At 38.9% G+C, this 139,363-nt stretch overlaps 3 protein-coding genes across 6 annotated transcripts; 2 read left to right on the top strand and 1 right to left on the bottom strand.

Moving 5' to 3' along the window:
- Positions 1-37,986: 37,986 nt before the first annotated feature.
- Positions 37,987-78,950, top strand: LRP11 (LDL receptor related protein 11). 2 transcript variants are annotated; one of them, XM_063098071.1, is made up of 7 exons: positions 37,987-38,623; positions 45,736-45,893; positions 59,277-59,418; positions 63,912-64,037; positions 64,746-64,958; positions 74,130-74,225; positions 78,723-78,950. In XM_063098071.1, exons 1-7 carry the CDS (start codon positions 37,987-37,989, stop codon positions 78,875-78,877), a joined length of 1,527 nt encoding a protein of 508 aa, XP_062954141.1. In that variant the 3' UTR covers positions 78,878-78,950. The 2 variants fall into 2 exon arrangements, with proteins under 2 accessions (XP_062954141.1, XP_062954142.1); XM_063098072.1 differs by lacking the exon at positions 63,912-64,037.
- A 5,560-nt stretch (positions 78,951-84,510) lies between these two features.
- Positions 84,511-124,184, bottom strand: PCMT1 (protein-L-isoaspartate (D-aspartate) O-methyltransferase). Of its 2 annotated transcripts, none has more exons than XM_063096410.1 (8): positions 123,956-124,184; positions 109,528-109,632; positions 108,086-108,117; positions 99,557-99,661; positions 97,218-97,338; positions 96,375-96,460; positions 92,414-92,630; positions 84,511-85,318 (listed from the first exon to the last, which is right to left on the bottom strand). In XM_063096410.1, exons 1-7 carry the CDS (start codon positions 124,182-124,184, stop codon positions 92,451-92,453), a joined length of 858 nt encoding a protein of 285 aa, XP_062952480.1. In that variant the 3' UTR covers positions 84,511-85,318; positions 92,414-92,450. The 2 variants fall into 2 exon arrangements, with proteins under 2 accessions (XP_062952480.1, XP_062952479.1); XM_063096409.1 differs by having other exon boundaries at positions 92,461-92,630.
- A 2,303-nt stretch (positions 124,185-126,487) lies between these two features.
- On the top strand, positions 126,488-138,264 carry NUP43 (nucleoporin 43). Of its 2 annotated transcripts, none has more exons than XM_063097717.1 (8): positions 126,488-126,656; positions 126,950-127,072; positions 127,919-127,996; positions 128,927-129,011; positions 130,529-130,664; positions 131,436-131,587; positions 133,571-133,693; positions 137,093-138,264. In XM_063097717.1, exons 1-8 carry the CDS (start codon positions 126,537-126,539, stop codon positions 137,320-137,322), a joined length of 1,047 nt encoding a protein of 348 aa, XP_062953787.1. In that variant the 5' UTR covers positions 126,488-126,536; the 3' UTR covers positions 137,323-138,264. The 2 variants fall into 2 exon arrangements, with proteins under 2 accessions (XP_062953787.1, XP_062953786.1); XM_063097716.1 differs by having other exon boundaries at positions 128,927-129,107.
- Positions 138,265-139,363: the final 1,099 nt, after the last annotated feature.

The raw sequence follows: 139,363 nt of genomic DNA, 5'->3' as shown, positions 1-139,363 counted from the left end.
ATTTTAATTGTACTTACTAATGGGGTAAAATCAGATGCATCCTCCTGTGCAATAGAACGTCAGAACTTATTCCTCCAATCTAAGTGTAATTTTGTACCTGTTAGCCAACCTCTCCCTGATTTCCCTCTGTCCTCCCTGCCACTCCACCCGTCTCTGGTAACCACTGTTCTACTCTCTGCCTCTGTAGTATCAACTTTTTTTTTTTGTAGATTCCACATGTGAGTGATATCACGTGGTATTTGTCTTTCTGTGCCTGACCGACTTCACTTAACATAATGTCCTCCAAGTCCAGCCATGTTGCCATGAATGACAGGATTTCATTCTTTTTTATGGCTGAATAGTATTCCATTAGGTATATATATGGCAGGGTTTTTTGTGCATTCATCCACTGTTGGACACTTACGTTGATTTCATATCTTGGCTATTGTGAATAGTGTTGTAATGAACATGGGAGTGCAGATGTTTCTTCTATATATTGATTTCTTTTCCATTGGGTACATAACCAGTACTGGGCTTGCTGGAACATAAAGCAGTTGTACTTTTAGTTTTTTGAGGACTCTATAGTGTTTTCCATAATGGCTGTATTAGTTTCCAGTCCCACCAGCAATGTATGAGAGTTCCTTTTCCCTGGATCCTCACCAGCATTTGTTATTTTTTGTCTTTTTGATAATAGCCATTCTCACTGGAGTAAAGTGGTATCTCATTGTTGTTTTGATTCGCATTTCCCTGATGATTAGTGATGATAAGCATTTATCATATGCCTGTTGGCCATTTGTATGTCTTCTTTTGAGAAATGTCTATTAAGACTCTTTGCCCATTTCTTGGTTATTATTTATTTATTTATTTACTTATTTATTTATTTATTTTTCCTGTTAAGTTTCTTATATATTCTTGATATTAGCCCCTTGTCAGATATATAGCTTGCAAACATTTTCTCCCATTCTGTATGTTGTCTCTTCACTCTGTTAACAGTTTCCTTTGAAGTGCAAAAGCTCTTCGGGTTGATGTAATCTTACTTCTTTATTTTTGCTTTTAGTGCTTGTGCTTTTGAAGTCTTATTTTAAAAATCCTTGCCCAGCCCCATGTTGGGGATCATTTCCCCTATGTCTTCTAGTAGTTTCATAGTTTGGGGTTTTACATTTAAATCTTAAATCCATTTTGAGTTGATTTTTGTGTATGTGAGAGATAGAGGTCTAGTCTCATTCTTCTACATGTAGATATCCAGTTTTTCCAGTGCCATTTATTAAAGAGACTATCTTTTCCCCTATATGTATTATTGGCACCTTTGTCAAAGATCAGCTGGCTGTAGGTGTGTGAATTTATTTCTGCACTCTCTGTTCTGCTCCATTGGTCCATGTGTCTGTTTTTATGCCAGTACCATGCTGTTATGGCTATTGTAGCTTTGTAATATACTTTGAAGTCAGGCAGCGTGATGCCTCCAGCTTTGCTCATTTTTTTCAGGATTGCTTGGCTATTTGGGGTCTTTTTGGTTCCATATGAATTTTAAGATTGTTTATTCTATTTCTCTGAAGAATTTCATTGGTATTATGATAAGAATTGCATTAAATCTATAGATTCCTTTGGGTAGAATGTCCATTTTAACAATATTAATTCTTCCATGAACATGGGATATCTTTGCATTTACTTGTGTCCTCTTCAATTACTTTCTTCAAAGCTTCATAATTTTCCTTGTGGAGGTATTTCACCTCTTTAGTTAAGTTTATTCCTAGGTATCTTATTTTTGTCTGTGTAATTTTAAAAGGAATTGGTTTTTTAAAATTTCTTTTCCAGATAGTTCACTATTAGCTTATACAAATGCTACTGACTTTTATAAGTTGATTTTGTATCCTACAACTTTATTCAACGTATTTACTAGTCCTAATAGTTTTTTGGTAGAGTCTTTAGGATTTTGTATATATATTGGATCATGTTGTCTTCAAAAAGGGACAGTTTGAGATGGCTTTTGTTTCTTTTTCTTGTCTCGTTTATCTGGCTAGGACTTCCAGTACTATGTGAAAATATGTGGTGAAACTGGGCATCCTTGTCTTGTTCCTGATCTAAGAGTAAAAGCTTTCAGCTTTATCCTATTCAGTACGATATTAGCTGTGGGTCTGTCATATATGGCCTTTATAGTATTGAGGTACATACTTTCCATACTTAGTTCTTTAAGAGTTTTTATCATGAATAAATGTTGAATTTTTTTCATATGCTTTTTCTGCATCAATTGAAATGATCATACGGTTTTCGTCTTTCTTTCTGTTAATGTGGTGTACATTTATTGATTTGCATACGTTAGACCATTCTTGCATCTCTGGGGTAAATCTCAGTTGATCATAGTGAATGATCTTATTAATGTGCTATTGGGTTCGGTTTGCTAGTATCTTGTTGAGAATTTTTGCAACTGTGTTCATCAAGGATATTGGCATATCATTTCCTTTTTTGTTCTGTCCTTGTCCAGTTTTGGAATCAGAGTAATGCTGGCCTTCCCATGAGATGAGTTGGGAAGTATTCCCTCCTCCTAAATTTTCTTGAATAATCTGAAGAGAACTGGTATTAGTTTTTCTTTAAATGTTAGGTAGAATTCAGCAGTAAAGCCATCAAGTCCTGGGCTTTTCTTTAATGGAAGACTTTGTATTCCTGATTCAATTTCCTCACTTGTTACTGGTCTTTTCAAACTTTCTATTTATTCATAATTTAATCTTGGTATATTGCATATGTCCGGGAATTTATCCATTTCTTCTATGTCATCAAATTTATTGGCATATAGTTGTTTATAATAGTCTCTTATGGCACTTTGTATTTCCATGACATCAGTTGTAATATCTCCTTTTTCATTTCTGATTTTATTTGTCTTCTCTCTTTTTTCTTGGTTAGTCTGGATGCAAGTTTGTTAGTTTTGTGTATGTTTTCAAAAAATCAACACTTTGTTTCACTGATCTTTTCTTTTTTCTTTTTTTTTTTTTTAGCTTTTATTTCATTTATTTCTGCTCTGAGCTTTATTATTTCTTTTCTTCTGCCAATTTTGGTTTTGGTTTGTTGTTTTTCTAGTTCCTTTATGCATCATTATTCAGTTGTTTATTAGAAATCTTTCTTCTTTTTTGATGTAGGCATTTATTGCTTTAAACTTTCTTCCTAGAATTGCTTTTGTTGTCTCCCATAGGTTTTGGTATGATATGTCTCCATTCTCATTAGTCTCAAGGAATTTTTAAATTTCCCTTTTAATTTCTTCATTAAACCATTGGTTGTTTCGGAGTGTAATGTTTAACTTCCATGTGTTTGTAAAGTTTCTGAAGTTTTTCTTGTTGTTCATTTCTAGTTTTATACCATTTTGGTCAGTACAGTATAATCTCTATCTTTTTTTTAATTTGTGAAGACTGGTTTTGTGGTGTAATATAAAATTTGTCCCAGATAATGTGCCATGTGCAGCTGAGAAAAATGTGTATTCAGCAGCTGTTGGATGGAATGTTCTGTAAATGTCTGTGAGATCCATTTGGTCTATGGTTTAGTTTAAGTCAGATTTTTTTTGTTCAATTATCTGTCCAGATGATCTTCCCATTGTTGAAAGTGGAATGTTGAAGTCCCATACTATTATGGAATTGCAATCTATCTCTCCCCTTAGGTCTAATAATGTTTGCTTTTTATATCTGGGTCCTCCAATGTTGGGTGCATCTATATTAACAATTGTTACATCCTCTTGTAGAATTGGTCCCTTTATCATTATATAATGATCTTCCTTTTCTCTTTTTACAGTTTTTGATTTAAAATCTATTTTATCTGATATGACTATGGCTATTCCTTCTAGCTTTTGGTTTCCATTTGCATGAAACATCTTTTCCAGCTCCTCATTTTCATTCTATGTTTATCTTTAATAGTTGAGTCTCTGTCAGTTGCATACATTTCGCTGTTGGGTTTTTCTTTGCTTATTTGTTTGTTTAACTCATTAGCCACTCTATATCTTTTAATTGAAGAGTTTAATCCATTTACATTCAAGGTAATTACTGATATCTGAGAACTTATTCCTGCTATTTTAATTGTTTTCTAATTGTTTTGTAGAACCTAATTTCTTTCTTCTTCTCTTGTTATTTACATCTATAGATTGGTGGTTTTCTGTGGTGCTATGATTTTCTTTTTCTCTTTCTCATTTGTGTATCTGCTGTAATTTCTTTTTGTTTGTGTAGTTACCTTAGGGCTAATGTAAACTCTTTGCATTAAAGTATTAAACTATTGTAAGCTGATAGCAACTTAACTTTGGTCACATGAAAATACTGTAGACTCACCCCCCATTTATATTTTGTTGCCTTAATTTATGTTTATATCTATTGTATGTTGTTTAGCAACTAATTATACTTGTTGTTTTTGACCATTTTGACTTTAAACTTTCATACTCGTGGACTAAATGATTTACATAGCTTCATTACCTCTCTGGGATATTCTGAGTTAAAAATGTGAGTTTACCTCTGAGTTTGAATTATGAACTTACCATATCTGGTGAGTTTTGTACTTTTTAATGTTTTTATAATATTAAGCATTGTCTTTTCATTTCCAGTTGTAGCACTCCCTTAAGCATTTCTTGTAAGGCTGGTCTAGTAGTCATAAATTCCCTCAGTTTCTGCTTGTCTGGGAAGGTCTTTATATCTCCCTCATTTCTGAAGGATAGCTTTGCTGAATAAAGTATTCTTGGCTGATAATTGTTTTTTCAGTCAGCAATTGTAATATACCATCCCATTCTGTCCTGGGCTGCAAGGTTTCTTTTGAGAAATCTGCTGACAGTCTAATGGAGATTCCTTGTATGTGACTTGATGCTTTTCTCTTGCATCTTTTAGAATTCTCTTTGTCTTTGACTTTTGAAAGTTTGATTATGATGTGCCTCAAAGTGGATCTTCTTCGGTTGAGTCTATTTGGGGACCTTTGAGCTTCCTGAATCTGAATGTCCATATCTTTCCCAATACTTTGGAAGTTTTCATTTATTATTTCATTAAATAAGGTTTCTGTGCCTTTCTTCATTTCTTCTCCCTCTGGAACATCTAGTATTTGAACATTTGTTCACTTTATGGTGCCCTTTATTTCTTGTATGCTTTCTTCATTCTATTTATTTATTTACTTACTTACTTATTTACTTATTTATTTTTCTTCTGACTGGGCAATTTCAGCAATCTTTGATTTCAGAAATTCTCTCTTCTGCTTGATCTAGCCTATTGTTGAAACTCTAAGTTGTATTTTTTTATTTCAGTGATTGAATTCTTTAGCTCCAAGATTTGTGTTTGGTTCTTTTTTATAATATCTCTTTGTTAAATTTCTCATTGAGATCATAAATTGTGCTCCTGCCTTTATTAAATTGTTTGTCTGTGTTCTCTTATATCTCATTGAATTTCCTTAAGATTGTTATTTGAAATTCCTTTACAAACATTTCATAACTGTTCTTTTCTTTGGCATCTGTTATTGAAGAAATTGTGTTCCTTTGGGGCTGTCATGTTTTCTTGCTTTTTCATGTTTCTTGTGTTTCCCTGTTGATATCTTTATATCTAATTGAGTAATTGCTTTTCCCAACTTTATGGAGTAGATTACATGGAAATGAATTTTTCCTGTAGGTTGGTCCTAGGGTGTCTGTTGGGTCTGTTGCATTGGCTTTGGTTCTGGGGGGACTCAGTAGTGTAGTCTCTGTGCAGTTTCTTTGTTTGTAAGCCTCTTCAGCAATGTCTGCAGGAGTTTATGCCAACAATGGCACTGTTTTGCTGGGTCCGAGACACAAGTTTGGTTGAAGGGCCAGGTGTGGGAGGTACAGAGGGCCAATTGTCTTTTTGGTGGTTTCTCTGAGGCACAGAGTTGCTGCCTGACCAGCTATCAGACCAGGCATGGGTGAGCAGCTCTGAGGTTGTCTCTCTCAAAGGGTGGTACACTGCCTCACCAGCTTTTGGGCTGGAAACAGGCAAGCCTAGGTGTGGGATAAGTGGGTCAAGTGGCTCCACAAAGGTTTGTCAAAGGAGTGTGCCACTATCTGGCCAAAAGCTGGGCAGTGTGGGTACAGCAGGGCCAGGTGGCTCTATGAAGGCCTAAGGGAGGAGGCAAAGCCATCACCCTATCTTCTGTCAAGCAGGGAGCAGGGGTGCACAGGTACAGCAGGGCCCAGCAGCTTTGTGGAGGACCACCAGATCAGCTGCTGAGCCAAGAACAGGACTACAAGGGTATTGTTGGGCCCAAAAGCTCTGTGCAGGGCCTCTGGATAGAGGCAGAGCTGCTTCCCAATCTGCCATCTAGCAGGGAGGAGGCATGCACCAGTGCAGCAGGGCCCAGCAGCTCTGTGGAGGCCCACCGGGGGAAGCAAAACTGCTGCCCATTTCACTGTCAGGCAAGGAGTAGCTGTACACTGGTGCAGCAGGGCCTAGCAGCTCTGTCAAGGGCTGTTGGATTAGCTGCTGAGCCTGGAGCAAGCATGCCAGGATGCAGCAGGGCCCAGTGGCTCTGTAGAGGCCCACCAGGGAGTGGGGGTGGGGTAGAGAAAGCTGCGAGGGCTGCCAGATCCACTGTTAAGCCCGGAGTTGTTAACAGCAAGGCCTGGCAGCTCTCTGGAGGGCCTCCAGGGGGAGACAGAGCTGCTGCTGGGCTAGCTGTCAGCCACCTCTGAGCTTAGTGGGCCCATGGGTTGTGTAGGGTAGGTGCATGCAAATGTGGTGGACTGCCACTTACTGGTGGCTTCCCCACTGAGCAAGTTTGCCCGTCCTCCAGAGTGGGGGGCGGGGTGCCACATGGGTTTAGATGCTGGGGCCTCAGTCTTTCTCTCTGGTCTAGGCTCCAGAGAACCAGAGTCATGGTTCTGCGAGCATACGTATGAACATGGTAGAATGAAAGTGAGGCATCAGGATAAAGGGAATCAGTTTACACTAGCCCCAGGGCAGGATGCACTCTAGCAACATGTTTGGTTTCAAGATGAGGCTGTGCCTTAGTCACTTAAGCAAGATGCCGATGGTTGCTCTACCTGGGCTTCTACTGTGAGGATGTGCAGCTGCACAAAAGACGCCTAATAGACAAAGCAATCCTGAGCAAAAAAAAGTAAAGCTGGAGGCACTACACTTTCCAACTTCAAACTATATTACAAATCTGTAGTAACAAAAACAGCATGGTGCTGGCATAAAAACAGACACGTGGACCAATGGAACAGAATAGAGAACCCAGAAATCAACCCACTTATGTACAGCCAACTGATCTTTGAAAAAGGCATCAAGAACATACATTGGGGAAAAGATTGCCTCTTCAATAAATGGTGCTGGGAAAACTGGATATCCATTTGTAGAAGAATGAAACTTGATCTGTACCTTTCACCATATACCAAAATCAACTCAAAATGGATTAGAGACCTAAATATAAGTTCTGAAACTTAAAAATTCCTAGAAGAAAACATAGGGGAAATGCTCCGGGATTTAGGACTAGGCGATGACTTTATGAATAAAACTCCAAAAGCACAGGAAAAAGAAAAATAAACAAATGGGATAATATCAAACTAAAATGCTTTTGCACAACAAAGGAAACAACCAATAGAGTGAAAAGACATCCTACAGAATGGGATAAAGTATTTGCAAAAGATGCATCTGACAAGGGATTAATATCCAGAATATACAAAGAGCTCAGACAACTTTACAGCAAAACAAATAATCCAATTTAAAAATGGGTAAAGGAGCTGAATAGACATTTCTCAATGGAAGACATACAAATGACCAACAGGTATATGAAAAAATGCTCAACATCATTAATCATCAGGGAAATGCAAATCAAAACCACTCTGAGATATCACCTCACCCCAGTCAGACTGGCTATTATAAAAAGGACAAGTAACAAATGCTAGCAAGGACGTGAGATAGAGGAATCCTCCTGTACTGTTGGTGGGACTGTAAATTAGTACAACCATTATGGAGAACTGTATGGAGGTTCCTTAAACAGCTACAGATAGAACTTCCATATGATCCAGAAATCCCACTCCTGGGGATATATCCAGAGGATTGGAAAACAACAGGTTGAAGGAATATCTACACTCCCATGTTTATTTCAGCTCTATTTACAATAGCTAGGTGAGGGAACCAACCTAAACGTCCATCAATGGATGACTGGATAAGAAAATTGTGGTATATATACACAATGGAATACTACTCAGCCATAAAAAAAGAATGAAATTCTACCATTTGCAACAACATGGATAAGCCTGGAGAAAATTATCCTAAGTGAAACAACCCAGGTACAGAAAGAGAAATACTGCATGTTCTCACTCATAACTAGGAGCTGAATCCATAAATAAACAAATGTGGGTCATGCATAAAGCAAATGTACTTCACAGGGAGGGCCTGGTTTTCCAAAGTCTGGCAATTTCAAATATTGACCTTGCAAAGGACAGGAAATTTTCCCCAGGCTATATAGTCTCTGCATAAGATAAAGAATTGTACAGCAAAGTTGCTGGCTCAAAGACAGACAGGTTACTGATTGATATGTAAAGATACTGGGAAATTGCTATAAGAAGAGATGTTTGCTAAAATCAAGCTTTTATTAGTGGATCAACTTAATTGCATTATAGGATGTCACCTTACTGAATGTTACCAGCTTCTATTGTTAAACTTGTTCAACTGTACTTAGCAAAAACCCCACCTATGTTCTCTTCCTGTAACTTCCTGGTCTGGAGAATAAATGCAGGAAGAGAACCCCAATTTGTGGTTAATTTCCCAAATGGAAGGAATGCCTCTATCTTGAGGGTTCTGGGAGATTAACCCCCTTTCAGGGCTTCTCACTGCTCAGAAGAGATAGGCTTTGAGTAATCTTTGGCGGCTCTGTCACCCAGGGGAAAAGGGGTGACAAATCCATGGGAGGCAAAGCAACACAAATGAACAATAAAGAGAGATAGAGAGAAAGAAAGAAACAACAATCACAGTAATACATTGAACTTCTAGAAAACTAGAGGTGGAAAAGGGGAGGGGAGGGATAGAGGGAGGGGGGCTAATGAGGAATTGGTCAATGGACACAAAGAATGATTACGTATTGTAATGATGAATAAGCTAACTATACTGATCTAACCACCACACATTGTACACAATAATTGAAAATCAACATTATACCCCACATGTATGTATAATAAAAAATAAAAAATAAAATAAAGAAAAAGAAATAAAGTATTGCAGCTTTTTTTTTTTTTTAGATTATGATTTCTCTTGTTTAATTAATAAGTTATTCATTTCTTTTGTTTTTGTATCCTTACCTGGAGAGGGAATTTCTATTGGGTAAAGGGAAGAGCAAAGATGTCATCTTTATCCCACTCTAAAACAAGGTTCATAAAGCTTTATGTGTGGGTGTGTGCAAGTGTGTGCACACGTCTGCATTTCTGCAGAATGATAGTTCGTGTATGCTCATGCGTGTACACGAGAGAGTAAGTTTTAATTTTGCTGAGGCAGGGACTCTGGATTGTTACTCTTTCTGCATGCACCACAACCTGCCTCTTGGTTATTTCTTCTTCCCTCCAGGCTGCTCTCCTCATTGTCTTCTGAATAATCTGGAAGCCAAAGTCTTTGGTTCTGGAATTTTCCCCCACTGACAGTGAGCCTTTCTTTCTCATCACTCATTGATTCAATACAGCAGGTTATCTCTGGACACTGATCATAAATGTGCACCCACATGGATGTGGCATGTCTCCTTCTACCACTAGGTCCTACCTTCTCCTCCAGGAATCCTTCCCTAAATACTCGTCTTTTATTTGGCACATGCACTATAATGCTAAACACCCAGGACCCCTTCCTACTTGTCATGTGTTCTATAACTCAGTGCTTGCTTACTTTCTATTGAAAGTCCTTTTTGTTCTACAAGTGTATGCACTTGTAGAACAGATATGTGTGTGTAGGTATGAAGTAAAAAGTATCTGTCAGATAAATGCCCTGGTACCTGGCTGCATATCCAATGTGTCTATATTGGCATCGGCAACGGCAGCTTTTTGTAGCTTGCTGACCCTCAGATAGTTAAAGGGCAAACAGGACAGGGGACTTGGGAGACAGGTATTTGTGGTTTGAAGGGAGATTCTTTCCACTGCCAGTACAGTGCTTCAGAGGAATTTTCCTGCTGACACAAAGATTGGGGGTCTGATCTTTTCTCCCCATCCTAGCCCTCACCTGAGTTTTTCCTCTACAGATGCTCACTCCTTTACTGCAACTTCCCCATCATTCACAAGTTCAGACCTGGATGGATGTAAATTCTTGTTGATGGTGACAAAAATGACGCCAAATGCTTGGGTCACCTGAAGGAAAAAGTAAATGCCACAAAGGTGTGGTCAGAGCAGATCCAAACTCTGGGAGAAATGGCACAAGAGCTCCAGGTGATCCTGACTGACATGAAGCCAGAGAATTACAAGACCAGGGGTGTTTTAGTCCGTTTTGTGTTGCTATAACAGAAATACCTAAGACTGGGTAATTTATAAAGGAAAGAGGTTTATTTGGCTTACAATTCTGTGACAGCTGCATCTGGCACGGGCCTCAGGCTGCTTCTACTCATGGCGGAAAGTGGCAGGCAGCCAGTGGGTACAAGCAGATCACATGGCGAGAGAGGAAGAAAGAGAGAGAGAGAGAGAGGAGGTGCCAGGGTCTTTTTAAGCAACTAGCTCTCGCAGGAACTAATCGAGTGAGAACTCACTCATTAATCCCCCCTCCCCCAGGGAGAGCATTGATCCATTCATGAGGGATCCGCCCCCATGACTCAATCAGTTTCCAAAACTGCCACATTGGGGATCAAATTTCCACATGGGTTTTGGAGGGGACAACACATCCAAACTCCATCAAGGGGTAAGTGTGGAGGAGCCGTGGCCTGGAGAGAGTCAACAGAAGAGGGAAGGGAGGAGAGGGATATGGGGTGAAGAGAGCCTCTGGATATATTTGTGTCAAGTAACGGAACATAGGTCCAACCCCAGAAAGCCATGGAAGCTAACTGTCAAAAAAGGTCAAGATACAGAACACAAATTATGGGCCCCTAAACGCACGGAGGAAAAATGACCTACTGAAGAATAAGGGGTCTGGCAAGAGTAGAGGATGATCTGTTTGTGAATTGGAAGCAGGTCCTCCCACATTGCAGGTTAAAATGTTTTGTTAGGCTGAAACACAGAACACAGTTGGGAATCTTGGCAGTTCAGTATCAAAAAAACAGATAACCTTCCTCTTTGACATGATGAAAACTGATGTGTCATCCTGGAGCCAGGAGGATCAAAGAGAAGTGATAGAATGAGAGAAGATCAGCAGAATATCTCAGGAAGATCTTAAAGGAAGATTTTCAATGAACGAAGAGCAATTACTGGCTTAGGGAATTCTTGGTGCATTTGGAAAGAAAATACAGGAGCTGATGGGTAACAAGTAGGGTGAAGAATATAGGGTAGATCTTTTGAGATGAGTGTGTGTGAAAAAGAAAGAGGAATATATTGATTAATTGGTTTGTTTCCTAGAAGATTTTCTTTCTTGGAACTCAGTGTCTGCCATAGAGATTTCCCACTCATCCTTCCTCTCCCATCTCACTTCCTGACATCTATTCCCTACCTGACAGTCCTCCCCCAGCATCATATGGGCCACCCACGCTGAACCTTCCAGTCTCTAGATCACTGTGCATCATTGCTGCAAGATCTTTTGTTCATGCTCATCTCTTTGCCTGGAATTTTCTTTCCTACTTAACCAAATTCTAGACAGCCATCCAAGTTCAGTTTAACCACCACCTCCTCTGAATACATCCACACTCTTCTCGGATAGAACAAACCACTTCCTCTTTTAGTTCTGAAACTCTAACCACAGTAAGATTATCACACAGTTTTATAATTGCTTGTATATGTCAGTATATTTATGGGCTCATTTGAGGACATTGCTTTTGTAGCCCAGTGCATTAGTCAAGGTTCTCCAGAGATTCAGAATCAATAGGATATGTATACAGATATATGAGAGGGGATTTATCAGGGGGATTGGCTCACATGGTTATGAAGCCTGAGACGTCCCATGATAGGCCATCTGCAAACTGGATGCCAGTGGCATGGCTCAGTCCAAGTCTGAATGCCTCAGAACCAGGGAATCCAATGGTGTGATTCTTAGTCCAAGGCCAAAGGCCTGAGAGTCAGGGTGCCACTGGTGTAAGTCCTGGAACCCATAGGCTGAAGATCCTGGAGTTCTGATGTCCATGGACAGGGGAGAGGAGTACATTGCAGCTCCAGCAGATAGAGCAAGAGATTAGCATTTTCCTCTGTTTTTGTTCTTTCTGGGCCCCGAGCAGATTGGATGGTGCCTGCCCATATTGAGGGCAGATCTTCTCTACCTCATTTGCTCAGGCTCACATGCTAATTTCATCTGGAAACACCCTCACAGCACAGTGTTGCTAACCAGTGGTCCTTAAGAGCTGACAGCCTTGGCTTCTACTGCTGTGCCTTCTCTGAATTAAGTGATATTGTGAACCCCATTCCAAGACCAGAGGGCACCAAGAGACAGGGCTTGCTACTTTGTCAAACTAATTTGACATGTGACCTTCCCAAATTGCATCCTCTCTTAGCTTCAGTTTTTTATCGGTGACTTAGGGAGAGAAACAGGTGCATCCTCACTGAATTGTTGAGAAGTTGAATTGAAATCAGTTATAAAGAGTGTGGTACCCAGAAGATGCTCAATAATTAGCTCCTCTGTTGGGCTTGATGAAGGGGGAATGCAGGAAAGGGGGCTAATCCTTTTGTGATCATCTTCATAAGCCCTCTAAAGCACTTTCTTCAATTAATATTCAATCTAAGTACAATCAATTCTGCTATAATATGACATATGTATTCCCCCAAAGTTCCCAGTACCTACGCAAAACAGTGCAATAAAAACCACAGAGTTTGTGGGAAAATGAGTTTAGGAGCACAACACTCAAAAACTTTGTCAAGGGCTGGCCCGTTAGCTCAATTGATTAGAGCACAATGTTGATAACATCAAGGTCAAGGGTTTGGATCCCCACACCAGCTAGCCACAAAAAACAAAAAAACAAAAAAACAAACAAAAAAAAAACTTTGTCAGTGACATATTTTTTAAAAAGATAGAAATATAATTTTTAAAAATCATAGTTTTATATATGTTAAATGGTTAAGAAATACAGAAATATTATAATAAATATGACAGTCTACCTTGAAAAAGACCCAAAGTTGCTTGTGAAATTGTGCATCTGTGATCCTACCACCTGCCCACCTAGGTCCCACACCCACCCTTCTGTGTGTGAGAGGGAAAGAACTAAAAGGAGAGAGAAAAAAAAGAGATAAAGAGACAAGGCACAGAGAGGAAAAATCTAAAATAAGCTAAGAGGAAAGCTGGAGAAATTAAAGAGAGAGGAAGGCATGGGTCCATGGGAACTGGAAGGGTTGCAGCTTGTGAATTATCATGCAGTGGTGGAAGAAAGGTTACCAGAAATCAGACGCAAAATGGTAACACTGGGCGTGGATGGGTATGGCCCATAGTGCACTCGAACTGAGGTAACTGGAAGCTAGTTGGGGTGTATGTATGTGCACACACATGCCAGCACATGCTGTGTATTCCTACACAACTTGGCTCAGCTGAGCACAGTTTTCCATATTCACCCTGCAATTCTCACAGACTAAGTCACTCATAAGCAAACCTGAATTTCACATTATGCTCAAATTATTCCCTACTATATCATAAGCTGTCATAGCAGAACTGACTGTATAAATTATGTGTGTGTTATGCAAGTAGCTTCTTTTTAATAAACACTTTAATGCTGCATGCAAAAAAATTTTGAGTTATTAATTTCTTTTTCATGACTGTAAAACAGACACATTGAATACCTTCTAAAGTAAACAAGATAGGGTAATATTTCTTTTTGTCAACTTCTCTTTCACTCTCACCTAGGATTTGGTTGTAGATTCTTATTATCCTGACATTTTTATCAGATTTTTTTAAAAATTAAAAACTTGCTTTTAGCTTTATTTTCAGACTACCCTTCCATCATAATCAAACATAAAACTAGACAAAATAGGCAACTATTTTCAGGCACTGGACAACAGTAGGTAGTTGTGAGAAATACTCTCACCCGCCCAATGCCAAAGGATGGACTCAGAGACACAAGATACAGCAAAGTGAGACTTTAATAAGGGTCTTGCAAGATCGTATGTCTAAGCAGACATGCAAAAAAAGGCTGTAGCAAGCAATTTATTTCCTAATACATAAGTCCCTCCCCCACAGTTCCTCATTGGCTGAGTACTACAGAGTGCACAGTCTTCCCTGATGACATTTAAGATTTATTACCCCCTTGTAAGGAGTTTGCCTGAGGGCTCAGGACAAGCCCACAAAAACGCCTTCTAAAGCCCTGTGAAGGGAGAAACACCTGGATATGAAGAAAACAAAAGGAGCTAGTGACTAATTACCATCTCAAGGAGTGCTCTATCTGTTCAGCAACTCTCCAGTAATGGGCTGGACCAGTCAGACAACTTTTGGGTTGGGCCTGTTAAATACCTCTTTGAATCAGTTGAAACAGATAAGTCATTTCTGAAAATGAATCTCTTAGATTATTTTCTTACAGCAATACAAGACTGGAGTCCTTGAGAGAAGGGAATCTACCACTTGACACCTACAATTATCAAGGCTTTCTGCCTGGGGGCATTTCCAGTGGTGTTATGAGTTGAAATCTAAGCAGAGCACAGTGGTCTTGCTAAGCAGAGACAGTAGAGATCAGAGTTTGAGGCAGCTAAATTGGCTGGATCTGCAGGACAGGTCACTAAAGAGATTGTTGAGTGGAAGGGTGGGGCAAAAATCTATGGGGGAGTTCTCCCTGAGTGCAGCCAAGCGGTGTATGCACAGGGTGAGACCTCCTAAAGCTTGCCAGAGAGCAGCTGCTATGGGGTTGAGAATGAAACAGAGATAATAATAGAGGCAGGGCAGTGCTGTGGGACAGTGGGGTCCAGGCCAGCCAGAGAGGAGAGATCTTGTTAATACTTTATTCATAACCTGAGCATCTTAAGGCCACATCTTAGGAGTAAAGGTCCTATCCGGTAACAATTTGCAGATGAAAGGACTGAACCACTGTTGTCAATCTTTGAGGTATTATGGACATTACCAAAGGTGACTAGACAACAGAAATGAGCAAAAGTCATTCCAAATGTCAGAAGGGGAACATTGTTTATTTTACAAAAACTATACAAGTGTACCTGACATCGATCCTGGACAAGATTCTAGAAACAGTTTTTAAGGATCTATTTGGAGAACTTGACAGGAAAAGACAGTAGTCCTCAGGACCCTACGCTGCTTACTAAATTCTCCATGGGCTGGGAAAAGACAACTGCATGGATTAATGGCCTAATAATCACAGCTATAAAGTTCACATTAATGAATTGATATCAACCTTGGGATAGTTCTTTGATGAAGTGTCTCAAGACTCCCTCCTTGGCCTTCTCGTAGTCCATATTTTAAGTAGATTTCTTGGATGAAGACATAGAAGGCAGGATGATCAGTTTACAGATGATACAAAGCCAGGTGGCAAAAAGTATCTGAGACCAACAAAAACGTAAGCACACATAACAAAACTTCTGGGATGCAACAAAAGCAGTTCTAAGAGGGATGTTTATAGCAACAAATGCCCATAATAAAAAACAACAACAAAGGCAGGTGGGGTAGAAAGTGTGGTAGATGTCAGAATCAAGATGTAAAAGCTTCGTGTCATCATAGACCAATGGACGAGAGAAGATAACAATAGCCAACAGTTATCGAGCCTTTATCATAAACTTGACATTGTGCCAGATGCTTTAAATACTTTGTTTCACTTAATCCTCACTACAACCATGAGAATTAAGATAATGCAATGATTTCCATATTACAGATGAGCGATCTGGGATTTGAAAAGGCTCGGTGACTTGTCCAAGGTCACACAGCCAGCAGGTGTTGGACACCACTGCCACAGTCCATTCTCAGCATTGTGATATATTTAGCAGGCTGCATTGCATGAGAGATATAATGGCAGTTTTTAAATGTTTAAAGGACCATCACTTGGGGGAAGGTATAGATTAATCTGAGAGACCCCAAGAGAATGAACTAGGACAAGTACTCAGGAGCTACAAACCAGATTATACCTGAACATAAGGAAAACATTCTAATGAATAGCAAGGATTGCCCAAGGATGGAATGAGCTTTGGTTTGTGAAGTACTGCACTCCCTGCCTGTGAAATGGGGCAGTACCAGCACATGCTGCGGAGTTTGTTGTTAGTAAATAAGTCACTGTTTGTGTCAAACTCAGAACAGTTCCTGGCAGTCCTACTACAGCACTTTTTATAAGTGCTTCTCAAATTTAAAATGAAAATTTTAAATATATCAAGCAGACACTAGGAATTGCCTTAGTCAACATGGAAGACAACTTTTCAGGATTTTCCCCAGCTCCCTGCCACCCCTTTCTCTGAGAGCTGCCTCTTGCTCCATCCAGTGGGGAGGGGGAAGGCAGTGCCTGCAGCCCTGCTTGCACTCATGGTCTCTGCACCTTGACCTCAGGTAACTGCAGCTGGAGGACACAGGATCAAGCTGGACTCTCAGAGTCTCTGGGTATTGCTGACATTGAGGTGAGGTGAACTCAGGCTCTGTACATGGAGGCAGAAAATGCCAAACTCTGAGAGAAGCACGAATCATATGTGCAGAGAGAGTGAAGATCTAAGAGCACTTGGTCGGGGAAGAGAGAAGCAGCAATTGGGATACCAGCTGCCTGCTTGCCACGGGCTCTACCATGCCTGGTCCAGGAGCTTCTAAGGCCCAGCTACCCTTTCTCCCCACCAGTGAGACAGATAGTTCATGTGCTTAAATTAAACAGAGTGACCCTTTTTCTTCAAGGAAATTTGTAGTGGATTCCTGTTGTTTGCAATCCACAGAGATTTATCTAGGGCAAACTCAGATCACTTGGCTGCAAGGAATAGAAGTCCATGCAAAGAATCCCAAGTAGAAGGCCAAGGAGGCGCTAGGGGGGAGCGCCTGTCTTCACTCTCCCCTTCTCTCTGCATGTACACTGTCTCCTTGCTCCTTCTGGCCCCTCTGCTGAGCAGCTTCTCTGCCCCGTCGTCCCCTTACATGTAGCCCTGGATCCCACTGGCTTCCCAGCTATGCTTCCCTCACCGATTCCTTTTGTTTCTCCATTCTGTTTTATATTCCTGGGAGAGGGGATTTGATTGGCTCATCTTAGGCCATATTTTCACTATTGGTTTCAGCACCAATCATCTTTCTTATTTGTAAGATTAAGAAGTGGGACTAGAGATAAAATAACAACTAGCAATTATGGAGCTTCTACCATGTGTCAGATGCTCTTCTAAACCTTTTACATGCGCCAATTTAACTTATCTAACACCTATAAAGCATTGCAGATGATCACTAGGGCGTTGTTATAGAATGAATGTTTGTAACCGCTCCCTCAAATTGATTTGTTGAAACCTAATCCCCCATGTGACGGTGTTTGGAGATGGAGGCTTTGCCAGATGATTAGATCGTGAGGGTGGAGCCCTCATGACTGGGATCAGTGTCCTTATAAAAGAGACCCCAGAGAGCTCTCTCAGGCCTTTCCCCATGTGAGGACACAGTGAGAAGAACACCCCCCTTGAACCAGGGAGCAGGCCCTCACCAGACACAATCTACGCACTCCTGATCTTAGATTTCCCAGCCTCCAGAACTGTGAGAAATAAACGTCTGCTGTTTACGAGCCACCCAGTCTATGGCATTCTGTTACAGCAGCCCAAACGAAGATAGGTGTCATCTCATCCCAACATTCAACAAATTCACCTACAACATGCAGATCTCAATCGGCTCAGCCCTTCACCCTTAATGATCTTATGAAACAGACATGTCTCCATCTCTCCAGACCGTAGTCCTGACGTTTTTATCCTCACATAAGAATTCTTCTGTCCATTGATAAGGTTTGATGTTTAGGCTCTGGAAACAAAGCTATTTTCTCTCTGACAGAACTGATAGGAGAGGAAGTGGCCAGCGAGCCAACGAGGCAGCGGGCCGAGGACACCCTGCCCCGGGGCCCTGGTGGGGTCGGAGGGACCCTCGGGGGAGGCAAGGTGGCCCGACAGGTGGTTGCAGCAGCCGCGTGGCCCCGGAGCGCAGCGTCGGTGAAGGGGACCTCGAAGCGCTGGGGACAGCGCCTCGGTCAAAGTGCGGGCCACCGGCCTGGCCCAGGAGACGGGTCGTGGTGCCCGGTGGCCTTAGGGAAGTCGCTTCCCCCCTAGGCTTCCATAGGCTCCTCGAGGGATGCTTTGATCTAGAAAAAGGACGACGTGGGGCTGACTCAGCCGGTGTCCCCGGACTCTGCGGGCCGCCTTCTGCCCCAGGGAAGGGCTCGGGCCCGGAGGGATCTTGCTCGTGCCACGCCCGCCCCGACCTTCTCGGCCCCCATCCTTGTCCCGCCTGGTGACTTGGCAGGGCGGTGTGCGGAGCTGCATTCCCCACGGCCGAGGTGTGACTGCGGAGGGGACCGTGCAGCCCGCAGACTCCCGGGACTGGTGCAGACGGGGACTCTGTCATTCAGCCTGTGGCTGCCAGACGTGCACCACCGCACCCTCGGGCTCGCCGACCTCAGGCGGCCTGTTGAGAGGCCTCTGGAAGGTCAAGTGCACCCTTCTGGTTCCAAGCGCACCGTTCTTCCCTTCGCGCATTTTAACAGGTCAAGTCTTTGTCGTGACCTATTGGGGGCAACAAGCAGTTGCCAAAACTAGTTCCTTATTCATCTAAACCGGGAAACGACCGTGTCAGGACTTCAGTCTTTCCCTGGGTTTCCAGTGGCTGATTATGAACTAGGCCTCTACAGTAAAATGTGTGCAAGCTACTTATTTACCATAACTAGTTCTCAGATTCTTTTCAAAAATTATTGTGGTTTCAAAAAAGAATGTGTACACGTCAGTTTCCTGATAAAACTAGTGTGGAACTAGTAGCTACTAGAATTCATGATAGGTGGATGCTGAATTGAGTTTGGAAGAGTCTGAGAGGAATTAAACCATCAGTAAACAATTATTTTATCTCAGCTACCAGCCCCGTGAAGAGAGGCAGAGACTACACCTCTTCAGTTTTTAGTTAGCTGTCACATACTACCCATAAATCCAAGTCTTATGTCCTCGTGTACAACTTTGCCTTCAAATTGCCATAGAAATGATCGAGAATTCAAGACATCTAGCCCTTAAAACAGGTATTGGGTAAGGTTTCTCTTTAAACAAAAACTGAATTTATTTCAGTAATTCATTCTGGGTTTAGACAGATGTTTTTTCAACAGATTGCAGTGACCATTGTTAAATATGCAAGTTAACGGTCTGAGGAGCATTTTGTGAGATTTTTATAGCTGAATAGGTTTAAAGGTTTGGATGTAAGCTTAATCTGAAAGGCTGGAACATCCCTAAACAGATTTAAAAGGAAAAAAAAATCATACCACCATAAGATGAAACCAGGTGAACAGAGTTTCATTAGTTTACGTATCTTTTGTCCTTTTAAATACTGAGGCCTATAATATTAACTCTGGAAAGGATCTTAATGACCAGCTAGTCATGTTCCCTTATTTACAGGAAACTGAGGCTGGAGAGGTTAAGTGACCTGACATCTTAGGTCTGAAAACTTGTTAATGGCTGGGTGGGAACTATATGTGTCATTTGACTTCCATCTTCGTCAGGTTGGCATTCCTGAGTTTTCTCTAAAACTGTAAATATGGATACAAATGATCTCAGACTGAAAATAGATTTTTAAGTAAAAGCTTTCCCCAGCTTGTATCCTTCATCCCTGTCATGTTTTCAATTCACTTCAGGATTTGGGTCCCTGTATAAATGCCTACATGGCTGTGTTTTTGTTGCAGATGAGGAGCAGGAAGATGGAACTTGGGTATGAGGAAAACTGTCCAAAAAGTTGTGAATTTTTTATACTCAACAATTTGTTATTGGCTGCCAAGCACTATGAGAGATCTAGGATTCAGCAATGAACGGATTCCAGCACTTGACCTCCTGGAGTTTGTAGTCTAGCGGGAAAACAGATAAGTATGTAATTACCACAGTGAGTCCTCTTTACAAACAAGTACTGAGTGTTGATAGGGAAGTACAGATTCCTATGAGAACAAACACTGTTCTTGTGTAGGTGTGAGCAGACAACCAATTTAACTCACAGCAATCTGCATAGGCCTGTCTGAGGAAATGCTGTTTAACTGAGACTTGAAGAGTGAGGAGGAGCTAGCTAGGCAAGGCAGTGGTGATGGATGGAAAGAACATTCCAGGCGTGAGGACTGAAGCTACAGAGTACAGGGTACAGTGCACAGACTGAAAGAATTTCACCAAAGCTAAAACAGGAAGATGGGTCAGAGAGACTGGGAAGAGATGGAAGCTGAAGAGATAGACAGTGTCAGGTAACGGAGAGCCTTATACGAGGATACTTCAAAAAGTTCGTGGGAAAGTGGAATTAAAAGATAATACAAATATTTCCATGAACTTTTTAAAGACCCCTTGTATAAGCATTTTAAGGAATGAGGAAGGGGACTAGGTAAAAAAAATTTAAAGGAGCACTCTTGTCATGAAGCTGATTGAAAGAAGATTTAGGATTTCAAGTGGGGCTGGGGATAGCCTGATCGGATTTTGCATTTTAGGAACATCCTTGTGGATACAGTGTGGACATCAGGTGGAAGGGAGGCTGTTGGGGTGGTGTGAGACTCCAAGATGTCCAGTAGTGGGAGGATGGAAGAGAAAGGGAAACAGACAGGGTTTGGTCGTGGACCAGATGTGGGAGACTGGGAAGCCAGAGGAGTTAAGGATATCACCTAGGTTTCTAGGTTGAGCAAATAATGAGTTTATTAGATGGTATTTGTCTCTATTTAATTAACAGGGACACAAAGATTGTGTGACTAGACTAGAGCTGCTCAGTTTATAAGGCTTGGAGACAAAGTTCAAACCTATTCCTGTCCTCTGTTTTTGTTTTTTTGTTGGTGATACCGAGAGTGTTGTTTTTCATCTTTTTTTCCCCCTTCTAAACAATTTAATATGGAAAATTTCAAAACACACACAGTAGAGCCACTAATGTTTCACCTCTGCCCCTGCTTTCCTCAGCCACTACTAGATGATTGTGAAGCAAATCCTAGATATAATTATTATATCTGTGAATATTTCAGCATATATCTCTGAAAGATACAACTTTTAAGAAAATCATAACCATAATACCATTATCCCACCTTTAAAAATTAACATCACCAAACATCCAGCCAATATTCAAATTTTCCTCAGTTGTTTTTAAATAATTGGTTAGTTTGATTTGGGAGTCAGGCAAAGTCACAAGTCGTACATTACATTTGGTTAATATGTCTCACATCTTTTTATCTATATGTTCCCCCTTTCTCTATTTCCCTCATAATTGATTTGTTGAAAGAACCAGGTCACTTTTCCTCCAGTTTCCCTCATTCTGAATTTCGGTGAATATGCCCGTCTGGTACAGTTTTGACAGGTCCTAGTTTAATATGTCTCTCTATCCTTGTATTTCCTGTAAATTGGTAGCTAGATGGAAAAGCCTGAGCACACTAAGATTGGTTCAGGTTTGATTTCTGAGCTGGGGATGTGTGGAGAGGGCACGTATAATTTATAGGTTGGTGTGTACTTCCATCAGGAGGCATGTGGTATCTGGTTGTCCCTCGTTCTGCTCTGTTAACAGCCTGTTTTGTTATTTCACCAGTGATTTGCAAATGGCAATAATTCAACTGTGCCTTTAATTCTATCATTCCTTCTTAATTTATTAACGAGAATACCTCGATAAAGAGAAGTACAGTTTGAATAGGAGGGACAAGTTAAAGTTTGTGTGTTTTAATACAATATGATGTATCATTGAGACATTATCTTTGTCTAGAAATGTATTTAAATGTATCAAGGTATGTCCTCTTTAAAAGCCATCGTTCTAAGTTGTTAAAATGTTTTTAGCTAACGTTTCAAATGGCTTTTAGTATTCGAAATATTTAAGAATTTTATTCTTAAATTGATAGGGTTTCTTTCGGTCATTTCTTCTCTTTCTTGGAGCACTTACCTGTTCCCACAGCTTTTGGGGAATACGTGGTAGAATCACTAGTAAATCAAAATCTCTTGTAGTAACCACATTCCAGATTTTAAGTTCCTTAAGGACAAGGGTTGACTACTCTTATGATGATCTGCTTTTCCAATTACCTCCTGGGCATTTCAAACTCAATATGTCGCTAACAGCTTATTATCTCTGTCTGTTGTCGACACCCCTTCATTCCCCAAACCTTTTCTTCTGACTCTTGTCATTTTCCCAGGTAGCCAGACTTAAAACCTCTGACTTATGGCAATATTTCCACTAGAGGGCCCCCTGTCCTACAATATAGTTAGGTGCCAATACGTTGTCCCCTTTATCTCTTGTGCACTGTCCATCCCCCTTTTAAAATTTGTATTACTGCCACCTAGTTTAGGCTGCTGACATGGTTAATGCAGTGGCCTTTTACCTTCTACCATGGTCACCCCCCTTCTCCAGTCTGTCCCACGATGTGCTGCCAGTTCCTTATCATGTCATTTCTCTAATCAAAACTTCTCATGACTTTCCAGTGCCTACCAAATAAGTGTTTGTCTGGATAGATTTAAGTCTTCTGCAATATAAGGCTCTAAGTTACCTTTTTAAGTTCTGTATGTCACTCCTTCTTTAATTTGTCCTGACAAACTGGCAGTTTCCTCCATGCTTTCTTCCCTGTAGTTTTTTAAAATTGTTATTGAACATAATCAGTTGTACTGTGGGATACGGCATTGAATAGCAATACATGGGTATAATATGTGATGCTCAAATTAGGATAATTACTGTATTCACCATAACATTTTTTGTGGCCCTTTAACAATTTCTCACTAGCCCCCCCTTTCCCTCTTTCCCACCTCTGGTAACCTCAGTTCTGTTCTATCCTTTTGAAAATTAAACATATTATTGTGATCATTGTATTTTTTTTCCTATTTTTTATATTTTATTTTTTTTAAGTTTTTTTTTTAAATTTTATTTTGTCGATATACATTGTGGTTGATTATTGCTGCCCCTTACCAAAACCTCCCTCCCTCCTCCCTCTCCTCCCTCCCCCCCAACAATGTCCTTTCTGTTTGCTTGTCATATCAACGTCAAGTAATTGTGGTTGTTATATCTTCTTCTCTCCCCCTTTTTTTTTGTGTGTGTGTGTGAATTTATATATTAATTTTTAGTTCCCACCAATAAGTGAGAACATGTGGTATTTCTCTTTCTGTGCCTGACTCGTTTCACTTAATATAATTCTCTCAAGGTCCATCCATGTTGTTGAAAATGGCAGTATTTCATTCTTTTTTATAGCTGAGTAGTATTCCATTGTGTAGATGTACCACATTTTCCGTATCCACTCATCCAATGATGGACATTTGGGCCGGTTCCAACTCTTGGCTATTGTAAAGAGTGCTGCAATGAACATTGGGGAACAGGTATACCTTCGACTTGATGATTTCCATTCCTCTGGGTATATTCCCAGCAGTGGGATAGCTGGGTCACATGGATCTATCTGCAATTGTTTGAGGAACCTCCATACCATTTTCCATAGAGGCTGCACCATTTTGCAGTCCCACCAACAATGTATGAGAGTTCCTTTTTCACTGCAACCTCGTCAGCATTTATCGTTCAGAGTCTTTTGGATTTTAGCCATCCTAACTGGAGTTAGATGGTATCTCAGTGTGGTTTTAATTTGCATTTCCCAGATGCTTAGTGATGTTGAGCATTTTTTCATATGTCTGTTGGCCATTTGTATATCTTCCTTAGAGAAATGCCTACTTAGCTCTTTTGCCCATTTTTTAATTGGGTTGCTTGTTTTCTTCTTGTAAAGTTGTTTGAGTTCCTTATATATTCTGGATATTAATCCTTTGTCAGATGTATATTTTGCAAATATTTTCTCCCACTCTGTTGGTTGTCTTTTAACTCTGTTAATTGTTTCTTTTGCTGTGCAGAAGCTTTTTAGTTTGATATAATCCCATTTGTTTATTTTTCCTTTGGTTGCCCATGCTTTTGGGGTCGTATTCATGAAGTCTGTGCCCAGTCCTATTTCCTGAAGTGTTTCTCCTATGTCTTCTTTAAGAAGTTTTATTGTTTCAGGGTGTATATTTAAATCCTTAATCCATTTTGAGCTGGTTTTAGTATATGGTGAGAGGTATGGGTCTAGTTTCATTCTCCTGCATATGGATATCCAGTTATCACAGCACCATTTGCTGAAGAGGCAGTCCGTTCCCCAGTGAATAGGCTTGGTGCCTTTGTCAAAGATCAGATGGCACTAGTGTGTGGGTTGATTTCTGGATTCTCTATTCTATTCCATTGATCGGTGTGTCTGTTTTTATGCCAGTACTATACTATTTTGGTTATAATAGCTTTGTAGTATAGCTTAAAGTTGGGTAGTGTTATGCCTCCAGCTTTATTTATTTTTTTTTTTTTGCTCAGGATTGCTTTGGCTACACATGGTCTTTTATTGTTCCATATAAATGTCTGGATAGTTTTTTCCATTTCTGAGAAAAATGTCTTTGGAATTTTGATGGGGATTGCATTGAATTTGTATATCACTTTGGATAGCATGGACATTTTCACTATGTTGATTCTTCCAATCCAAGAGCATGGGATATCTTTCCATCTTCTTGTATCCTCTCTAATTTCTCTCAGCAGTGGTTTGTAGTTCTCATTATAGAGATTTTTGACATCCTTGGTTAACTCAATTCCTAAGTATTTTATTTTTTTGGTGGCTATTGTAAATGGGCAGGCTTTCTTGATTTCTCGTTCTGCATGTTCACTATTGGAGAAAAGAAATGCTACTGATTTTTGTGTGTTGATTTTGTATCCTGCTACTGTGCTGAAATCATTTATCAACTCCAAGAGTTTATTTGTAGAGGTTTTAGGCTGTTCGATATATAGGATCATGTCATCTGCAAACAAGGACAGTTTGACTTCATCTTTTCCAATCTGGATGCCCTTTATTTCCTTCTCTTCTCTGATTGCTCTGGCTAGTACTTCCAACACTATGTTGAATAGGAGTGGTGAGAGTGGGCATCCTTGTCTGGTTCCTGTTCTTAAAGGAAAAGCTTTTAGCTTTTCCCCATTCAGGATGATATTGGCAGTGGGTTTGTCATATATGGCTTTAATTATGTTGAGATACTTTCCATCTATACCTAACTTATAGAGGGTCTTTGTCATGAATGAGTGCTGAATTTTATCAAACGCTTTTTCAGCATCTATAGAGATGATCATATGGTCCTTGTGTTTGACTTTATTAATGTGGTGTATCACATTTATTGATTTGCATATGTTGAACCAACCTTGCATCCCTGGGATGAATCCCACTTGATCGTGGTGAATAATTTTACGTATGTGTTGCTGTATTCTGTTTGCTAGTATTTTAGTGAGGAGTTTTGCATCTATATTCATCAAGGATATCGGCTTGTACTTTTCTTTTTTGGGTATATCTTTACCTGGTTTTGGTATCAGGATGATGTTTGCTTCATAGAATGAGTTTGGGAGATTTGCGTCTGTTTCAATCTTTTAGGGTTTGTGATGAAAAGTCTGATGTTAGCCTGATTGGGGCTCCCTTATAGGTGATTTGACACTTCTCTCTTGCAGCTTTTAAGATTCTCTCTTTGTCTCTGAGTTTTGCCAATTTGACCTTAACATGTCTTGGAGAAGACCTTTTTGGGTTGAATACATTTGGAGATTGTTGAGTTTCTTGGATCTGAAGATCTGTGATTTTTCCTATACCTGGGAAGTTTTCTGCCACCTTTTTGTTGAATATGTTTTCAATGCAATCTCTGTTTTCCTCCCCTTCTGGAATACCCATGAGTCGGATATTTGAGTGCTTAAGGTTGTCTGATATCTCTCTCAGATTTTCTTCAATGTCTTTGATTCTTTTTCCTTTTTTTTTTTGTCTGCTTGTGTTATTTCATATGGCCCATCTTCAAGTTCAGAGGTTCTCTCTTCAACTTCCACAAGCCTGCTGGTTAAACTCTCCGTTGTGTTTTTTATTTCGCTGAATAACTTCTTCAGTTCGGCAAGTTCTGCTACATTTTTTTTCAGGACATTGATTTCCTTGTACGTTTCTTCTTTCAGGTCCTGTATACTTTTCCTCATTTCATAATGATGTCTAGTTGAGTTTTCTTGTATCTCATTCAGTTTCCTTAGAATTATCATTTGTAATTCCTTGTCAGTCATTTCAAGGGCTTCTTGTTCTATAGGATCTAGAGTTTGAGATTTATTAACTTTTGGTGGTGTACTTTCTTGATTTTTTGTATTTCTGGTATCTTTCTTTTGATGTTTATTCATTGTGCCAGGGGGTTTTACAGTCCACCGGTTTGAGACTATTGACTAACTAAGATGTTGCTGTGGTTGCCAATTTGGTATGGCTACCGCCGTGACTGCTCAGTTGGCCTCTAGTGCCTTGTGTGTGTGGTTGCCTCGGGTCTTGGGCCTCTCCGGGGAGCCACCTGTCTGGTCAGCTTGGACTCTGCTGGACTGCTGGGTCACAGGGCGGTACCACAGGGTATGTGGTCTCTGCTGAGCTTCCACTCCCCGTGCAGGACTTCTCCCTGTTCCGTGCGCTCTGGCCCAGGCTGCTGGATCACGCAGTGGCGGCCCCACAGCGTGTGTGGTTTCTGTCGAGTCTCCGCTTCCCTAGCCAGACGTCTCCCCACTCTGTGCGCACTGGGCTGGGCTGGGACGTATCTTCTGCAACCCTCGTCTATCAGCTGGGCCTTCAAGATCCTGCTCGGCACCGCCTCGCCCAGGAAGTCGACCAGGTTTCTGCTAGGCGCAGACGAACAGTCGCTCTGGGTGCCTTTGTAGCACCGTGTAGATCTTTCTCGGGACTTATCACCTTCCTCCTGGTATCGCGGTTATTTGTGTACTTGTCTTTTCTCCCACACCAGAGCGTGAGCTCCTTGGGGGAGGAGCCCGCAGCACACGGTTCACCTTTGAATCCCTCCGGCGTGGACTGACTCCGGTGCCCGCCCGCAGTCAGCTCTCCGGCAGGTTCAAGCGAACGCGGGAACTCTCCGACCACACTATTCCTAACCAGAAATCGCTTAGGTGTTTTTCCGAACTGGTGGCTGCAGAGATGGTATCTGCCTCCCGGTAACAGGAAGTTTACCAGGGGCCGGAGCCCAGGGTGCAGTGGAGTGACAGTTGGCCCAGCCCATACTTCCTTGCCCTCACAATGCTGGCCGGGGACGCCCCACACCACCAGCCCCACCAGAGAACTGCGGAGGGAGTGGGAGGGGAGGCCGGCCCACAGGCCCCAGGAAGCCCTGCGCCGGGGCAAGCAAGTGGGAAGACTCAGTGAGGAGCCGAGCCGGGCGAGGAGGACAGGCTTGGCCGAGCCGGGCCAGTGCCCCCACCACCTGAGAAAATGGAGGCAGCCCCAGGGCCGGTGAGTGGCCCCGTGGGGCAGGCAAAAGCCAGGCGGGCATCCGCCCCCCGAGCAGGGCCGGGCCGGGGGTCACTCACAGGGCTGTGCCGGGTCGGGCGGCTCCCTCTCTGCCTCTGCATTGTCACCATCCCCATTCTCGGCCGCCGCCGCCTCGGGCTGCTCACTCGGTCCTGCGGCATGGCTCAGGCGCTCCCAGGAATCTTCTTTTATGCCGGCCTGAAACCTCGAATTCTGAATAGGGCAGCTGGCCGCCTTCAGCGCAGCCCTGGCCTCCGGGATCCTGTCTGCATCCACAGCAGCCCTGGCGCCATGTTCCCTGTTTCAGGACTCACTTTTGCAGCTAAGAAACAGTTCTTTTCCTGCTCCATACTTCAACGCTGTTGCCTGTAAATGAGGCAGCCTCTCCTGCCAAGGGCAAAGTGGCGGTCAGCCCCCACGACTGGCCACCAGCAGCGGTTCTCCCTTAAGAGACGGCAAGAGGAAGGTCCACAAGTTTCCCGGCTGCCTAAGGCCCACTGGCCGCCTTTTCCACCTCAGCTACTCAGCGCCAACTGTCGCAGCCACCGCCATCTTAGGATTTGCCTTTTTTTTCTTTTTTTAAATTTTTTTAAATTTTTTAATTTTTTAGCTCCCACTTATGAGTGAGGACATGCGGTATTCCTCTTTCTGTGCCTGGCTTATTTCATTTAACATAAGTTTCTCTAAGATCATCCATGTTGTTGCAAATGGCAGAATTCAATTCTTTTTCATGGCAGAGTAGTGCTCCATTGTGTAAATATACCACACTTTTCTTATCCAGCTGTCTGTCAATGGACATTTTGGTTGGTTCCAATTCTTGGCTATTGTAAATAGAGCTGCAATAAACACAGGAGTGCAGGTATCCCTTCAGCTTGATGATTTCCATTCCTTTGGGTATATACCTGGCAGTGGAATTGCTGGATTGTATGGCAGTTCTATCTGTAGTTGTTTGAGGAACCTCCTACAGTTTTTCCATAATGACTGCACCTATTTAAAGTCCCACCAACAGTATAGGTGGGTTCCTTTTTCTTTGCATCCTCACCAACATTTGTTATTCTCTGCCTTTTTGAAATAGCTAGTCTAACTGGGGTAAGATGATATCTCACTGTGGTTTTGATTTGCATTTCCCTGATACTTTGTGATGTTGAGCAATTTTTCATGTGTCTGTTAGCCATTTGTATATCTGCCTTTGAGAGGCAATAAGAACATACATTGGGGAAAAGACTGCCTCTTGAATAAATGATGCTGGGAAAACCATACACCTATATGTATAAGAATGAAGCTAGACCTGTGTCTCTCGCAATATACCAAAATCAACTCAAAATGGATCAAAGACTTAAATATAAGACCTAAAACTATAAAACTCCTAAAAGAAAACATAGAGGAAACACTTCAGGAGGTAGAACTGGGCAAATACTTTATGAAAAAGACCCCAAAAACACAGGCAACAAAAGAAAAAATAAACAAATGGGATTATATCAAACTAAAAAGCTTCCACACAGTAAAAGAAACAATTAACAGAGTGAAAAGACAACCTACAGAATGGGAGAAAATATTTGCAAATTATGCACCTGACAAGGGATTAATATCCAGAATATACAAGGAACTCAAACAATTCAACAGTAAAAAACAAGTAACCCGATTAAAAAATGGGTAAAGGCGCTAAATAGGCATTTTTTTCTTTACAATGGATCTCTATGGCAGAAAGACTAGTGTAAGAACATATTTGAACTCTATTCTCATGCAGAAAAGGGATCAAAACAACAATAACAATCTTCTTTTGGAAATGGTGGTTGGTCTTCTGGGGTCACACTATGTACAACAACAGAATAAGTTCGCATCTACAACAATGAGACCAGCTACAAAGGCTGAGCCATTGAAGGGTGCCACTGACCATTCATGCTTCAGCATAATCCAGCTCTGTTGGTTCTCCATACTACCCTATTGCTAATCACAGCTGAATCTGGTTCGATTACAATGACTTAGCCCTTGTATAAAGGAGAAATTCATGAAAATGTACTGGTATCATAAGCTGCAAATTTGATCATTGGTTGAAAAATAAGCCTTCCTTGTGACTTTGCTCTTCCTATACAAATCCTCTGAAGATCACTGCATGAATGGAAGCCTAATGACACTGCTTTGGTGTGTTAGACTGTTCTGGAGAATAACAGGGCCTTTGTAAGTTGCCTCACTGAGTTTTGAGAACCAAAGCTATGTTTTTGCTTTATTAACTTTCTCTTCTGTTCCCCTCTCAGGGATTTTTAACCTGGGGTCTGCAGATTGATCCCCTAAAATATAAGGAATTCAGGCGATATGTGAACTTGCTTAGGGAAAAAATTACATCTTTTCATTAACCTCTAACTAAAATATGGAATCTTTCAACTATGAATGTAGGCAACAAACCATTGTTGTATTAGCAGTACCTGTGACTTTGTCACCAATATAAATCACATATTTCACATCATAATACAGTTGTTGTAGCTATCTTGAAATTGTTTAAGCTCATCACTACTTAAAAATTGCTGTGTTTCTTAGACCCACTGCTAGATTGTATTTAATTTTTTAGTTTTAAAAAGCATATTATTATAGCAAATTTAAAATATTTTGACATTTCTACCTTTGCATTTTATTTACGCACTTAAAAACATTATTCTGACAAGGGTTCCATAGGTTTTACAAAACTGCCAAATGAATCTGTGGCACCAAAGAGGCTAAGGACCCTTGCTCCTTACTCCTTTACTTCTGTTCCTATGTGAGAGTGAAGTTAGCCAGAACCTGTGATGCGACACAGCACACAGATCATGATGTCACGGGATTATGTAATCATGACATCACAGGTTAAGTAAATTCATTGGCTATTGACTTACTTTTATTTACTAATCACCATAAATTTTGACTTCACAAATGAGAGGGAACAAAACACTTGTGTACGTGCTGAGAGTGAAATGATTTTCACAAATGCTGGCAGAATAGTTTTAATTTGTATTCAGAAAGTATACGTTTGTATTTCCAAAGGAGCTCTATTTTAAGTGCCATAAGTTAAAAGGAACTGTGGGTGTCTTCATTGACTTGGGAGATTTTCTTGCCCTGTATTGGATGTATTCACATCAGCAAATGTACTTAAAATTGCTTCCAATCCTGTATTCAACAGTCACTACATTAGTGCAGGCCTCCATTTTGCTCAACTGCAAGTACCTCTACAGAGGTCAACAAGCCTCAGGTTTGAAATATCTGCTCTGCAGGTTAGAAATGGACATCCTTGGGCCGGCCTGTGGCTCACTTGGGAGAGTGCGGTGTGGATAACACCAAGGCCGCAGGTTCTGATCCTGTATAGGGATGGCTGGTTGCTCACTGGCTGAGCATGGTGCTGACAACACCAAGCTGAGGGTTGAGATCCCCTTACCGGTCATCTTTAAAAAAAAAAAAAAAAGAAATGGACATCCTTACCTCAGTCAATTTTAGTTGTGTAATGCCGTTGTTAGTATTTACTCTGTCACCTAGAAAAGTCTGTGGAGTAACGACTGCTGTAGTTTCCAGAAAAATAAAACACTTGTTTAAAAAGGGTACGTTTATAATAAAAGAACCAATAATTATCTTAATGACAACATAATGAAGATATATATTGTCAGCAATTTAAAAGGCTATGTATAATATATTTTGAGGTAATAATATTGACTTTTTAATACTTTTTTAGTGTCTATGAATATCTTCTTTAAAAGCTTTGCAAATAAACATTTAGAATGGTGAATAATGTTTTAATACCAGACAAATAGTACTCAATTTTAATACTCTTTTGTGGTTTGTCTGGCACTAGTGAAACAAGAAAATAATTTAGTTCTTTATTGGAATTAATGGGGGTCAAAGCTGGCTTCGTAATGAAGTTCAGACTCATTCGAGGGATTTTTATTAAACAATTACTGTGGGTACAAGAAATTATTAGAAAGGAATAAAAACTGTATATTTTAAAATATAGTTTGAAAACTTTTAGACTGAGAATAAAGCTTTGAAATGAAGTGTTATTATGTTACTCTTTTGTCTCCAGTCCTCAAAGGTATTTTTTATGTAAAAACTAAATATAATGTTAATTGTTTTTGTGACTGAGTAGTTCAACTCAGCTTTTTGCAAGAAAAAGAAAAGCTTTCTCTGTTTATCTTTCCCTTAATGAACTATAATCCACTTCTTCTCCATATTAGGCTTCAGAATACTGGAAGAGAAGTAGATTGTAGCAGAAACACCACCTATTATATTCAAACACTTACACATATTCAAAAGTAACAAATGATAAAATCCTGACAACATACTTGTTTGTAATTTAATCCCACCAGTACATTTTCTCTTCACATTCTGGAACAAGCTAGGTTATATATTAATAAACCATTGAAATGGCCCACTTAGATCTTGATTTGTTGAATCTATTTTGGGTTGCTGTAGAAAACAGAACATATACAGGTATTTATTACAGAATATAATCTGGACTTCTGCCAAGCAAAACCCACCACTGATGGACATAACCTTCAATGTCCCTTTCTTCACATGTTATGTTTTATAAAATGTGAAATGGACCTATATTTGTGGCCAAGCAAGAAATAAATCGACATGTGAAAGGGACACAAGACTCTCAACATAGACAATAGCCAGTTTTTCATTCTGTGAGAAGGCAAAAATGAAGCATTAAAGAAGGCAAAATTTGCTGTTGTAGTGACAGCTCAGAAAGAGACACATTAGACAAGTTCTGTGTGCCAAAGTTGTATTCAGGAATTTTTTTTTTTTTTTCTTTACTAAAAAAAAAAAAAAAAAGGCAAAACAAAAACATTTTTGCCTCTGACTGCAGAGGGCTGTGGGCCCAGAAAGCATAACATCACTGAAGGGGTTTTTTGGTTTGTTTGTTTGTTTTTCTGGTTTCATATTTTTCTCTACTTCTTAAAAACTGGGAAAATCTGATTCCTTGAAGTTCATCTAAAGCTAACATTTTGGTCTTTAGAGAGGCGTTAATATTTGAAAAGTACAAAAATAGCCTCTGTCCTTAATTCATGATCTAAAAGCACACACTTAAAATAATTGGGAAAATTCTAGAAAAAGAAAGAAGAAAGAGATATAAAACTTATTATTAGAAAGGAAACATAAAACTTGTTATTTAGAGTTTTCAAAGTGCTACCCAAGAAACATTAAGATAGCATGGAAGGAATTAACTCCATGTGGCAAGGTGTATTCAGAAAAACAATAAGAATATTACCTTAGTGTTAGATAAAATTAGAATTAGGGAAGTCATCAGTTAATGAAGAGTCATTTCACTTTGCAAATTACTGAAGGCTTCTCTTGCATCATGTCAGCTTGGGAATTGGGAACAAAAATATACTATCGTTTGTTTGACTTGTTCTTTCGGACTAAGGTATCCTAAAGCAATGATACTCCTTGATGGCCTGTTAATACGTCCCTTTCTCCCTAGGGAATCAGGCAGTTGACTTTCTCTTCCCTTTTTTGCTCATTTACAACTTAGATTGCCTGAAATATGATTACATTATGAACTAACTGTACATACATTTTTTAAAAGCCCCTTACCTTACCCTACTTTACTTCTAACTCTTTGACAGTGATCCTAATCAGAACTTCTCCGTGTTCCCTTTCCTTCTTTCCTTTGGCTTATGAAACAAAAAAGCCTCAGTCTTTGCCCTAAGTGTGAGAACACCAATGATACAACAGTATCAAGGAAAAGGAAACAAGAGAAGGAAGTTAACTTGATTGTCTGGTTTTTGTTTTAGTTGATTATGCTGTTGTTTTCTACAATACATCACAGACATACAGTCTCTTAGCTTCTCTGTTGTGTGACTTTGAGGAGTAGCCTAGGTGCCTAACTGAGGTGAAAAAATGTCAGAGATTTGCAGTGACAAGTGAAAATGAATTTGCCACTACTTTTGGCCAGATGTCCAACTTTTACCCATGAATCTTACGACTCAGTCCTAAATAACCCACAGTCCTGTTATAATGGAGAGTTAGCCACTTTTTATTCATCTGACATTAAATATTCAGTGAACTTTTATTTTATTTATCTTTGGCAGCTGGCCAGTACGGGAGCTGAACCCTTGACTTTGGTGTTATAACACCATGCTCTAACCAACCAAGTGAACTGGCCAGACCACTCAGTGAACTTTTAATGTAGGAAAAAATGTAGACATTGATTATTGTTTATCTCCAAATAAACCTTACGATCATTGACATATACTGAGAATACTGACACTTTGTTTTCTTAATATTGGTGTGGTTCTTAGTTAAAAATGCTTTGCCACAAAATGCTGTAAAAGAATGAAAAAATAGGCTTTTTCTTACTCTGCAGTGGGGAGTAGAAATTGGTATAATCTTACGGGCAAGTTGGCAATATGAATCAAAAACTTTAGAATTTTGCAGAAATTCCATATCTAAAATTTTATCCTTAATTTCTAGTTCATCACTGTAGCGTTTATAGAAGGGGGGGTGGAGTAGCAACCTAAGTGTGCAATAGCAGGTAATTTTTTAAAGCATGGAACATCCATAGCATAGAAGACCACTATTCACAAATAATATTGTATAACTAAACACATGGGAAATGTTTCTGATATTAAATGAAAGAAAACAGACTCTAAAGCACCACCTACTATAATCCCATATTTATATACATGCTATGCATGACTATCCTAGAAAAAAATCTAAGAGAATTTACATCAAAATGTGAATAGCTTATATGAGGATGGTAGAATGACAGGTAAACTTTATTTTCTATTCACACATGTATATCTTCTAATTTTTCTCCAATGAACATGTACAACTTGTCATCTTTTAAAACTTTGCTATTTGTGTTTTCTTTATTATAAAGTAATACATGTGCATTGGAACAAGACAAACAACATAGGCATAGGGAAAGAGAATTTTATCTCCCCCTTCCTCCCTCCAGCAATGTAACATTTTATGTATTCTTAGAATATATTTATTTAATCTACTAAACTAGTTTACCTGCTCCTTATCATTCTTCCCCAGAACCTAAGCTCCGTGAAACCCGGGACCATGTCTGTCTTGTTTACTGCTTTCACTCCAGGCACTCAAATTTTGCTGAATGAATGACAAAAAAAGTTTGGTTGTATCTGGATATGCTTTTTGAAAATGATTAAACAATTCTATGATGTGTAATTTTTAAAATCTTAATTGTAGAAACAATCAAATAAAATTTGATAATTTAGGACACTGACAGTGGATCTTCTTTGGTTTTCATGATCCCAAAATCCTGCCTTTGTATGAAATCTTTCTTTTCTTTGCTAACAAAGTACACCCCGTTCTTTATTTCATTAAGTAAAACTAACCCTTATCCTTTGGGATTGTAGGGCCCATAAAGAAAGTTATACAATAGTTTGGGCTTGGATAATAGAAAAGAAGGGTGAAATGGCCAAGGAATGCAATGTTGCATTGAGTAAGTTGTTATGGACAAGAATAGAGAATTAATTTGCTATTATAAGACTATTACTTTCCACCTCGGATAGTGTATTTAATTGCTAGTGGGCTTTATTTTTTTCTTTTTGAAGTAGTAATTCACTAGTAGCATTGTGACACAATGTTTCATGCTATGTCCCCTTAAAAGTTTACTTATTTCTAGAATTGGAGCCATAACCCTACTAATAAAAGATGCTAACTTGGATTTTTTAAAAAGTGACAGGAGAATTAGAATTTGAAGATAAATGATTTATTTCCTTCATCACAAATCACAATCAGCCTAAACCTCTCTCATAATGTACCATGCAACGAAACCTGTTTTTTACTGGTTTTATTACAATATAATTGAATACAATAAACTATACCTACTTAAAGTGTACAATTTGATCAGCTTTGACACAGGAATTCACCAGTGACACCATTACCACAATCAAGACAATGGACATATCTACCACCTGCTAAAGTTTCCTTGTACTGCTCTGTCATCCTTCCCTCCTTGCTCAGCCCAATGCCCCTTGTATCTCAAGGTTTTTCTACTCTGGCTGTGGAGAGCATGAACTACTCCTAGGCCTGTGCAAGCTCAAAAATTGTTCTGCCTGCTTCTTTGCAGCAGTTCTTTCTCCAGCCTCACATAGCTCCTCACATGCGTGAACTTCATCAGTACTCAGATGAAGATTCAGGGGAGCCTCTGCAGATGTCCAGAACTCACTTACTCACTCTCTCTTTCTCTCTCTCTCTCTCTCTTTAGCTCTCTCCTCTCTGGTACTCTGCCTTGCCTGGAAATGCCCTGAATTCTCAGATGTTTTCTCAGCTCAGAAAGGTTGCCAGTCTCTCTCTGGGTTGCCCTTTCTGCGCTGCAGCTTGGAAACCCTCTCCAGGCAGTAGCTGAGGTAACCAGCAGATGCACCTCTTTTACCTTCCTTCTCTCAGGTCCTGCACTGCCTGTTGTCTGAGGTCTGAAGACCATTGTTTCATGCATTTTTTCCAGATTTTTCATTTCAGCTGCTAGGGGAGGTCTAGTCTCTATTACTCCATCACGGCTGAAGCAAAAGTCAGAGCTTATTTTTTAAAAAATAAATAAATGGCTTACAGCAAGCTCATTGTAAAAAATTCAACTGATATAAAATTTTTAAAAAGAACATTTCCCTTTAGTACCCCCATCTGATACCCCAGAATTAGCCATTGTTAATGGTAAATGCAACATTAGGTCATTCTTATTTTTCTCAAAAAGACCCCATTGTGAAGTTATAGAGGTGGGGAAATCTTTGGCAGTGCTGGAAAGGTTTGGAAATTAATGCCCCTGAGAAATGCTGTCCCTCCCTCCGCTCCCTCGCTATCCCCGTGGAACGTGTGAGCCAGGTCTCATTCTGTATTGTCTTCTTTTCTCTTCCACTGTCTCAGAGGCAGGAGTGACAGTCATGTGTCCATCTCGAAATCTTTGTGAGAGCCACATGAATCATGTATATGAAAGTTTTTTAAAACTTTGAAATCGTATACAATTGCTAGTATTATATCATATTACCATACTTATTTTTAATGTTAATCATTATTATAATAATCAGTCTTTAAAGGTTTAATGATACCTTCAGAGGCCATTTTTATCACAAGTGAAAATTTCTCCTCAAAACAAGACTGCTCAAGCTCTCTGAGGCCTATGGCAAAAAAAAAAATACTTATATTGTTTCAAGGTCATCTTAAAGTGGCTACAGTTGTGTGGGGTAAATATCTCAGAGGTAGAAGAACCTCCAACCCAAAACGGTACAGTCCAGACACAGCCTTTAGGACTACGAGGCCGTTTCTCTCAGGCTCAAAGTCTCTCGAATACACAGCCTCAAAAACTTTATAATTTCTCCCTTTCATGGAATGGCAGAAAATATTAGGTCTTTTTTTTTTTTTTTTTTTTTTTTCCTTTTTATTTTTACCTTCTAAGTCTCCCTCCTACTCTGTTCTGGACCTACAAGCAATGGGTTCTTAAATGTCAGCTCTAGAAATAAAAAGCATAACAGAGACAGCTATTTTCCTATCAAATTACTTATTGCTCCCCTCCCAAAAGATACAGACATCTAACAAGGTTCAATTCACAATGTACAATACCCAGTCAAAGATTTCTGGACATGCTAAAAAGCAAGCAAACATGTTCTATAATCAGGAGAAAAATGCACCAACAGAAACTGACTCAGGAACAAGATGCAGAAGCTGCTTACGTGCAGCTAGAACTCCAAGGTGTAGCCCCACTGGGCCAGGCACCCTCTCGTGCTTTATGTCATTTAAAGCACAGCTCGATGTTACGCTATCCAACAGCTGAAGGCCTCTCCCTCACAGGCTGTACAGATCACTAACCAGGTCCCCATACCTGGCTCTGCTGGCATTTTTAGTTATGTTTGTGGGAGTCTGAGAGATCCCGACTACTGATTTGTATATTTTTAAGCAGACAGAACATCCCTCAGTGCCCCTCCTCGCCCGCCTTGTGCCAGCCGAGCCGAGCACAACATCTTGGGAATCTAATGCGGAAACCATCAGGGGCGCTGGAGGTGAAGGACTGAGAATGCCGTCTGGTGGTCCCCTCGTTCAGCGTGTCCCTTCTCCGGAGTAGTCCCTGCGGTCACAAGGATTTGTGAAGAGGACCCGAGTGCCCGGGTCCGTGTGAGCAAGTGCGGCGGGTCGATACAGCCTGCCGGGCCCAGACACAAACCTGGCCCTGGCTGGGCAGGGCCTCGGGGCAGGGCGGCTCTCGGGGCTGCACTTCCGGAGTTCCCTCTTCCTCCGCCCGCCCCTCCGCTCTCCCAGCCTGCGAGGAGCCGGCGGAAGGGGTGGGAAGCGGCCGCGCGCGGGGGACGCAAACCAACCTCCGGAGCCCACGGAGGGACCCCGCGGGGGGAGTCCCCGGCGGCTGGCAGCGGGGGGAGCCGGCGGAGGGAGCCGGCGGAGGGAGCCGGCGGGGCTGGCAGCGGCTGGGCGGGCCCGGGCAGGACTCGCGCGGCTCCGCCCCCGCCGCGGCCGCTGTTCGCACGCCGGGTGCTGATCCACGCTGAGGCCGGCCCGCCCGCCGCCCCGCCTTCCCGCCCGCCCGCCGCTCGCGGCCCCGCCTCGGCTCGCTCCCCTCGACGGCCGGCAGCCATGGCCTTCGCCGCCCGGGAGAGCGCGGGCTCGGGGCGCCGGCGGCCGCCGCGGCACCGGGCGCTGCGCGGGCTGCTGCTGCTCTGCCTGTGGCTGCCGAGCGGCCGCACGGCCGGGCCGCCGCCGGCGCCGCTGTCCGAGCTGCACGCGCAGCTGTCGGGCGTGGAGCAGCTGCTGGAGGAGTTCCGCCGGCAGCTGCAGCGGGAGCGGCCGCAGGAGGAGCTGGAGCTGGAGCTGCGCGCCGGCGGCCCCCAGGAGGGCTGCCCGGGCCCGGGCGGCGGTGGCTACAGCGCCATGCCGGAAGCCATCATCCGCACCAAGGACTCCATCGCGGCGGGCGCCAGCTTCCTGAGGGCGCCGGCGGCCGTGCGGGACTGGCGGCAGTGCGTGGCGGCCTGCTGCTCCGAGCCGCGCTGCTCGGTGGCGGTGGTGGAGCTGCCCCGGCGGCCCGCCGCCCCCGCCGCCGAGCTCGGCTGCTACCTCTTCAACTGCACGGCGCGCGGCCGCAGCGTCTGCAAGTTCGCGCTGCACCGCGGCTACAGCAGCTACAGCCTCAACCGCGCCCGGGACGGCGGGTGGGGCGGCCTGGACGCCGGCGCCCCTGCCCCGGCCACCGCCCGGGCCTCGCTCCGGCCGGGTAAGCGCGCGACCGCAGGGCCACCTGGGGCCGGGCCGCTGGGGTCCCGCTGTCCTTGCACCTGTTGGGTGGCTGCGCTTTTCCAAACATCTGGGAGACCTGCCTGGGCAGGACCGCTGGGCCCTCCTCGCCAAGTTGGAAACGAAACACTTGTTCCAAGTCATCTGAGCTGCGGGCTTCCAGAGGAGTGGCAGTAGGTTGACAGAAGCGGGCATGGGGGGCTGCTACTGGAATTTTTCTAGGCTTGGGGAGGGAGGCTGATCTGAGATGATTCAGGGAAATTAGATTTACAGGAGGAGAGAAGCAAAGGGGGGGACAGAAGTTTATTACAGTTCTTATAGTCTCAGAGGTTTTATAAGGCATGGTTTGTGTCAAGTAATTGCAAGAGCAAAATTGATTTAAGATGCCTAATTGCCCCTAACACCCACCCGTTTCTTAGCGTGGCTCTCAAGACTCATGATTCCGCCTGTAGCTGCTTTATCAGACAAAAATGGGAAGGAAAACTACTGTTCCCTTTTACAAAGAGTGAAAAGAAGGGATCTGATTTTAGTTAAAAATAAAATTGGAGGTATGTCTCTTAAAAAGAGCTAAAAATGATGCTAATTCGATGGTTTTACTTTCTGCAGATGCTCTGAATGAAAGTCAAGACATACAGGCGACACAAAAATTGTAGCGGTTGGAGATTAACGTCTCTGAGGGATGAAGGCCTTGACTGGGCCCACTTGTGGTCAGGCTACTTGTTTTTTGGTTTATAATAACACTAATGATATCCTGATCAAGACTGGGAGAAGGTAGCCTCAGCCACTTTGAAAATCTGGATTCCCCATAACCTGTGGGTCTATTAAGAAGGGTCTGGACATCTGTGCATCCCATCCTGTTCTGCTCCCCGCCCCCAGCTGAGATGAGACTCAGAATCCTTGTCAGGTGAGCTGGAATCAAACGGTCACCCTGTGACTGCTTAGCCTTGAGGCAGACCCTGGGAGAGACTGGTAGTTTTCTCCCTGTAGTGGGGGCAGGCAGCACTTTCCCTCCGACCCCCACCAGCATCCCTGAGCCCTGCCCCATGGCTGTTACACACACACACATCTTTCATCTCCGCTGGAACATGGACAAATATCCCAGCAGCAAACAAATTTCCTTCCCCTTGTTCTCACTACTCAAGTGGAGGGAGCCGACATTGCCAAAGGGAGCTTTCTTATAAACCAGAGGGGAAAAAAAGGAAAATAAATAAGGAAAGAATATGCCCGTGGAAGTTTAAAAAAAAAAAAAGATTAGGTTTTTGGGAGAAGTTTCCAAGTCATTTTTTTCTCCCACCTTTTTTGTTCTTCCCTTCCCTAGGGGGAGTTTGTCTAGGAATTCCGTCTTGTAGATGTTTGGGGGTGAGAACAGGCCACCACTGGGTTGCTCCTTGTTTCTGGGAGAACACTGCCATGCTCACACTTCTTCAAGTCTCCGGTAACTTGGAAACATGGAAGGTGCAGATTAGGCTCAAAGGCTCCCTCCGCCTGCTGTGCCTGGAGGGCAGAGTTGTTCCCTGCTCTCCTGTATTGCCCCTGCCCAGATGCTTAACCATCTGAAGTTCTTTATGCTTCTGAAACAGAGCGTTTCCTTCTTGAATTGTTTCTTTTTTTCTGAATCTTGTGAGGATGTGGAATTGGAGGCTGAAGGAGGATGAAAGAGGTTTAGAAGAGCTTGCAGAGAAGTCATTACCAGGTCCAGTTGAGGTGAATAAAAGGATTGTGAGAAGAAATGGTGAATGCCAGGTGGGCTGGGATGCACAGATGACAGCAGAACCATCAGCCTTGTTTGTTGCTGACATTATGGACGGTAGTGTTGGGCGCTGTTCTAAGCTTTTTACACGCTTGAACTCACTGTGTCCTTCATACCAGCCGCAGATCTGGGTTCTGTTATAATCCCCAGTGTATGCAAAAGCTTAGTAAGAGAAAGTAACTTGCCTGAGGGTCACACCGCATGTGAGTTGTGGAGCTGAATTATAGGCACTGGGTAATCTGGAACCAGAAGCCAAGAAGGGGAAGGCTGTGTTGGGACTGACGGGTGAATCTAAGGAATGGTGGGAGAATTCAGGAACGAGTTGGGGATGCTGGAGAGAGGTATCTTGAAATGACTGAACCTGCCTGCTGTGGCATCAAAGAGCAGAGTAGGGCACTTGAGACCAGCACCTCCATGTACAAGTCCCTGCTGATCCCCTGGGGCTTGAGTGCCCGCTTGCCTTCCAGCTCAGCTTGTGGTGAGGATCAAGGGTGGACATGCCTTGTGGGTTATAAAGGTGGCAGACATGTACATGATGTCGTTGTAGGCCCTGGTTGGGGTGTGTGCTGACTGAGGGGTTGGGGGACTGGATGTGGTGATGAAAGTGAAGAGCAGCAAGAAGGAGGGAGGGAGCGAGAGGTGGATGCTGGAGCCATCAGGATCCCAGAGGAGCTGAAAATATGGCCTCCAAGACTCAGAACGCTTGTCAAGGGAGCAGACATCAAAAGGTTACCCTGCAACTGCTCAGCCTTCAGGCAGACGCTGGGAGGGCTTTTCTTTTTTCCTGTAGTGAGGGCAGGCAGCACTTTCACTGGCACCACCACCAAGGGCTCAGGAACCAGAAACTTTATGTCGTTTCCCCTGGATATTCAGCCTGAAACCCAGTATGTCTGGGAAGAATTTGGGAAGTCAGCCCCTTCTGTGTCAAGGAGAATCAAAGCTGTTAGGCAGAATTCTGCTCTCCCCTCTGCAGACCCACCTGCAGCCCTCCCCCAGCCTTTCCTTGTCTCCTGCAAGTGCAGCAGAGGAGCTGACCTTCCTGTCCAAGGCTAATCCCTCCACAGGTGCCTGACCAGCCTTCTTCTGCGAGGTCCTTATTTTCTCATACTCTTATCTTCTCCCTTTTGTGTTATGCATAAACAATTATATTGAATAAATAATATTAAGATAACTGGTTGGCAGTGTTGGGAAAAATACATTTAGACCTGCAACTATGACCACACACAAATAAATTCCAGATTGGTTAAAGATTTAAATTTATTTTTAAGAAATAAGCCATAGATTACTCCACACATAGGAAAACTTGAAAAAAATAAACGTACTATGGCATATCTGGAAGGAAGATAGCATTCTAATCATTTAAAGAGATCATAAAGGAAAAGGATAGATTATAATACATATGTTTATAAGAACTTCTTTTCAAGAAACAAAAGGAATTTCAAGCAAGGGTCTGGGAAAATATGAGATAAAAAAATATTTATTGTTCAATATAAAGAGCTTATGAATCAGTAAAAAAAGCAAATATAAATGGACAAAGGACATTAAGCAAACAGTTCCCAGAATGTTCAATGATTACTGAGAAGTAATCAAAGAAATGTAAATAATGCTAGTTTACACTTATAAAATTGGCAAAAATAAGTTTGATCTTATATTGGAATGCATGTGGGAAATTTTATATACTCTTATATGGTCACTGATAGTATAAATTGGTACCACCCTTTTAAAAATCAGTTGGGAAATATATAGTAGAGATCATTAAAATATTCATGTTCTGGAATATTTTTTAGAAAAATGACCCATGCTAAAGAAAAAGTATGAGTAAAAACATGTTTATTATGGCATTATTTATAATGTTGAAAAAAAATTGGTAGCAAAGTAAATGTCCAGTAGCATTAGGAAATTAAAATGGCAGTTATGAAATTTTTGTAATCACCTGAGCATTGCTAGGATATACAGTGATAAAAGAAATATATCAGTAAGTTAATGGATTAAATTCAGGGTGTAAAATTATATTTACTGTAACTGGAATACATGCAGCATGTCTCAAAGTACAGTGGAAGGGCAGAGCCTTTGAGTTAGAAATGTCTGGACTGACAAATTTATTGCTCGTTTGATCTTAGGCAACCAACTTAGCCTCTCTGGGCCTAGTTTCCTAATCAGTATTACACAGATGGTAATACATACCTTAGAGACTTGTGAAAGTTAAGTGAAGTATAATGTATAATGCCTCTACAGCACTTAGCATCGTGCCTGGTACAAAGAAATCATCCAATAAATGACAGTTGCATCATATGGAGAAAGACTAGAATGGTGTACACCAAAAATGTTGATAATGAGATTGGGGTTGTGGTGCAATTAAAAACACACGCAATGGATATTGACTTCTTATAGCTAAGCCTCTTCCATTAACCTGGCCCCATCTCCATACCCTGACTTCAGGGTCCTTTCTAATTTCTCAGCCTGGGCTATGTCATTTGTGCCCACACAGTACAGATCCAGGTTCCAGATTGTTTCCACACAGTACAGATCCAGGTTCCAGATTGTTTTCCTTGTCGTGAAGGCTCTGTTCACAGCAGTGTGTTGGGAATGAAGCTAGTTAACAATATTATTATTCTCAGTATAAAATACTACCTTGATATGCTCAATCTAAATTGGCATAAGTCTTATATCACCTCTGTAGGTCTTACCAAATGTTTAGTGTTCTAAAGAAATCAATATTTCTATGGTACTTAACGTAGGTTTATTACATTTTTATAATGAAAATTTAAAATTACATTTACCTTGTTCTTCATTAGCACACCAAACATGTTTAAATGGTAGCATACTCCTTTCCTCTTCCTGTTGTCATTTGTTTATTTTAAGGGCTGTTCCTGGGTAGATAAGCTCTGGCTTATTTTAAAATACACTTTACAGTGTAATTTTCCTGGACTTGAACTGAAGAGAAAACATTATCTCTGTTATTTCAGGTACATTAGTGATCAATTTAGAGGGTATGAGGATTTCACTAGGTTCATAAGTCATATCTTAAAGCTCACCAAAATAAAAATACATTTTTTTTTCTTCCAGGAGAGAAAGGATTAATTAGTTTTATAATATTTGGGATATTTCAGCACTTACCCGATTCTTCCATCTTAAATCTCTAAAGGTTTTTTAAAATTATTAGTCTTTATTGCTGTTTATATATCATATAGGTATAGTTTGTCTACTTAAAAATAGTATTTTAAAATAAAATTTAATGTAAATAGCTGCTAACTATAATGTACTACTGCTGAGTTATGTTTTCCAGAATTATAAAGTGGTAATCCATTGTTTGTAAAGTAATGCACCTTTCAGAACCAAAGGATAGGTCAGCACTCTATGAAAGGGCTTATTAGGGCACTGGATCTTTGCTCAGAGGAGGAAAAAGGCAGAACACATTTCTTCTCTGGCTGGGGGTTGTTCACTTGGCTTATTTAAATCAGAGTTACTGGTCTCCATTGTTTTAAATGACTCTAAAAATGGGCTTCATCTTCTCCATAGACACATGTATCCATGGCAATAGCAATTGTACTTATTTCTTGTAAGGTGCTTTTAAAAAAAGGTCATCTCCTTTTGTGGCTGCCAGCAGCGTTCTTATTCAGAAAAGCCACAGCTCTAAGAGACACATGTCCTTATATGAATTCTCTGATGCTGGGCAATGACAGGACCACTAGATGAGAAGACAAGACTGGAGAGTTAGGTCCCCTAAACAGGAGAAAGGTAATGGTAACTTGTTGAGGGGTTTTTCTTAAGCAGTGGCATGACCCAATTAGATTAACATTCCAGAAAAGTAATTCTAGCTGCAATGTAACTACCCTTTGCTGCATAAAGAGAAACTGAGGTAGGATTGCATTAAGCCCCAGGCACTGGGACATCTGGCTTGGCCCTTGGAAGTTTGCTTAGGTGGCAGCTTAAGCCCCTGCAGAGGAAAGTGATGGGCCCACAGGCAAGAAGAGGGGTAGAGCCTGGGCAGCATCATTTGGGGTAAGTTACAGAAGAGCAAGTCTAGGCAGCATTTAGACCAGAGCTTTGGTGTTGGAGGAAAGAGGAAATAGTGGATGCCAGCAAGAACCTGTAGGGTTTTTCCAGTTATATAGCTGTTTCTTTAAAATACGTGTGCATTTGGGTAAATTTACTAAGAAGCTTGAATCAATTAAAATACTCAAAACTATGCTCTTAGAAATGTTTTCTGTATGCAGCTTGTCCTGTCAGTCATCCCTGAAGCAGCTGTCAATAAAGTATTAATATTTAAGTGAACACAATTAGCCTTAAATTAGTACCATTCTAAATGAAAGGTAAGTACATACTTGTTTTGCTGTTGTAGAACATCTCAACAGAATCTCAGTGTGCTGGCTTCTGTTATAAAAATTAGTTACTAGGGCCGAGCCCGTGGCGCACTCGGGAGAGTGCGGCGCTGGGAGCGCGGCGACGCTCCCGCTGCGGGTTCGGATCCTATATAGGAATGTAGGAATGGCCGGTGCACTCACTGGCTGAGTGCAGGTCACGAAAAAGACAAAAAAAAAAAAAATTAGTTACTAGATGCTGCAAACCTCTTCTGTTTTTCTAAATGAAAAATTAGATTCCAGAGAATTTCTGTGCAGGTTTTGTTTTGTATGGCTTCAAAAACTTGCTTTAACTTTTCAAATTTAAGATATTTTCCACCTATTGAACACTTTATATCACTCCTATTTTTATTTTATTTTTTTAATTTTAATTTATCAATGTACAGTGTAATTGATTTTCATGTCCCTTTACCAATTCCTCCTTTTCCTCCTTTCCTCTCCTCCCTACTCCCCCCCCCCATCAACATCATATCTGTTCACTTCTCTTAACAAGCTCAAGGAATTGTTGTGGTTGTTGTATATCACCCCTATTTTTAAAACTGAAGGATAAGGAAAAAAAGAATCTATATTAGAGGTGAATTTTTTTTTCCAGGTTTGTTAACTTTGAACTTAAGTCATTTATAAATTAGGTGAAAATGTCACTCTAGAGAATGTAACTACTTCTCCAGATTTCCACATCGGTGGGCCCTAGTACACTGTCTTGTACTCACAACTTTGTCGTAGCTACTGCTAACACCTGACAGTCCACACTTCTTCTGTTTGTATTACAGCTGACTTCCATCTTCATAATATATTGCTGTTTTGCTGCTTGTTATGTAAAGAGAACACAATGAAAGTCAATTGGAAAATAATTATCAGTTAATATATATTCTTTGCCAGTTCTTTGCTATACCATTTATTAAGCAAACAAGATACCTCTCTTAATAAATTTTAAAAAATAAGGGATCGTCTCTCTTATGAATTATTTATTTTCTATTACAGAAAAGGATGAGCCCCCACTTAGCAAGGCTGGGCAGGATGTAGTTTTGCATCTGCCCACAGACGGGGTGATCTTGGACGGCCGCGAGAGCACAGACGACCACGCCATCATCCAGTATGAGTGGACACTGCTGCAGGGCGACTCCTCAGTGGACATGAAGGTAATTCGTGTTGTCATTGCTAACAAAACGGATGTTTCCATGAAATAGCCTTTTGTAATGTCCTTCCGCTTATGCTCCCAATGTCTGTAAGCTAGCAGAAGACGCATAAAACAGAGAAAGTATAAAATTCATTGTCCAAAAAATGGTTTATTCTATAAATTTACTTTTCTACTGAGTGAACGATGATCTTGATCTTTATCTTGCTGCTTTGTTGACTTCTCCAGAATATAAAAATACTTCAGGGAAAAAAGACTCATGCTTTGTTTTAATGACAAAGATTACTTTTTATTTATTTATTTATTTATTTATTTTTATTTTAAAGACTCATAAGGGGGTCTTAACCCTTGACTTGGTGTTGTCAGCACCACGCTCATTGAAGTGAGCTAACCGGCCATCCCTATATAGGGATCCGAACCCTTGGCCTTGGTGTTATCGGCACCACACTCTCCCAAGTGAGCCACGAGCTGGCCCTAAGATTACTTTTTAAACATTTATTTCTGGGCCGGCCCGTGGCTCACTCGGGAGAGTACAGTGCTGATAACACCAAGGCCCCGGGTTCGGATCCCATATATGGATGGCCGGTTCGCTCACTGGCTGAGCGTGGTGCTCACAACACCAAGTCAAGGGTTAAGATCACCTTACCGGTCATCTTTAAAAAATAAATAAATAAATAAATAAAAAATAAATAAATAAACATTTATTTCTTCTTTCTCTTAGTTCAGGATCCAGGTAGAAAAATTTGAAAAATACAAAGGAATGTAAAGAGGAAAATAACAATAGAATGAACCCATTCTTCACAAGATCCAGAAAGTAAATGTTTACCTAGCAGTTAGGCCTGCTTGAGACCACTGAGTTAATACGTGAGGCGTGAGGCGTGTGGTCTAAGGCGTTGCTACCCGGTGCTCCCCAGGGCTTTTCCTCAGGCTCATCTGGGCTGGGCTGGAATAGCTGAAGATGGAAATGAGTCACTTGTCCAGTGGCTGCCTGCATACTGTGAGTCTTGAGTCATGACAATGGCTTTTTATTAACCCTGTCAGGACCCTTTTTCTATTCAGGAGCATTTACTGGCGTAGACAGATAAACCACATCCAAACCACTTCTGTTAGACAAGGTGGGGAAAGACAGTGAGGTGGAGAAGCACTGATTTACACGCTATAGAAACTAAAATAAAAACATTATCAGCCAATCCCTCCACATTTATTTATTTATTTATTTATTTATTTTTTAAATTTTATTTTGTCAATATACATTGTGGCTGATTATTGTTGCCCATCACCAAAACCTCCCTCCCTCCTCCCTCCCCCCCTCCCCGCCACCAATGTCCCCTCTGTTTGCTTGTCGTATCAACCTCCACACTGATTTAAATTCATTGTTTTACTCAACAATTATATAGTTTTACCATTGCACTCGACCCTCGGTCAGCATCTCACCCAGCCTCTCCTACAAGGGCCTCTTCTACAGCCTCCCTTCCCCGGGGGCATCTGCTCTCTGCCTGACTTTCCAGGGACAAAAGCTCACTACTTCACATCGTGTCCTATGACACTGTTAGTCAGCTCTAATGATTAGGCAAACAGAATGTGCTTTCCCATTACTTCTATGCATTGGTGTCGAGTCTTGCCTTTGGAAAAACACAGAACACATCTTTTGATCCTGTGTAAAAAGCCCTTAAAGTCTGGGAAGAAATGAGCATTATCACCTGGTATGTTCTTGTCAGAGCTCAACACCCTCAATTCTTCAGATGTTCCTCATATGAATTGATGTCCACTATCCAGCCTTATCTGGATTTTTTTCAGATTAATCTGTTCTTCTTAAAATCTGACGCCCCTAATTGAACCCATATTTAAGCTGTAGTTCTTCCTGACATGGCCATTACCCTCTGTGATCCAGACATTCTCTCTACTTCTACTAATGAATCATAATTTACATGAACTGTTTTAGGAGCTGCATCACACAGTAGGCTCATGCTGAGTTTTTCATTAGCTGGATTACCTGCAACCTGCTCTACTTTCTATGTGAACTGCCCTCATGACGGCCTCCCGTAGCCTGTATTTGTGTAATTGATTTATTGAGTTTGAGTGCAGGGCCCTTTATTTATCCTTCTTACATCTCTGCTTTTTGGTTTTCACCTACAAGAGAAATAATTTTGAACTTTGGATGTCATCCATCATATTTATTATCCTTTTATGTTTTGCATCAGCTGCAAAATTGATTAATATATCTGAAATGAAATTTTGAGAATTAAGGTTGATCGGGAAAGATGTATGGACAAACTGTTGATCATACCACAGAGAGCTCTTTTGGGATGGACACGGGCTATTAATTGGCACTTCTGGGATTCATCTGTTCAAGCAGAGCCGCCTCTATCATCATGTAGCTTTTCATACTTGCTACTAAAAGCTTTATTCTGTAAGCAATGAATTGCACATATGAGTGCTGAAAAAAAAATAATCTGATGATTCAGTATTTAATTTATTGAAGGTATTTATAAAGGGGTGACAAAATTAGGTATTTCTCATAGACTTTTAGGACTGACTGCTAGGCCATCAACAGGAAACTCTGGACCAGTTCTCTAGCCAGATGTATCACAGTGATGGCAGTTAGAATTAAAGTTAGAAAGCCGTCATCCGAGTGACAAAGCCTGCATTAGGGGAGCCATCTGCTACCAGATTGTTACTCTCTTATAATGGTGTACATTCATGAATGTCCCCAAAAGTAAACACTCATCCTGCTATGACTTCATCATAATCATAGCCACTTTTGGATGAGCGCCCACTCAGTGCAGGCAGTTTGGACCTATCTGTACTTCTCAGAACAGCCTCACATGTAGGCTCATCCCCATTTTGTGGATTAAGATTGTCAGGAAGAATTATAAAGGACTTTGAAATGGGCAAAAGATTATGGAGTAGCTTTCAGCAGAATGCTGGGAGTTGGCTAAAGGATCTTTCCGGGTTAACATTTATAAGTTGCAGAAAACTGATAGTGATGCAAATTATTCTTGCCCATAGAAAAGCAAATAAATTTTTTTATATATAGATTCAATTGATTTTCACCCTAGAGAAAAGAGGATTTGAAATGTGACATTTTGGTACCCATAGACACTAACCAGCTGTTAGTATAATTCATTTCAGTACCTATGGGCAAACTGGTTTCAGTTCTGCTTCTTCTAGCAGCCTCATTTCAGCGTTCACGACTGCGTGTATATGTCTGTTCTTCAGATCCTCCTTTGACTCTCCTTACTGGTGCCCTCTTTAACTAATGAGTTCAGTAAAATCTTTGACCTATGTTCATTTTATATTTGTGTGAGAGTCGTGACTTTACTGTCTTGAGAATTTTCCTTTAGGAGTAATTAACAACAGTCAGGGGCTGTTCCTCAGAACTGAGCAGCCTGATTTCAGTCCCCAGATTTCTGACAGGGAAGTTAGGATTACCAAATCAAATCACTGCCCCACCCCAGAGCAGTATTCAGCTGACTGGAACGTTAACGGGCTCTTCCTTCAAGTTGTGAGACAGGGCTAACTTTGAAGGTCGTTGGGAGTGAAGGAAGGGTGGTGACAGCCCCACATTGCAAAGCGATTACGTTAAAGCCTGATGTTGGCCACCCTGGTTCTCACGTCCCTTGGCCAGCCTCACCATCCAGGAGCGCCCACTGCTTGGGCTTTCCCCTGGCGCCTCCCCCAGCCGCTCCCCACGCCCTCCCTCTCTCATCTTCCCTGTCTCCACCGTCTGCCCAGGCTCCTCAACACCCTCCTCCATTCTCAAGTAGAATAGTCAGGCCTTCCAGTTTTTTAAATACCAGTTAGGTATTTTTAAAACAACAACAGAAATCAATGAGGTCCTCACCCTAAAAAGAATTATGCTGCCAGCTCAGTTATGATAAAATTGATAGCTAGCTTTCTTAAACATCTGTGTCTGACTTTTCTTCATTTAGGAAGAAAGAATAGGAGAGATGGTGATCAGAACCAAGAGGCTACCCAGTACATTTTAAAGTTATATACATTCTGCCCTTGAACAGGATATTCTACATCCGCCTAACTGAATGTTAATCTGTAATAATTCTTTTATTTTTTGTTTTATGTTTGTTTGTTTGTTTTTGGCAGCTGGCTGGCACAGGGCTCAAACCATGGACCTTGGTATTATCAGCTCCATGCTCTAACCAACTGAGCAGCCAGCCATGTAAAAATTCTTAAATGCAAGAAGACATATTTTTCAGTCATCCCATTAGATGACACCGTTTCGTGTTTATTAAACATAATACATTTAAGTCTGAAGTCAGAATGTAAAATATGACATTTAGGAGCATGGTGCAGAGTATAAGGATGTTCAGGGAGATTTGGAATTCACAAATCAGTAAGGAGATTGATTTACATTTATCAGATGTTTAAAAATGTTTAACTGAATGTCTTAGTCATTCAGGCTGTTGTAATAAAATACTAGAACTGGGTGGCTTATAAACAGCAGAAATTTATTTCTCACAGTTATGGAGGCTGGAATTCTAAGATCAAAGTGCTGTCAGATTCAGTGTCTGGTGAGATCCTGTCCTGCGTCCTAGTTTACAGACAGCTGTCTTCCTGCTGTGTCCTCACATGGCAGAAGGGGCAAAAGAGCTCTCTGGGCCTCTTTTATAAGGGCACTAATCACATTCATGAGAGTACACCCTAATGACCTAATCACCTCCCAAAGGCTCCACCTCCAAACACCATCCAAACATTGGGGACTAGGTATCAACATATGAATTTGGGAGGGACACAGACATTTAGTCTAGAGCAATGATTTTGTAAGGAAAGCTTATTAAAGGATGGATATTGTTTACATCAACAAATTTATTGTTAAAACCAGTTGCACATTGGCTTACCTGCTATACACAATTTTTTTAAAAAGATAGATCCAAACAAGTTCACTGTATTTAAAAGATGAAAATAAAAATAGATAGGTATTACTTATTTTGTAATTAAGTGTATTCAATGATGTGTGTGTGTCTCTGTCTATGTGTACAACTCAGTGTGTGTGTGTGTGTGTATACACACATATATATGTATATATGATGAATCCAAACATGTATTCCTAGCCACTGAACTCATAGCTAGGAAGATGGAGTTGAGTCAGAAACACAGGCCGACACATGCACTGATCTGGCCAGAGGCCAGCCATCAAAGGCTCTGTTACTGAGGTCTCAGGCAGAGATTAGAAGCTTCTTGTTTTATTAAAAATAAATCATATCTCTCTCCAAGTTACAAATTGGGTAAGTTGTGTGTACATATGTATATATTTATAGTTTTTTATCCTGAAACTTGGAACAGGTTTGTGAAGTACTTTAAATCCTCTCTCCCGTGTTGTATTAATATGAGAAAATATCTAGAAGGATCACCTGGGTTCTTGAAGGGAAAACATCCACTTTACAGTTCTACATATTCCAAATATCTGACTTTGAGGAAAGACAACTTTTGTTAGCTAAATGAATAAGAGCCAGGGAAGGGATATTTAATCTGAGTAGATCTAGATTTGAGCACACTCTGGGCATTGAAGGTGACTATTACGGTCTGCCTTTGGATGTGGCATTTCCTGCATTGGAGAGGAGGTGGCTGAGAAGGCAGGAGGGGAAGCATACCAGGCCTGAGTGGAGGGGCTGTCCCCTTACACAGGGGGCTCTGTCCTTCCAGCCCCAGTGTGAGGAAGAGGCTGGGAGCAAACCCCTGGGCTGCGGAGTTTTAGTCTGACACTGGCATGCTGAGCTTTTGATGCCCAAAAGACCAGTGACTTGCAAACCTTCTGGCATCGGCCTTGAGTGAAGAATGGTAGTATCCGTGTGGTCGGCCCTTCCAGCTTCCTAGCCTCATGGCTTCCCTGGTCTCTGTATTAGTAAGGATTTTCCAGATAAATGGAACCAAAAGGAGATAAATAGATGATGGGTAGGTAGACAGATTGCTAGATAGATGACAGGTAGGCCAATGGATGAAAGGGGACTTACTAGGAGAGGTGGCTCACATGGTCATGGAGGCTGAGAAGTCCCACAATAGGCCATCTGCAAGCTGGAGAACAAGAGAAGCCAGAACTATGGCTCAGTCCAAGTCCTAATGCCTCAGAAACAGGGAAGCTGATAGTATAACTCAGTCCCAGGCCAAAGGCCTAAGAAGCTGGGAGCTGCTGGTGCAAGTCCCAGAGTCCAAAAGCCAGAGAACCTTGAGTTCTGACATCCAAAGGCAGGAGAAAAAGGGCATCTTTATTCTGAAAAAAGGCATCTTTCCTCCACCTTTTTGTTCCATCCAAGCCCCCAGCCAATTGGATGGTGCCTGCCCACACAGAGGGCAGATCTCCACTCAGTCTGCTGACTCACCCGCCATCTCCTCCAGAAACACCCTCTCAGACACACCAGAGATAATGCTTTACCAGCTCTCTAGGTATCCTTTAATCCAGTCCTAAAATTAGCCATCATAGTGTCTTTTTAAGTCACTGTTAACTGCATCTCCACCTCACCCTGATGGCCACACTCAGAACCTGGTGGTGACTCAGCAACCCTCTGTCACACCCACCTTGCAAATCCGCACTCTGAGTCAGTCCTGCAGTCTCCTTGCAAATCCGTACTCTGAATCAGTCCTGCAGTCTCCCTCGGCAGGCACTCTCAGGCTGCTTGTCTGCATTTGGGCCACTGGCTGGAACAGCTTCTCTCTCTCTCTCTCTCCTCTCTCTCTCTCCTCTCTCTCTCTCTCTCTCTCACTGTCACTCATAGACTGCATTCAAGGCTGCAAGGCCTCACATCATTCCAGGATGTTCAGTTTGCCACCGCATTCCCCTGTGTTCCTAAGTCCCAAAAGAATAACTGGTAGTATAACTACAACCCTGCTGCCACCCAGCAAGGCTTGCCTAGCTCTGAGACGGAGTCAGAGTCACAGCTCCAGCACCTCCACTTGGGCAGCTCTGTGCTTTACGACCTGAGCCTGGTAGTGTCCGGGGCTCTGTGTGTTCAGCCTGGCCCCCTGTGACCGAAGCCAGAAGTCATCACTGACCCTCCCCTCACAGTGGATTAGACCAGGGAGGGTGTGGTAACAGTGGACATGGTGAGAAGTGGTCAAATCCTGGATGTGTTTTTAAGGTGGAGCCAATGGGATTTCCCAATGCCTTGGGTCTGAGATATGATAGGAGGCCAAATATGACCTTGAGGTCCCAAACCACAGTTCTGTCTCACTTTCAGTCTTACACATCTGACTCTCTGAGCTTCTCCAGTGGTGATCAGACTCACTGCCACTTTCATCTCAGTGTATTCTTGTTCCCAGGATCAGCTGCCCATTCCAGGTTCTTTTGAAGCTATCTTACTGTCGTTAGCTCCGCCTGCTACCCTTCAGGTAGTATTTTAGTGCTCACGCAGGGAACCCCTGTTTGGTGTTCTCTCAGTGTAGCTGGGCCTTAAGGTAATGAAACAGCATGGCAGTGAACACTGCTTAATATCCCTTTGAAATAACAAAGGACGGGCAGCAGCCTTTGCCAGCTCTCTGGCTTACAGCTTTTTCAAGGGAAGTGATGGACCGCTTGTAGGACGATGTAGACTGTTTTACAGCTGGAGGTCTCAGTCCTGTGTGTCTGTGAATGAAAGTCACTTCACTGAGGTTTCATTTACCTGTCTATAAAAACTAACTGGATAATATAATTCACCTGGAGATAAGAATCAAACAATGGAGGTAGTGGATACGTTTGAGCACTTACTATGGGCCAGGCTCTGTGTTAAGCCTTTTACGTGGCTTATTGCAGTTGATCCTCACAAGGCAGGTACTGTTATTACTTCCATCTTACAGATGAAGAAACTGAGGCTGAGAGAGGTTAAGTGACTTTTCCATGGTCACACAACTGGTACATAGTAGAGCTTACATTCAAACCCAAGTCTGTTGGACACCAGACTCTACTCTTAACCACTTGACCGGTGTTTATTCCCCTGTGCTGAACAGATCATCTGGGGGTACTTGATAGGTGTAGAATCCTGCGTCCCAGTCTCTAGACCCACTGACTCAGACTCTGAGGCTGGGGCACAGAAAACCATACCTTAACAAGAACTCTGGGTGATTATTAAGCAGTGTAGAGTATGACAACTATATCCCATTATATTGCCCCTAAATGACTGTAAAGCAATCTACCAGTGTGTGTGTGTGGTACTGACAAATCTTCTAAGGGGAGGTTATGTGCAGGAGTCCAAATTCTAGTATTTCATGAATAAAAACAAGCAGATGATTATTATAATAGGGCACCCTCTGTAATTTCAAAAATCCATTAATGCATCAATGTCATAGAATGTATGATGGTTGGCATTCATTTGCAGAGAACCATATCCAGAATGGTTAATTTAAGCAAGGGATTTTTTTAAATAGGATGTTAAACAGTTAATAGAATCATTAGGAAATGTGAAGAAACAGTCTTTAGACTGGGTGTCCAGGAATGACTCTCAAAACCACACCACAGAACTGGGCCTCGGAAGCTGTTCTTGCCACTGTTGGGAAGCCACCTGAGCTTGGTGGGAGGAGGCGGAGGGTGAGGAAGGAGCCCTGGGGTTTGGGACGAAGCAGAAGTGAAGCCCATCAAGGCATCAGCAGGGAATGGTTGGGGGAACTCAGGGATAGAAATGGAGACCAAGGAAGCGGGGAATTTCAAGAAGAAAAGGAGTGGCCAACATTGTTAGATACAGTAATAGGGCCAGTTAAACAAAAAAAATTTTTTAAGGCAAGTATTGTTGATCTTAACAACGAGGTGACTTTTGCTAGGTGGATTAGTGAGTTTTGCCAGCACAGTTTCAGGAGTGGGGAAAGCAGCTATGTGGGTGGGGGAGGCGGAGACCAAACGGGAAACGAGCATGGGGAAGACTCAGTGTCTAAGAGCCAGCCCTCTACAGACATTTAGTGGAATCGGAAGGAAAGACGGTTGCAGCTAGGGAGGACCTTGGAGTTTAGGAGATTTCTATTTGTTATTCGGTTATTTGTTGTTTAGGTTGAGAGAAACGAGCATAGTAAAGCAGAGCCATTTGAAAGATAAATTAATTGATGGGTCAGTGTTCTAAAAGTCCTAGAAGGAGAGGGGTACAGGACTGGAAGGAGGGATTGGCCCGGAGTGTTAGGACACCTCATCCCCCACAGCTATAGGAAAGGAGGTGACAGTGAGTACACGGACATTCTCAAAATGAGGTGGCTGGTGGAGCCTTAATTATGGTCCTAATTTTCTCCTTGAAGTAGATGAGGTCAGCGAGCTCACCTGGGATCACAGCGGTACCGTCGGGCTTCAGGGAGCACTGCACAGGGAGCCAACGGCTGGGTGCCTACGACCCATCCTGCCATCCTACCATCTTCACCTGCGCAGAGCCTGCTGCCATGAAGTCAGCAAGGACTAAACACCCAGGAAACCCCTAGAGAAAAAAGGATCCCAAACGAACCTTAAAGACCCAGTTGGGGTATACTATAGGGTGCACAAACTGAGCTTTCCTGATCTAGAGTGTTGCATAGAAGTAATCAGTAATACATCTGTCAGCTTCGTACTCCTGAGGGTTATAGACACAACCGAAATGGGGACTAAAAAGAGACTCAGTACTCATTTAAACAAGTATTTGGCACTCACCCCAGAAGGAGCTCTTTAATGTTGTGGCTAGTCCCAGTAGATGACCTCATTCATGGCTAAAATGATCTTTTTACATATGGCATGACCAGAAGTGAAGAAACACACAATGACCCATTCTCCAAGGGGAAGGAGGGTTTCTACCTCTGGGTTTAGACATGATTTTTAGCAGTATAGGGTCATTTCAAGCTAAACGAAATGTTTTTAAATCTAATGATAGGAATAGTATGGACATACAGTGTGAGGCTGATGCTTTATTAGAATGTCAGTTAAGAAAAGCCATGCCCAATCCGAAGACACTCTCTAGCAAATGGCAAGTAGATCCTAAGTTTGCAGATATGATCAATGTACAAAAATTCTGCAGAGCAGACGAGATTGATGAAGATAGTGTCTGTGGTGTATTTGTTTCTTATATTGAAGTATATAATAATTACATATATGATCTACCAGAAGTGCCATTTGATCACATATAGCCCAAACCTCCACAATCTAAATTGCTTCTCAAAGATAAGAACCATAATACCATAATTCCTGTATGTTGCAGGATGTACAGAAGTAGAAGTGAAATCTACTGAGGAGGCTTTTGAAGTTTTCTGGAGAGTCCAGAAAAAGAGACATATTGCTAACACCCATTTGAATTGAGTCCAACTGTTGCCACAGTGTATTCAACATTAAGTTAGTTCAGTCTCCCTTGGATGCAGATGGAGACACTGTCTTACAGGAGAAAGAACAAGTCACTGTAAGCAGGTCGTCCATGGTAGATCTTGCTGGAAGTGAAAGAACTAACGAGACCAGAGCAGAAGGGAGCAGATTACGCGAAGCTGGTAAAGCAATAATCAGTCACTAAGGACATGAAGAATATGTATGGATGTCTTGAGAGAGAACGAATTGTATGGAACTACCAAGATGGTTTCATATCAAGATTCAAAGTTAACCCATCTTGGGCCGACCCTGTGGCTCACCCAGGAGAGTGCGGCGCTGGGAGTGCCGAGGCCGCGGGTTCGGATCCTATATAGGGATGGTCGGTGCCTGAGCGTAGTGCGGGAGACACCACACCAAGGGTTGCGGTCCCCTTACCGGTCACAAAAAAAAAAACAAAGTTAACCCATCTGTTCAAGAACTACTTTGATGGGGAAGGAAAAGTGCATATGATCGTGTGTGTGAATCCAAAGGCTGAAAATTATGAGGAAAGCCTGCAAGTCAAGAGATTTGCAGAAGTGACCCAAGAAGTTGAAGTAGCAAGACCAGTAGACAAGGCAGTGTGTGATTTAATGCCTGGGAGGCGATACAGAAACAAGGCCAGAGGAGGTCCAACGGGAGATGAACCATTTGTTACCAAAGTGGTTTTACAGTTTTCCACCTTTGCCATTGTGTGAACTTTTGGATATCCATGATGAGCAGACACTTCCAAAGCCAATCGAAGCCTTAAAGAAAGGACATCACCTATGCCAAATGATGATTGATGAGTTTGACAATCTAATATCTTAAAGTTCTTTTACAAGAATTTGGCAATGCTGTTTTAAATAAAGAAAACTACATTCAAGGAAAACTAAATGAAAAAGAAAAAATTATCTCAGGACAGAAATTGGAAATAGAATGACTGGAAAAGAAAAACGAGACTTTAGGATCACAATAAAACATTGAACTTTCAGAAGAAGAGAACAGACCTATAGTTACTAGAGGTGGAAAGGGGGAGAGGAAGAGGGTTAGGGAGTAATTGGGTAAGGGACACAGAATAATTATGATTTGTAATGATGAACATGCTAATAATATCGATTTGTCCATCACATTCTGTATGCAAACACTGATAGTCATACTTTGTACCCCATAAATATGTATAATCAAAAATAAATAAAAATTTTTAAAAAAGAAAAAACAAGACTTTAGAATACAGGATTGAGATAGAGAAACTACTATTTATGAAGAAGATAAATGCAATCTGCAACAAGAACTTGAAACCCAGAATCAGAAGCTTCAGCGGTAGTTTTCTGACAGAGTAGAAGCCAGGTTGCAAGGCACAGTGACAGAAACAACAGTGAAGTGGGAGAAAGAATGCACCCGTCGGGTGGCAGCCAAACAGCCAGAGATGCAGAATAAACTCTGTGTCGAAGATGAGAAACTGAAACAACTAAAGGCTATTGTTACTGAACCCAAAACTCAAAAGCCAGAGAGACCCTCCCAGGAGTGAGATCAAGAAAAAGTTACTCAATGATCTGTTTCTCCACCACCAGTGCCTAACACACCACCAATTTGTCTCCGACACATACAATCACGCTCTGCAGGAGACAGATGAGTAGATCATAAGCCCACCTCTAATGTGCAAACAGAAACAGTCATGCAGCCACATGTCCCTCATGCCAACACAGTATCCATTGCAAATGAGAAGGCACTAGCTAAATGTGAGAAGTGCATGCTGACCGACCAGGATCTAGCCTCCGATGGGGAGATTGAAACTAAAGTAATTAAGGGTGGTGTTTATAAAACAAGGTGTGGTGGACAATCTTTTTGGTTTACTGACATTGAGACTTTGAAACAAGAATCAACAACTGGTAGTTCAAAAATAAAGGTCTTCCGGGCTGAGCCCGTGGCGCACTCGGTAGCGTGCTGCGCTAGCAGCGCGGCGACGCTCCCGTCGCCGCGGGTTCAGATCCTATATAAGGATGAGCGGTGCACTCCCTGGCTGAGCGCCGGTCACGGGAAAATAAATAAATAAATAAATAAAAATAAAGGTCTTCCACAGTAGCACTTGCCCAACCAGATGATACAGAGTCTGAATGGACTGATGTAGAAACAAGGTGTGCTATGGCAAGCAGGATCTCAGCTGGGACCTGGATATAAGCATCATGCACAACCCAAGCACAAAGAGCCATGAGCTGTCAGTCCCAGTAGCAAAAGAACATTTTCATTAGTGATTTCTCCAAAGCCATGCCAGAAGCAGTCTGAGTCATTGTGTAGAACTCCAGCTTTGTTGAACATTGCAGACCTCAGCTACATCATACACTGGACTAGATCAAAGTTCCCCCTATGGCTCTGAAGATGTCTAGGATTTTATGCCTCACTGTATTTAGTATTAATAACAGAGGAAGACCTCTTTTCTCTTGCTCTATGAACTCTTTTATAATGCTTTTTTTGTATACTTACAAACTAATTCATGCAAGTGTTCATCTCAAATGATTAAGGAAAAATATACCTAGATCACACTTTATGTTTTATTTGGACTTTTCCAGCTCTGGTCTGAATATGTCCTGAGGTTTTATAAACAAAACAAAGGCTGCTATTGATTAGTGGCAAGAATGCACTTTAGACATATTTGAGAATTCAGACTTTCAAAATAAAGATGTCAGTGACTGGCCGATAATAAAACATTTTAGGAAGTTGTTTTGAATTTTGTATGTATATATTCACTTTATGACATTTAGATATGCCAAAAGAATTAAAATAAAAAGCAATAAGAAATTTAAAAAAAGAAGTAGATAAGGTCACCGCTGAGAAGGACAGGGTGAGATATTGAGTATACAGCTTGGACAGGAGGTTCAGGTGTGAACTTTGGCTGCTAAGGACAGGTGAAGGGATTATCAGTCCAAGGATGTTGTCAGCTCCAATAAAATCGGAAACGGTGGATTCAAAGTGGGGCCTACCTGCCGAAATAGCGTGTGATTTAGTGTTCAGCAGCCGTGGCCCCTGAGTGGAGAGGCAGGTCATGGGACTCCTCCAAGGAAGACACTGACTTCCAGTTCAGGATGGCGTTGGACTTGGCTCAGCTCTCCTCACTAAATGTGATGTGTCTTTTTTGCGTGTCAGGTGCCTCAATCGGGAACCCTGAAGCTGTCCCACCTGCAGGAAGGAACGTACACCTTCCAGCTGACCGTGACCGATACTGCTGGGCAGAGAAGCTCCGACAGCGTGTCGGTGATGGTGCTTCCCACGGCCTACCCCACGGGAGGTGAGAAGGACGTCCTTCCCTTTCATTCACAATGGCCAGCCAAAACTGGATGTTTTTGGAGGGACGGTGCTGGACTGGCATTTTATATTCTGGCTACACATTCCATGGGCTCTTCCGTTAAATTTTTGGTTGTTGTTGAATGAGAGAGTCTTTACTAAAAATATAATAAAAACAGGCTCCATTATATTTTGGGACAAGTTGACACTTCTGGGTTGGGATGGAAGAAGCACCCCAGGGGATAAGAATAGACCATGTGAGCTACTGGACCCTTTGTATGTGTCGTCTTTTCTTGACTTGCCTTCATAAAAGACAATTATCTGGCTTTTCCAGGAAAGGATTTTCTTTAAAGATGGATGGTATATTTGATATGTATGTTCAAAGAGTGCAGCTAAGGAGTAGAGTTAAATCAGTCAAACTTAGAGAAGTAGAGAGTAGAATGTTGGTTACTGGAGGCTGGAGGGATGGATAAGGAAAAGGGAAACATTGGTCAGAGCTCAGTTAGAAAGGAGGAGGAACTTTTAGCAATCTACTGCCCAACGTAGTGACTCCAGTTAATAATATTGTATTGTATACTCAAAAGAGTAGATTTTAAATGTTCTCATCCCATTATCACAAAATGATAAGTAGGTGAGGTGATGGGGGTCATTCTGCTCTTATACATTTTCTACGACATCACATTGTACCCCATAAATATATACAATTACTATTTGTCAGTTAAAAATAAACTACTAAGAAAAAAAACGGGAAAGGCATACCACAGGATTGAAGAAAGGCTTAGCTCTTTGGTGCCATCAACTGCTGGTATAATAAATCATTTCAAAAATTTTAAGAAGGGAAAAAAAAGTGCAGCTAAGGAATACAGTTAAATTAAAACATGCAAAGTACACATGTCAGTTTAAAAGCACTAACTAAAAATTTTATGGACACTTTACTCAGATGCGTAGATACATTAATAATATAATTTTCAATATGCATGATGGTTCTCACATTCTATTGTACAATATAAAACTCATCTGTTTCATTTATCTATGTTTCTTACTTTCCCAAATATCTTCATTTCTAAGATTAGCTCATCAAGTTAAAAAAAAATACTCATTAATGGAACTTGGCAGCACTGTAGATACTGTAGAGCAACCTCCCCTCCCTGCCCACAATTCACTTCTGGCGACGTGCTGAGATATCATACATTTGAGGATCTGTTATTTGGTCAATGGATATTTACTTAGTATCTGCAGTGTGCAGGAACCTTACAAGGCACTCAGGATGGTGAGGTGCATTCAGGAGGTATGGTCCCTGTCTTCCTGTAACTTACAGTCTCACAAAGCTTTGCAGTCACTAGCCATGGCTCTAGTAAACTTGCTGCAAGTTCTGACATTCCTGATTACTTAGTATTTGGACATTAATTAAGACAGCAGTTTGAAGAATAAGTATAAAATAATCATAAGATTTCTGTGGTTACTATAGTATATCTATCTTCCATCAAAAACATAGGTATGCATATTGGAAATGAATTTTCACAAGGAGTTAGAGATTTTAGAATCCTAAGAACTTGGCAACCTTGGTAATTTGCATAAGCATTAAAAATCTGATTGGGTCATGACTCCCTGTCCAGCTAAGGTTTAAGCTTACTGTGAGGAAGGAGGGATAACTGCACATGGACCGGCCAGAAACCAAAGTCCTGCTGACTCCAGCACTATGAGGCCACCAGAAATGGTGAGTCCTCAGTGTCTGCCCAGCCCTGTTGATTCACTGCAGCTGCAGAGGAGGGCCAGCCAGGTTTTCAAAACATTGAGCGCCAGGACCTGCTGGGCACGCACCAGGTCCACTGCATTGGCTCCAGATAGTCATTTACTGGTGTAGGACTGTGGGCCCAGAGGGTTCCCCCTACCCCCCAACCCTGGGTAGGGACTGAATCAAGTGCTGATTCTGGGACGAAAGTGCTCTTGGGAAGAAGACACAGATAGCCTATCATCCCCACAGAAATTAGAAAAGAATTACTTTCGTAGGTGCCTGGGAGGCAGGGAGGGTCTGCGTTAACATGAGCAGAGGGCTGACACCTCACCAGCTGCCTGTTTGCCCTGGTTTATTTTGCTCAGGTCAGCTTTCCAGGCTCCAGTGGTAAATTGCTAGTTGTAAATGTCTGACCCTTCTTCAGGATGATAATAAAATGTATTTGAAGTGGCAGACAGTGATGTGAATCACTTTTCATTTCTAAAAGGCCAGTTGGGTATAGGTCTTGCATATGTAACATTACATAGAAAATAAAAAAGAATTGGTATGGTATTAACTACTATCTGGAATCACTTATTAGTTATATTGGGATAATATGCTATGAATGAAAGTTAATAAAACACTACAGAGAGACATTGAAAAACAGAGGTAGGGATAAAGAGGTGTTTCTGTGCCCTCTATTACATATATTGATCTTGTAATTAATGACCTAGATGTTATGGTAACCAAGGATGGCAGCTACTGGAGTAAACAGATGAGCAGGTACCCCTGCTTATATAGTAATAACTTGGTTCAATTTTGAATATATTGACATTTTGAACATCTTTGCATGTTTGGAAAAAATAATCTATTCACAGAGCAAGCCAGCAAGCACTTCCAATATGATCTAGAATAGTGGTCTTCAAATAGGATCCCTCCCCCAAGGATGTTCAAGACATTTTTAGGATGTGAAAGAAGAAACCAGAGCTTATATTTTTATTAATTTTTAGTCTTTTCCTTAAAATCTTCAGTATATTTTATGAGGCATACAACATGTTGTACAGTAGCATGTGCATATTATTTGTAAATAAATTAGAGATCCATGTTCAACAATATATTATTGATCAAGATGTATGGTCAAAAAAGTTTGGAGACTACTACTCCAGAAATAGATAAATTAAAAACATGAATCTACCTCCAAAACTACCGAGGACTAAGTAAAACCTTGAGATATTTGGGATTTTCATGTCACAAATTGAAGAAATGTGACAAGTGACTATATCCTGCTTGGTATTCAGAGTTTCTTTTGCCATTTGTCCCAAGTCCTTCCTGGTGGCTGGAGATGACCCTCCTTTCTAAACCCAAGTTCTCAGTTGTTACTGTAGTCTCTTCTTCCTCGGGAGCTTCTGCCTTCATTTCTTTTCTTTACCCTCTTATTCCTCCTGGATCAAGATATCTTCAAATTGCCTTGCACCCAGATAGACTCCTTTTCTAACCTCTTAATTTATCTGATTTTCAATAAAATATGTATCCAAGATTCCACTAGATTATGTGGATTGTGCTCATCCATTCGTTCGCAGTGGAATATCACATGATGTGCCACGCTCCCACGTTCCTACGTTCCTAACAGGATTGTCTAGTCCATTCTGTCCCTGTAAAATTGTGGAACTCCTTATGACCTCATTCTATACTTACACCTTTAGTCTGTACTATCTGTACCAGTCACCTGATTCTTGTGTATCTAAGTCCAATAAAGTTGGCTTAATCAAGGGTGAGGGAACATGCTTTTCAAGAAAATATTTATAAATATGGATGAGTTTGGAGAAACGTATGTTGAGTGAAATAAGAAGCACTGAGGGGTAAATAACATATGTGCTCTCTCATAAGTGGAAGCTAAGAGAGAAAGAAGGAAGGAAAAAAGACCACAGTGGTGCATTGGACTTGCAGAGAGAGAGAGAGCATACCTATGGATACAAAGTGGAGTGGGGAAAGGAGGAGGAGGAAGAGGGAGGTTGGGGATAATTGAGGGGATAATTGGGTGGGGACACGGGGTATAATCACAATTTGTGGTAGTGGACATGCTGCCAGTATCGATCAGGCCATCACATCTTGGGCATGAGTGGTGACAATTGGCTTCGTACCCTGTGAATATTCATAACCAATAAAAACAAAACAAAACAAAAAAGAAAGAAAATATTTATAGCTCCTATGAATTGCTCTGCAGGTTAAAAACTGCTAAGAGCTCCAAAGGGAAGAAATGTCATTATTTCATGAAAATAAATTCACACCAGCTGGTAGCTAAAGATTCTGGTTACTGTCTACAACATCAGAAATGCCATGGTAGTCAACAGATAGGATTCAGTAGAAGAAAGTTAATCTCAGTAAAAATTATTACTTAGGAAACAAGAATGCAAGGCATTACATATGTAAAATGGTGTCTCTGTTGAAACATGGACAGCCAAGTGCCATCCAGGGGGTGGATGGTGTTAGGTGGCCTACTAAGGAGCAATAAATGGCCAGAGGAGCAGGACCCAGTGACAGGGTGAATGAATGAATGAATGAAACCAAGGGTGGTGGAGAAGAACGCAGCTGCTGCTGCTCCCTTCCCACCTCTTGGGCAGTGTGGGCTTGGAACCTCTTGCTCAAACGGTTAGGTTTTGCTCATTATCTGCATCTCTTTACACAAATGCATTTTATCGTACACATAGTCTCTGCCCCTCCTGACCCCATGAGAGTCTTCACTTTTCCTGCACTCCTGTGATGTGAGATTTGTTTACCAACAGGATGCCTGCATGTTTGCTCACGCTACCACTTCTTCTGCGACAATGGCTGCTGCATCGACATCACGCTGGCTTGCGATGGAGTGCAGCAGTGTCCTGATGGGTCTGATGAAGCTTTCTGTCAAAATTGTGAGTCAGCTGCATGGGTGGTCAGACAAGGGCCTGAAAGTGCTGTAGTAGGGATGTCTGTATTTTCAGAATAAAATGCAAGCTCAATGTTTTTCCTCTGCCTGGTTGTAAGGATAGCTTTATGTGGTGAAGAAGATATGACTTAAATGAGAATTCACTTAGTCTTTAGTCTGAGTTGCAAATGTCAAATGTTTGGTATGTTTTAATTTTTTTTTTCAATTTTCCAGAGATTCTTCCCATCCTATAAAAATACTGTATAACATGATTTTTAAAATCTGAAGTGAATTAACATTTTGTTTTGATAATCTTTATAGAAAATATATGACACACTAGGGTGTGGCTAAGTCAGAGCTATAAACCAGTCTTATCATGTCACATACATAAAAGCGCACTGCAAGAAAGAAGAAAAGCTACAGGAAGCTTAATGAAGTACTGGTCTGAGGGAGGATGAAGAGTTTCAAAACCTTCGGTTTAAGTTTTATCTTTGTCAATTTATTTATGTGTAACAGCTGGAAAGCTAATTATTGAACGAAGAGAGAACAGATTACAGATTTGAAAACTAGAGAGAATAGTTTTTTATAGGGCTCTGACATGTCTTAGGTGGATGAGTTATTGTTCCCAAACATATATGATTTTAAATCAACTGCAAATGTGGTAGTTTTAATTAAAAGAAACCCAACAACTAATAATCACTCTTCCATGCTTCAGTGGGCCTTGACCGCAAGGTGGTGACCCACACGGTGGCTAGTCCTGCCCAGCCAAGAACCACAGGACTCAGTGAAGATGCAGGGAGAGACTCCTTGTTGGAAAAGTCCCAGAAAGCCACTGCCCCCAACCAGCCACCTCCATTATCAAACACAGAAAAGAAGAATCATTCCACCTTTTGGGGACCAGAGAGTCAAATCATTCCTGTGATGCCAGGTAAGAACTGGGGGCAGGTTATCCATGAAAATCCTTGTTTTCTGTAGCTAAACTTGGCTCAAAATTAACTTTATTTTTAAGAATGTTAAGGAAGTATTTAAAAAAGAAGAGTTAAAATGAAAAATTTGGCCAAAAAAGAAAAAAAAAAACCTGACATTTGCACTGAATAATTTATAGTAAGGGGCACCTATTAAATAGATTTATACATACTCCCGAGGTACCAATACATTTATTTGTAAGTAAGTTAGAGTTAGGGAGTTTCAACACTTAGCTTAAGAAAACTAATGCCCTAAGTGTTAAATTTTAGGTTATTTTGAGATGAAGTAGCACAACCCTTGCATATTTATGTAAATCCTTTTCAACCTAAGCCTGCAAACGTAAAGAAAATATATGTAATCTTGAAATGGTTGCACATGCTGGTTATGCCTCCAATTTAACTAAATCTATCATTTTTTATATTTTAATAAGGCTAATAAGATTTTAAAATACATTCACATTTATAAAGTATTACAGGATTCCATCATTTAAAAATTTTTTGCACATTTATATTTGTGTGATTATGTGACATATGAGACAAAAATGATGATGATGTTCCTATATGCTTTAGTAAAGTCCTTTCAGTGCTCAAACTCTGCATACATTTTATTGAAATAATATGTCACTATTTTAATTAACTTATTATGAAGAGATATTGTTTACTGAACAAGAAAAGGTACAAAATAATAAAGGAAAATGACTTAAAATACCACCCTTTATTGAAAATACTTCTAATATTTTGGCATATTTCCTTCCAATATTTTATTTATGTACTTTGTAGATTTTAAGTGTCTCTATACAAATATGTCCAGAAAACACTAATCTATAAGGGGCTTTCATTTTGATGGTTTTGGTTAAATACACTTAAGGTGGCTGCTTTTGGTTCATTTCTTGGTGGTACCGCCTGCCACCTACTGGGCAAATCAGTGACTACATCCAAGCCTGGGATTTGTGTTAAGTGAGTTTTCTCCACATCCAAGGTTTGTATGAAGACAGCCACTACCTAAGAAACAGAGTCAGGGGAGACCAGGTATGTTTGGCAGGACTGCTGAAGGGCTGAAGAGTTGATGGAAAGAACCATGTTCTCAGAGGCCAGGATGGATGAATTCTTGCTACATCACTGTGGTAAAGAGGCCCTACTTGAGCATGAGCAAATTAGCTGAAAGTAGAGAGGAGACCAGAGCCAATGTCTCCTTAAACTAGGTTCTCGTCTTGGCTTTGCCTTTAGAACCTTCAGAAAGTTGCTTTATATCTCTAGACCTCAGTTTCCTTATCTGTTAATAGGAATTTCAACCAGATGACCTCTAAGGTCCCGTCTAGCACTGAATCTGTTTCAGGAAGGATAAACAGCTTGATGCTCATACTTTACTTCATCAGCCCTTACCCTTGCTAAGTATTGCTCATTGATCACAGCACTCTCCCCTGGGCAGTGTGGACTCAGCCTCAGAATTCTTTTGAAAATAATGCTCCAGGCTGCCACCAGCAGTTGATGGGAGTCAATACCCAGTTTCAAGTGTATTTGCAACCTCTGTTTTTGTCCTTTTTGATAATGTCTTTGGCTTTGGCTATGAAGATGTAAAGAATGGTGTTTCACAGGTGCAGGCAAATTAGATGTCCAGTTATTATTTATAACATATTGAGGGGTTTTTCTAATCATTAAAGTAATACAGATTTACTGTAGAAAATTGGGAAAATACATAAAAATACAAAGAAGAAAACTAAAATCTCCTAGCAAAACTTACCATTTAACGTTTTTGTTGCATTTTCTTATGATTACTTCTATTTATACATATACACACACATATTTATTCAATTTTTACAAAACCCAGGATAATATTATCTTTATAAAACTTCTATTTTTCTCAGCATTTTCGTTATTAAACATTCATCAAAAACATAATTTTTGAAGGTCTAAGGATGAAGAAAATGGGAAGAACAGAGCTTTGAAAATGTTAGAAAGAACCTCACAGCATGCGGTTTCTGTTTAAACAGCAGCTATCCCCACCCTTCCCCTCTGCTTTTCCTAAGACCACCAGCCTAGAGCCCCCAGCCTCCCAACTCATATGAGTTAAAGACCCAGCATAACATAAAAAGTTTTAAAAGTGCATTATTGTTCATGACATCTGCCTCAGTTTTAAAAGGATCATCAGCGAGTACAATAAATAGGACAAATTAAATTTTCTGCAGCCTCTTTCCCTCACAGACATGTGGTGAGAGTAAATAAGGTACAACTCTTTGAAGAAGTGTTAGTGAGATACAAAGATTAAAATTAATAATGTAGTATAGAAAGTAATAAGATGCAGTTTTTCATTTATCACATTGCAAAAAATTATAATAATTAATGTTTTTAAGAGTAGAGAGAAACAAGTCTCATGCATTTCTGGTGGGAATAAAATTAGTGTGGTCTTCCAGGCAGCAGTTTCTGAAGCCTTAAAACTGTGTATGCTTTACCCCAATTATCCCACTCTTGCAAATTTATTCCAAGCATGTTGCTAAGGATGAGATGAAGGGTAGGCACACATATTTGGTTACACAGTGAAAGCACACTCACTACACTCAGAGCCACCACTGGGAGGAACACAGAGCTCATGTTGCCGAGCAGGTAACGGCACAATGGCTGAGTTCTTGTGGGATGTGGTTGCAGCTGCAGGACCTATTTTCTGTGTGGTCCAAGTAATTCATTAACAAGGCTGTCCTCTTGAATCCGACCTAGCTGAAGGAAAAGAAATGCGGTTTCCAGCCCTGCAGCGTGCTGGAAAAGTTCTGCTATGTCTGCATTCACATGGATTCCGTGTTCTGGAAACTTGAGAACTCATGTCTAGCACAGCAGGTCAGCCAGATTCTCTAAGGACCTGAACTGCAGCATGGACTTAGGAGGGTGTGTGGTTTCTGTGTGGAGGTGTAGAGTTCTGCCTGCATTTTCTGGTTCTTCTGCTAAATATGCCACAGCCTCATTGTTTAGCTTAATCTCTGGAGACAGAGTGAGCAACTTCGACCTTTGTGTTATTATAGAAGGTAGTTCATTCAGAGAGGACATCCTTCTAAAGGAGTTTTTTAAAGGTTTTTTTTTTAGCATGCCCTAGGTTTTTCACTGGTATTTTACCTTTTCGCTGTGTTGGGCTATCTCTTTTCTTGTTGAGAAGCCATTTGGAAACTCTAAGATCACATTTCTGGGAAGGTAGTGTGAATTTGTTGAATCCTGATAAACAGCACAAGTGTGTAGCATGTTGTGCTCCAAGGTGGTGCCAGGATCAACTGGATTCTCAAATTGATGGAAGATCCAGTTAAAGGAAATTCACTTAAAACAAATGAGGATACTCAATGATTACTTTCATGAAATTATTCTGAGGGGAGTAGGTTCTCTTTCATTGACCTACTTACTTCTTCGGAAAATATCATTTAATCAGCTGTAATAAGCAGATTATTCTGGGGCACTTAGAGAAATGGTGGTCTTGGAAAAGGCACGCTCTGTTTTCTACAAGGTTTAAGTGTGTATGTTTTGGGCACTGTAATGGGGGTCACATCGTTTTTATTATTTGAGATCTATAGATGGCTTATACAGTGAATTCTATTTTGTAACTTCTAACCCACTTGTGGGTTAGTACCAAGGAATCACCTGGTTTTAAACAAAATGACATGGTTCATTTTATGTAGAAATTAGTTGAGCACCCAAGCACTCTGATAGTATTAAAACATCCTACAGGCAAATACAAATATACGGGAGTACTTCAGAAAGCTCATGGAAAAATAGAATTAAAAGATAATACTCATCTTTCTGTAAACTTTTTGAAGATCCTTCATATTTGTTATTCTGCCTTCGTCAATAGAGAAAGGATAATAGTAAAACAAATGAACTTAGAATTCTTTTTAACTAATTTAAGACAAGTTATAGAGGCCTTTTCACAGCTTATTGGCACCACAATGTGAAAATGAGCAAAGAGAACGTCAATGAGGAGTTTTATGGCTGTAATGAGGCCTAACTAACATTTCCAGTTTAAGTGGACACGCAGGCCAAGTGCCACCGCCTGGCTGTGATCTCGAGCCTGTACAGTACAGAACTTCTAAAGAGAGCACCCTCTTACCTACTTTACAGATGTGCAGTGTGATCTCCCACTGCTCAGCAAGAAAGGACAATGCTGGTGTCTCTGTTTGTTAGACTGGTGGAGCAGGTGACCACAGGAAGCTACAGAGCATTCTGGAAGACAGGCCCATACGGTAGCCACTTTCCAAGCTGTTGTTTCCCACTTTCTTACAACTACATGTTCTATAGCAACTGAAAATGAAATTTAAACAACTTCCGTTCAGCGGCCTCTGTGAATTCCCTCTGTGATTGTATAGCTTTGCATGGTAAACACAATACAATAGTTCATTCAGAAGAGAGGAAAAATAATTTCCTTGGACATTAACTCTTCTAGAAGGATCATTACCAAAAAGGATTCTTTGCAAAAGCAGGTGATGTAATTGTTTTGTTTTGTTCGGATTCATCACACTGGCTAGAGCCTATGACTGGATGCATGGAAGTGAAGCATTTCTCTACAGCATTCCATATGCTGAAGTCTAGGAAAAGTAAATCAGGCAGTCTGGGAAGTTACAGTGAATTCCTTCATGGAATGTAGAAAACAAATTCACATTTCAAATACCAAGAAGGCAGAGCAAGGTTTCCTGTGTAATTCTAGAGCCTGTGGCAACTGTGTCTCCTGAAGTCTCCTGTCCCTAACAGGGACAGCTGATCCCTCCCTCTCCCCATATCACTGTCCTCCTCTCCCTAGGGAAGAAGGACATTTTTAAAAAATACTCTTTAAATTTGATAACTGAAGATTCAGAATAAACTCATATAGTTTTTTTAATGAACCCACCTCCAAGGCTAGCTCCCTTTTCCAAGTACAGGTAACCACTTTCTCTAGTGTGTCTTTAATAGACCTTTGACCCAGAACTTCCTAAGGAAACATTTAAATTTGTGATTTTGCGTGGATATGAGTAAATAAATGTGGTATCAACTGTAAGTTCTTAGAGTCAAAAACTTGTATTTGCTAGCTGTGACTTTAAAGCAGCATGGTTCAGTGGGAAAGTTCCTGCTTTGGATCAGTCCTGGGTTCTAATTCCAGCACCACTGATTACTAGCTACCAGGTAATCAACTTCTCTGAACTTCATTTTCTTACCTGTGAGAGGATAATCATATCTTCTCACAGTGTGACTACAAGAACTGCATGAGATATATGTAAATATAACTTCTTTCTCTCAGTAAATGTTAGCACTACATGGGTTTTTGCTAGAACATTCAAATCCAGTGGTATTCACTAAGAAACCATGCTAAGACAGCTGCAAGTCTGTAAGACAGTTAATTCAAATAAAAAATAGAGACGATGCAGTGGTGATCCCAGTTCTAAATTCTCTTCAGAATTAAGATGCACAAGCTCTCATCTTTACTGGAAAGAGACAGGGGGAAAACATTATGAATGCAGTTATGTTTTTCTGTTGGGTGAAAGACAAACCTATTAGACCTCTGAAAAAAATTGATGATTGGCAAATTTTGGTGGTTTGCTTTTATTCCTGGCTCAGTATTTTTAAAAAGTAAGACATGAGTTCCCAACTATGTGATCTTCCCATTTCCAAATTTATTACTGGAGAGAGAGATAAAGGAGAATGCCTAGAGGGCCCTCTGCAAGCTAACCTGGCAGTGAGACAAGGGGAGGAAGAAAAGAATGGGGTGGAGAAAGGGATGGCTACACAGTGGTTTTTAGGTCATTTAGTAGTTTGATTTCCAGCCTGTCTCCAGGGCTGTAGTTTTGTGTGAGCTGTTGCTGAGTAGACCGGGTGTTTTGCATAACAGTGATTTTTGCCTCCACAAAATGAATACTGTGTTCCTTTTGGAGATCCATGAACAGCTGGCATTTGGAAAATGAGGCGTTATTAACTTTAAAACACAGTAGTATTTTCTATATCTTTACCAAGTGAAAGCTTAGGAACATTCACCAAAGCTAAGTGTATAAGAAAATAACCTAAAAAAGGCTTACATTGAACCATCAAAATGTTATTGAAAATATTCAGATTTTCATTATGGATATCAACACCATGAGATTTGTATCATAAAAGCAGTGGCTAAATATGTACTAAGTACCACGTCCCTGATAAAAGGTTCAACATATTTACTGGGCAAAAATTGGACTCTGATCTGTCTATTAGCAGTGAAAAGGCAATAAAATAAATTCTTTGTATTAAATAGTGCTTTCCTAGCCCATAGTTGTTTACAATACCTGTATAGCTTCCTAGACTAGAAACATGTATAAGAAAATCTCACAGAACTACCTTGCTTGGGATCAGGTATAATATAAGAAAATCCAGATATCTGGAGAAATCCTTGGTGGCCACTGTCCTGGCTATATTCTACAAATCTGAAAGTTTGTTTGAAATATATTCTAATTAAAAATAATAATTCTCATGCATTGAGTACTTGATGAATACCCTTCACTCTGCACTCCTTTGATCTTTATAACAACCCTATGATGTGTAGAAATCTTTATTTCCATTTTATAGATGAAGACACTAAGGCACAGAGAGGTTAGGAATTTAGACAAGGTCACACAGCTAGTAAGTGATGAGGCCAGGACTTAACTCAGCAGTCTAATACCAGCCCCAGCGTTATGATGGCCATGCAGTAATCTCATTTGGGCTCAAGGACATACTCTCTTAGCTACACAGACAGGAAGCAGCTACAGCTCCCCTAAGACCCTGCCTAACTGATTCTTTCTATGAGGGCATTAGAAGCTCAGAAGGAAGAGATCCACTGAGTACTTGAGTAGTCGGAGTCAGCTGCATTATGACTTTCACGAGCCCTAGAAACTTTTTTTATTAAAATTAATACAAAATAAATAACAAATTCTAAGCATCTATATGGGGAAAATAGTATTAATAGGACAAAACTATTCCACTCAAACTTTTTCAACATTGCCTGTATTATGGAGTACTTTTTTTTTTTAGAGTTTTTTTTGGCCACAAAACAAGTCTTAATATATTTAAAAGGACTAAGATCATAGAAAATATGTTCTCTGACCAAAATAACAAAGAAATTTAGAAAATTCACAAATATGTGGAAATTAAACAATATTCTCCTAAATAAACAATGGGCAAAATGAAAAATCACATAGAAATTAGAGAGTACTTTGAGATAAAAATCAAAGCACAACATATCAAAATTTATAGGCTGCAGGCCTCCTGCAGTGCTTAGAGGAAAATGTATACTTGTAAACACCTATATAAAAATATGAAAAATCTCAAATCAGTAATGTAAACTTCTCCCTTAAGAAAATATAAAAAGAAGAGCAAACTAAACCTAAAGTAGATGTAAGTAGGAAATAACAAAGATTACAACAGAAATACATGAAATAGGGAATTTAAAAACAATAGAGAAAATCAACAAAACCAAAAGTGGGTTCCTGAAAAAAGATCGACAAAATTTGCCAACATTTATCTAGACTGACCGACAAAAAAAAGAGAGAAGACGGAAATTACTAAAGTCAGAAATACCTCACGGGCATGGGAGAGCAGTTGCTTCTTCTGTTACACTGCAGTGGGCTTTGAAGAGAGAGATGTCCTCTTGTTTTGGTGGGGTTTTTTTTTTTTCCAGTCTCCACTGGTCACTGTCCTTGTGTCACTGCAGTCGAGTGTCTGGCAGGATGCCTGCATGGCTGCTGTGGCTACTGTGGTGGCATTGAGCCACTTTTTGCAGTAGCAGTGGCTGTGGCGGTGGCTGTGGTGGTGGCTTTGGCAGGCCACCCATGTAGGCCGATGTTTTCCGCGTGCTCCATGCCTGGTTGTGGGCGGGGGATGCCGCCCTGGGCTCCTGCCTAGAATGCTAGGTGTGCTCTGTTTCCCTAGAAACTTTTGCCTTCTTAGGCTTCTTCCACTATTAAAAAAAAATTAAATATATATATATATATATTTTTTGTTGTTGTTGTTCGTTTTTTCGTGACCGGCACTCAGCCAGTGAGTGCACCGGTCAGTCCTATATAGGATCCGAACCCGCGGCGGGAGCGTCGCCGCGCTCCCAGCGCAGCACTCTACCAAGTGCGCCACGGGCTCGGCCCAAAATTAAATATATTTTATGACGATATTGGTAAAAAGATGAATATAATCCAAGCTGAATTCACTATTCTATATTCATTATTATCACATCTATTACTTTGTGATTTTTTTTAAAAAATTGAATTCAAACATTTTTGTGGGCCCCTAAAAGTACCCTGGACTCTAGACTCAATGGCCACTGTGCCTACTGGATAGGTCGGTCCTGGCTATGTGATGGGGTGTGGAAATTCAGCTGTGCTCCGAAGAATGGGTGGAAAAAACTTGAAATCCCTCTTGAAATCACACCACAGGATGAGGGTAACTCCATCTACTCATTAAGTATTAGATTGTCGATGTAATAAACACACAAATGCTGTAATTTCTAGATGGGAAATGATGGAATGGTACAGCCATGGCTCATCAGAACCTGGGTATAAAAATCCTAAAATTTGATCTTTCTTTTTTTCCTCAGTATTGTATTATATCTGATTAGAATAGTTAAACAAATAATACATAATGAAATCAGAAGTGCTGGTTTCCACCACCAAACAGTTAGACACACCTGAGGTTGAATCCCATTCATTCCCGTGACCCATTTACTGTGAACCTGGGCGGGAAGATGATCCTGAGCCTAACCAGAAAAATTGAATGATTAACACCTGCCAAGCAGGGCTGCGGTGAGACAGTGAATGGCTTGTCTAAATGCCTTGTGTATGCTTGTTGTTTACTTTTAAAACAAAACTCTTTGTTGGCCATCTCCGCTTTCCATGGCATGACCTCTAGCCTGAGGGCTTGTCTTCTCTCCACCTGGTGGCAGGAGTCCTTTTACAGTGTCCTTCCCCTTTCTCTGTACAGGCGTTTTGTACTAGCCCGATACTCTGCTTTATTAAATTAGTCACATTAGTTATCTAGTGTTTCAGTATCATACATAGGCCTATGTTTATTAGATAAATAAATCCTATAAGTCCTTTCTCCAAGTCCATCTTTAAGAAAATAAATAAGGGTGTATTTTTGTGCCTATTTCCCGAAGTTTCTGATGCACCTTCAACATGTGTTCTATTTATTTTCCACAGATAGTAGTTCCTCAGGGAAGAACAGAAAAGAGGAAAATTATATTTTTGAGTCCAAGAGTGATCGAGGACGAGGGGAACACCCAGCCCCAGAAACAGGTAAATGTATACCTCGGAAACTCATTGCAGAGGATAGTCATCCGCAGAGCTGCATGTCCTCTAGTTGAGGGTATCAGATGAAACCATGAGAGTTCATGACAGGAGCAGTGATCTGTGGACCAAAAGAGCTATCTTCTCATCTCCTGTGTCATGCTGCATCGTGGGGCTCTTGGTCGTAACTTACCATCTTTAGATCTCAGCTTCCTCTTTTATACACCCTTCCAGGTGTGACATTCTGTGGAAAAAGTCATACTTGTTGCGTAGTGATTAGAACACAGTCTCTACAGTCAGATGCCATAGTTCAAATCCTGGCTTCACTACTAAACTCTATGATCTTAGACAGGTTATCTCATCTCTCTGGATCTCAATTTCCTCATTAGTAAGATGAGCAAGGTAACTAGACCCGCCTCATAGGGCTGTTAGGGAGAATAAATGGGTCAATTAATATAAAGCATTTAGTACTGCTTGGCTCATATAATGATCCACATATATAAAAGGTGGCTATTATTATTGAGTTATTTATGATGCAAGAAGAATAAAGGTCTCTGAGTACATTGTTCCCTCTCCAGAGCTGCAGTGATAAAGGCAACAGGAATGAGGAAAGGTTGCAGAAGGTAGAGGGAATGTTGACTAAGTGGAAGAAGAATACCATCATTCCATAATTTTGATTGTTTTTAACCAGAAAGAAAACACTTTCAACACAGTCCTGCAGAAAGGAAGGTTTTAGTCCTAAGTCCCACTAACTAATTAGTAAAAGAAGATTTAGGAGAACAAAATGTGATTCTTAATAGACCTAAACATTGAGAAAACTTTCTTTTTACCCTAGAACATTCTTTGTAATATGTGGACAATATTAAAATATAATTTTTAAACAATAGATGGCTAAGAATAATCCAGATGTCAAATACCTGGGTCCTCCCCCAACCCCCACCCCCGCAGTCTGCTGGACTCCTGGACTTAGCCTGTCCCAAGATTTTTTAATAAAGGGGCCCTGTCCCCTATCAACATACAGAGGGAAACCAGTCTGCCTCTTGTCCCCATGCCCAAATGCCTCCAGAGCCTCAGTTCTTTTTTTTTTTTTTTTTTTTTTTTTTTTGTCATTTTTGTGACCGGCCACACCGCACTCAGCCAGTGAGCACGCCGGCCATCCCTATATAGGATCCGAACCTGCGGCGGGAGCGCCGCTGAGCTCCCAAGCGTTGCACTCTCCCGAGTGCGCCACAGGGCCGACCCCAGAGCCTCAGTTCTAATGGGCTGGTGCCCATTCTAGTTGTTACATATTTTGAATGTCACTGCCATTCATATGAACAGAATACATAATTCATCACCTTTGCTGGTTACTGAGATTTCTATCATGGTGTGTTTTAGAAGGGTTGGAAAATTTTAAATCTCAAATGATCCAAACTAAAACCATTGAAGAAAGAATGCCAACTAAGTATTAAAAATTGAGACTAATTTTCAGTATTCTTTTTCCTTGTCATCAAAACATTAAACAGGAATCAAATTTGACAGTTCAGCAACCTCCTATCTGATTTGGCAAACAGAACATTTACCTAGGGCATGTGTCTGTTTAACCGTTACCATAGCTAAACAAGAGCTCCAGAATTGGGATCAGGATCTTCGACCACAGGATCTTCGACCACAGCTTCCTTCTCCTAATTTAGCCTAAACACTGGTGCTCATCTTTAATCATATCAGGCACATTTTAAGGTCTGGAAGCCTCTTATTCATTTTGTCATTCTGAACAGGCAGAACTGGGGCTGGGTGTTGTGTTCCAGTTTGTAAGAAATGGCTTGGGGTTTCCTGGCATTTCTGTGGGGGCTTACCAAAGTCTTTTTTTTTTTTTTTTTTTTGGTCCTGTTCATTTGTTACTTATGTCTAGTACAGGAAAATACAGCGAGAACTCACACCTTCAGGCCACTTAACCCTTTCAAAACTTCTTTCATCATGATGGCCATCAGGAGCCAATAGTGGCTGCCAAAGCCCCAAACTGTTGGCATAGAGAAATTAAGCAGTGATTCTTGACACCTCCAGAAGGCTGATGTATGTGGAATGTACAAAACAGCTCTAGAATTGAATTCCAGGCCTTGGGTTTATCACAGATTTTATTTTTCACAATTCTCTATGGGAATATTGGCCTCACCCAAAACTTTGATACCCAACAGTCACTAAAGAAACTTCCACATCCCCTCCTCCTGCACCCAGACACTTCCAAACTGTTCTTGACGATCTTGTTCAGGAGGTTTACCTGGGATTCTGAGAGTACTGGAGGCTGAAATGCCACTAGTGTATAATCAGCTCCAGGCCCTCTTGTCTTCAAGAGGAGGCCGCCTATGCCTGGGACCAGTGTGTTAAGCCCAGAAAGTCAAGACTGTCCAGAATGAACTTCCACAGCTACCTGCCCCCAAATGTATACACCTGTCTGTTTGCACCCTCCCTCTCTTCCTTCCTTCCAGTTCTAAAGGAAGAGGCATCCCCTCTTTCCAAGGTCATTCTCTCCCCCAATCTTGATGTAGCCCCTTATCTCCTCAGATACCTTTCTCCGTCATCTATTAACTCTCCAATGCTTTTAATCTCAGTTTCTCTACAGGCTCATTCTGCCAGTGGCTGCAAACACATTCAGATCTCTCTCAATATACGAACAAAAAACAAAATAGCATCCTTCAATCTGCAGTTCCCCTGTGAATGAGTTACCAACTGCTAAACCCAGTGGATTCTCCAGGCTTCACCTCCCTTGACCTCTCAACATTTGGCTCAGCTGATTCAGCTGAGCACTTTCTTCTTGGACTACTCTCTTCCCTCAGCTTCCAAGACCCCACTCTCTCTTGGTTGTCCTTACTGTTTCTCTTTTTTCTGTTCTTTTTGGTTCTCTTCTTTTGCCTGACCTCTAAATGTTGGTGTTTCCCAGGACCTTGTTCCTGGCCCTTCTTTCTTCTTTCTCTCAGGCAATCTCACCCACTTTCATGGCTGCAACTACCACCTTTATGCTAAAGGCTCCCACATATTTAGGCCCAAATAATCCAAGGATCAAATAGAAAATTTTAGCTAGATCACCTATAGACATCTCAATCTGGAAATGTCAAAAAATAAACTTATCTCCCTCACCCACCGCAAACAAGCTCCATCCTACATCTAAATCACTCAAGCAAAAATCCTGCAAACCATACAGATGTACTACTCCTTTTTACATCTGTACTTCATATATTGCATTTTTTTCTTCATTTAAATGTCTATCTACCGAGACTTAAAGTCATTCAAAAACTGTCTCATTTACCTTTTAGAGAAGTAGTGCACTACAGCGGTTAAGACCACAGGCTCTGGAGCTGTCCTGTCTGGGGTTGTATCCAAGTTCTACCATTTTCAATACAATCTTAGACAAGTCACTTAATTCCTGATGACTTAACTCCCTCATCTGTAAAATGGGGATAAAAATAGTACCAACTCATATGGTTGTTGTGATAATTCAATGAGTTAAGCTGTAAAGCTGGAACTCAGCATCAGCTTATCTTTTGGGGGGTATTTTTATTTATTTATTTGTTTTTTAATTGACAAATAAAAATTGCTTATTATCTTTGATTACCAGCATTTTGCTCAGTGTCTGGCACATGGAAGGTTCTTAATTAATTTGGAATGAATGAATAAATGAATGAGAGAAAGTGTTATAGAATCAGCTTACGCAATTGAGATGTTGCTCCTCTAGTTCCACCAGTTGGCAAGACTACTGCAGCTAAAAATAGTTCTATCCTATCATCTCCAAACCTGGCCTGACTACAGAGTAGATCAGACTAAGAATAGAGCCTGCTGAGCTTGATAAGAAAGACTGTTCTGGGGCACACTCTGTCCCTTCCAGACTCTTGCAAACCTCTAAAGGCTACTTCTAATCTGGTGTCTAGGACCAGCCCCAGAGGAAAAGCTAAGGACATGTTTTCCTTAACTACCCTTGGCCAAAATTATATCAGCATATTCTGAAGTTATCTTTCAACAAAGGCTCTACTGGATGAGAGTAGGTTCCCTGGATTTAGAAAAGGAAATAAATTTCCTAAGCCCTAAGCAGAACGGGAAATCATATGTTATTTCATATTCATTTTAAGAGAGAATGATCATGTATGAACTCATAAATGTAATCTATGACTCCAATGAAAAAATTTCCTATGGTCAGAATGCCTATTACAGTTACGCATGAGGGTGATCTGACTCCAACTTTTGTACCTACTGATGCCATACAAATTTTGTAGGAACCTGGTACAGAATTTGGTTTTAAAGAGGTCTGGGTTTGCGACCTAGACCTACAGCTTACAAGCTATACTCCCTTAGGCAAATTATTTAACCTCTCTGCACCTTAGTTAATCTGCAAAATGGTGATAATACTACCACCAAGTTGAGTTGTTTGGATTAAATAAAAGTGCATACAAAGTGCTTACATTTTACAGTAGTAAATAATGGCTGTCATTGTTATTAATCATGGAACCACCTTATCCATTTCTAACCTTTCCACAGGTGCAGTGTTACCCCTGGCACTGGGTTTGGCTATCACTGCTTTGCTGCTTCTCATGGTTGCTTGCCGACTACGACTGGTGAAACAGAAACTTAAAAAAGCTCGTCCCATTACATCTGAGGAATCTGACTACCTCATAAATGGGATGTATCTATAATAAATGTAATTTAAGTAGCTTGGGGCAAGGACATGTTTTACGTATAACCTATACATATATTAGGTTCTGGATATTTACAACCTCTTTTGTTTTTAATTGGGCTAGAAGATTCTGCAAGTCCCAAACCTTTGTCTTTATTATTTATTGTAGAAAGATTTTCCTTAGGAAGTATGCAAAATAGTTTGAAACTTAGGAATTCATATGATTAAAGATTTTTACAAATCTAATTGTGATTTACGCAGGCTGTCCCTGAAAACAGAAATTTGTAGTTAGCCAAGACAGAAAATTCAGTATCTCAAGTAGTCTTAGGATGCAGCATTACTTTTTAGAAGCCAACTGTTGGCCCCTGGCAACACTGGACCACTTTAGGCACAGCTTCCCCTTGTTCTGTGACCCTATTTCTCCTCTAAGCTTCCAATGCTCTCTTTTTTCTTTTCCCCTTCTAAACCTATTTCTGAGAATGGATCTCAAGTGAATTTATACTTCAATGAGATATTACCTTTGACAGGTATATCCAGATTATCAAACTTATGAATAGATCAACGAGGCCTCAGAGAAGATGAGTGCAGGTCCTCCCACCCAAGCCTTTGACATTATGTCGTGTTCATGGCTGCCTCCTTAAGCTGATCTTTAGGAGTAAAAACTCAGACTTTTGATTACAAGCAGCTCTAATAGAGTCATGATTTGAGATAAGGAATAGAGGTGGAAGCAAAGAACCACCTGGTGGGCCAAAAATTTTAACAAAAACTTGGCTAAGGGCAAAGTGAGCAAGGAGGATGTTAACGCTTTGTTGTATCTGCTCAACACTGCTCCACGGTCCAGGACACAGCAACTCATATCTACAGTCACTGGTTTTCAACATTAATCTTTCTTGATGAAGAGAAAAATGCAAATTGAAAAGCAGAACAGGAATGGATTTCCAGTTACAGCTTTTGTAAAAATGTTACCATGTTTAAGTATCAGCAGGTTCTTTCATCCAACGGAATGAGCCAGGTTTTTTTTTCATTATTTTTTACTTCTATAAAACGTTATAATGTGCAATCGGCGAATGCCAGGCTTTTGTATTTCTAGAGCATAAAGCAGTTTTGCACAAATTCATTTTTATAGAAAATTGGCATCCAGCTTACTAGCATCTTTCCCTTTTTAATTTGTGGGCTTTTAAATCAAAGTATTCCCATAATCACTTAATGTCAGAATTATACACATTCTAGAAATTATCCTACTGAAAGAAATGTATAGTGTGGTGCCTGTCTACACTCACATGATTTTCCTATTTATGTAATGTTTGTTTTTTTTACACAAGTGGCAGATCTTTTAAAACTCTTGAAAAACACTCCAGAGTCTAATTACACTCTTTTTAGACTGAACCTAAGGCAGATTATTCCTTTAGCAAACGGCTTGATCTGGTGGAGGATACAATGTTATCAAAATACATTAAAAAATGGAAAGTTTGTTCTAGTTCTAGCAAAACAGAGAAATTAGGTATTTTTGTTTCCTGACAAACTCCAGCATTTTGTTGAATGTTTAGAATTGAGCCAAGATTTAAATTTCTCAAGGGCAGTTTAGAGAAATGAATTGTGTGAATGAACTTATGATGTTTGTACTCTGTATGTGATGCTGTGCGGTTTGTTTTTATATAGGAGGATGTCACCTATAGCCATACCCAATAAAATAAAAATTCATGAGGCATGCATCTTTCTGCACATCTTTTATATGTGAAGAGTTAAACACAATTTAGTCTTGCTATGGTGTTCAAATACTTAAGATGTCCCATATCTATGTAAACAATATTCCTTTAATAAATTGTACTTTATTCTTAAGCCTTTTTTTTTTTTACCTATTAGTAGAATCATAAATCGCTAATATTGTCTGAGCTGTTCATGTTGTTCCCTCAACCCAAACATAGAGAAGCATACATCTATCCGTCCTTCAGTTTTGCTGTTCAAGGCAGACCTTGTTGATGAATTTCAGTATATTTCACCTCTGTAAACATACTATGAGTGTGCTGTCCCAGAACATAGGCACTGTCCTTACCTTCAGATGTTTCCTCAACATTATGCTCCTTAATACAAGCATCTGAGCCTGAGATTCTGTAATTTGGGATCACTGTTAAATTATACTGTCACAAAACAATTTCATGTTTGGGTTTGCTTTCTTTTGGGATTATGTCACTTTGTTCCTAGCAGAGCTACTTCAATCATTTGTTTTCTGGATTCCAGGATTCTACAATTTTTCTCATTAAAATTGAATGAGAATTTCTAACAAAGAACTGCTCAAGCTGAATACAAAGGAATAAAAGCTTAGCTTGTAGTCTGCTCTTCACAAACGTTCTCATCTTGCTGGCTTTTGAAGCACCTGTGTTGTGGGCTGCTTCCTTCTCGGTTCCTGGCCCTGTTTTCCCAGTTCTTTCACCCACTGGATTCTAATATTCTAAAGATAAAGTGAATATTTTCAGTTATAGTTACTTTAATGGCTAAAAGCATGTCTTCATTTCTACTTGTTTTTACTCTTAAATCACATCAGCTTTTTAATCTTGTATATCATCATGCTGCAAATTGGAAAGAGATCAACTTATATTATTCAGCTTATAGATCTCTTTATAGTTATTTCTAAATTTAGGAAACCTCAAATTTTAATACAAAATAATTTTAACTTTTACAAAAAAGCTTAGGAAATATTGTGTTAAGTACGTGGACTTTTTTTAAAAATGCACTTTTTCATTTTCATATAATTGTTTCATATGACTGTAGACCCAAGTAAAGAGTAGCGTTTTTACATTTAAACAAAACAGTTCCACAGATGAAATGGTAGATTTAGTTAAATCTCTAAATCTATTTATTATCTAAAGATTTGTGTATGAAGAATAAAGAAATCAGAACCATGAACTACCCCATCTGAGACCATACCTTTAACAACTTTTGCCAGTGAGGGTAGATGAGGCAGCAATAGTGTGGCACTCCATAAAACCCCTACCTGTAACTTCCTGGCCTGCTTTATCCAACTCTACTGCCTACCTTCTCATTGCTCAATGGAGCCAAGATCCTAAAGAAGGACAGGACTTCCCCCCCCACCAGAAAATATCCTTTTTACAATTGATTTTAAACTGATACAAGAGTGTTCATATGGAAATTCTGCAATTTTTTTATCCATAATGTAATTTCTGGGTAAAATCGTGACAGGATAATCACAATGGGGGTTAAAATCTAAATAAACAATAGTGGTGACAAAAAATTATTCCACGTGATGTGATACTTTGGGGGACACAGTGAAGTGTTCAGGGTGTAGGAATTCAAATACAAATGTCCCCAGCTGCCCAAAGCCCCTAGTTTGCTGCCCTCTCACACGTAAAGTGTCCTCAGTATTGCCATCACCTGACATTTGGACAAGAAAATGATTTTTTCTATAATGCTCATCCTATTGGACCACCACCTGAGAATGAGTTCTTCAGATCCAATAGCCCCAGAATGTCTTCTCATGTTAAAAGACAGACAGAAGGAAAGACAGAAAGAAGACAAAGGGAAAAACATGAAGACAGAAAGACAAAGGAGAGAAAGGGAAAAGAAATGAAAAGAAAGGAAGGAAAGAAGGATGGAAGGAAGGAAGGAAAGAACATGAGAAGTGCCCAGAGATTCACTGGACTTTTTACTTTTGTGAATTAAAACTCCGGAATGTTGAATAAACAGGACTTTAGGGGATCATCAATAAATGGGTAGATAGAAATAATGTATCTTAACTAGGTCTAAAAGTTTTTCTCTTTAAGAGAGTTAAATTTATGTATGTGTGTAGGTCAGAGATAAGAAATGTCTCTTTAATCTTCAGTATTTGTAACATCTAAAATATTTTAGTATTTCATTTTTCCTTAATAGAAGTGATTCCTTTATACAATATGAAGGGCAATGCTGAAAATATTTCAGCCATTTCCAGTCTAGTGAGATCCTTCTGAAACAAGATTTTTTTCCTACAGTTTTGGTCTTATTAAAGGCTAAATCTAGCTCTCAAAACTTATCTAATATAAGCCTGAATTAAGAATTTCAGTTTCTATTGAGGGTTTTAACTCTTTCCCAGGCAATAACATTAGAAGAAAATGACATTTGGGGGAAAATAATCCATTAACATTGTCCATGCAAATGTTTGAGTTCCTACTGCTGTAATTTTAAAAACCATCATTATTAGAAAGAAATTTGACTAAACCTTTTAAATTGGCTATAATGTACCCACACTAAAGCATCTTTAAAAAACTCGATTCTATTCTAAAATAGAATAATAGTTTCTAGTGATAACTTAATATTCATGAATCCTTTGAAGCTATTCTTGGTGTGTGATTGTCAGCCAGGAAATAAATCTGCCTAGTTTTGTATCTAAACTATTAGACACAGCATTTGTCTGCACCAACTAGGTGATACCTAAGTTTGTCTTATCATATTTATAAATTGTCTCCTCAACCAGACTGCAAATTTCTTGAAAGTAAGCATCTCTTTCTATCCTCAAAACCTAACATAGAGATTTACATATAATAAAATGTTGGTAGTGGTTATGAAGGACACAGACTAGTGAATAAGTTTAAGAATTAATTTTAAGCCCTAAAGAATATTTGACCTTTGCAACTCCCTCAAATGACACTGAGTCCTAGACCACGAGGGTTCATGGTGTGGATCCAGAAGCAATAAACAACAGTAAACTGAAATCTGCAATAAACTTAAACTCTCAAGTTTTGGGCACCAAATAATGCCAGTTTCCTGTGTCTCAGACCTTACTCAAGAAGAGATGCTTGTGAAAAGATGTATGCATAATTTTTTTAAAAGCCACTTTTAAAGAATAAAGAAGTACTAATTAAGGCTTTTTAAGAGTGTGGGAGGAGTATCTCACACACCAAGGATCTCCTAGCCAGAATTATGCACAGTTCTACACAGTAGAAGGGCTTTGCTGGGAGTGCTACTTCTGCCCATTCTAGTGTGCTCATAATATTTCCACAAGTTCTAAAACCCTTAAAAAAAACTAAGATCTTGTTTTAAAAGATATAAAACTACAATATTTAAATAAGATCCCAAAGTGTTCCTGCCTTCTTAGAAACTCATTTTATAGTCATTATATATATTTTTTTTTTTTTTTTTTTAAAAGATGACCAGTAAGGGGATCTTAACCCTTGACTTGGTGTTGTCAGCACCACACTCAGCCAGCGAGCTAACCGGCCATCCCTATATGGGATCCGAACCCGGGGTCTTGGTGTTCTCAACACTGCACTCTCCCGAGTGAGCCACAGGCCGGCCCTATAGTCATTATATTAATAAATCTATTTTTATGTGAGAAAAAGGTTTTGGTATGTTTACCCTCAACCCTGTTCTTCCCTGACATTAAGTCAATTCATTCACCCACTCACCCATTCGACATTTATTGTACATCTGCTATAGGACAAGCCCCATGCTAGCTAGACAGGCAGAGAAATGATGAAGTATAGTCCTTACCCTGAAGAAATGTAGTCACGTTCCATAATGTACAGTTGGATTAATGTTATTTATCTGCTCAGATTTCACAAAACGGAATATTAGAGAAACAATTTTTTTCTCTGTGATCTTAGTCAGGATTCTGTATCTGGTGGACCTGCTGTTCTTCCTTCTGTATTCACATGCCACCAATGACTCTTTTACTTTTAACTTTATTTGGCAAAGCAGCACTGCATAAACTGTTCAGTAACTAGGACACAGCTTACACAGCATGTTAAATTCATATACATTATCAGCAGCAAATTAGAAACAGAAAAAAACAATACTGAGCTACAAGTCTCCTATATTCAGAGAGAGAGAAAAGGAAGAACTATGTCAGTTATGTCCAATCTGAACAGCTGAGTGTTTATAGGACATCCCCTGCCATCTTAAGTTTTAATATTTACAAATGCTTAGTTTTAAGGTAACAAAGCAGCTGATTGTATCTACAACATGCTATTCTATAACACCACGTCAAAAGCTTTAAAAAGAAAGCTCATCTCTATTTTCTTAGTAGCATCTAACAGACATTCAAATACCAAGAATCTTAACATGTGAATGGTGGTGTTACCTGATGCACAAAAGCAATCAGATCAATTAATATCAGAACAGAATTAAGTGTCCAAGAAAAAAAAAACCACTCCTCAAAATCAATTCGCAAACTTAGTTTTCCATTTTGCAGAGCCCTTTCTTTTAATATTTTAAAGTAAAATGTGGGCATGTTAAAGTAATGAAACACAAACTTATACTCTGCATCCTTCCTCTACCAATTTGGCTCTGTGCCTCTTTGAAGACTTAGAAACCCTACAAAATCACACATTTTCATGCTGAAAATAATAGTGTATCAAAGTCCAAACAAGCTGTGATGGTGTTGGTTTTCAAAAAGCTTTGAGGACTGAGATGAGCAATCCACTGTAATATTATAGACTGGTCAAGCTGATGTTGCTTTTACAGTTCATCCCTGGGGGAAGAAAAGAGAAAAATGTAAGTAGGAGTTACACAGTGTAAAACTTGGCCTTCTAATAGTTTGGATACAACTATTAAATCAGTAAAAAAGCACTGATCCTCAAGCAATATATTAAAAAAATAAAAGAGCAAACAATCCCAAGTCAAAGCAAAGATGGAAGTCAGCCATTCCAAACATCTCTCATGCTACTCCATAATGAAGTATGAAACCTAAAGGGTAGGGGTTCTTAATTTTTTAATTTTAAAAGTAGATTTCTTCCTTCAAGGTAAAAAAATTTGGAAAAATTATAAATTTTAGGTCTAGGACCATCTCACTAATACTATTTATTGTAAAATGATGACTTGAATATTTAATGTTCAAAAATTTTTTTATAGTGACATTTACAAAATTGGACAAAAATTTAGTCTTTTGCTAAGAGTGTCTTTTAGCAATTGTGGAGTGGGTCAATCTCGACCCAAACTCTCTGGGAGAAAATGCATCATCTGTAGGTATAATATACCTGTCAGCTGATTTCATAAGGCAGCTTTATCAGCTCCAAAAGAAACCATTTGCTCAGCCAGGTGCAGCACTGTACCCGCAACTTCCAGTGAGAGGAAGGAATAAAAATGCAGCCTACAGTGAATTGTATGGTATATAAATTATACTTCATTAAAGTGGTTAAAAGTGAAAAAATAAACTACCAGAAAAGCCTAAAAGCTTTATATTTGAGGGTAATCTTGGTGACAAAAACATTGTTAAACACTCAAGTACTTGAGTAAAGGTAAAGGAAAATCCTTACTGTTAAATCTCAAATGATTCAGGAAAAAATACTACATATATACAAGGGGTCTTCAAAAAGTTCATGGAAAGACTCATATTATCTTTTAATTTTATTTCTCCAAGAACTTTTTTTTTTTTTAAAGATGACTGCTAAGGGGATATTAACCCTTGACTTGATGTTGTCAGCACCACGCTCTCCCAAGTGAGCTAAGCGGCCATCCCTATATAGGGATCCGAACCGTGGCCTTAGTGTTATCAGCACCACTCTCCCAAGTGAGCCACTGGCCGGCCTCTCCATGAACTTTTTGAAGTACCTTTGTATGTATGTACAGAAAGAGGGGGTGAGAAAGCAAATGTGGGAAAATGTTAATGAATGAAGAGATTCAGGAGTTCTTTGTACTATTCTAGCAACTGTACTAAGAATTAAAATTAAAAGTTTTGAAAAAGTTGTTAAAATAAATTTGAAGGGAAGGAGAAATAAAGAACCTATATTTCATGAGTAAGTTGGTAAATTAAGGCATTGCCGGACAATTTGCTTTTTTTAAAACTGAATTTTGTAAACTGTACAAGAAGATATTTTAAAAATTACTTCTCCCATAGCTGCCTTTATCATATGGTATTGGATTATGTGTCAAATGACAAATTATCAGTTCTGATTCTTTTTAGTATATTCTTCTCAATAACAGTATTATAATTCTCATAGAACAGCTTTTACTTAAATTCATGCAAGCATTAAAATATTTAGTCTATCAAGAGTTCATTTGCAAAGTGTTCTATTCATAAACTAAATTCACTTGTGCTTTTTAAAACATTAAGATATTATTTTTTAAAATAATTTACTACATTTTATTTACCTGCTGCAAGGCATCAAGTATATTGTAAATAAATTAAGGCTCCATCAATAACATAGTACAATATTTCCAAATATCCTCTCCATTAAAAAAATTTTTTTAATAAAATAAATTTGGTTAATAGACCTGAATTTTAAAATTTAGGGTGCCAGGGGAAAAAAAACTTGCTGCCAGTGCACATATAACCTTATCACATCTCAATACTCCAAAACCCATATAACTTTCAAGTTATTAAATTTTTCCTAATGTTCAAAATTCTACATATCTTTCTTAATCTGACTATATGCATAGACCATTTATAATAAAAAGTAGTATGTCCTACATTTTTAGAAAGGCTCTTTAAAATTGTTATATACATGCTAAATATGTTCGTTAGGTTAATAACTGCAAATATCTATCATTACATAACATGTAATTATGCATACTATAATTACTATTAGGTTTTAATAATTCCATACTAGTACTATTTAGTCTTATATATTCTTTACCAAGAACAAATGAAAAGATGTACTTACTAGGAAACAACACTCAAAATCCATGAATGTTTTCTAATAATTTAATGTACTGTCTGATGTAATAAAAGCTTTGTACAAAGTATCATGAGAAACATAAAAGAATTCCAAAAGCAACAGAATATATCCCTGTCTTCAAGAATGCAAAATACGTCATAATGTGGTAACATATGTAAAGAAATAAATAAGGAACAATACAGAATATGGAACACAGATCAATAGATACCCTAGGACCTACACTGTCCATATTAGAAATGCACAATCAATTCCTAACATCTTTTTCGTGTAGGCATGATACTTTAAGAAGACATCAATAAACAAACAGCTTACGGAATAATAACCCTGAAGCATGCCACAGTTTCACAAACCAGAGATGGACCTACCGCATTGACTCTTGCAGCTATTAAAAACAAAAATAAAACTTTTACCAGAAGATTCAATACTGATTTCTGCATATATAAAATAAAGATACTTGTTTAAAATAAAATACAAATTTAAAAAGTATTAAGTTTCTGAAGCAACTTATACAACTACTACATATCCAAAGTCATGAACATAATACCACAAATTCTAGGTCTACGGCCTATAGATCTGCATTCTCTCTGCTTCTATTAATCCACCAAAATTACAAGGAACATTCTTCCAGGTATAAGGAGACAGAAGCCTACATTCCAATTTGGGGCTTTTTTTGGTACTAGAAGTCAGCATGCCCACTAGTTCTCATTTTTTAAAGATATAGTTTCTGTCATACCTCAGCAAAAATTCAATCTCACCCTCATCAGAGCACTACAACTACCTCTGGATTCCTCAGTAAAAGAAGGATGGGAACCTGGAGAGAAACAACAGAAGGTTCCTAGGAAAGCATTATGATGAGTTGTGAAATTAATCCTGAAGAAAGTGAAAGAACAGAAATCATCTAACCTGACAAGAAGCTGACCAAGGAGTTTTTCAGATGGTAATTCCCAAATGTGGGAAGGGCACTTAGAAAACAATGACAATTTTGAGATGTAGCTCTCCTTACTACCATTACCTTAATTCAGGCCACCATCATTTCATCCCTAATTGCTACAACCACTTCCTTTTCTGACTCTCCTTTTGTCCCTTTCCAATCTACTCTCTACATGACAGCCAGTTATCTTTCTGAAATGTCATTCTGGTAATTTCACTGCCTGGCTTAACCACTTCAATTGCTCCCTACTGTGAGTCTAAACACACTACACGTAATTGCCTGTTTGTCTTGCTCTTTGTATGGATCTCCTACATGACTGTAATAGCTCTGTGAGACTGGTCAGTTTCAAATCCACAGCTGAAGATTCCTGGCACTGAGCATGCTGGGCATACACATACTTGTCGAATTAATGAATGGTATTAAGAAGGTCCTCACACTGAAAAATAAGACTTAACAACAGAACAAATTGCCAAAGGAAGGTATTAGATGTTGCTTTTCCAAAGGCAATTCAGGGGCTGACAAGTTAGTTCAGTTGGTTAGAACACAGCCTTATAACCCCAAGATCATGGGTTCAGTTCCCCTTACCAGCTAGCCACCAAAAAAAACCCCCAAAAATCCAAAGGCAATTTAAAATAAACACTTTTTTTTTCTGTTAAGAACAGTTTAAGCATAAATTGGCCTGAAGGGAATAGAAATAGGACACACAAAAACTAGATGTCCTTTCAAATCTATTCCAGACCTAAATTTAAAAGAAGCAGGGGTATTTTCTTGGGGAGAAGGGAAAGGAGGTAGTGGTGAGAACTGATTTCAGCTCACATTTGACACAGAGTCCTTTCCTCTTACTTCCGGTTAAGTCTGGCCCATGTGATGCCCTGGTGAAGAAGAGAAGAGTGGAGGAGAGAGCACTGAGGTGATTCTCAGATCTGGTAGTGGCCAGTTCCCTCTATCACTACAGCTCCTGTCATGAACCACGCCTCACCTGCCCCACTCCCTGCTCTGACTGTCCCTATGCTCAATAGGTTCTAGTAAAATTGTTTCCTCTCCTTCTCCCTTTAGGCCTAGAGTGATAAAAGTTTCCTGCTATTACCCTGGGTGTCCCTGGTCCCTAGGTATGTCAGTATCCTTTACTGGTTCCCATAACTCTTCCCGTTTCTCTGAAAAGTCCCTTCATTAAAATCACTTCAAAATCCTAGCTGAGTATCACCCTTTCTGTTTCCTGCCTGGACCCTGACTGATACAGCACACAGTTTATGAACACAAACAGAAATAGCAGGTTAATAGTCTCTTAAGACTTTAAGTTGGGCCAGCCCGTGGCTCACTCGGGAGAGTGCGGTGCTGATAACACCAAGGCCCCGGGTTCGGATCCCATATAGGGATGGCTGGTTAGCTCACTGGGTGAGCGTGGTGCTGACAACACCAAGTCAAGGGTTAAGATCCCCTTACCGGTCATCTTTTAAAAAAAAAAAAAAAAGATTTTAAGTTAACTGTTGATGTTGTACCTTCTCAAACATCCTATTTCCCAGTAATTTTTTAGGACAAAGTTATTTTAAATGTGGCAGTTTTTTTTGTTGTTGTTGTTTTTTCCAAATTTAGTTTCTAGATTCTGTTTCACCTATAGCTATATTCTTTACACTTCCAGAATTACAGTAAAGTAACACTACCTTGATAATCAGAACCACATGTTTAGATGTAGGAAAATGTATTTAAACAAAAAGAAAATCTACAACAGAAAAAATTAGAAAGTCCTCCCGGTATAACTAGAGAAAAGCTTTCCAATGATGCAAATAAGTAAAATTGTACAGGTTTCTAAAGATTTGAAAGCCAAAAACCAACCAAACAACAGGTACATATTTAAATATTTAGCAAATGACTGAATAACTGCATCCATAAATTTAAAAATTATTCTAAATTTTTTTTAACACAAATAATTTGGTTTTATCAGGGGTGGATTCAGGTTTTGTGGGGCCTAAGGCTTATAACTGGAGAGGAGGGAAACCTCTTTATGAAGAAAAAAAAAAAATTAATTAAGACTACGAATCGAAAATTAAGGAACAGGGTCAGGAAGGACCTTAGCAAGCAAGGACCCTGAAGCTTCAGCTTCATTGTAGATCCATCTCTGGTTATAATAACAAAATACCTTTTATAATTCCTTCTTCATTAAATTATGGGTGGAATGTTCAATACTAACATTTATTGTGTATAAAAAGAAAAATTTGGGGGGCCAGCCCGTGGCTCACTTGGGAGAGTGTGGTGCTGATAACACCAAGGCCACGGGTTCGGATCCCTATATAGGGATGGCCGGTTTGCTCACTTGGGAGAGCGTGGTGCTGACAACACCAAGTCAAGGGTTAAGATTCCCTTACTGGTCATGTTTTTCAAAAAAAAAAAAAAGAAAAATTTTAAACTATGTAATGAAAATCTGAACTCTTACTTGATATCAAATTTCAGTAATTTCAGTGACATATTTGCTCCTTTTATACAATGGTAATCATATAATTATGTAATGGTATAACCATACTAGAAGCAAAATGAAGGAAGGTTGTAATTAGTTGTTAATAACCATATCTGATTCTAACTGAAAAGACCAATAGTTTTTTTGAATTTTTTTCTTAAGAAGTGGCTGTGCTCCATGCTAGAATTCAAAGCAAATAACTATAACTGCATTAGGTGAAGAATAAAATGCAATTCCTAGTAAGATACTTTAGAAAAGGCCGATCTGAATTTAGTTACAAGTAAACACAGTTTTGAACAAACCGAGTTAGATTCATTACTATTTTTGCAATTAAACATTCATTCAAAAAGTACCTTTCCGGGCCCAGCCCATTGCGCACTCGGGAGAGTGCAGCGCTGGGAGCACAGCGACGCTCCCGCGGCGGGTTCGGATCCTATATAGGAATGACCGGTGCACTCACTGGCTGAGTGCCGGTCACGAAAAAGACAAAAAAAAAAAAAAAAGTACCTTTCCTCTTTCCAGAAAATAAAATTGAGTGGTCTATTAAACTGATAATCAGCGCTTCACTTATTAAGAAAATAATTACATTAAAATAAGAATTTTTATGTCAAACAAAAATAGATTCTAAGACAAGGAAACTGTAAAGCCGTTCTTATTTTGGCATTTAACGTCAAGTAGTCCTAGCTAATGACACTGGCATGCACTGATCTCACTCCCTCTCACCGAAGGGAGTGGGGAAGGGAGGAAAGGAGAGGAAGATGAGAAATCTTGGCTTCAAACAAAATATTCAGATTATGCTGAGACATAAAACAAAAGTGGACATTATATTTATAATGAAGCATGCTGTGCTGAAAATTATGCTGCATGCTGCTTGCCCTTTGGGTGGGTTTGTGAGACCTGGGCACTCACTGGCTAGCTTACTGAATTCCCGCCCCTCCCCAGGAATTTAGCTAGAATAGCTTAAAAAGTGGCTGACTTATTCTACAGAATCATGAGAAGCTGCTATAGCGGCTCTGAAACAACAGCTGAATGTCAAACAGTTAGTTACAGGTTGGCAGACGTCTATAAATTTGATGGAAAGAGAAAAATCAAGCTGAGAGGTAGAATGTCCTCTCTGGGATTCTGACACTTTCAAAAACTAGAACAACTGTATCCTTCCCCTTCTTTCTCCTTATAACAATGGGACAACAGACAGTGAAGGAGGCAGGAAATGATGGCCCCTTCTTTTCCAGACCAAAGCCTTTGTTTCCATATCCATATAGCAGCTATAAAAAGGATTTGTAAATACTGTATAGAACCACAGAGTGGCTGATAAATAAAATATCCTTAGAAAGTACTGAACTGCAGCTAAAAGTCTTTTAAAAAACAAAACAAAACATATATTGTGCCAACCAAGTCTCACCCTCCCTTTCCCAGATATAAATTAAACCAAAAGAAGGGCAGGCCGTGCAAATTTTTTCACATTTTTAATGTAATGAATTCCTGCTGTTATAATGGAGTAGCATGAAGGTGACAACCAAAAAACAGCTCTTGTAGTCTAATGTCTTAAAATCCACACCCTTTCACCTTGCATGTGCGGAAGAAGAAAGAGCAGAAGATAAAATCACTTCCACCTGGACCACTGCTTTTCTTTATCTGTTAAAGGCACGTATATCACCCCCATCAGAGGCTTCATTTTGACGCTGCCATCTTGTAGCTTGTCATACTGCTCCAACATCTGGTTTCCACCTGCAGGACCAACTGGCAATATCAATCTTCCACCAGGCTTTAACTGGTCTATTAGCTAAAAGAAAACACATAAACACAAGTTATAGATTTTATATTAAATAGTTGTTTGACATCACTGTTAACAACTTTCAGTACCTATGGGCAAAAAGCAGAAATCTATTTAGTATATACATACTTTGATTGTTATACTATTACTCAACTACCCACTTATTAATTTACCTGTCAACCTCTCCTACTAAATTACAAGTTCCTTGAGGATAGGGACTGTGCCTTATTCATCTTTGTGCCCCTAGCATCTAACATAGTACCAGGTACAACTGCAGTGTTCAAAACGTTGAACTGAACCACCTAATGTAGAACTATCCTTGTGTGGAAAAGCCAAGTGCAAAGCAGAAAATTCTAATGCCTGTGTACCTGTTTTGAAACTTCATGGGTTGGAAGGGAGAGGGAGGAGGAGGAGAAATATAGAAAATCAGCAAGGAATCCCTATCCTATCATTGCAGAATCGAGGGCATAACTGAAGCAAAGATAAGGGAACCCTATTTATATGATCGAATTTAGAATTACTGGTACATGAGGAGGGATGGCAGGGCTGGAGTCCCTGCAGCATTAGACAGAGGACACCCCTATCAATGAAGAACCAAGACCACTCAATGAAAGCCCCTCCAGTAAGAAAAGTTTTAAATCATATCTTACCCATTTGAATACAGCCTTACAGATCACCATTAATCAAAAACAGTAAGGAAGAAACCTTCCTTTGGATAGAATTTATTACCCTGGGGAAGTGTACCTTCAATTAAAATTTTAGTTGTCAGCAAGTCTTATCTTTGCCATTTTAATTTTTATCAAAGTAATACTTACAAGTATTCTTTGAGTTGTATTTCCAAATTTCGAGATTTATAATGAAAAATGACAGACTTTTTCCCCTCACCCCAATCTTACTCCCTAAATCCAGTCATTTAAAATCCTTTAAGCTGTGTCTTCTAGTATTTACCCTTATGTTGCTTTTCTTTTTTTTCTTTTTTGGCAGCTGGCTGGTACAGGGATTGAACCCTGGACCTTCGTGTTATCAGCACTACGCTCTAGCCAACTGAACTAACTAACTAGCTCCTTTAACCTTTATATTTCAAGATATATACTAAATAAGAACTGAGCTAACACACATTCTGCTTTCTTCCCTCAATCCAACAATCATAATTTTTTTATTAAAACCATTTTCAGTTATGACTGTGTAAATATAATTTGCTGTCAAGCCAAGAGGTATCCAATGATTGTTTCCTTTCTCATATAATAGTTTTGTTTTTTCTGTGGCTAAAATTGAAGTCTTTTCTTTTTTCATTCACTTAATTTTCTTTGTAACTGTCTCAAAATCTTTCTACCCTCCAACAGCTTCTCAACAAAACTTTTGCACAGTCCAATCTACATAATGAGTGCTTTCTTTCCTTCTCTGTAGACTCCCTTCTAATGCCTTCCCTCCCTTGCTCCAATCCTGGACTGGCTATTCTCCAGGCCTGCTGCATGGCTTTCATCCCGGGACTTCCCTTTGCAATACTCCTGGGAGCGCCCATCATCTCTGTCTGACCAAGATGCTCTACTTGGTTTTCTCTTTTTGGTTTTTCCTACTGTCTCTCTCCTCCCTCGTTTCCTCAGTTTTTGGTGATATTTTTGAAGCAATTCCTTCAGAAGCATTTTATGAAATAGTATATGGAATATTTTAAATGAGAGAGACTGAGGTTTGCAAGTCTACAACTATCTTTATTCTATTTATTTGGTGATATGTAGTGCATATAGAATTCAAGGTTAGAAATCATTTTCAGTTCACAATTTTAATGGTTTGTTCCCCTGACTTGTTGATTCTAATGCTGTTATTTTACAGTCTGGTGCCTTTCTGATTACCAATCCTTAAAAGGAGGTGTTTCGTTTTCCTGGAAGCTTTTAGAATCTTCTTTTATTCCTAATATTCTGAAATTTCGTGGTGATACTGTGGCTCTTTCTTCTCTTTTAAAAAGTCATTGTGCTGGGTGCTAAGTAGATCTTTTCAAACTAGAATTATGTCCTTCGGTTTTTGGAAAATTTCTTGCTTAGAGCTAATTGTTCCTCATTCAAACCAATGCTTCAACTCTGATTTCCAAGGAACGCCAATCCCTAAGCCATTTCAGAGTTCTGCAGAGCAAACTGCTTCTGCATCGATATTCTGCTCTGTAGTCTCTTTACTTTCCACTTCCTCCATCTTCCATCCTCCTGAATCAGCTGTCATTCCCTTTACTGTCTATCTTCGCACACCATGGAGTTCAGGTTTGCAGGTATAATCTCCTAGTTAATATACGAAGTTTGGAGATTGTGTTTCTGTTTCTTGTTTTTGTAGTTGTTCTGGGGTAATATCCAAGGGGAGGCATAAACATCACCACTTTGCTATCTTAGAACTGGAAAGCCCTTTAGCACACCTATCTTTAAATTTAATCAGATTTTTATAGACCCCTATGATACTTGCAAGTGGTATTACAACATTTAAATTCACACTGAACTAAATCTAAAAAAGTCCTTTGAGATCATCTCAGGATCCTAGTGGGGAAGATGAGCCCTGCACCCCACCCCTCTTCATTTAAACAGTTTTATTCCAGATTTTAATTGTTCACTATAGGCTGCCAATTTTTTTTTTTAAAGTTATAAGCCCATTGGTTCTGTGTTCATATGTGAAAATTCATTGAGCTATTCATTTATAACTTGTACATCTCTCTACATTATGTTAATACTTCACTTGAAATGTATTAAAACCACTGGTTTAGTCTACTTTTTTGTTTTGAAAAATAGATAACCAATAGGGCCAGAGAGAGTAAGTGATTTTCCCAAAGTCATTCAGCCAATAAGTAGTAAGTCAATGACCAGAACAAATTTCCCAACTTTCAGCTTCTCCTAACTGATCTAAATATGCAAAAAAGAAACCTTTCCAGGTTGGGGAGGGGATGAGACTGGGCAGAAAAAACAGTGTCACTTTCAGCCCCTGGTCACGTAGTCAAAAACTACGTATGTGTAACAGAAACCTAGGATTTCAGTTAACTTGACCAAAGTTTATTAAGGGCTAATATAATCTTATCAGAGCCTTACTAAATTGAAAAATTAATATTATACCTTAAACATTTCCTTGACTATGCAATATACAGTACTGGAATATCCTTTTTTTTCTTCCAACTACACAAATCCTACTATTCCTTAAGATTCAGCTCAAGTTCCATCCCTGTATGAAGTCTCCTTGACCACTCTATGCAAAATTCTTTTCCTCACATACATACTTTCTTTACTAGATGCTAATGATATGCTATCATATCATTAATTTCTGATATATATACATATATATATATAAAACACATCTTTTCTAGAATATAAACTTTGTGAGAGTATAATGTATGACAAATACTTTCCAGTTATCTCCCATGTACCTAACACAGTCTTGCATATTCTAAAACTTAAAAAAACACCAAACTGATTACCAGGTCATGAACTCCAAAAGGATTTTCCCAGTTCTACTGTTGTCCCAGTTCTTACCTGGATCAAATAATATTGCTTCAAATAAGACAGCCATGGGCTTGGGTTTAGTAATTCTCATGTCACTTATACAATTGTTTGCATATGGGGGGAAAAAAAAGAGTACCAGCTAACTGTAACTAAATGCACAACATAAAAATCTAATTATATTTTGAACATCATCTAGAAGTCATTTCTACATAAATCTCCTAGACTTTTAGTTGAGTAAAACAGACAACCACAAAAAAAAAAAAAAAAAAAAAAAATCCCAACTCACTGCCTGGGGCACAACTGGGGCTGCAGCTCCCACGTGAATAGCATCGTAAGGGGCTTCTTCCGCATATCCCATTCTTCCATCCCCCACTGAAAGAAAAAAGTTATACTTTATAAAACTGTTCGCATGAAACAGTGTGAAGAGTTATAGTACAAGAGGTTTAAGATGGGGAAAGGATAGATTTTTCAATAAATGATGCTGGGACAACTGGATATTCATATGGAAAAAAATATAATGGGACCCTTCCTCATACACACACACACATCAATGTCAGGAAGATCAAAGACCTAAATGTGAAAAGCTAAAATGGTAAAGCTTCTAAGAAATAATACAGGGACATATCTTCGTGACTTCAGGATAGCCTCAACAGGACACAGAAAGCATTGGATAAAACTAAGTCTGACTACATTAAAATTAAGAATTTCTGTTTATCAAAAGGGTACCAGTAAGATGAAAAGGTACACCACAAGGGGGAGAAGAAGAGGTTTACGATATGTATAAACAGACAAAGGCCTAGTCTCTAGAAGCCCTATAAGTCAAAGAAAAATACAAACAATCCAATATCTGAACAGGCAATTCACAAAAGAGGAAATCCAAATGGCCAAACACACAAAAAAGTATTCAACCTCATTGGTTAATAAGAAAATACAAAATTAAAATCGCAAAGAAATACAGTGCTATACACTCACTAGGTGGACAAAAAGAGTAATTGTTATTCTTTTTTAGTATTTAAAAGAGAATGTAAATAAATGTAATAATTAACTCTGAGTCTTATTTAGCTTGCATGAATCTTCTGAAAATAAAAATCCTCTGGTGAAGAAATTTTTAAAGTTTCCTGATACTCACCAACCAGTTGCACTCTCCCTGAAGACAGAAGTGTTGGATCGTCCTTTCTGACATTATTTATCGAGTCATCTACTAGCTCTTTAATGTGATCAATTCCTATCACTTTTCCATTAGATCCAACCTGGAAAAGAGAAAATAACCTAATAGCTCATTGGGCTAAATTTGTTTTTCTAAAGTGTTATTAAAGTGTTTCCTTATCTAAAATCATATTCCAAAATGAGAAATTAAAAACAAACATCTTAAGCCTCCAATTAGATTGTGAAACACTCAGTTTATCATAAATTATTTACCATATACAACTCTCACAACTATAATCCTCACTTTATTTAAGCAATTAAAAAGCTAAAACAAATTTTAAAATTTTATAATACTAAGAAAAACTATATCTTTCTTAGATTTCTAATTTTTAAATCCAGAACTTTGAAGTAGGATTTAACTACCAATATTTAATGGTAGTGCAATCTTTTTAAAATTGAAATTCCATTTAAAAGTGTAACTTTAAGCATTAAAATGTTACATAAAAAATTTTATGAGGAAGGGCTGGCTGGTTAGTTCAGTTGGTTAGAGCATATTGTTATAACATCAAGGCCAAGGGTTCAGATCCTCACAGGCCAGCCACCCAAAACAAAACAAAAACAAAAACAAATTTTATGAGGGGAGATTTCTACACCTGATTTTACTGCCATTAGCGTAAAATATAAAAATATATTAAAAGGCCCCAAGTATCAATATTAATTGCAAAAAAAACTTTAACACAATAAAGGCCCTGAAGTCAGACTACTTGGATTCATATATAAGTTTCATTCACTGACTTACAACTGTATAACTTTGCAAGTTAGCCTCTCATTCTATGTATCAGGTTCCTCAGCAATAAAATGAGGAGGAAAAGGGTATACAAGAATTCTTCAGAAAGTTCATGGGAAGATTCCTTTATCTTTTAATTCTATTTTTCCACAAACTTTTTTTTTCCTTACAAACTTTTTGAAGTATCCTCGTATACCCCACTAAGGATGTAAAGATTAAATAAGAGAATACATGAAAAGCACTTAGGACACTGACTAGCACATAGTAAATATATAAAAAACATTAACTTTAATATCATTTTTTAAAAAATTATAATGCAGAAACTTGCTGATTTTTTAAATGACTATTCTTCTAAAACCATAAACATGTTAAGTATAGAGAACAGTTACTAATTAAATGCTATTGGTAACTTTTTAAAAAAAATTCCTGATACCCATTAGTGAGGACTTAACTTCTACAAAACAAGCAAAACATCTGAAAAGAAATATCTGAGTCCTTATTATGTGCCAGGCACTGTTCTAGATACTTAGGATACATCAGTGAAAAAAAAGTTAGACAAAATCCCCACCTCCCTGGAACTCACATTCTAGTGGGTCTGCTGATTATATATTTATGGCAAGCTACATGGATTCTAGTCCAGTATGGATCCATAAATCCCATCTCAACTAAACCAGAATCTTCCAATCTGGCCTCCAGGCATAAGATCTCTGATGATCAACCTTTGATTATGTGAGCACAATGAACCTTTACTGCAAAGTGCTTTAGTGGTCCCCAGCTTATACTCTGGTAGTCATTTACCAGATACGCCTCTAGTGACACAAGTTGAAGTATAACAAACAAGGCATTTTTCTAAGAGCATTTTTCCAAATGCAAAAGAATCTCTACCTTCATTCCTAAAAAGCCTGTAGGAGTTACTGGAAATCAGGCTCACTCTTCTTTTCTGAGAGATGAAAAGTTGGAAGAATGTAGTTTGGGAGCTACTGACCACCATCTTGGGATTACAAGTGTAGAGGCTGTCTGGTAAAAAAGCCAACATGTGGAGGAAAGTAAAGCCAAACCAAGAACCAGAGAGAAACCCATTCTCAACAACAATACCTGGTCTTCTAAATCCAGCTAGACAAGAAGCCAGATATACCCCTAGACTTCTCCACTACACAAACTAAATAAATTTCCTTTTAACTCTGCCAATTTGGGTTGAAACAAAAACAACAAAATCCTAAGTGATGTATATTCCAACTGCTATCTTAATAGAACAAACAAACATACATCAAAACCACCAGTGAGGGCTGCCCTATGGCTCACTTGGGAGAGTATGGTGCTGATAACACCAAGGCCACGGGTTCGGATTCCTATATAGGGATGGCCGGTTAGCTTACTTGGGAGAGTGTGGTGCTGACAATACCAAGTCAAGGGTTAAGATCCCCTTACTGGTTATCTTTAAAAAAAAAAAAAAAAAAAAAACCACTGAAAAAAACATACAGACAAATTATATAATATGCTTCTGTTGGGGCCAGAATAAAAAATAAAGCTCTTACCATACGTGCAAAACATGCAGTAAGGATTCCACTTCCAGATCCTACATCGAGAGCTTTAGCTCCTTCATGCAATTGATCAAATAGAAGTTCTAGTGCATATGCGTGCTGCCAAAAGAAAACAAAGCAAATATTCATTTTTTTCAACACTCTATAAAGAATATACACCATGGCATATAAATAAAGTTGCCAGCTCTCTACCAACTTTTCTACTACTGTCATCTACCAAGACAATGAAAATATATTACATACTTGTATCTACACAAGAATTACACAAGAAGATTCTCACTGTTCAATTAGAATTTTTACATTTAGATAAAGTGTTTTAGTAATTTTAGATCCAGTGTGTGAATTTTAAAAATTTAATTAATTCAAGGTCAAAAGATACAAAAGGATTTATCGTGAAAAGTCCCCATGACACTTCTATCCCCAACCATCCAGTTTCACTCCCTAAAGGCAACCAATGTGACCAGTTTCTTGTGATTCCTACCAGAAATATTCATTTTATGCATATACAAATACATATGTATTTTTTCATTTATATTTTGAAGGACCTTTCATATCAAGACTTAAACAGCTTGTTCATTCTTTTTTATGGCTGAGGAATATATTCTTGTATAGATTTCTTATAACAACAAATATCACTAATGAGAAATTTAAGTTAGCTCCAATCGTCTATAACAAAAAGAAATAAAATAATCTTATACCTGCAGGATAATAAAATAATAATCTTTATAAAAATTTTATAAAGTATATCTATATAACAAATTCCTAAAAGTAAAGTTAAAAGGGCCAAAGGATATATGTTTTTATGTTTACATTATATATAAATTATGAATAAAATCATATTGTTATGCTTTGGACCAAATCAAGAAATAAAGCCTTCCTCAACCAAGGTCAAGGGTTCAGATCCCCATACCAGCCAGCCATGGAAGGAAGGAAGGAAGAGGAAGGAAGGCAGACAGGAAGGAAGGGGAGAAGAGAGGAAGGAAAGAAGGAAGGAATCCACTTTATAAACTTGCATTTCAGAGCTTTTCCAAAAGAAGAGCTGGAACTAATAAATGTTATTTCAAAAAGCTGTCCTTAAATGCCTGGTATTTTCATTATTAAACATCAATCAGATCCAGTAGAAATAAACGTATTTACAACCACATCTTGGTAGAAATACATATTCATGAATCCATCATGATTAAAAATATATATACTTCTATACATATATAAATGGAGAATAAGGAAAAATGTTCCCAGCTAATAAATACAGAAGAAATGATGAACTTAGAAAATCGTCTTTCAGATCCCTGTACCAGCCAGCTGCCAGGGAAAAAAAAATCGAGAAAAGACATAATCGTCTTTGAGCAACCATCTCAGTAACAACTGATTTACACAAAAATCATAAATGGATGCTAAAACTGGTGGATTAACGTTTGACAAGTAAAAGGATATTTTACATAATCTCAAAGCATTCACCCCAGATATTTATTAATTACAAAGGAAAAACAGTAACTTTACCATGGAGTTCAGAAAAAAGTTTTTTAGTGGAGAAACCTGGTTGACACTACTTCAATCAAATGATCAAAGTTAAGATCACCAATAATAGGACACATTGATATCACATGCCTCTGCTAAGATGCATCACTTCTGGGACATTCTGGGCAAAAAAGCATAACCCATATGGAATTATGATGAAAAATTAAACTAAAACTGAGGGACATTATATAAAATAACTGGCCCATATTCATAAAAGTTTTCAAGGCCATAAAAGAAAAGACTGAAGAAATGTTTCCTCAGTCTTTCTTTAAAGAAAACCAAAAACACATGGCAAGCAAATGAAATTCATGATCTGCAATTTTCTTTTCCTATAAGGAACTTTATCACAACAAATGATAAAATCTAAATAACATCTATAAATTGGCTAACAGTGTTGTATCAATGTTAATTTCCAGATTTTGACAACCGTACTGTGGTTATGTAAGAGAATGTACTTATTTTTAAAGGTAAAAAGCATATGCCTGCAATTTACTTTCAAAGAGCTCAGAAACACACACACACTTATCTATATATGGGGAGGGAGGGAGGAGAAAGAGAAAGAATAAATAATAAAGCAAATGTGGTAAAATAACATTTGGGAAACGGTATGTAGAAATTGTACCACTTTTACAACATTTCTCTAAGTTTGAAATTATGTCAAAATAAAATCTTTTCATCATCAGAAATAGATAATGTCAAAATAAAGAGTAGAATGAAAATTCCCTATTCTGCAAAACTAATCTAGGTGATCAAAGCCAGAATACTGGTCACTTTGGGGATGTGAGCTGACTAGGAAAGGGCATGGGTGCTGAAAATGTCCTGTATCTTGATCTGGGTAGTGGTTACACATAAGTTCACATGTAAACATTCTTCAAGGTGAACACTTAAGATATGTGCACCTTATTATGTGTATTTATAACAATAAAAAAAAATTTTAAGACTACTTATTCTAATCACTAAAAGTGGATGATCAGATATCTTGTACTTACTGATGTGATGCAACAGGACCATTAGAAAGTGTTCTAGCAAAAATTTTTTTAATTTAAAAAAGGAACAAGTTGAACACAAACAACCAATTCTTTAGGACAAATGAACTAGTTCCGTCAATAAATAAATGGCATTTGCTAAAAAAGAAAAAAGGCTGGCCAGTTAGTTCAATTGGTTAGAGCAGAGCCTTGTGACGCCAAGGTCTAGTGTTCAGTTCCCTGTGCCCACCAGCCACAAAAACAAACAAAACAAACAAACAAACAAATAAATAAATAAATATAAAAAAAGAAAAGAGTCTATTGAAATTAAAAGAGACTAAAAAGACTAAAACAAGACCAAAAAGATGTAATGTATAGACACTGTTTGGATACTGATTTAAGCAAATTAACTGTAAGAAATTTTCTGAAACACATAGCAAAGTTTGAACACGGACTAGGTGTAAGGTATTGTTATGTATACTAATGCCATTGCAGTTGTGTTTTAAAAGTCTTTGAGATTTACACTAATATATTTAGCGGAGAAAATAATTATGTTTGGGATTTGCTTTAAAATACTTTAGCAAAAGAGAGAGTCAGATAAAACAAGACTAGCAAATAAATTGTTGTTAATTATTAAAGCTGAGTAATTGTTACACAAAGGTTCATTATACTATTTTATTTGTGTGTGTGGTATTGGAAATCTTCCACAATTTTTCTTAATAAAAAGTTTCTTTAAAAAATTAAGGCTATCGGACCGGCCTGTGGCTCACTCGGGAGAGTGCGGTGCTGATAGCACCAGGGCCACGGGTTCGGATCCCATATAGGGATGGCCGGTTCGCTCACTGGCTGAGTGTAGTGCTGACAACACCAAGACAAGGGTTGAGATCCCCTTACCGGTCATCTTAAAAAAAAAAAAAAAAAAAAAAAATTAAGGCTATCTTTTCTCACAACTAACATACAAAGGAGAAAAGGCATTTAACAGATGCAGCCTCACATAATACAAGGATTTTCAAATTTTCAAGCCAGAAAGTCCTAAAGGTTCCACAGAACCCTTTTAGGGGAAACATGCAAATATGTGTTAAATGGCTGTTTTTCCCCCCAATACATTGAGGGTTCATGCGCTGCATTTCCCAATCTGAAATACTTCCCCCCAACTACCCTTTTCCACCTACCACTTGGCTGTTCCACAGAAACTGACTCCTTAAAGGAGTCCTGTCCAGTTGTCCCCCAACACATAATACTCCACATTCTAGATGTGTCTATTTCCTCAGGGTTAGATTCAGGTCAAAATTTTCTAGCAAGAACATCACCCAGGTCTTGTTATGCACCTCCCCGACCGCATTACATCAGGAAGCACATAATATCGGGCCATCTCTCAAGTGAACATGCCAAGCTAAACCACTCAGTAAAAGTGGTGACCACTAGATCACTCTATTTTCAAGGCATATTTTTCTCTCTGTAATTAATAAGTAATATGTGTGATAATAATTTGAGACTATATGAATACTTTTGTTCCCCAACAATTCTTCTGTTAATGGCTTTAGATTCATTGATGGTCTTTGCCTAATTCAATTATTAAACAGATTACAAAATAGTGATTTTTAAAATTCTATTATTCCTTCCACATTTATTAAGTGGAATTCTTCTGTTTTTCTGTAAAGAATAGCTTTCATTTTTTTTTTTATCTGTCTTGCTTTTTTTTTTTTTTTAAATCTCTATGCACTCATGGATTTTTGTTTTTCAATTCACTGAGTTTCAACCTGTTATCTTCATTAGTCTTTTTGTTTCTCAAATTGTCTCAAATTTGGCCTCTGGGAGTCTCCTCAAATCTGCTCCTGTGTCGTTATGACATTACCCCATTTGAGTACTTCCTCACTTTCCAGGTATCAGTCATTTCTCCAAGGAGCTCTAGTCTCTTTTAGGGAGCAATAGTATTTAGGATCCAAAATCTGGAAGCTAGGTGTGCTCACTGCTACCAGGATGCCATTTTTAAAAGCCGCTTTTAATCTTTTGCCCACTGCACACATAACATTTTTCTTTAATTAGGGATTTGGAAAATATTCCAGGTTACAGTTACTTCTAAGTCTCTGATTTTAAGGTTTGTTAAACGCAGATGTCATTTCTCCTTGCTTTTGCTTCCTCACTTTCTGCTTCTCTTTTAATACTGCTAAGATCTGGGCAATAAACGATTCAAGATCACAGCTGCTTGTCCAAACAATACAATTAACAATATTTTATCCTACTCACATCCTGATTCAGCAAACATCAAAGGACACTGTATACTTACTGTTTGTTATGCATATGTACAGACATACATGTACATGTACAATGTAACTATATACATGCATAGCTACACACGTTTTCCTTATTAAGTCATAGGCTACTCAGAAAATGTAAGTAATTAAAAATTTATCCGTTTTGGAAGAAAATTCTGACAAAAGCTATGACATGGATGAACCTTGAGGACATTATAGTAAGTGAAATAAGCCAGTCACAAAACGACAAATAGTGGGCCGGCCCGTGGCTCACTTGGGAGAGTGTGGTACCAATAACACCAAGGCCACGGGTTCGGATCCCTATATAGGGATGGCCGATTAGCTCACTTGGGAGAGCGCGGTGCTGACAACACCAAGTCAAGGGTTAAGATCCCCTTACCAGTCATCTTTAAAAAAAAGAAAAAAAAAGAAATATACTATATGATTCCACTTATATGAGGTATCTAGATTAGTTAAACTCATAGAAACAGGAAATAGAATGGTGGTTGCCAGGGTCTGACAGAAGGGGAGAACAGGGAAAGGGGAAGTAGTTGAATGGGTATAGTTTTTGTTTTGCAAGATGAACATTTCTGGAGACTGGTTGCATAACAATGTGAATGTACTTAACACTACTAAACTATACACTAAAAAATGGTTAAGATCATAAATTTTATGTTATGTGTATTTTGCCACAATTAATTTTTAAAATGCATCCTTTTCAACAATAAAAAGACAAATAACTCAACTAAGAAATGGGTACAGGATTGAACAGACATTTCTCCAAAGAAGATATACAAATGGCCAATAAGCACATGAAAAGAAAATGCTCAACATCATTAATCACTAGGGAAATGCTAATCGAAACCACACTAAGATACCACTTCACAGACACTAGGATAAATAAAATAAATAAAACACACTTCGGAAAACAGTCTGGCAGTTCCTTAAAATGTTATACGTAGAGTTACCATATAAACTAGTAATTCCAGGACCTACTAATTCTACTCCTCGGTGTATATCCAAGAGAAATGAAAACAGGACCACACGAAAACTTGCACATGAATGTTCACAGCAGCATTATTTGGAACAGCCAAAAGGTGGAAACAATCCACACTGCCATCAACAAGTGAATGGATAAACAAAATGTGGTATTATCCATTCAATGGAATATTATTCAGCCATAAAAAGAAATGAAGTACTGATCCACATCACAACACAGATAAACCCTAAAACGTTATGCTAAATTCAAAAAACCAATCACAAAAGGCCACATATTATATAATTCCACTTATATGAAATGTCCAGAACAGGCAAATAGACAGAAACAAAAAGTAGATTAATAGTTGCCAGGACCTGCACAGAGTAGGGGATGGGAACTGTCTGCTAATAATGGGTATAGAGTGTCTTTTTGGGGTGTTGAAAAAATGTTCTTAAATTAGATTGTGGTGATGTCTGGACAATTCTGAGTAGACTAAAAACCGTAGAATTGTGTACTTTAAAAGGATAAATCCTACAGTATGTGAATTATATCTTAACAATGCTGGGTTTTTGTTGTTGTTGTTAAAAAATGCATCCTTTTCCATAGAGTAACTGTCATGTTTTTGGGGGCAGTGAACTGGACACCCAGGGCACAAAACTTCAGGGAAAAAAAAAAAAAAATCACACAGTATTTCCCTTAATGCCTGAAAATATACTTCTCCAGTCAATTTTCCAAACATGTTGGGTACTAGTTCTCTGAAATAACTTTTAAGATTAGGTGAATGCTTCTAATAAATCTTTCATTTTAAGCAGTAGTTCAAACAACACGTTTGAAGGGATCTTAAGACTATAACATTTTTTTAATCATTAATTTCTTTAAATAGGTAATGCATAAAAAAAGACATCATTTTCCATAGCTTTTTTTTAAAAAAAATAAGAAGTTGATAACAATTCAAGGGTATACAGTGAAAAGCAGATCTCACTTCCACTCCTATGGCCCCAATCATCTAATTCACACCTTAGAAGAAATCATTTTTAGTTTTCATTTTGATAGGAAAACATATGTGTGTACATATGTGTGTATATTTGATTCTCATTTATCACAGAATACTATAAATACCTTTCTACACTCTGCTTTTACGCTTAATGTTTTTTTCAAGACCTTGCCATATTCATACTTCTTTATTTAACAGCTTCACAGTATTTCACTGTATGGATGTACTGGAATTTATTCACCATCTACTATTAGTGGACTATTAGTGGTCATTGCCATTTTTTTACAATTATTAATAATGTGCCAACGAATAACTTTAGTTAAATCATTTTGCACTTGTGCAAATATACTATGAAATAAATATCTGGAAATAAAACTGGGGAGTCTAATGCATACTTATTTCACATTTTGAGAGAATTGCTAAATTACCTTCCAAAAACACTCAATTCACTCTCCCATCAAAAAAGCTATGTGATTGCCAGTTCTCCTTTCTAACACAAAGTATCAAACTTTATGATTTCTGGCAATCTGATAAGTGAAAAATGGTACTTCACTATGGTGCTAATTTGCAATTTACTAACTATAAATGAAGATGACAGCTTTTCATTTGTTTAAATATCTATGTGATTTGTATTTCTTTTGATGAACTATCAATCTTGTCCTTTACCCATGTTCCTTTGGACTTACTGGTCTTTTACTTATTAATTTACAGAATACACACATACACATATGTATGTATATATGTATATAGGAGAACACTGAAATTTGCCCTATGTGTCATATTGTTTTTCTTTTTTCTGGCAGCAGGCGGGTACAGGGATCAAACCCTGGACCTTGGTGTTATCAGCACCATGCTGTAACCAATGCTGTCATATGCATTACAGATATTTCCCTCAATTTTTCTTCTTTAATTTTTATTATAACATTTTTTCTCTGTAGAAATCCTAAATTTTTACGATGCAAATATAGCAGATTTTTTAAATGGCTTATTTTGGGGCATCTTTTAAAAAGCCATTTCTATTCAATTTTTATAAATGTCTCCTATTTTTTCTTCTAATATAATTATCCGTTCACTATAAATACATATGTAGAATTTTAGTATAAAGTTTAAATAAGAGTTTCTGGGGGGGAGGGAGAAGGGAGGGAGGTTTTGGTGATGGGGAGCAATAATCAGCTACAATGTATATCGACAAAATAAAATTTAAAATAAATAAATAAATAAATAAATAAGAGTTTCTCCAACCCCCAATATTTGCAGAGAATCAGAAAAGCTATCGTTCTTTCCTCCACAATGCACGAGTACTCATTTAAATAACTGACATTTAAAACTCCTAAATTCCCAATAGATTAAAGCACTAGATCACTTAAGACAGGTCCTTCTGAAAGACCTATGCTGCTTCTTCAGAGCTGCTATACTTAACCACTCCCTAATGAATTTTCCAAATAAAATGTAAAATAATATTCAACTGGGGGTTTCTATAACATGTCCATTATACTATTTAAAATATTCTCTCCCTTAATTAACTTGTCACTAAACAACTTTTATGTTCAATTTTTACATGTCATAGATACAACTACCAAAAACTTAAGTATGACAGTTTCTGCCAAGAAGAGTTCCTTCTACATATCAGATATTCAGAATAGGATGTTCAAAAAAAACAGAAAGATGTTCATTACCAATTTACATAATTCATAGATGATAAATTGATATAATTAAAATTTTAAAACTTTCTTTAAACCTTTTTTTGCTGGAGAAAATGATTGTAGAGAAAAATGTAATCCATTTGTAACCAAATGAACAAAGTTAACTTACCATGTGGGGAGCACTGATTGTTGCCTGGAAACCTGAAAAACAAGAAGAGAACTACTGATACATTCAGTTGCAAAAACATACTGAATATTTCATATAATTCCTTTTCTAATATCCATACATTATTCTTCACAATAATTCCTTTTAGTTTTTATGATCTCAAGAAAATAAAACTTTTACTTGTGAGAGTACTGACAAGCAGCAATTAAAATTAGAAAATACAACCACGACAAAGGCTAATGTGCTCATCTAGTAAAACAGTCTTAACTATTTCTAAAACTTTCTCTCCTGTATAGTTAATAAAGAAAGGAAGAATTTCGGTTAGTTGAGAGTTGATAGATTTTTGACTTGTTTTTTCTTCAGATTTATAAAAAGAAAATAAGCTTCCGTACATAACAGGTATGCAAAATCTTTGCAAAATTAATTTCATATTTCTGGCAACTTAAAAAAAAAAAAAAGGGCTGGCCCGTGGCTCACTTGGGAGAATGGGGTGCTGATAACACCAAGGCCATGGGTCCGGATCCCTATATAAGGATGGCCGGTTAACTCACTTGGGAGAGCGTGGTGCTGACAACACCAAGTCAAGGGTTAAGATCCCCTTACCAGTCATCTTTTTAAAAAATTAAAAATAAAAAAAAATAAAGCAACTGACAAAATAGCTTAAGAGGCCAATAAACGATTTCAATTTACTTTACATCTTATCATCTGATGTTAATTCACATCATCTTCTCTTGGTTTTTAGCTTTTAGTTTCTTTTCTTCCAGTGTTGCTTTCTCAAAACTTATTTACCTGCTTCTGCCTCTGAAGCAGTTTTCACTGAGCGGTGGTAGCAGGTGCCTTCGGGGTTCAGAAGCTCCCCAGGATCTTCTGTGATGACTGTCACAGTGCTTCTAAAGAAGATAACATGGCAGCTGGCTGACAGAATCCTGAGGCACTTCTAAGCCTCAAAGGCGCCCACTGCCAAGGCTCAGCAGTTCAGCAAAACCTGCTTGAGGAGGAGTTAAATATGGGACTTTCTAAAAACAAACACAAGCCAAAAAATCAGGGCAAGTGAAGCAGGGAAGTCAGTAATAATTGAATTACATTTATTTCCTTTAAATATTGATTTAAAAAATTAATGCTAACATGAAAATAAACTTTAATCAACATTAAGGTCCCTAAAGAAAATTCAGCACTCAACTAAAACTATAAGTTTGAAAGTTTTGTTTTTCATTAAAATATTTTAAGAAAAATTTTGAATTATTTATACAATATCACATGTAGTTTGTGAAAATAGAAAAATACATGTCATTGATTAAAATGGCTATGTTGGGGATTATGAAAATTAGTCATAAAATTCAAATTAGCAAGGTAATTATAAATGTCTATGTCTCAGTATCTTTCTACTTACAAAAATTAGAGTAAATGGGGAAAAAATGTGACATTTTCAGAAATCTAAAGCTTACCTATTGATTGTGGGGAATCCATATAAGGGTTACATTTTGCATAGTGGGAGCGATCTGTAGCTAGCATTACTTCAAACACTTTATCTGTCTTGATGATTCCATTTTCTGAAACGAAGGAGGCAAATATTTTAAGCAGAGAGTGACACAATCAGATGTATTTTAGAATACATCTAAAATACAAGATTGGAAGTTGTTGCAGTGCCCAGGTAATGGCAACCTGGTCTTTAATAATAACAGTAAAGACGGAGAAAAGTAGAAGGATTCAAGTAGGATCCAAGAAGGATTTAGTAGGTAATATATACCCAACTGACTTTGGGGATTTGTGGGTGATGGTTGAGATGCTGAGGCCATTAACAGATTTGAGAAATCCTGGAGAAGGATCAGAGTTAAGAAGTAAAAAGATAATTTATTTATTCAGTTAGAGGCTACAGTGGAGATACAAGTGGATATATTCAACAGCCAACTGAACATATAGATCTGGAGCTCAGGAAGAAGACTGAAAATAGAAATATAGATTTCTATTTATATAGATGGCAACTGAAGCAACAAAAAACAAATGCCAACTTTTAAGAGATATGCAAAGAAATTGGAGCTTTCAAAGATAATAAGAAGGGCTGGCTGGTTAGCTCAGCTGGTTGGAGTGTGGTACTGATAACACGAAGGTCCAAGGATTGATCCCTGCACTGTCCAGTGGCCAAAAAAAAAAAAAAAAAGATGATGAGGAGGGATGAAGACCAGACTGATATATCATTATATACGTCCCAGGGGCCAGCCCACGGCTTACTCGGGAGAGTGTGGTGCTGATAACACCAAGGCCACAGGTTCGGATCCCATATAGGGATGGCCGGTTAGCTCACTGGGTGAGCTTGGTGCTGACAACACCAAGTCAAGGGTTAAGAACCCCTTACCGGTCATCTTTAAAAAAAAAAAAAAAAAAATCATTATATACGTCCCAAGAGAAGTAAATTTTTTAAAGAAGAAAATTAAGGTCAGTAATATATATATTTGGCTTCCCCAACAATTAGTTCTTTGAGATTAAATAAATGTTAAACTTCAATAACTCTCATGGTACTGTGCATATAGTTATTATTCAATAAACCCCTTATTTACTCATTCAATGTTGACTATTAAATACCTACCAGACACAGTGCTATATGCTTAGGAGTATAAGAATAAACAAGACAGCATAGTTCTTATCCTCACAGATCTAAAACCTGTAGATTACATATATGAACTTGACTTTAACAATCCAGAAATAAATTAAAATTTTTTAACCAAGATATGCTCTGTTTAATTTGGCTACATTAGAAATGACTATTTTAAAATGAGACTACTTCAGTAAAAGCATAATGAGAAGTTTAAAATATGCAAACTAATTTAACTTATTCATCAACTGTGGAGCTTCCAAGTTCTGGAGGGTAATGGCGGTCATCAGAATCTGAATTTCTCCACAAAGCTGCTCAAAAAAACCTGAACCTAAGGTCAAGAAGGGGCATAAATAAAACCATACGTTATCCATGCACCACATTACTAGGAGACAAAGAATACCCAAATTTCAAATTTCCTATAAACAGAAAAAGAAACAAGGAATTGCAACAAAGCTCCTGCTACTCCTGCATGCCTGTGGGTACAGAAAGCAAAAGTGATGGGGGTCAGGTTTAAAAGGCTCCAAGAAAAAGAGAAGGAAGCAGAAGACACAGAGGAAGTACGGATAAAATCATTCCCAGAAAGAGGAAGTACAGCACTACGTACACTAAAATACTTAACAGAGGCCTGGGACTTGGAAGTTCACAGCACTGGCTACAAGGAAGAAACTTAAGTCAGGGGGTTGACCAGAATGCCAGGACCATGCAATGACGAAAGAATAGTCTTTTTCAACAAATGGCATTGTGACAACTGGAGAGCCACATGCAAAAGAATGAAGTTCAACCTTTACTTCATACCATATACATAAATTAAGTGTAAATGGATCAAAGACCTAAATATAAGAGCTAAAACCATTAACACTCAATATATCAGAGTAAATCTTCATGACTTTGGATTTGGCAATGGATTCTTAAATATAACAACAAAAGCATCAAAATTAAAAATTTTTGTCCTTCAAAGGACACTATCAAGAAAGTACAAAGACAACTGACAGAGTGGGAGAAAATATTTGTAAATCATATATCCAAGAAGGTACTTATATCTAGAACATATAAAGAACTCTTACAATTCAATGTAAAGACAAATAATTCTATAAAAAATGTGCAAAAGATCTGACCAGATATTTCTCTAAAGAAGAGATGCAAATGGCCAATAAGCAAATGAAAATATGCTAGACATCATTAGTCATTAGGGATATGCAAATTAAAATCACAATGAGATACCATTTCATACTCACTAAAATGGCTATAATCAAAGTCAGAAAATAGCAAATGTTGGCAAAGATATGGAGAAATCAGAACCCTCATGCACTGCTACTCGGAATCTAAAACGGTGCAGCCACTTTGGAAAGCAATATGGCAGTTCCTCAAATGGTTAAACACAGAGTTACCACATGACCCAGCAATTCCACTCCTAGGTACATACCCAGAAGAAATAAAAATGTATGACCACATATAAACTTATACATGAACATTCATGGCAGCATTATTTGGAATATCCAAAAGGTAGAAACAACCCAAATGTCCATCAACTGATGAATTTTTTTTTAAAGGCAAGGAAGAAAATTCTCAGAACCTCAAGATAAAAAAATCAAATTACCTAATAAGGGTAAAAAAAAAAAAATTAGGTAACCATCAGGTCTCTTAAGAGCATAGTAAGAATAAAGCAGCATTTTCAAAAATATTCAAGATGGCTAGCCTGTTAGCTCAGTTGGTTTAGCACACAGCCTTATAACACCAACGTCATGGGTTTGAATCCCAATACCAACCAGCAGTCAAAAGGAAAAAAAAAAAAAAATCAAGGAAATAAAGTACAAGTTGACAATAAAAGAAGCAAACTAGTGATACACCCAACAAGATGAATGAATGTCAAGAGCACTCATGTAAGTGAAAGAAACCAGACAAGGTAACTATACACAATTATGATTCCACTTACATCAAATTCTAGAAACTCCAAAACTATGGTGACAGAAGGTTAATCTGTAGTTGCTACGGGTTGACAGCAGAGGGAGAAGATTAATTACAAAGAAGCATGAGGGAGCTTTCTGCGTGAAAGAAACTTTCTATAGCTGCGATCAGCAATCTTCCATAAAGTGCCAAATAGTAAATATTTTAAGCTTTGCAGGGCATATAGTCTCTCTTGCAACTACTCAACTCTGCCATCATAGTGCAAGAATAGCCATAGGCAATACATAAATAAAAAGATACAGCTGTGTTCTAAAATACTTATTAAACCAGGAAGCAGGCCAAATTTGGCCTGTGGCCTATAGTTGGTGGCCCCTGTTCTATATCATGATTAGGGTAGTGATTATACCCTAATCATGTTTGTCATTAGGGTAGTGATTATACCCTAATCATACCCTATATATGTTTGTCACATTTTTCAAATTGTATTCTTTAAATTGGTGAATTTTTATGTAAATTATATCTCAGTAAAGCTGATTTTTTTAAGTATAAGCCAAGAATTTTATTCCCAGCCAAGCTGTAGTTCAAATAATCAAGGCTACAGAAAAAATGTTTTGGGGCTGGCTAGTTAGCTCAGTTGGTTAGAGCATGGTGCTGATAACACCAAGATCCAGTGTTCCATCCCTGTACTGGTCAGCTGCCAAAAGAAAGAGAGAAAATGCTTTGAATGTGCAAGAACTCACAGAACGCTGTACACACAAGCCCTTCCTGAGGAATCTTTTAGAGGATGTGCTTCATCTAACCAAAAGACAGCCAGGAAGACATCAGCAGAGTCCAATTAATGGTAGAGCAAAAACTAAAACAAGAATAGGGACATGGGTAAAATAATAATACTTAAATGTGTATGTTCTGACAAAGTAGAAAGAATGCAACTAAAAACAATGGGAGGAGAAAAACAGAGAAAAGTAGAATTAGATCACTGACTTTAATATATAGATAATAGGAGAAATCAAAGGATACCATTTAATATTGATAGACCAGATAGTAAAAAGTTAAGAAAAAGGTGGATTAAGGATATTATAAAAGGTTACAAAAATTCCAAATACCAAAATAATATTTTTTAAAATAAGCAAACAAAGCACATCAAATAGACAAAAAACATTGTAAATAGTCATAGACTGGAAAAGACAAATGTATACAATCTTTCCATTTTAAAATACAGATTTTACATAAATTAACTCAAACAGAATGTATTGTTTCTACACAAAGAAGCTTAGGCAAGCTACCCAAAAAGATTTTAAAATAAAACAGTGAAAGCATTAAAAAAAATTTTTTTAAAGCAGAATAATAGATACATCATTTACTTGTTTACCATGTGCCAGACACAGTCCAAAGCACTGTACATAAACTATGTCTTTTAAGTTTATGTAAACTAGTTTATGTAAACCATGAAATAATCTTATATTGTCTCTGACAAGCCTAAAAAGTAGGCACTAATATTACTCCATTTTACAGATGATAAAATTGAGATCAGAAAGACTAATTAGTTAAGTAGTCCACGACCAAAGAGCAAATAAGGGGTAGGGCCATTCAAACTGAGATGATGTTAGACTCCAATTGACCATTTCAACATACAGCTACTAAAATATTCAAATACCTTAGTGAGTTCTGCTAATTCATTTCCCAAAATAATTCTTGAGTGGTTCATTTGCACTGAAATTAATTCAAATTCCAGAGGGATGATTCACAGACTCTCAAGGTCACAAGATCTTAGAAGACATCATGGCTAACTTCTTCATAAACTGGTACCACGCTCTCTACTCGAAAAGTTCCACTAATATGATTCTTGCTAGCTCAAAGAACAGCCCTTTCCACATTCAGACCATTCTGATTATCACAAAATTTCCCTTTATTAAGGTGAAATCTCCCTTTTTATAACTCACTTACATGAACCCTTAGTGCTACTCTCTGAAGCCAAAAAGAATATTTAGAATTTTCTATCTAGCCAACCTTTTTTACACATCTGAAGATAGATCATGACCACCCTAAGCCTTATTTTTTTCAAGTTAAGCAGACTCACTCAGCACTTCCAATTATTCATTTGTTTTTAAAACCATCATCATATTCACTTTATTCACTCTTCTCCAAATGGATTCTTAAAGTGTTACATCTTAAATCAAGCATATTACTCCAGGCACATTCTAAAAATCAAAGTAAATTAAAGAGATCATTCCCTCAAACCAGATAATGTACTTCTATCAAACTCATGTGGGTTTCTTTGGCTCCTTTTCTTACTCTATAGGTACAGAGGCATATAGAATTTACCAAAAACCTAAGTTGCTTTAAATAGCATGTAGCCAATCTTTTTTTTGGGGGGGGGGGTGGGCAGCTGAATGGTATGGGTATCGGAACCCCTGACCTTGGTGTTACCAAAACCATGTGTCAGTCATTTTTTAAAAAGCTGAACACATGAAAACTCAGAATAAAGCTTTATCAGGCCATGACTGAGTGGTTTCCAAAATTTTCACCACAAGGTTCTTGTTATTTATTTTTGCCCAGCATCCCATGTTTTGAAAGATATCTAAAACCAAGCTACATTTACTAAGTTATTAAATAATTTTCCAATTTTGGGGAATCTATGACATATATAACTGTCACTGCCCTGAAATATTTCTAGCAAACAACAAAGTAATTTGATGTTTTACTTAGTATATATAGTCCAATTAGGGATACAAGCACGATTACCACTAGGCTTTCTGAAACAGTGAACAGCTTGAGAACCACTCCTACCGAATCTGCCTGCAGCCCGAGGGTCCAAGGACCCTAATTAAATAATTCTAATCATGGCTAATGTTGGCCCAAACATGCAATTGATCCAAAAGAGAAGCTAGGATTCAAAAAGAATGAAGTAGAATCCAAGCTATAAGATGAATAATAAAAAGCTTGAAAAGGACCATGTTAAGAAGGTATATGCTTCTCTTCCCAACTTGAGGGGGGGAGAGAGGCTCAGAGAATAAATCAAATTCCAGAAAAAAAAAAAAAAAAAAACACTATACAAGAGCCATGATTTATATATGAAAAAAATTAAAATGTGGCATGATTTCAAGCAACTGATGAAGTATAAAAAAAAACATTTGACATCCTCTTCAATAGTAGGGCAGTCTGTGATATTGGAAACAAAGAGCAGGGAATAAACTCAGCACACTACACAGCTCAGGAAAGTGTTGACGCAGTCATAAATATTAACGATGGTTATTGATTTTCAAATTTTAAAATCAATAAATAAAGTGCAGAAGATTTATTTACTGCTCAGAACAAAATGTAAATGCTATCAACTCTGACGATGTAAAAGAACCAATAGAAAACTGGGAAACAAGAGGGGAAGCTCCCTAATATCCTTTCTTACAAAGTTGAGGGGTTAAGAGGTAGTGTCAGTTTATAAATTATGGAACAAGAGATAGAGGTCAAAGTATATTACAAAGGCGGTAACCACAAAAGAGGAACCACAATGATGATATAATTATTGGGGGGAGGGGGAGGTTTTCATTGCGTAAAAAGTCATCCATCTTGGCAGTACATCAGCAGATGATGTCTAAAGTTGATAAAACATGAAATAGCACTTTAAGCATACGATTTAGAGATATGAAGATAATCAGCAGCAGAACAAAAAACATAGTTAAAAGTGGTTCAGTATAGGCAATGAGTGTGGGGGTATGGAAGAATGTTGCTTTTCATTTTAAGTCCTTCTTATACTTTATATACATTACTTGACTAAAAATTAATCTTTTCAGTTCTCCTAACCTCATTATCATATAGTACGTGTGTACACACACATGCACACACACAATTAGTAAAATGTATCAGGGATTCCTTTTCGTTCACAGCGACGGAATTTTAATTGGGTGCATTCTCTAGCCTCCTTGTAGTTATGTGCAGCCTTACAATTAATTTCTTGTCAATGAAACATATGCAGAAATTATGTATGCAGATTCTGGATTATGCTCTTAAAAGGAAAGGATGTTTTCCTCTCTCTCCTGTTTACCTCCTCAGGGACTACGGAGATGGTCCATATGGATTACGGAGATGGTGGAGGTAAACTATCTTCAACCTTGCAGATGAGAGAAAGAGCAGGGCAACAAGAGATAGGGAGCATAGTTCTCCCACACCATGGAACCACCATATTAGCCCTCAATTGCTTACACTTGGATTGTTATGACAGAAACTTTTATTTTGTTTAAGCCATGGTTAATTTGGTCTTTGTTACAGCAACCAAACATGTATCCTAAAGTGCAAGGCATATGAAGAGGAAAATGAAATTAGCCTGAAGAACAAGACTGGAGCTGGAGCGTGAGAGCAGGTTGTACTAGGGTACTTCAAAAAGCTCATGGAAAGGGCCAGCCTGTGTCACTCGGGAGAGCGTGGTGCTGACAACACCAAGTCAAGGGTTAAGATCCCCTTACTGGTCATATTTAAAAAAAAAAAAAGAGTTCATGGAAAGACTTGTATTATTATTATTATTATTATTATTATTATTTTAATTTATTTATTGAATCAAAATCTATTATACATATTTTGGGGGTTGAAAATTGAGATATGTTGATCAAATCAATATTACTAGCATATATATTGTTACAAATCGTAATTATTCTTCATGCCCCTTGTCCAATCTTACCCCTTCCCCCATTCTCTCCCCCCTCCCCCTCTAATTACCCTAGATTAATTACTTCTCTCCTTCTGAAAGAATAATGGTTACTCTGTTGATTTGTTGCCTAGATGATATGTCCAATGCTGAGAGGTGTGATCATGTCCCCTAATATTATCATACAGCAGATGCTTCTTCTGTCACTCTGAAATGGGCTTTGTGGAGAGAGACATCCTCTTCTTTGGTCTCTGCTGGTGACTCTCCTTGTGTCAATGCCCTCCACTGGTTGGCAGACCATCTGCCTGGTGGTTGTGGCATCTAGCCACTTTCATGGCAGCCATGGTTGTGGTGGCTGTGGTGGGCCACCAAAAAGAGGTGATGTTTTTGCCATGCTCCTTGGCACTGGCAGTGTGCCTGGTTGTGGGGTGTGTCTGGTCCCCTTCTCCATGCCTCTGGTTCCTGGGCGGGCCCTGAGGCGCTGGCTCCATGTGCCTGGTTGTGGGAGGAGGGTCTGATCCCCTTCACCAGGCCTTGGGTCACTGGGCAGGCCCCAAGGTGCTGGCGCAGTGTGCCTGGTTGTGGGAGAGCAGCCTGGTCCCCTTCTCCATTCATCAGGTCCCTGGGCTGGACCTGAGGCGCTGGCACGGTGTGCCTGGTTGTGAGAGGAGGCTCCGGTCCCCTTCTCCATACCTCAGGTCCCTGGGTGAGTCCTAAGGTGCTGGTGTCATGTGCCTGGTTGTGGTTCATGGAAAGACTTGTATTATCTTTTAATTTTATTTTTCTATAAACTTTTTGAAGTACCCTTGCATAAGACCCTAAAGAGGTCTGAAAGCTAAGCTTGCAGTTTTTAGCCTTGATATGTTAAGTTTAGGAAGGCTGAGCAGAAAAGTGGCAAAACAGAAAGCAGTACGCGAGGAAAATCAGTATGTCGTGCAGAATGGATCTGAGGGGAGAGAAGCTGAAAAGTATAACAATCAGATACCAGGTACATCACTCCAAGTGTGAACTAAGAACCTAGGCTGGGATGGTATTAATGAAAATACAGTGAAAGGGATGGCTGTGAAGGCATTTGAAAGAACTGCTGAGTTAATCTAAGGATAATCTGAAAGAAAAAAATCAATGATTATTCTAAGATTTTTTATCTATGAGAGTAGAAGAATGGAGGCAACCCTGGAAGAAATGAAAAAGAGAAGGCCTGTATTGGTATGAAGTATTGAAAATACAAGTAAGAAAATAAACTACAGATGGATTTCAGGCCATTTAGAAAATTTTTCTAAGCTTGGTACAAAGTTACATCTCAATAAAAGAAATATTATCTTATTATATCCGTTTACAAGACTTGAACATCTGTTAATCATCTACCCTACATTTCTTCTCAACTATCAACATGCCTTGGAAAACAATAAAAAATTTTAAAACTTTCACCTTTTCCTTCCCATCACAAATGATCAGGCAACATAGGTGTTAAGAAGAGCTTGAGACACTCCCATTACAGAAAGTCTAATTCATACTACAATCAAAGAATTTTATTTGATGGCAATTATAGTAAAACACGAGATTATTTAAAAATATACGTTTCTCTATATCTTAGTCACTTTTAATTGATACATAATGTTAAATTTGTTGTTACACTATTTCTCAAAGAAGTATATGTTCCTTAGATTCCTTTACATCTCTGACAAACATTTATGCAAAACTCTAAAATGCAGGTAACATTAGAAGTCAATGTTAAAATGTTAACTTCTGTGGCTCGCTCCTAAAACACACACTCACCACAAGTGATTTCATGCAATCCATAATGCTATTAAAAATCACAGAATCTTGGATTTGGAAGGGTCCTTAGAGATCTAGTTCACATTCAAATCTGATGACAAAATTCCTCCTACAATATCTCTTACAGTGAAATGGTCAACCATTCTTTGCTGCAACATATTCATGTTGGCGAAAGCTAAATGTAATACTAATAAAAATATCTGCAGCAGTACAATGGAACCTTTCCCCTCCTACAGCCTACAATCACATTAAACAGAATGTAATACAACCATGCACCTAGATTTAATGCAATCCAAAAGGAACTTTCTGTGATGGCAGATATGCTATCTGCACGGTCCAAAACGGTAGCCACTAGCTTCATGTGGCTACTGAGCTCTTGAAATGTGGCTAGTATGAGTGAAGAACTGAACTTTTTAATTTTATTTAGCTTTAATTAATTTAAATTTAAATATACACATTGACATTAAAATCCAAAAAAAAACCCCATATAAATTAAATCTTATTCAACACACTATAAATTTACTTACTATATGTATTCTAAGATTGACTTGAAGTACATTAAAATGAGGAGGTATTTTCTGACTGTAAATGAGGCCCCAATTTCTTGGGATTTTACTAGTTGGTTATATTGGTCCCATGTGCACACAAAAGTAATGGAATATTAAGAATAAACGCTCTTTTCCACTAGCTAAACTACTAGTGTCTAAGAACTGATGCTCTAAATAAAATAAGTGATTTCAATCTATTTGTAAAAGTAAATGCTTTTAGCATACAAAAACTACAAATTATCATAATTCTTACATATTCAAATACCTATTAAAGTTTGAATATACATATATTTGAATATACATATAAATGTCTTATACATATCTCCAACCTAACATTCCCCAAAATAAAATCCTGATCTCCCATACTCCCCCCACAGAAAACCCTGCTGCTCACTCACTTAACATTTCCAATTCAGAAAGTGGCAAATTATTCCAGTTGCCATGGCCTAAAACCTGTGTCATATCCTTGCCTCCAATCTTTCTCCCACACTCCAAATCCTAATCTAGCACTGGCTATTTCCTCTGTCTGGAATGCTTGTCCCCCAACTCTATTTGTGTGTCTTGTTTCTCCCCCTCCACTGAATCTGTGCTCAGAAGATACCTTAGTGAGGCTTTCTCCCCTACAATTACAAACCTACTACCTCACACTCTCTATGCTCCTTCCCTACTTTGTCACTTATCATGTGACAGACTATTTTTCTTGACTGCCCCTATTAGAAGTAATCTATAAAACTACAAGATCCCTACACTGGCCAGCCACCAAAAAAAAAAAAAAAGAAGTAAACTACAAGAGGAAGTGTATGTTTGTTTCATTCACTGCTAGATCCCCAGTGCCCCACATAAAGAAGGTTACTCAAATATCAGCTGATTGAATGACAAAGCCTATAAACATTATATATGAAAATGACACAATCAGGCGCTGCCCAGTAGCTCAGACAGTTAAAATGTGGTGCTGACAACACCAAATGCCAGGGTTTGATCCCTGTACCAGCCAGCCACCCTGCCCCCCCAAAAAAAAATTTAAAAAAGAAAATGACACAATCAAGGATGCAAATGAAACATTAAGTGGAAGTAACTGATGCATTAGGGCAGTGGATTGAATTTGTTTTTACAAGTTAAAAACAGGCAAAAGAACACTTGTTAACATAGTTTTAAGTGGCCAGTATGGCATTTGAAGTCTATTAGTTATGAATTAATCTTCCACAAACGCTCTGGTTTACATATCCGTTCTAGGAGACTACCTCATCTACTCCTGCTACCCCTTCCTAAATTTTACCATGGCTTAAAATTATCTCAAGAAAAGTAGAAAATAAACTCTAACATAAACATTATTTAAATTGTTGTATCACCTGAATCAAGCAGGTTCACAGTTGTTTTAATTTAAGCTAATTTGTTTCATGAGAATATTATCAGCCCATAATTATGAAATAACTATTTTTCTTTCTATATACTTGCACTGTCCAATATGGTAAACACTAGCTACACATGGTTATTTAAGTTAATTAAAATTAAATAAAATTTTAGTTCCTTAGTTGTCCTAACCACATTTTAAATGCTCAGTGCCACAAGTAGCTAGTAGCTACCACATTGGACAGCATACAGAACATCACAGAAAGCTCTATAGGGCAGGACTGCTATAGACGCTTTCTAAAACTTTAAAGCATAAAACCGATTTAGCTGTAACATTAGCAAAATCTAACCTTGTAATTTTCAATTATTTACGTCAGTAATTCCGAAAATGTGGTCCCTGGACCAGCAGCAGTACTAGCACCACTTAGGAATTTGTTAGAAATTCTTGAGTCCCAGCAATCTGTGTTTTCACCAAGTTCTCCGGATGATCCAGAACATTTTGAAGCATGCTCAAGTTTTAGAGTCACTGTTCTGGGTTACTAAGGAGCAGTTATCATAACATACGCATGAGATAATAAGAAATCTACAATTACAGTCTAAAACATCCTATAAATGATATGTCAGCTATGAAATTATACACCATATTTCAATTATGTCTTCTAATGCAAAAGAAAAACTCAGTAAATATTTTCAATAAATTATAATAATATTTAAATAAATCATTAACTTCATTTTTTAAAAAATTAAAACTGCAGTTTGCTTCCTCTTCCAATTTGCAGATTCCTTTTTATTTATTTTATTTATTTTTTTATTATTATTATTTTTTTTTTTTTGTCTTTGTCGTGACCGGCACTCAGCCAAGTGAGTGCACCGGCCAGTCCTATATAGGATCCGAACCTGCGGCGGGAGCGTCGCTGCGCTGCGCTCCCAGCGCCGCACTCTCCCGAGTGCGCCACGGGCTCGGCCCTGCAGATTCCTTTTTAAATTATAATATAACGTCAACATAATCACATCTTCATCTTTTTCTAGGTTTTAATTAAAGGCCTTTAATTTAGGAAGAATACACACAATGTAAAGGAGACATTTTCATATTTTGTGCCAATTGCAATTTTCACATGAGCAAATATTACTTTTGTAATAAACTAATAAACAAAAAATAAATCTATTAGCTATAATTACTTCAGCAAGAAGTTGAAACTAAAGTTGCACAAGGGTTACAAAAGAGGCTACACAACTTGGGTATTTTAATTTCCTCATACCAATCATCTATTTAGCATAAACCTGAATATTTGCAATATCAACATCCATGTATGTTAAATATTCCTTATTAAATTTTCTAACAGAAGAAATCCTAGAAATTTCATCTAAGAACAGTAATGCAATACATTAAAGTGGTTATAAAACCAGTGGGAAAAGATCTAGTCTTGGCTTACCACAAATTTGGCCCAAAAAGGAGAGACTTTAAGAGCCTGATTGGTTACAAATTTCTGCCACAGCCAAGTGTCTAGTGTGATAACCTACTAGTGGAAAACTACTTAATCACAATTCGTGCATACAATGTTTCAGGAGTGTATACTGCAATAGCAGACACTCAGATCATGTTGAGGAATTTTATAAAAATATTAACAACATATTGGGCTCATGTGTACTCCACAGGATCCTAAATCACACTTAATACTATTGTCTCAGCACATAAATGTCCATGTCCAATCAATCTCCTTCCATAAAGTGAACACTGACAATACCTGACAAAATTTTGATATCTAAACATTCTTCATTACCAAACACTAAAGACACAATTTCCACATGTTAAGTATTGTTTTAAAATGTCAAATGACTAACATATTAACATGTGCCAAACAGTACTAATTATTTCTCTTTCACCTCTGTATTCCTAGCACAGATCTAGGCATATAATGGACACTTCATTGGCACTTGCGTAAAAAGGAAAGAATATTACATTCTTTGAGAGGATTCAAAGGTTGGTTTTTGTTTGTTGGTTGGTTTTAAGTGGGTCCCAGCCATCAAGGAGGTTACAAATCGAGTTGGGAGATAGGACAAACACATGAAAAACTAAATAACACAGGACAATTACAAATATCACATGGCAGGATATGCTTATTTGCAAAGTCGGTGGCAAAGAAAGTGCTATAAATTCTGATCAGAGTGAGATTATTATGGACTGCCTTCCTTCTAGTCTCCTGACCAGAAGGCGGGATATACTTTGATTTAAAAAAAGAAAGTGACACAGCACTCATCCCACCCTAAAATTATCAGCAGAGGAAGGAGTACAATAACTAAAGAGAATGACACAGAAAGTTAGAATATTCCACACGCATAATGGTTTGCTGGAGCCAGGACCTCTAAAAGCTCCTGAAATACAAGTCTCTCAGGAACAGCACCCCCTGATTCTTTCTTCCTCCGCCCCCCACAGAGCTCTCCACTGGACAGCCGCCTGAGAAATCTCTCCTAGCATCCGCAGTGGCAGTCCTCTCATCTGCCTCTCCCTCCCCTCGCCTGTATCAGACGGTGGCATCTCCCTCCAGAGGAAAAAACGGAGGGCGGGGGAGGCAGAATAAGAGAAAGCTTGCAGCGAGGTCGATTATGAAAGAGGAGGAGGAAGGTGAGAAAACGCAGGGGGCGAGGGTGGGGTCCCCTCAGTTCCAGCCCAGTTTCTAGGAGGCCTGCCCAGACCTCTGCACCCCGAGGGCACGCCCCTCGCCTGCCGGCCACGGACGGCCAACTCGAATGACAATCCCACCACCTGTGCCGCCACCCTCCCCCAGGCCCGCCAGGAGATGACTGCCCCTGCCCCATCAGCAGCGGCCCCTTGCTCTTTCTCTCCTCTTCCCGTCCACGTCGCCGACGAGTGACAGGTCCCCGGGGAGGCCATCGCAAGCGCATGCCATTGGGACTACCGGTGCAGCCCTACGCCAAAGCCCTCCAACAGGCGCAAGGGGTAAAGCGCGGCGGGGTGGGGTAGAGAACGTTCCGGAGGCCTAAGGGGACCCGCTTCAGGCCCAGCCTGACCCAGCTGCCCCACACCAGGCGGGGGTGGCACTTACTGCGGAGATTGTGGATTAGCTCCGAGTGGCTGGCGCCGCCGGATTTCCAGGCCATCGCTAAGCACACCCGGAGCAAATACAAGACCACCTTCAGCGCGGCGACGGTGCCCAGCAGTTTCCCCAAGAGTGAGACCACCTCCCACACGGTCACCGCCCCACTCGCGTCCCCGCTGTAGCCGCCGCTGTTACTGCCGTCGCCGCCGCTGCCGCCACTGCGCGCTCCCGGCATCCCCCGCGGCACGCATGCGCTCTGTGACGCCGCGCGGCCTCGGGTGCGGCCGGGTGGGGCCGGAGGCGGGGAAGGCCCGTCGCCCGGTCGCCTGTGCCTGTGGGTGCTGCTGCGGCTGTCCGCGGGCCGCAGGGAGGCGGGGCTGAGTCGGTGCCGCCGCCGCGCCGCGCCGCGCCGCGTGCCCCTTTCGAGGCCACGGAATGCGCACCGCCTTCGGTCCAGGCCGGGCGACCTCCGGCGCGGTCCGCCGCGTTCCTGGCTACGGCTACGGTCTCCGAGCGCGGCGGGATGGCGGGGCTGATCTGTGTTGCCGCTGCTGGTAGCTACGCAGTCGCCGCTGGGTCAGCTGTCGCGAGCGGCGGGTCTGCTCCTATAGCTGTCCAGATTGTTAGATGGGGGGCTTCCTCCCTCCTGCCTCGCCCAACCCGGCTGACTAATGTTTAGGTGGGTTAGAGCCAAGGCTCCCTACGGTGGAGCCTGAGTGAAGAATAACAACAGTCTTAGGAAAACCCAAAGCAAAGGCCTCTCTTGACCGAGTACACCAGCCTCTGGCTTGTGACAAGCACGTCACTATTGGGTTAAGCAGAGACTTCGGGACCCAGGTTTTTTCTCAACAATTAAGCACATATTCACAGAGTGGAAGTGTACCGTGACATGGGGGCGGGGGTGGCGAATGCTTTGTTCATTTAGAGCAATACAAACGAAGAGCCACAACAGGTTAAAAAATACCACACTATCGTATGGTGAATGTTATTCCCCTAACGCAAGTGTGCGTTTTCAGCTAATTAAGCCTCACACATATTCCACCGTTAGACTGGGCACCAGTTTATTACTATCAGCTCAGCAAGATCATGAGTGAGAAGCTGGCAGGGAATATGGCCTGTCGCATCCAAATTGCTGACTCCTAGTTAGAACGGAGACTGACGGAATCCAGCCATCAACGTGTCCGGTAAACTTTAAGGAAGGAAACAAAGCTATACGAAGACAACTATGCTACGACGTCAGCAGCAATTTTCAAATTCTAGTTCTTAACCAGATTTTGTCAGCTGTATCGCTCAGCCTGCTTCCAATCCGAAATATACGTACCTATTTTCTGGGATTCTGTGACCATAAATGAACTATGCACGAAACAGTGTTCTTTACTTAAATATTAGGAATAAAACTGTCGGTCTGGAACTCTAATCCATTTAATTTCTGTTTCATCTCTCTACAGTTTTCTGATGGTCTTCTGAGTGGAAGAAAAGTGAAGTCTTTAATAGGAACCCGATAACTATCTAAAGCTAACCTAGACGGATTGCATCTACGTGCAGTGCTTCTTCCACAGGCTGTCGCTATGAAGTAGGATTACCAATATCAGATAAAAACAGCAACACCGTGGCCGATTTTGAAGAAACAGCCAACATACAGTTATGAATACCTATAGTGTAAAGGAGATATTTTAAAAAGATGAATAAGCCATGCTTCTTGTACCCAGTTGCTTTTACATTCTAATTAGGGGATCTGCGTCAAAGGAAAACTATCAGAGGGTGAAATATAAGTGCCTTTAGTGTTCTAGATATCAAGTACTGTGTTTATTTAGATCATGGACTAGGGGCATCAGTAAAAGGCTGATCCTTGAAGAATGGGCAGGATTCTGAGAAGTAAAGAGGAATGGAAGGATATTATATAGGTGTAACTAAAGCACAGAAGGGACTTACAGTATTGATTCTTGGGCCGTTGACATTAGATATTAACAAACTCATATTTAATTGTATTCCTAAATGAATTGACCTAGTTTATACAGCTAGGCAGTGGCCATCGAAACTAAAATTGGAGTCCAGAATTCCAACTCCAGGCCCTGACAGTGTGTTTTAACAACTTTGAAGCAAAGGATTTGTTTGGAGGACAAAGAGGGGGAGGTTTAGGATAATAAATTGGCATGTTAGTCGAAGTATTTCCATGAGAACTTAAGGATTTTGAATCGTTTCTATGCGCAGTGAAATGCAACTGAATGGTTAGGTGTGGCTATAAGGTAGTTTCTCCTGCATTAGATTTTACTTTATTTTTGCTCTTAAACTTGTTTTACATTGCACAATTACATTATCTCAGTGTTCCCAAACTGAGTTTGCAGATTAGGAACAGGTCCTACTACACAAGGTCCAAGGCGTTCTTTCCTCTGTTCCAAGCAGCTGAGGACAGGTGTCGCCTCCAGTTGGGGTCTAGCAGCACCGACACCACCCATTGACGAGAATTGACTCTCCGCAGCCACCGTCTCCTTCGTGAGGTCCCATCCAATCAGAGCTTCGCAGGAAGGGGCGGGGCAAGGAGGCGCGCGTTGTGCTTCTGGCTGTGTCTGCTGCGGTTGCTTTTGGCATGGGGGAAATTTATGCGAAGTTTGTGTCTCAGAAAATAAGCAAAACCCGCTGGCGACCGGTGCCTCTGGGGAGCCTGCAGACCGCGGAGACCTTCGCTACGGGCTCTTGGGACAATGAGGTACCCCCCCTCTCCCGTGGCGCGGAGCCCCGGCCGCCTCCCTCTCTCCGGTTCCCGGAACCACGCCCTCGCCGTCCGCGCGCCACCTCAGCTTCTGGCTCCTCTAGCCCTTCTCCGTTCCCCCACCCCTCTTCTGGGACATGGTTGCACTGTAGCTCACAGTCAGCGATGTCGTGACTGAAGACCATTTGTCTGAGGTGCTTTTGAAGCAAGGTCGCCTGAAGACGATACAAATTTTACTTTCCGAAAGTTGACGTTTGTATCATCTCAAGGTAAAACTTTCTCCTTTACAGGAAAATTATGTTTCACTGTGGTCTATTGGAGATTTTGGAAACTTGGACTCTGATGGAGGGTTTGAAGGAGACCATCAGTTATTATGTGATATCAGACACCATGGTGATGTAATGGATTTACAGGTAAATCTATGTAGTATTCAAAATCTAACTATTTAAGAACTGAGTGTAGTACATTTAGAGATGCAGAGGACCTTAAAGTTTGCCTAGTGTCATGCCTGGTTTCAAGGAAACTGTATTCTCTATAAGTTATGATTTGCCCAATATCATTTAGCCACTGAGTGGCAGAACCGGGACAGGGAATTAGATTAAACCATAGTTTATTAATTGGCCATCTGTATGTGCCAAGTACTGTTTTGGAAACTTCACATAAGTTAATTTAATTTTCATTGTATGACTGTGAATCAAATATTGTTATCTCTGTTTATCATATACTACCATAAACCAAGACTAATATCTTTTGAGCATGTACTATGACAAATACTGTGCAGGGCGGTTTACATGGTTTTGTTTTTTGAATTCTCATAACAACTCCCAAGAAGGGATTAGTACTCCCATTTTAGAGTTTTACCAAGATTTAGAGAACATGACCAACATTTCAAAACCAGAAAGTAGGATGAGATTAAGTTTTCAAATCCTGATCTGTATGACTTTAGAGACCCTGTATTTTATTCTGTAGAAAGCTGCCTAGCCTCAGGAATGATATTTCTCTAAAGCTTTACTGTGGTTGTGTAAAATTAAATCAACTATAGGTGAATGATTTTAGGAAAAAATTACTATTATTTATTCTTCATGAAAATACTTTTATTTGTATAGTGGTTTTCACTTTCAAATCTAGTAACACATTTCATTTGCTTAGCATTTGTAGACTTTTTGCCTTTTAAAGTAGTTTACTAATTGAGTTAAACAAATGGGCTTCCTCCCTACTAATATTTTTGAATCTATAACAAGTAGCAATTTTCCATTTAGTTTTTTGACCAGGAAAGAATTGTAGCTGCTTCATCAACAGGATGTGTAACAATTTTCCTTCACCATCCAAATAACCAGGTAAAGAATTTTTGTTTGAAGGTGAATTTGTATTATAATTATTTTTAGGAAGGTTTAAAGAAGACTGTGCTTAATAATTACACAAATAGTAAAGTTTTATAGTCTTAAAACATGAAGGGGAAAAATATCACTGTTACATTACCCACTTTTTGGTAGATTAATTCTAGAACCTTGTTTGTGTGTGCTTTTATTGAAATTGGATATTCCTTAAATAAATTCTGTTAGTTTAGAGCTGACAATACGATATTCTGGCAGGTGCTTTTCCTGTAAAGAAGATAGAGCACCTTCTAGCTCATATCATGATGGAGAACAGGAACAGTTATTTTGCTTTTGTGGATAGAACTCAGGTCTTAATAAGAGAGGATCCACTATGTGAGGACTTGACCTTTTTTCAGTGGTTTTCTTGTGTGCTCAAGCCTGAGAGTGCTGATCTTCAGATAACACGGTGAGGGCAGTTCTTTAAAGTAGCCCCACTTGTAGTAACACAGTTTTAAGTCTCTGGAAGAGAGTGCTTATTTATGTTTTGGGATGAATAAAGGTTACCTTCTTAATAGGTATGCCTAGTAAGTATGAGGCCCAGATCGTGTTAAGTATTTTTCTTAAGGGAGTCATTTAGAAAAAGCTATAGAGATTTATTTCTTAGATGTTGGCTCACTCCCATAATTTAAATAGTTGCATGGTACCTAAAAACCATGTCTTTAGCTTGAGATAAATATGGGACTTTATTGAACAACATTCCTTTTGAATCTAATTCAGTGTACATAGAACTTTGATGGAGGTAGTTTCTGGACTTCAGTACTTTAAAGTACAAAGGAAAAAGATATTTTTTTCCTAGAGGGGTGTGAGACAGAACTTAAAAATACTCTTGTTGGGGAAAAGTGCTAGTTCATTAGAATTTTGCTTAATACTGTCCTCATTTCTAACAACTAGACTCTGTCAGTCAACCAGCAGTGGACAACAGCTCACTACCACACAGGTCCTGGTAGTCCTTCCTATAGCAGTGCACCATGTACAGGTATTGTATGCGATAACCCAGAAATTGTTACCGTTGGAGAGGATGGTCGAATAAATCTCTTCAGAGCTGATCACAAGGAAGCTGTAAGAACTATAAGTAAGAAAAACTATTATATTTCTTTCATCTATCACATAGTGATTGAGCATTTATCATATGCTAAGTAACCACAATGTTAAGTGTTTGAGTGATATAAAAATATACAAGGCAGTATCCTTTCGTCAAGACAGTATGTTCATGAGGCCAATATGAATGACTGACTACATTCATAATTGAGAGAACTTTTTTTGCGGGGCTAGAAGGTATTATCAGATAGAGAATTGGGGAGCAGGTGGCAATTAATTTAATTTACATTCTAGACCACAAGTAATAATAAAAGATGACACACCAGACAAAGGGAATAATACAGAGGCAGGATAAAACCATATAGTGAAGAACAAAAAGTATAGTTTGACCTGACTTTAGATGTTTATAAAAGGACAGATGAAAGGTGAAGCAAGAAAGGTAAATTTGGGCCAGGTTGCAAAGAGACTGTCTCAGTGCAAAACCACAGAGTTTACATTTTTTAGGTGTAAAACTAAGGAGCAATTGAGAGTTTTGAGCAAGGGAGTAATATACTCCATGTCATATTTTGGGATTATTCTAGTCTTTTTTTTTTTTTTTTTTTGGTGGCTGCTGGATATGGGATTCCGAACTCTTGACCTTGGTGTTATCAGCACCATGCTCTAACCAAGTGAGCTAACCGGCCAGACCTAGAAGGATTATTCTGGTGTAGTGGCTCTCATCTAGCTTCACACAGACTTGCCTGAGGAGATTTTTAACAGTCTGCCACCCTAGACCTCTTGGATCAGAATCTCTAGGGACTGAGCCCATGAATCAGCTTTTGTGTTGTTTATCATGATTTTTAGTTCTGAGTTACATCACTTGTTAATTGTTGTGGATTATTGCCTTGTGACAATGTGGAGTGGCAGAAAACAAAACTTTATAAGTATATGTTATGTGGCATAAGTTCTAAATACTCTAGGAAATCAAAGAAAAGGGCCATTATAACAATCAGGAAGGACTTCATGGAGAAGGAGAGTTCATGAGGGCAAAGATGAATAGACTTGACATGAGTCAACAGAGTTATACAAGGTTAGGGTGAGCTCTTCAGGAAGCATTGGGTTTTGGCCCAAAAGAATGGAAGTTCTGGGTCAAGGACTAGTGGGAAATAAAATTGGATTTAGAGGAGCTTGAACAACTATGTCAGAAATGCAGGGTAACAATTTTAAGAGAAAATAGAGAAAGAAGAATATGTGAAAACCCAGTCCTCCATTTAGAAAACAGTTCAGATGTCCTGTGAGTGATATTTTTCTATCAGAGGAAAGTCCATTTAAACATGTACATTACCATGCACTTTTTTATAGAAATTAAATTGTGACTAAATTTCATTTGTAATATTTCAATCAATAAAAGAAATGTGATTTAAAATATTCTTAGAAAAAAGTGACCCCTTAACACTATCATTTTTAAATTTATAGACAATGCAGATAGCAGTACACTCCATGCTGTAACCTTCCTTCGAACTCCTGAGATTCTTACGGTAAATTCAATTGGACAGTTAAAAATATGGGATTTCAGACAACAAGGAAATGAGCCCTCTCAGATATTGTCACTGTAAGTTTTGATTTGTAATTTCAGTAGTGTGATGCAAAATTAATTTGTTCAATTATTTATAGCAACCAACTAAGTCATATTGTATTTTAATTGCATTTTAAGAGAGTAATCCCTGATTAAATTAGATAGGGCACTTGTAACTTGATGGGCTCACTACTGCCAATGCTTCATTCAGTAAATATTTGTTGTATTGATTCAAAGCATTTATCTCTTTGAAGTTTATATTATTTAATGGAGAACCTCTTTCTGCTTATCAAATGATTGTACTGATAGTGGATAAAATACGCTGTAGATGTTATTAGGGAAAAATACAATCCAAAATATTTTTTCTTAGCAGAAATCCCCCTTTCTAGGTGTGAAACTCTTTCTTCTCTCTTACGAAAATAGAATGTGTCAAACTAAAAAAATAGTTATATAAATTAAGCATTAAATAAGATAGTAGTAAAGAATATTTGGTATAATTGATATATGATCTTTTTTTTTAATCTAAAAAATGGAAATGTGTTTTGTGTATCTTACCATCAGATTATCTTGCTTCCCATGTCTCCAAATTGAATAGAGAATGAATAATTTTGACCTTTAATTCCAAAATTTTTTTTACTATTTAGAAATATATTTCATCTAGTTTAATTTTTAGCATCCCTAAGATTCAACCGTAGCTCCAGCCACAAAGTTGGCACTTAACTACTAGAGTAAAATGTGTTTCTTGGGTTATGCAAAGATAAATCATACTTTACCACATATGTGATGTCATTGTATCTCCCACAAAAGGACTGGTGACCGAGTGCCACTCCACTGTGTCGATAGACATCCCAGCCAGCAGCATGTTGTAGCTACTGGTGGCCAAGATGGAATGTTGAGTATTTGGGATGTTAGACAAGGTACTATGCCTGTATCTCTGCTAAAGGCTCATGAAGCTGAAAGTAAGTATTGTGAAAATAGAGGAATTTTTTATTGGGTAAATTGTATGACATAAACACCTTTCCGTAATGATACATATGGATCATCTTACCTAATAGCTTTTAATGGCTGAATTGTATAAATGTAAGTAGTTAACTCATCCCTTTTTATTTGACAGTTAAATCCTTTAACATGTTTCATTGTTATATTCAAAACCACAGTGGATATTCTTAGATATTCATCTTTATTCTCTTATTTTCTTAGGATAATTTTTTTTAAGTAGAATTTATAGGCCAAAAGTTTTGCATAATTTCGAAGCTGTTAATGCATGTTGTCAGATTGTTCTGCATAAAAATAACACCAATTTACATTGCCATATTTAAGTGTGTGAGAATGCCCTTTTCCTATGCAGATGCAGGCTGTTTTTTTCATATTTGATAATCTGTTGTGTTCCTCAATTTATTATTGCATCATTTTTTAACAAAAACAATATATTATATGCTATTGTCTGTTTTTTTCTATTTGTCGTTTGGTATTTGGTGGACATTCTTCAGCCAGACAGAAATTTTCATTTTATCATTCTGTCTTTGATATCATACCAGAATGGATTACATTTTTAAATTTCTGATTTCAAAGAAGTTTGTATTAAACCTTGCTAGAATAAAAGTACAAGAAAGCATACATTGAATCAATATTGCAACTTCTTTGTTTAAGTAAGTTGCTTTCACATTATTATTGTAGAAAGACAAATGACTTTAAGATTATATTCAAGAAGCAAATAAAAAGATAGAAAAGTGTTTGCCTCTCCTGGGTATAGATCTGCCCAGGAATAAAATGGATAAAAGAGGAATAAGGTGTGCCCTCATAGCTACTGATGTTGGCTAACTCAGTGGTAGATTTATAAACTTTCAGATCTCTTCTTAATAGCACCTTTTTAATTGCCAACCTATATGTTAAGCAAGTCACAGAAATGCAGTGGTTTGTGTTTATCCAGAATCCTGGCTGGAAATGAAATGAGATGTTTAATAGAGGTTTGTTTTCTAATTTGAAAATAAATACTTAAAAACTAGATTTGGGCAATCTGCTATGGCTCTACAGGTGGTTTCATTTTACTTTGTTTTAATGAAACAGTAAGAATGTGCTTTACAGGGACTCACACAGAACACATTCTTCTCCTGAGGAAGGTGACTTTTTTATGTTTTGTGGCATGATACTTAATTGTGGTAACGTCAGAATGAAGATGGCCACCTTGCAAACTTGTGTCATTAACTTTTTATGCCACACTTTAGGCACTTTCTTTACTAATTCTTTAGGCCACCTAGTTCAACTCACAGAACCTTTGTTCACAATCTACCCATTTTATCATCTACACACTGCAGGTAACTTCCTAAGGAGTCCTAGCTACAAATTGACTCCCAGATGTCTATGAACATACAAAGATCCCTTCAAGTTTAGAGCTGAGGGGCATCCAAATTCTTGGAACATTTCTAAGTTGTGATTTGCTGGGACCTAATTGCTATTTCTGTGATAGAGACCAGAAGTGTCCAGAGTCTTGGCATATGCCAATATTGGATTCTGCCTGTTAGAAATTCATTTGTATATTCCTTTTATGGTCTTCTCTCTCAGTCTTTCTAATAATATAACCTTCATATATTAATGACATAGGAACTGAAAATAAGAGAACTTACCAATTTAAAAAATATTTATTTTCAATATTATCCCATGATCATTCTTTTTCATAAAAATGATTTAGCAATTATTTTCATTCATTTTTCTGGCCCAATACACAAGTAGATTTTCTTAGCTTCTTTTTCTTATCTACATGTTATAGCCATTAGTAATATTTTGTCTTTTCTTTAATTCTGAAGCCTTTGATTTTATCACAGACTTGAGATTTGAAGATATGTGATGGAGGTTAATGGAAGATGATGCCTACAGAAAGGTTTTTAATGTTTTTTGTTCAGCTAATCTGCACAGAAATAAGCTTCTCCGTTCTTATCTCTTAGTGTGGGAAGTTCACTTTCACCCATCCAACCCAGACCATCTATTTACTTGTTCTGAAGATGGATCCCTCTGGCATTGGGATGCCTCCACAGATGTACCTGAAAAGTCATCACTCTTTCACCAAGGTAAACTATTTTAATGAAGGTTCTTGTGTGTAATTTAGTTATACTTTTAAATACCAAATTAAACATTTTTATATTTTTAACATTAGAGGATGACAAAATGTTTCCATCCTCCTTCGTCAGGGTAAATTCTAGTATCTTAGTTCTTGGAATCTTGCTGTCAGCTACTTACTACTGTACTGTTGATGACAGCAATGCTATAAGCTGGCTCACTTCAGACAGCCAAAGTTCTTCTTTGTGAGTACCATTGACCTGGGCCCTCACGCCGTAAGGCACTAGTAACTCTTTTATATCACATTGCCAAGGCAGGGTGTATGGCAAGAAGAAAGTAGAAGTTTTACATATTAAGGTTTCTGATTTCTTCTCAGCTTAAAAGGCCCTATCTCCTGAATAAAGTCAGCAGTAAGTAAAGGTCAGTCAGAAACTACACACTTGTAATTAAGGGTTTGTTTTTTCTTTTCTTTTTTTTTTTTTTTTTAAAGATGACCGGTAAGGGGATCTTAACCCTTGACTTGGTGTTGTGAGCACCACGCTCAGCCAGTGAGCGAACCGGCCATCCATATATGGGATCCGAACCCGGGGCCTTGGTGTTCTCAGCACCACACTCTCCCGAGTGAGCCACGGGCCGGCCCTAGGGTTTGTTTTTTCTTTTGCATTTTCAAGCTTTCTATTTTTGAGGATTTGTCTGTAGTTCCAAAGTTCATTTGTTTCTTCATTCAGAAATGTTTGTTGGGGCTGACCTCGTGGCTCACTCAGGAGAGTGCGGTGCTGGGAGCACTGAGGCCATGGGTTCAGATCCTATATGGGGATGGCCGGTGTGCTCACTGGCTGAGTGTGGTGCAGGTGACACCAAGCCAAGGGTTACAATCCCCTTACTGTTAACAAAAAAAAAAGAAAAAGAAAAATGTTTGTTGAATGCTTACCACGTGGTAGGCATTCTTCTAGGTGTTGAGGCCTACAACAGTGAGCAGAGCAAAAAGTAACTACACACATAGAGCAAATATTCTAGCACACAGTTAAGAAATAGATAATATATCATAAGAGTCCAGTCAGAAAATCAGAAACTACCCTGGATTTAGAAGGAATTGGTTTCATGTGTGTTAGAAGGGCTGGAAAAACAAAAGGGAATAGGAGGGGTAGGGAGAGAACCCAAAGGAAGAAAGGATAATACCCAGAAATCAAGTGTTAACACCTCTCCTCTGCTGCTGCACTGTTGGAAATGCTGTCAAAGTTGGTTCTGGATGAGCAGAGAAGGTATCATCTCAACCAGGCTGGAACCATTGCCAGTGTTGTTGTTGCCAGAAACCTGGAGCAGGAAGGGAGCTGCTTCTCTCCTCCTCTGCCTTCCTGTCACCCACCAGTAGTACCTCCTTGGCAGGGCCCATCTGGACAGCAGATGGCAAAGGAGCCTGGAAAGTGGAGTTTGCAGATTCCTACTCCCTGCAGTCCATAGTGGAGCACAGAAAAGTGGGAAAAGGGACTGAAAGCAAAAAGGAAAATAACTGGGCCAAATACATGGGTAATTACTGTGAAGAACAGTAAAGCAGAGTAGGAAGATAAGCAATAATGGTAGCGGTGAGGGGAGCTACTCTAGCAAAGTGTGATAGGAGTCCATCAGAGAATTTTGAGCAAGGGGGTGGCATGATCTATATTTGCAAAGAATCACTGGCTGCTGTGGAAAATAGACTACAGGAGGAGGGATGAGAAACTCAGAAGCAAGGAGACCAGGAAGGAGTCTTACCACAGTGGTTCTAATATGTTAATTTTCACAGTACTTAAAACCAGTGTCAAGTATAGGAGCAGTAAAAGATAAACAGAAAAACCATGGGGAAAAAATTCTAAAACTTCTCCAGAAAAGTACTGGAGAAGTATGGAATGTGTGGACATGTCATGTGTGCATGTCTGCTGACTTCATTTATGGAGAAACTAACAGTTTTATCTAAGGATTAACTAAGTACGTGGTTTTTACTTCCTTCCTCCCCTACCCCACTATCTTTCATTTGAAATTTTACTGATTAAGGAACCTAGGTTAGACTGGTACTAAAACAATTCACTATATTCCATGTCTTCTGTTGCAAGGCACAGTACTAGACACTGTGGAAAAATATAAAATATGCAACCCGCCCTTAAGAAATACTTAATTTAGCTATGGGGAAAGGGCACTGAAAGTTAAATCATGATATTCGAAATGTTATAAGGGTGGGGCTGGCCAGTTAGCTCAGTTGGTTAGAGCGTGGTGCTGATAATACCAAGGTCCAGGGTTCTATCCCTGTACCAGCTGGCTGCCAAAAACAACAAAAGATATATTACAAGATAGTAAATTAATGGTTCATACAGTACTGAGGGTTCCAGGAAGGAATAGAGAAACATAAAGTAGAGTTGTCTTCAGAAGTTTCTTAGAAGAATAAAAAATAAATTAATTAATTTTTTTTAAAAAAATTTCTTAGAGAAGGAACTTGAGGTGGACTTAAAAAGATCAGCAAGATTTAAGCCTACTAGTCTTTAAGCTCCAAGACATGAAGGACTTCATCTTGTATCCCCAGCACTTAGCCCAGAGCCTGGCATGTAATAGTTGCTCAGCCATTTGTTGAGTGAATGAAATCTGTCCTTATTTGATCTGACGGAAAATTGAGAGGAAAGAAGATTGCAAATAATGGCTAAAATTGAAATATACTGCCTCTGCTTCACTTAATTCTGTATTAAATTCAGAGCACTGTTCAAGATAAAAAGTTTATAATCTAGTAATGTTCTAAAATTCTATTTTTAAAAACATTTATTTAAAAAGGGTAAGAATAAAAGATCTGAAGCCAGAAGATTATAGTTTTAGATGTGTAGATACATATTTAGAAATATATTTTAAGAAATATTCATTTAGAAATATGTTCAGAAATTCTTTCTCATGATCATGATTTTTTTATTGCCCAAGAGTTTACTTACATTTTTGTGTTTTATCTACATTTTTGGTCTCTTTTTTTTTTAAATCCTACTGCTGCCCATTTTGCTACCTTTCTGAGACTTTCCACTAAAAGATCAAGAGAAAGACAGGATCAAATTAAATCTTTGGCCGGCCGGTTAGCTTACTTGGGAGAGCGTAGCGCTGGTCACGAGTTCAGATCCCTGTACTGGCCAGTCACCAATGACCAAACAAAAAATTAAGTCTACTTTGCCTGAAGACTTCAAGTTTGGTATCCATATTATCCCATGGAAATTTGAGTGTTTAATATCACTGAATAAGCCTTTGATCAAAAATGGTGATATATGATAATGAATTATAAGCCTGTTATTCTTAGAATTAAAGAAGTTGAAATCATCTTCTCTCTAAAATACCAGTAGAAGTTTGGATGTTTACTAATATAAAATTAATCTTGAAAGGTTTATTTCCCTTTTCTTTTTTTCTGCCAGGAGGAAGAACTAGTACTTTTTTGTCTCACAGCATTAGTAACCAGGCTAACGTTCAGCAGTCTCTTATAAGTTCCTGGCTCAGCACTGATACTACAAAAGACCGTATTGAAATCACAAGCTTGCTTCCTAGTAGGACTCTATCTGTGAACAGTTTGGATGTTTTAGGTCCTTGTCTTGTTTGTGGAACTGATGCAGAGGCAATTTATGTTACTAGACAACTTTTTGTGTGAAAGTACTGTGATTATAGGATTTTCAGTAAAACATCCTTTTGAATTGCAACTCCGTACAAAATTCTGTTATTAGAAAATGTGAGATTTGCAGGGGAAACATCAGTAAACTATTGTTAATGTTGCTGTCTAGTTTCGGCTTTCGGTAGTTGTATACTCCCAACTAATAAGCTGAATGGTGCAGAATCTGACAGATAAAAAAGGTCAGAGGAATCCTTGTGTTGATGAGTAAGTTGCCTTCAAACAGTCTACTGTCAATAGTTCGTGGAACCAACTCTTAATTTTTTATATTATGAGACTTAGTCAAAACCACCAACAGGTTTCTATAATTTTTATCAACAGCATATGGAGTATACCCCTTCCAGTGGCATTAGCCAGTGTTAATGTTTATTCTTTTTATTGCAAGTATTTTCTTCAATCCTTCCCCATTTTATTTCCTTAATAATTTTAATAAATTTTTTCGGAAAGAATTGAGTAAAGCAAAAATGACAGATTTATAGACATGTTCCATTTTTTTAAAGATGAAGATGTTTTGACAAGTTTATTCATTAGAATAGGTTTGACCAGAACCCTGTCAACTGCCTAGTCCCAACTTTTTTTTTTCTTCGAAAGAAAAAAGAAAAATACATTTTTCCTAAGGATTTTTGCTTTTGTTTAGTTTTACAATGTAATTGAAAATTGCCAAACTGTACGTTGTGCAATAAAGTAGAATTTGATATTGATAAGTGAACTGACTTCAAACTAAAATTCGAAAGATAACAAGTGTGATAATAGTATGATAATGTAGTAAGAGTAAAGAATTTTACTATATTTATCCTTACCTAATATATTAATGATGGCCTAACATGTAGTGTTTTAAGACAATTTTATGATATTGTCTTTCCAAAGTTTGTTAGATTAAATACATTATTTATTGACCTAAGACCTTAATGACAAATCACTGCTATTACACAATTGAAGTGTGTGTGTTCATTTACTTTATAATTCCAATAAGAGTATTTATGGTAAGGTTTTGCTTTTCTGTCCTGATAAATATTTTCAGTTTTTTTTTTTTTTTTTATGTCATCTTACCTCAGGGTTTTTTTTCAACACTTTAAAATGAAATATATATGTATCTGCTTTTTTATATATATTTGGCTCAAAAATATTTGATTAAAGATAATTAGTAACTTTGAATTCCAAAGAATTGGAGAAGGAAAGAAAATGTTGCTGATAGGAATTTTTTCCCTCCTATCTTCCTGCTGAAGGAGCTGATAGAAATTTTTAATCTGTTTATATTTTTATTGCTGGGGCTAATTTTTTAAGACTTTTTGTTATTTCAAAAATAATTCATTACATAAAAAGCAAATATAGTTAAAAGAAAATTTTAAGTACTTAAAATCTCAAGCAGACAATATTCTTTTCATACTCCTATCAATAAAAAAATTTTTTGATAAAATTTTTGATAAAATACATGTTATCTTTGTGGATGCATTATTCCATAGCACTAAACACAGTTCTGTGCTGTCATTTTGAACTGCTACAGATTGAGCATGCCTAATCTAAAAGTCTGAAATGTTCTAAAATCTGAAACTTTTTGAGCACCAACATGATGCTCAAAGGAAATGCTCATTTCTATCATTTCTAGCCATCATATCTACAAAAGAGAAAAAAGGTAAAGAAAAAGAAGTGGGTGGGAAAAAAAAAGAAATGCTCATTTCAGCATTTCAGATTTTGAATTTTCAGATTAGGGGTGCTCAGCCAGTATGTATTCTGCAAATATTTCAAAATCTGAAAAAATTTGAATTCTGAATCACTTCTGGCCTCAAGCATGTCAGATAAGGGATACTCACCATATGCTTAATATTATATATAGATATATGTACCATAATTTATTTCAGTTGGTTGCCTATTCATGTTTCCAGCTTCTCACTGTTATGATTAGTGCTATAATATCTATTTAACATGCATTTCTTTTAAAATTTGTTTATATCCTTAGCAATTTTTATTTTCTGAGATAGTTTGGTATTTTCTTATTAATTTGCAACAACTTTTTTTCTATGAA

Source organism: Cynocephalus volans, chromosome 5, assembly GCF_027409185.1.
Source record: "Cynocephalus volans isolate mCynVol1 chromosome 5, mCynVol1.pri, whole genome shotgun sequence".
NCBI lineage: Eukaryota > Metazoa > Chordata > Mammalia > Dermoptera > Cynocephalidae > Cynocephalus > Cynocephalus volans.
This window is presented reverse-complemented; position numbering and strand designations above follow the sequence as displayed.

Coding starts and splice junctions, on each gene's coding strand:
- LRP11 (XM_063098071.1), top strand. CDS start 37,987: ATGGCCTTCGCCGCCCGGGAGAGCGCGGGCTCGGGGCGCCGGCGGCCG. Junction 38,624..45,735: donor CCGGGCCTCGCTCCGGCCGG/GTAAGCGCGCGA, acceptor TTTCTATTACAG/AAAAGGATGAGCCCCCACTT. Junction 45,894..59,276: donor ACTCCTCAGTGGACATGAAG/GTAATTCGTGTT, acceptor TTTGCGTGTCAG/GTGCCTCAATCGGGAACCCT.
- PCMT1 (XM_063096409.1), bottom strand. CDS start 124,184: ATGCCGGGAGCGCGCAGTGGCGGCAGCGGCGGCGACGGCAGTAACAGC. Junction 109,633..123,955: donor GCTAATCCACAATCTCCGCA/GTAAGTGCCACC, acceptor CCTTCGTTTCAG/AAAATGGAATCATCAAGACA. Junction 92,631..96,374: donor CCCCAGTTGTGCCCCAGGCA/GTGAGTTGGGAT, acceptor GTTTTCTTTTAG/CTAATAGACCAGTTAAAGCC.
- NUP43 (XM_063097716.1), top strand. CDS start 126,537: ATGGGGGAAATTTATGCGAAGTTTGTGTCTCAGAAAATAAGCAAAACC. Junction 127,073..127,918: donor GTGATGTAATGGATTTACAG/GTAAATCTATGT, acceptor TTTTCCATTTAG/TTTTTTGACCAGGAAAGAAT. Junction 129,108..130,528: donor GGAAGCTGTAAGAACTATAA/GTAAGAAAAACT, acceptor TTAAATTTATAG/ACAATGCAGATAGCAGTACA.